General features: G+C 38.7%; 1 protein-coding gene across 1 annotated transcript; it reads right to left on the bottom strand.

Moving 5' to 3' along the window:
* Positions 1-67,963: 67,963 nt before the first annotated feature.
* On the bottom strand, positions 67,964-106,422 carry APOB (apolipoprotein B). The gene is made up of 29 exons (XM_063442118.1): positions 106,282-106,422; positions 104,985-105,023; positions 102,377-102,492; positions 102,123-102,268; positions 101,575-101,719; positions 99,414-99,569; positions 98,913-99,037; positions 97,286-97,374; positions 96,488-96,704; positions 95,414-95,641; positions 94,568-94,685; positions 94,309-94,455; positions 92,315-92,523; positions 90,440-90,677; positions 88,899-89,075; positions 88,350-88,541; positions 87,360-87,527; positions 86,736-86,947; positions 86,395-86,577; positions 86,045-86,166; positions 85,725-85,935; positions 84,914-85,089; positions 83,938-84,137; positions 83,671-83,801; positions 83,158-83,531; positions 74,351-81,958; positions 73,621-73,735; positions 71,612-71,795; positions 67,964-70,007 (listed from the first exon to the last, which is right to left on the bottom strand). The coding sequence occupies exons 1-29, from the start codon at positions 106,337-106,339 to the stop codon at positions 68,217-68,219; spliced, it is 13,875 nt and encodes a 4,624-aa protein (XP_063298188.1). The 5' UTR covers positions 106,340-106,422; the 3' UTR covers positions 67,964-68,216.
* Positions 106,423-144,179: the final 37,757 nt, after the last annotated feature.

The following is a 144,179-nucleotide window of genomic DNA, read 5'->3' as shown; positions in this document are numbered from 1 at the left end:
CAGGTTAGTATATTTGAACAACTTGGAGGTCCGTGCCTACTAAGCCTTACAGTAATGTCCCTTATTTTTATGGGAAAACAGTGGGAGGTAGGAGATAGACGACTCCTTACTGAATAAATATCGGTACTTGTGCAGAGAAAAAATGACTACTGTCTTTAATGGATCCTTAATAGCATAGTTTGCCGATAAACAGTCTCCCTTTATCGGTAGCTATTGCCTAACCGATAAGTAAATGGTGTTTGTAGCTGTGGTCTGATTACCAAGAACAAACAAAATTTTTTCCCATAGAAACACACTGGCAGCAATAGAAAAGGCAAAGGGTAAGAAGCCACAGTATTAGCTCAATACAGTGTTGCAATCATCAAAAGTGATGCAGCTAAAGTAACTCCTTCCTTGCTTATTGTACAGAGGGAGATATAGATTGGAGACTAACTCCCCTAGTATCTATATGCTAGAGACTGGAAACTGACTCATCTGGTATCTATCCGACAGAGAGGCTGTACATCAGTCCCTAATTACCTCCCAACACCTTCAAGGGTGTTCTAATCTGTAGCTAACTCTGAAGTAGAGCAATTGCTGCCTAATGTGCCATCACACTAGCTGTATAGACAGCACTGTATAAAGTGAAGACATCTATATTAACCAGCAAGGGTCTAAATACCCATAGTGATAAGCAAAGGTGTCCCTAAAGTGAGCAAATAAGTGATAAAGTGAAAAATAAAAACGGAGAGCAAACGCCCGACGCGCGTTTCGGTGTATTAGAACACCTTTCGTCAGGGGCTAAGAATTAAATCACCTGACAAAAAGCCGGGACTTTTTAAACCCCCTGTGACCAATCAGCTGTTCGGTTCCTCCTCCGTGGTCCGGTCACGTGTCCGGAATCCCGTGACGTCAATCGTGACGTTTCGCCCCATGTGATCATAGCGTCATGTATCACACTCCACCCATGTGACTGGCGGTAGGCGAGGCGGGGGAGGGGCGGTGCTCCTAGTCAGTTAGATTGACTAGTTAGGTAGAGTAGCCTCGCGTCGATAGTGACGCCTTGCCCCACGTGACTATCTCTAAATGGGAGGAGTGAGAGAATCTCTGTGGCGGACGTCGTTTGATTGACGGCTTCAATTTCAATGGTTACCGATCGTAGGCTAAATGAACCCCCTGATCTCAAATATAAACGTATTTAAACACTGCAAATCCTCCATGGTTTCTTGATCCATTTACTGTATATTCTGTTTATCAGTGGTAGACATTGTGTGAATATTAATTACTTTTTATTATTAGCTTAATAATATACTGTTCTAATGTCTCTCACTTCAAAGAATTGTAATTATAAGAGGGGAGGGGGATGGATGTACCCTAAGGGATTGTATGAGCAGTATGGATATGATAATTCTCTGCAGAAGTCATCCTATATGGTGGATGCAGTGTTAGAGGATTCATGTTAATTTTGATCAGTGGGAGTTTATTATAGATAGATGATATCCAAGGATGATGCTGCACAGAGATTATTGAGGGATTGGGCACAGGGTTTATGGTTATCTGTGTGTAAAAAGTGGTTAAATAAATTATTTACAGTGAATTATTTACAGTGCTAGAAAGAATATATATATCTATATATTCAACAAGTTGTAAGTCATTATGGATAGAGATCATGTTATAAAGGGAGTGTAAGTGAACCCTTCGTTCAGTCCATTAGGGGACAGGGTTTTCAATCGGTAAATCCAATAGCACTCCCTTTTTCTAATGTGTTGATCCCAGTTTCCCTTCCTTTGGTCCTGTCTAATCAGTTCGATTCCCTGAAATTTCAAAACTGTAGGGTCTCCACTGTGTGCATTCTTCACATGCCTAGAGATGGGGGTCTCTATATGTCTGGTGGTTTTGACAGAGTTGATATGTTCAAAGATTCTTCTTCTGAAGGGGCGGAAGGTTTTTCCCACATAAGATATTGAACATTGACAGGTGATCAAATACACTAAACCTTTTGAGCTACAATTGAAAAAGGAGCGTGTGTCGAAATGCTGGTTTTTGGTACTGTCGGTGAAGGTTTTTGAGTCTTTCTTGATGAATTTACATGCCTTACACCTGCCACATTTGTAAGTACCTTTGAGGTTGTTAGATAGCCAATGTGTTGGTGCTGTGGTTCTCTGAAAGTGACTGTGTACTAAAGAGTCTTTGAGATTCTTGCCTCTCCTTGCTACCAGAGCTACCTGTGCCGGGATGATCTCCCTCAGGTATTCGTCCTGTTTTAGCAGTGGCCAGAATCTGTGCATAATCGATCTTACACAGTTCCATCCAGCATCGTACGTGGCTATACATCTTAGTTGCTTATTGTCTTGTTCCGTTAATTTCTTACGTGGAACAGAGTCCTCTCTTATTAGGCTCTCTCTGTCTACTAGTAGGGCTCTGTGATAGGCCCTTTTGAGACATTTGTTGGGATACCCCTTTGTCCTGAACATTGTTCTTAAGTCCCTAGCTCTGGTTTTAAAATCTTCAATATCTGTGCAATTGCGCCTAAGGCGCAGATATTGTCCAATAGGGATTCCCTTCTTCTGGGGGGCTGGATGGTGACTCTTGAAGTTTAGTAGGCTTAGTAGGCTACAGAGCTAACTAAGATACGGATGCCCCCACATTCGATACTGTGCAGTTTGGATGTGGAGTCTCTGTACAGCTCTATTCCTCACTCCTCAGGCTTAGAACACACAAGCTACTTCTTACGGAAAAGAGGCACTCATCTGTATGAGCATAGTGACTTTACAACACAACTACTCAAGTTCATACTGACACACAACTTTTTTCTGTTTGATGGGGTATACTATCACCAGGTGCAGGGAACAGCAATGTCGACGTCTTGTGCGCCCTCATATGCCAACCTGCACCTGGGATGGTGGGAGGAAAAAATAGTGTTCGCTCACCCACAAAACCATCTAGTCCAATGCATCCACTATTGGAAAAGATACATAGATGACATTGTGATTATATGGACAGGCACACAAGACCAGTTCTCAGAATTTGTACAGCTGCTGAACACCAATGATCTTAACCTCAGATTTACCACTGAGGTGGGAACCCCAAACTTAACGTTTCTAGATCTCACCCTGATCCCCAATTCAAATGGGACAATCAAAAGTGATTTATTTAGGAAGAGCACTGCTACAAATAGCCTACTAAACTGGAAGAGTCACCATCCAGCCCCCCAGAAGAAGGGAATCCCTATTGGACAATATCTGCGCCTTAGGCGCAATTGCACAGATATTGAAGATTTTAAAACCAGAGCTAGGGACTTAAGAACAATGTTCAGGACAAAAGGGTATCCCAACAAATGTCTCAAAAGGGCCTATCACAGAGCCCTACTAGTAGACAGAGAGAGCCTAATAAGAGAGGACTCTGTTCCACGTAAGAAATTAACGGAACAAGACAATAAGCAACTAAGATGTATAGCCACGTACGATGCTGGATGGAACTGTGTAAGATCGATTATGCACAGATTCTGGCCACTGCTAAAACAGGACGAATACCTGAGGGAGATCATCCCGGCACAGGTAGCTCTGGTAGCAAGGAGAGGCAAGAATCTCAAAGACTCTTTAGTACACAGTCACTTTCAGAGAACCACAGCACCAACACATTGGCTATCTAACAACCTCAAAGGTACTTACAAATGTGGCAGGTGTAAGGCATGTAAATTCATCAAGAAAGACTCAAAAACCTTCACCGACAGTACCAAAAACCAGCATTTCGACACACGCTCCTTTTTCAATTGTAGCTCAAAAGGTTTAGTGTATTTGATCACCTGTCAATGTTCAATATCTTATGTGGGAAAAACCTTCCGCCCCTTCAGAAGAAGAATCCTTGAACATATCAACTCTGTCAAAACCACCAGACATATAGAGACCCCCATCTCTAGGCATGTGAAGAATGCACACAGTGGAGACCCTACAGTTTTGAAATTTCAGGGAATCGAACTGATTAGACAGGACCAAAGGAAGGGAAACTGGGATCAACACATTAGAAAAAGGGAGTGCTATTGGATTTACCGATTGAAAACCCTGTCCCCTAATGGACTGAACGAAGGGTTCACTTACACTCCCTTTATAACATGATCTCTATCCATAATGACTTACAACTTGTTGAATATATAGATATATATATTCTTTCTAGCACTGTAAATAATTCACTGTAAATAATTTATTTAACCACTTTTTACACACAGATAACCATAAACCCTGTGCCCAATCCCTCAATAATCTCTGTGCAGCATCATCCTTGGATATCATCTATCTATAATAAACTCCCACTGATCAAAATTAACATGAATCCTCTAACACTGCATCCACCATATAGGATGACTTCTGCAGAGAATTATCATATCCATACTGCTCATACAATCCCTTAGGGTACATCCATCCCCCTCCCCTCTTATAATTACAATTCTTTGAAGTGAGAGACATTAGAACAGTATATTATTAAGCTAATAATAAAAAGTAATTAATATTCACACAATGTCTACCACTGATAAACAGAATATACAGTAAATGGATCAAGAAACCATGGAGGATTTGCAGTGTTTAAATACGTTTATATTTGAGATCAGGGGGTTCATTTAGCCTACGATCGGTAACCATTGAAATTGAAGCCGTCAATCAAACGACGTCCGCCACAGAGATTCTCTCACTCCTCCCATTTAGAGATAGTCACGTGGGGCAAGGCGTCACTATCGACGCGAGGCTACTCTACCTAACTAGTCAATCTAACTGACTAGGAGCACCGCCCCTCCCCCGCCCCGCCTACCGCCAATCACATGGGCGGAGTGTGATACATGACGCTATGATCACATGGGGCGAAACGTCACGATTGACGTCACGGGATTCCGGACACGTGACCGGACCACGGAGGAGGAACCGAACAGCTGATTGGTCACAGGGGGTTTAAAAAGTCCCGGCTTTTTTCAGGTGATTTAATTCTTAGCCCCTGACGAAGGTGTTCTAATACACCGAAACGCGCGTCGGGCGTTTGCTCTCCGTTTTTATTTTTCACTTTATCACTTATTTGCTCACTTTAGGGACACCTTTGCTTATCACTATGGGTATTTAGACCCTCGCTGGTTAATATAGATGTCTTCACTTTATACAGTGCTGTCCATACAGCTAGTGTGATGGCACATTAGGCAGCAATTGCTCTACTTCAGAGTTAGCTACAGATTAGAACACCCTTGAAGGTGTTGGGAGGTAATTAGGGACTGATGTACAGCCTCTCTGTCGGATAGATACCAGATGAGTCAGTTTCCAGTCTCTAGCATATAGATACTAGGGGAGTTAGTCTCCAATCTATATCTCCCTCTGTACAATAAGCAAGGAAGGAGTTACTTTAGCTGCATCACTTTTGATGATTGCAACACTGTATTGAGCTAATACTGTGGCTTCTTACCCTTTGCCTTTTCTATTGCTGCCAGTGTGTTTCTATGGGAAAAAAATTTGTTTGTTCTTGGTAATCAGACCACAGCTACAAACACCATTTACTTATCGGTTAGGCAATAGCTACCGATAAAGGGAGACTGTTTATCGGCAAACTATGCTATTAAGGATCCATTAAAGACAGTAGTCATTTTTTCTCTGCACAAGTACCGATATTTATTCAGTAAGGAGTCGTCTATCTCCTACCTCCCACTGTTTTCCCATAAAAATAAGGGACATTACTGTAAGGCTTAGTAGGCACGGACCTCCAAGTTGTTCAAATATACTAACCTGCCAGATAAATAAAATTTCTCAATTTCCAGAAAAATTATTGATTTCCAAGTGACGTTTTTAGCGGACCACGGGTAGCCCGACTCGTTACCTCCGCTAATTCCTTCCTTCAGCCACTCTGGAACCATTAAAGGATCACTACAGGGTCAGGAACACAAACAGGTATTCCTGACCCTATAGTGTTTAACCCACCATTTAGGTGGCTTGCCTCCTCCTATAAAAGTATAAAACTCACCTTATTTCCAGCGCCGCGCAGGTCTGTCGGCGCTCGCTCCGCCTCCTTTGTGACATCATCAAAAGGGACGATTTTAGCCAATCCAATGCTTTCCTATAGGGAAAGCATTGGATTGGCTAAAATCAGCACGGGGCCGGGTCAAATGCCATTTTGACCAATCAGCACCTCCTTGAATCAATGCATCTCTATGAGGAAAATTCAGCATCTCCATGCAGAGCGTGGGGACGCTGAACGGCAGGCTGCTTACTGTGCAGCCCTGAGCCAGGAAGCCCCTCCAGTGGCCATCTGAGGAGTGGCCACTTGGAGGTGTCCCTAGAGGCAATGTAAACACTACCTTTTCTCTGAAAAGGCAGTGTTAACATGAAAATGCCTGAAGGGAGCTATTATACTCACCAGAACAACAACATTTAGTTATTCTGGTGACTATTGTGCCCCTATAAAGCATACAGACATCCATTCCCCTAGTAACCAGATGAAACATAGTTCTGGGAGTCAACTGAACTGTACTGTTTAATGGGACATGGTACTGACAATTTATCCACAGACCCTCAGCAGTAGGGCTCCATATGTTAGGCTTTAATAACTTTACAGGGTCTGTAACCCTTAAGATGCCATGGACATATCCTGCTTTCCTTAATCTTTGTGTACAATTAATGCAGACCAGTCATTATTAATTTCCAGAAAAATAATGCTTTTTTTTTAATGCGAGTATAGCGTATATATGAAACAAACACAGTTTCCATAGGGGTGTATCCAACAGAAGGCAAAATCAACCAATCATAGACGTTCAGTGCAAAAAGTCTAATTATTCATATAACATTACGTATTACAGGAAATTACAGGAAATCTACTGCGCATGTCTAGCACGTCCTCTCTAAACTATGCAAAGGTTATCTTCTCTGTGTCAGCTTGCGGTATGAAATAAAAGGGAGTATCGATTGCAGCCAAGAGAGAAAATTCAAGCTTTTAACCTCTGCAGACGTGGAAAAACTTAACTAAGACAAAAGGCTTTTTAACCCTTTATTTACCTGCATCTATGACAAGTACCTTTCTCTCTGGTACTGCAGGTGACAGTTAGGCAAGGTATCTCCAGATGTACTAATTACACCTGTGGGCCTTTTATTAGCGCTTCACCTCTATTCCCTTTGCCTCTCTCCCACCACAAACCATCAAGGAAGGCCTGCCCAGGTATTTGTAGATACAGGATAATATATTATTAAATCCACATCTCAGCATGCAATACATCTATAGGTTAATGCATATATTTATAACTCTGTATGTCTAGGGGAATATTCACTAAGCATTGCATAGGTAAAATAATTAATTCTCCATCACCATACAATTACACAAAACGTTCACCAATGGGAATACAGAACAGGTCACAGAGAAAGAACTACAAAGCAACAAAGTGATTCCTTCCACTAGTTACCAGCTCCCCCTGTGCCAACATAGTATGACAACAAAAGCTTATCTTGGTTGGACCCCCTGTCCCTTCAGAGCAATCCATGGTTACATTAACGCAGCACTTTGCTGTAGTAGATAGACTTACTGGCACCCGCAGCATGTGGTCACCCCCAGTGCTGCATTTAATTTGATTAACACACAGAATACATTTCACACCAAACTATACTTTATAGTTTATAGAGATGCTACCCCCTCCCCTTTGTTGACCCACAGGTGCATATACAGAAACACACACTTCTCTATGAAGAATACATGTACACACACTGTTCTATGTAGAATACAGGTACACAATACAGCGATATCTATGTACATGGAAACCCATCACAAAAATAGCCCCGAAAGCTTGTGGCTTGCACCGAACAAATCAGGTCATCCATCACATATCTCCCCCCATAGAAATAGACAGACTTGTGGCCAGACCCACGACGGGCCTGCAACAAGTCTGTTGGACCCCCCTGAGTACACATTCCAAGTCCATGGGGGTCCATTGTGACAGGATAAGTGGGTGGACACATGTGGGCATGGTACTCGGTGACGGCGTTCCGTCACAACGTTAAAGTCTACAGTTCTTATCTAGCAAACATTCGATTTATTTCAAATAATGCAAAAGTAGCTGAAACGGAAGCATATTGATCATAGAGTTTTTTTCTATTTCGACTATTTTGACCTTAAATGTAAAATGCACTTTTAATTCACTTTGAATTCTTACTTTAGTGGATAATCCTTTAAAGATTTCACATTTAAGTAACAAACTTATATTCAGTTGTTCTACCTAAATTATGTATTGATCACCCTTTGGGAAAAGCTTTAAAAATTATGACTATAATTTTTTTTTTTAATAATTAAATTGTCTTTTACAAGACCAGTCTTTCACTAAAGGGGACACTACATAATTTATCCTTAAGACAAAAGACATTTTAACTGTTTGTATATTTAAATAGCATGTTTATTATATATAGTTTAACTATAAAGTCTTCAATGGTTGACTGCATAAACAATAAAACTCAATATTATTATGGTGCAAAGGAGACTGAGGATGTTCTGAGTTTCTCTTTAACAGTCTAACTGTGAAATCTCCCTTTAATAGACACGTCAGCTATTAATGGTTTCTTTAGTAGGTTTTACATTTTTTACAAATCAATTTTATTGTCTGGTTTATTACTTTTATGAAATAGTCTAAAGCAGTGGTAGTCAACCTTTTAATACCTACTGCCCACTTTTGTATATTTGATGGTAACATTTCCTTACCGTCCACCAGTGCCACAGTAACTCATTTTAGAACGCAAGTGCAATTTTATTTTCTTCTAAATTTATTTTTAGAAAGGATTTAAAAAAAAAAAAGAAAAGATATACTTAAATGTATCTATTTCCCCCAATTTTTTCTCTTTTCTATTCTACTTTTTGTCTATGTGTGTCTGTGAGATGCTGTGTGTGTGCGTGTGAGGTGCAGTATGTGTGAGTGGTGCTGTGTGTGTGTGTGAAGGGTGCAGTGAGTGTAAGTGGTGCAGTGTGTGTGAGTGGTGCTGTGCGTGTGAAGGGTGTAGTGTGTGTGTGTGTGTGTGTGAAGGGTGCTGTGTGTGTGAGAGGTGCATTGTGTATGAAGGGTGTTGTGTGTGTGTGTGTGAGGGGTGCTGTTTGTGTGTGAAAGGTGCAGAGTGTGTGTGAAGGGTGCTGTATGTGTGTAACGGGTGCTTTGTGTGTGAAAGGTTCTGTGTTTGTGTGTGTGTTTGTGTGTGAAGGGTGCTGTGTGTGTGTGAAGGGTGCTGTGTGTGTGTGTGAAGGGTGTAGTGTGTGTGTGTGTGTGAGGGGGCATTGTGTGTGAAAGGTGCAGAGTGTGTGTGGTGCTGTGTGTGTGAGAGAGAGGTGCTGTGTGTGTGGAGGGTGCTGTGTGTGTGTGAAGGGTCCTGTGCTTGTGTGGGGAGGCAGTGTGTATGAAGGGTGCAGTATGTGATGGGGCAGTGTGTGTGAGGGGTGCAGTGTGTGTGTGGATGGTGGAATGTGTGTGTGAGGGGCATTCTGTATGTGCGAGGGGGCAGTCTGTGTGTGTGTGTGGGGTGGGGGTAATCTGTGTGTGTGTGTGTGTGTGTGTGAAGGGGCAGTGTGTGTTTGCATGTGATGGGTGCATAGGGTCTATGCTGTGTAGGTGGGTGTGGAAAATCTGTCTTAATATCTCCCCTCCCCTCTTCTTTGCTTTTATCAAGGGGAGGTCATAATGCTGCAAGCCCTGGTGGTCCAGTGGTGTCATGTTCACTTTAGCCTGCAGCTCCCCCGACTGCAGGCCAACTCTCCTGTCCTCCCGCGAGCACAGCACTGTACCGGATTGTTGCCATGGTAACGCACGGCAAAGCTCTGACCAGCCTGCTCGCGGGAGGAACACAGAGTCTCCGAGGCCCCTCCCTCTGCTGGAACTAAGTGCCAGCGGACCAGTGAGGGAGATCTTTGTGGTATGTCCTTTCAAAGAGAAAATGTATGACATTGGAGATAGGGAACTGTTTCAATAATGTCTTTGAAAGAATGGAGACATATGTTAGAAGGGACCTTACATCCGATTATAATTTTAACAGATCATAAGAACCTGTCTTATAGAGGAGAGGCCAAAAGGTTATCTGCCAGACAAGCCCGTTGGTCCTTGTTCCTTACACGGTTTAACTATGTGCTTACCTACAGACCTGGATCAAAACATTCAAAAGCAGATGACTTGTCACGTCAACATGAGCCTTCTGCAATTTCTGTAATGGAAATGTCTTAAATTGTTCCCAAGCAGAATATCGTAGCCAGCACTAGTATAAAGGTTCATTCCCCCCTTATAAATCGATATAGAGCAGAGGCAATACCTAGCTCGAGAATGAACACCTGAGGAAAAAGATATGTTCCTCCTGACTTCCAAAAGGAAGTACTCCTATGTTTTCATGACAGTAAAATAGCCGGACACCCTGGCATACATATAATGTATTCTCTTATTTCTTAAGAGTTCTGGTGGCCTTCTTTGCGCAAGGATATAAGAGAAAATGTCATAGCTTATAAAATATGCGCTAAAACCAAACAACCTCATACTCTTCCGTGTGGTTTGCTTCAACCTTTGGACATACCGGAAAAACAATGGGTCAGTTTAGCTATTGACTTTATTGTTGATTTACCAATGTCGAACAAAAAAACTGTAATCCTCACAGTTGTTGACAGATTTACTAAAATGGATCATTTTATTTCTCTGTCTAAATTGCCTTCCTTCCCCATATTAGCAGATATATTTGCTAAAGAGATTTTCCGTTTACATGGGACTCCTCTGATTTTGTCTCGGATAGGTGTTCTCAGTTCATATCACGTTTTTGGAGGTCTTTCTGTGCTCAGATGGGTACTACGCTGAACTTCTCATCAGCTTATCATCCTCAATCAAACGGAGCAGCAGAGCGTACTAATCAAAAAATAGAACAATATCTAAGATGTTTTGTTTCCGAACATCAGGATGATTGGGTTGGTCTGATTCCTTGGACTGAGTTTGCACATAACAATCTCGTTTGTATCAACTTGCTCTTCCCTCTGCTTTGCGTATTCTTCATTCCTTTAATGTTTAATTATTGAAACTTCTAACCTGTAACAGGTATACCACTCTTCCTTCTCCTCCTTTCTCCCTCCAGGTTGAGGTTCAGGAGGAGTATGAAATCAAGTTTATTCTTGATTCTTGTATTTCCCGTGGGAAGCTGCAATACCTCATTGATTGGAAGGGTTATGGTCCTGAAGAGAGATCTTGGGTGGATCATGATGATGTCCATGCTCCCTGTCTTCTCAGGGCTTTTCATTCAAATGTTTCTTCTCGTCCTGCTCCCTTACGGCCGGTGGGCGTTTCTCAAAGGGTGGTACTGTCAGGGTACCTGTTGCCACTGCAGAGGCAGGGATCCAGCCTGTGGGTCTTCTCCCACCTGATGGGGACACTTCTCACACTCCTTCCTCTCATCTCATCTTGTTCAGACGCTGGCCGAGGTAGCTTGGCCCATTTTCATGACGTGGCAAGTGCGCGCCAACGTCATGTTGTCAATGACGTCACCATCCGCCGAAACGTTCCAATTCGGATGTTTTGGGGGCGTGCATATGAATTAAAGAGCCAAACTATAAAAAAGGTTCACTTGCAATTAATCATTGTGGTTCAAGCTTTATTGTTCACTATAGTGCAGATTCTGGTTTGGTTTATTGGTTGTTGACTTGGCTCTGGTTTGAGTATTCTGTGTTCTCCTTTCCTTTGACTTGGCTTGTTTATTCACTTACCTCTTTTCTGGCTCCTTTGACCTCGGCTTGTCCCTGACTATTCTCTGCCCTTGCCTACGTTAGCCCGACCATTCTAAGGCCCGGTATACGTTCTCCTATTTGCACTCTGCGTATTGGATCCCTGTGTCATTCCTGACACTTGCCAAGCTATTTAGTAAAGGTTTGACTTAATACCAGGAGTCCTCTAAGTGCCACTGCTGCCTCTATTCTGCCAGAAGTAGAACTGGAAACAATTTCTCAGAGGCCATGAGTTAAAACAGATATGATGGCTGTCAGTCTGCTTGCTTTAGTCACATAGGCCCATTCTTGTCACATAGGTGGAATAGTGAGGATTTAAACCCTGGCTTTGAAACTAAAAATACATTTGCTGCATTACAGAATTTTTGGGTCTGACCTATGATGCAGCTGAACTGAATGGGGAACTGTACTAACAGCTGAAATGTACTAACAGGGGAGCTGTACTAGCATGTAAACTGTACTAACAGGTGAACTATACTTACACAGGAACTAAATGGGAAAGTGTACTAACAGGGGAGCTGTAGTAGCATGTAAACTGTACTAACAGGGGAACTGTACTAACAGGTAAACTGTGCTAACAAGGGAGCTGCACTAACAGGGGAGCTGCAATAACAGGGGAATTGTGCTAACAGAGTAACTTTGCTAACAGTGAAACTGGACTAACAGAGGAGCTGCACTAACAGGCGAACTATGCTAACAGAGTAGCTGTCTAACGGGGAGCTGTGCTAACACTGGGACTGTGCTACCGGGGTACTGCACTAACAGGGGAAATAGCACTTCACAAATATGCAAACAGATGGTGTCTTGATGATGCCCTGGGGCTGTTTTCCATCCTCTGTCACTGAAAACCTGCAGAGAGTGGAAGGGAAGATAGATTCATTGAAGTATCATGAAATCCTAGAAGAAAACATCATGCTGTTTGTGAGGAAGCTGAAGCTTGGACATCATTGGACCTTCCAATGAATCAATGATCCCAAGCATACCTCAAATTCCACCAATGCTTGTCTGCTGAAGAAGTCCTGGAAAATGTTACAGTGGCCATCACAGTCACGTGACTTGAACCCAATAGAAAATCTCTAGTGGAATTTGAAGAAGGCAGTGGCAGCACACAAACCCAAGAATATTACTGAACTGGAAGCCATTGCTCATGAGCAACAGGCTAAGATTCCTCAGGAACGCTGCCAGAAGTTGGAGTCTGGATATGCATCTCGTTTGCAGCAGGACATAACAGCAAAAGGGTGCTCTACTATATACTAAAGATGCTTGCCATGAAGGGGTTGAATAATTTTGAGACAGCATAAGTTATTATGATATGCAATTTCAGTTGAATGTTGTGTTGAGCTATATCAATTGTTTTAGTTTGATTTGTTCATTGCAAACAAATTGTACATTTTGACAATAAACCTGTCTTCCAATGTGAATTGAATACTTTTGGTCACATTTGTATTTATTGTGATCATAGAGGTGCGCACAGGGTGTGCTGGGTGTGCCTGGGCACACCCTAATACCCGCGGCCCGCACTGTGTGCCTCCATGGGCCGGTGAGGGAGATCAAAGATCTCCCTCGCCAGCCCACAGGCAGGGAGGGAGGCAGGAGAGGACCTGGGGAGCTTTTGCCAGCAGCTCCGCGGGGTTCCTCTCGCGAGGTTGGAGCGTTGCCGCTGCAACGCTCATATCTCGGGAGAGTCAACTCTAGCCCTGCAGGCAGTGGCGTACATACCAGGGTCGCAGGGGTCGCGGCTGCGACCGGGCCCGGCCCACCAGGGGGCCCGGCTGCCCCTGCGACCCGGTTTGTACCCACAGGGCCAGCCTCTTCTGCTGGGGGGCCCAGGAGCCGGCCACCTCCGGGCCCCCCGAGGCTGGCCCTGCTGTCACGCGGCTGGCGGGCGCGCGAGGGAGCACTGTCCCCTGGGTGCTCCCTCTTCAGCTCCCTCGCGCACCGCACTGAATCCGGAGCCGGAAGATGACGTCATCTTCCGGCTCCGGTATCAGTACGCGGCGCGCGAGGGAGCTGAAGAGGGAGCACCCAGGGGACAGTGCTCCCTCGCGCGCGCGCCAGCCGGGTGACCAGCAACACCACTGGACCCCAGGGAATCCCCCCAGCTCTCACACAGGTAAGGAGGCTGGGGGGATTAAATTTAAAAAAAAACCCCAGAAAAAACGTGTGTGTGTGAGTGTGTGTTAGTGAGTGTGTTAGTGTTAGTGAGTGTGTTAGTGAGAGTGGTAGTGAGAGTGTTAGTGAGTGTGTTAATGTGAGTGTGTTAGTGTTAGTGAGTGTGTTAGTGAGTGTGCTAGTGAGTGTGTTAGTGAGTGTGTGAGTGTGTGTGTTAGTGAGTGTGTTAATGTGAGTGTGTTAGTGTTAGTGAGTGTGTTAGTGTTAGTGAGTGTGGTAGTGAGTGTGTTAGTGTTAGTTTGTGTTAGTGTGTGTGTGTGTGTGTGTGTTAGTGAGAGAGTGTGTTAGTGAGTGTGTTAGTGTTAATGTGAGTGTGTTAGTGTTAGTGAGTGTGTTAGTGTTAGTGAGTGTGTTAGTGAGTGTGTTAGTGTTAGTTTGTGTTAGTGTGTGTGTTAGTGAGAGAGTGTGTTAGTGAGTGTGTTAGTGTTAATGTGAGTGTGTTAGTGTTAGTGAGTGTTTTAGTGTTAGTGAGTGTGTTAATGTGAGTGTGTTAGTGTTAGTGAGTGTGTTAGTGAGTGTGTTAGTGAGTGTGTGAGTGTTAGTGAGTGAGTGAGTGTGTGTGTTAGTGAGTGTGTTAATGTGAGTGTGTTAGTGTTAGTGAGTGTGTTAGTGAGTGTGTTAGTGTTAGTTTGTGTTAGTGTGTGTGTGTGTTAGTGAGAGAGTGTGTTAGTGAGTGTGTTAGTGTTAATGTGAGTGTGTTAGTGTTAGTGAGTGTTTTAGTGTTAGTGAGTGTGTTAATGTGAGTGTGTTAGTGTTAGTGAGTGTGTTAGTGAGTGTGTTAATGTGAGTGTGTTAGTGAGTGTGTGAGTGTTAGTGAGTGAGTGAGTGAGTGTGTGTGTTAGTGAGTGTGTTAATGTGAGTGTGTTAGTGTTAGTGAGTTAGTGAGTGTGTTAGTGTTAGTTTGTGTTAGTGTGTGTTAGTGAGAGAGTGTGTGTTAGTGTGAGAGTGTGAGTATGAGTGTGTTAGTGTGAGTGTGTTAGTGTGAGTGTTAGTGTGAGTGTGAGAGTGTGTTAGTGTGAGTGTGTTAGTGTGAGTGTGTTAGTGTGAGTGTGTTAGTGAGTGTGTTAGTGTGAGTGATTGTGTTAGTGAGTGTGTGAGTGATTGTGTTAGTGAGTGTGTTAGTGAGTGTGTTAGTGTTAGTGAGTGTGTTAGTGTGTGTTAGTGAGTGTGTTAGTGTTAGTTTGTGTTAGTTTGTGTGTGTGTTAGTGAGTGAGTGTGTTAGTGAGTGAGTGTGTGTTAGTGAGTGTGTGTTAGTGAGTGTGTTAGTGTGAGTGATTGTGTTAGTGAGTGTGTTAGTTTTAGAGTGTGTTAGTGTTAGTGTGTGTGTCTGTTACTGAGTATGTTTGTGTGCGTCTGTCACTGAGTGTGTGTCTGTCAGTAAATGTGTGCGTCTGTTCATGAGAGTGTGTGTGTGTGTGTGTCTAAAGCACTTACCTTTCTCCAGCGCCGGGCTCCCTTGGCGCTGGGGATCTCTCCGTCCCGATCCGCCTCTCGGCTCCGAATGCACATGCGTGGCAAGAGCCACGCGCGCATTCAAACCGCCCATATAGGAAAGCATTACTCAATGCTTTCCTATGGACGTTCAGCGTCTTCTCACTGTGATTTTCACAGTGAGAATCGCAGAAAATCCTCTAGCGGCTGTCAATGAGACAGCCACTAGAGATGGATTAACCCTCAGTGAAACATAGCAGTTTCTCTGAAACTGCTGTTTTCAGCTGCAGGGTTAAAACTAGAGAGACCTGGCACCCAGACCACTTCATTGAGCTGATTTGATCTGGGTGTCTGTAGTGGTCCTTTAAGTGTATGTGTTTATGCATGCACTGGCGTACATACCGCGGTCGCACGGGTCGCAGCCCTGCGACCAGGTGCCCGCCCGCCATGTGTTGCGGCCCCAGCCCGCGCAGAGTAAGCGGGGGGGGTGGGGGGGCCCACAGATCAGTTTTCGCACCGGGGCCCCATGGGTTGTGTGTACGCCACTGCCTGCAGGCTAGAGTTCACTCACACTAGGACCACCAGGGATCATGGATAGCAGCAAGGATCCCCCTCCCAGGCAAAAGGTAAAAAGGGAGGGGGCGTATTTCCTAATCTGTCCCCCTACCCCCACACACAATCCCTCCAAACAAATTCACACACACACACACACACAGCACCCTTGCATACACACACAGCACCCTTACACACACTGCACCCTTACACACCGCACCCTCACACACAGTGCCCTCACACACACAGCACCCTCACCCACACACACACACACACACACACACACATAGAACCCACAACCCACACACACACACCAGTGTATGTATATATATATATATATATGCTTTAGGGTGCACACCCTTATGCAAAAGGCTGCGCACGCCTATGATTGTGATGTACCTAGCAACAAATTCTCAATAAAAAATGTATTTAAAAAATGCACAAAGGTACTCATGCACTTAAATCACTTGCATGATCCATTAAGATGAAAGAGTAGCAAAGCAAGAATAGCTTCTACTCTAATTGCTTGTGAATTTGCCAGAACACTACAATATGCAAACTGAACGATGCATTCTAAAATTCTAAACAAAAATCTTACTATCTTTTGATTCATGGAACATAACATTTAACAATAAAAACCATACAAAGAAAGCACATATTAATATTGAATGGATGTGTATGAGACAGGAGTTCAAGCAATTTTAAAACAAGTGGCTGTTCAATGAAAATTTAACTACCGGCACTATACTTCAACATTTGAATCACAGTACATTTATTTCGTAGATGTTTTCATTACCGGGTTCTGCTTCCATTAATTGAAATCTTAGTAATGAAACTTTGGATATCGAATATCAGAAGTAAAATGATGGAAAGGGTGTAACTGAACTAAAATTGATTTCTCTCTGACCACAGTCCACCAGTGTAGTACTTTGTTCTTCATAAAACATCAGGGACATCTGGAGCAGGGATTAGAGACATTACGATTTCAGCTTCTGTGGGCTACAACTCTAACTTGGCAAAGCCAGCCAACATCGGAGTCTTAGTGGACAGCAGGTGGATTTTCAATGGATGTCCATCTAACCATAAAACAGTGATTCACTCCAACTGTCATAGGCTAAATGTACCTTCTGACTGACTAAGAATTCTGGGAAATGTAGTTTATTAAAACTTTAAAATGAGAAATATGTTGTGTAGGTTGTCCATAAGTGTCATAAATGCATGAGTTTTGATAACTGTCGCAATGTAGCACAGCTGCTCAGCTTTTTGCAATGTGGTGAAGATTACCATTCTACGGTGTAACACATGAATTGGACCTCTAGTACTGTATAGATCTGGTTCCAAGACTCAGGTACGTGACAACTGTGAGAATAGGCAATTCTGACAAATGTCTGACATGCATTTAGACTAGTTTGAAATCCCTGTTCTGTTTATGATAAAGTTTTAAGGAAAATAATAATGTAAGAAGTGAATGTTTTTATATAGTGATCAAGATTAGACCTTCTCTCCAAATTCAGTAAGGTTGGCCTATGTGACACACAGGGTACTGGTTCTACTTAAATACATTTTTAGTGAAGCAATTTAATTGAGTGATTACTATGAGAGAGCAGGTCTGTGTATGTTCCTCATAAAATGAAACACTATAGCGCATAGCTTTCTTTCTGGAGTTTCATGAATCTGTATTTCATTTCATTTCTTGTTAGATCTCTTATGCGTTGGTGTTTCAACTACAGATGTAATGCATTTCTAAAGTGGCATACGTTTAAATTAACATGTCTTAGAGTTCATATGTTTAATGTTGCCCTGCAAATATGTATTAATGAATGCAAAAAAGATAGCTGGGATTTGACCTCATGTTAATAAATAAAATATATCTACAATAACATTATTCTAAATAACATTGTGTATATATATACACACACACACACATACGTAAATACACATCTCTATGGGCTCTGCAGTTAATTATTATATTGTTCAGTATGTTAGTTACAAGAAAATCTATTGATGCTGGTCAATATGTAGATTTAAAGAAATTATATCTGGTTGGTTCTCACACAAGGGTCTCAAAGTATTGATAGATTTCGCCCACTTATATACTATAACACTGGCTGTTGCTACTTTCACAAAATAGAGAGGCATGCCTCCTTCGTGGTCACGACTTTCTATGCTGAGGTCACACTCAGACTCTCTATTATAACAAAATGGGTCTTCTGAGTGCATCTATTTTCCCATTCACCATTATCACTAGCCTAGCTGCTGACAGACACGGTGGACATTTGGTAACCGGAGTAGCAGCCAGGAAGGCACTGAGAACCAAGGGAGTAATCCAGAGGATAGCTGCAGCTCCAGGCCCAGGCCCATGGAATAGGCCCATTTAAAAAATAAATAAAATGAAAAAATTACTTTTTTTTTTTTTTTTTTAACTTTTTTTTTTTTTTTTTACACACTACTCTTAGGTCTGCCATCTGACTGGTATTTTACCAGCACAGACGGTATTTGAGGCTGCCTGGCCGTGCCGGTATTGCAGTAATACCGGCAATACAAATGCAGATATCTTTCTCAGTATAAACAGAGATTACTCTGCAATACCAGAGGCAGCCAGTAGGGGTCACTGTGTGTGGAGAGAGGCAGGGATAGGAAGTTACAGCATCTCCCTCACTTCCTCTTTCTACTCACTAATCCGCGGGGAAGCAGCTACAGAGCACAGAGAGTCTAGACAGCAGCTCCCAGCCTGCAGAGACAGCCTACAGCTCAGGGAAGTGAGGGATGAGGGGAAAGGCAGCAGGGAGACATTGGGACATTGAGACACTAGGGGACACATAGGGACACTGAGGCACTAGGGTACACTGAGACACTAGGGGACACTGAGACATGGGGGGTGCTGAGACACATGGGGATGCTGTGAGACATGGGGACATTGGGATGCACATTGGGATGCAGAAACACTAGGGACACAGTGTCTCCGTGTCCCCCAGCCAGTGTCCCTAGTGTCTCAGTGTCCCCATGTCTCCCAGTGTCCCTAGTATCTCTGTCCCCATGTCTGCCAGTGTCTGTGTCCCTATGTGTCTCAGTGTCCCTAGTGTCTCAGTGTCCCCATGTCTCTCTGTGTCCCTATGTCTCCCAGCCAGTGTCCCTAGTGTGTCTGTCCCCATGTCTGCCAGTGTCTGTGTCCCATGTCTCTCAGTGTCTCTAGTGTCCCCATGTCTCCCAGTGTCCCCAAATGTCTGTGTCCCCATGCCTCCCAGCCAGTTACCAGCCTGCCTTTGTTACCTGGAAATTACAGACATTCATTATTATTTGCAAGTAACCTGTTCTGTGGCAAGTATCCTGTTTGGTGGCATATTGCCTAAAGTCTGTTTTCATTCAAGTTTCATAATATGTCTAAAAACACTAATAAAGTACCTGAAGTCAACCCTGGCATAAGTCTCCTATCTGACCTGCACAAGATATGTAATAAATTTATTTATTCAAGAAAAGGTATTAAGCTCTTTTTAAAAATAATAACATCTTAATGTTACATTCATGTAACTGTGACAATGTATACTTGTTTCGATCTGAATATTGACACCTGACTCTTTTCTCTATTACTGCCCTCACTTGCTCCACATTTCTATGGCAGCTTCATTCTTATATTAGACTCTTTGCCATTAAGTAAAATGGCGCCAGTGGACTCATCCGGAAGAAAATCTATACACCAGCGTCACGTCACTTCCGGTTGACGAAACTGGAACTAAAGAAATTTTGACTACAGCTGTGACCAATCAAGAGGGCGGGAATCTGTCCACCAATGAAACCCACAGACACCATTTAAACGAAGACCGGGAACTCAGATGCAGACACCGATTGAAAAAGCCATCAAGGCGAAACAGGATTGGACTTTTTTATTACTAACCATTTATTGTTTTTATTGTGTATTTTTATTTAATAAATTTACTTTTTTACTACAATCCTACCTGTGGAATCCTGAATTCAGCATCCAGAGTTCCTGCTTCATTCCAAGAAGGGTATGTGTCCTCTTAAAGACACATGTGCTGTGTAACTTAGAGCCAAGTTCTAGGCTCTATACAAGGTGAGCAGTTTCATTTATTCACCTATATATATTGGTACCTCAGACTTACTACACTAGATATTGGCATTTGTCACTTTTTTAGAGAGAGGATCAAAGTAATCACCATCTAAAGGATCCGTGTTTCCTCATATACACGTCTGCTAGAGCGATCTGAGCCTGTCCTATCTAGGCTCAGAACCACATGAGTGAACCCTTATTAACCCCTTAACGACGAGTGACGGACGAGGTCCGTCACACGGGGGAATGCGTTAATGACGAGTGACGGGTCTCGTCCGTCACGCGTTAAAATTAACGCCGCGATCGCGCAGTGCCGGCGATCGCGGGGTTAATGCTGTTGCTGGGTCCCTCCGAGTCAGGGGCAGACCGGCAGCAGCAAATCCGGATATCCCAGCCCATGTGATCGCTGTGATAGCCAGTCACAGCGGTCACAATGCTGCTGGGATATCTGATCCGCCTCCCTCCACCTCGTGTGGGTTTGTGAAGTGGAGAGAGACGGATCGGTGCTACATTGTGTCCCTGATTTATTGCAGAGTTATACTTAAGTATAAAATTCACTTTTGTGGAGTTAAAAAAAAAATTAACCCTTTCCCTGCTGCTTGATCACTGCTAGCAGTGATCAATATACAGGTCACAGTACTTTACTGTGATCTATTTTTTTTTTTTTACTTTCAAGGGTTAATTTTTAGGTTTTTTGTAACCCTAAGGGGTTAAATTTTATTATTTGATTTTATTAATTTGTGATTTAGTTATTTTGGTGGGTGGAATTTAGTGGGAATTAGGGTATAAAAAAAAAAAAAAAAAAAATATTTTTTTTTTTTGTTAGAGTTTTGTTAGCTGTGTTAGCTGTATTAACAATGTTTAGAAAGTATAGCGCGGAGGAGGCTTATGCCCTGTTAGCGGCAGACTCAGAGGCGACTGACACTGCCTCAGAGAGTGAAGCAGGGATTGACGCAGGGGATGCAAGGGAAAAGGACTATGTGCCAGATATTGCAGGACCATCAGGAGAAATCGACGATTCCCCTAATGCTGACCATGGCGCAGATGACTGGGTACCCCCTAATAATTTTTCCCCAGACATCCCAGTGTTTACAGGCAATCCTGGCATACAGGCGGACCTGTCTGCCTATAGTGCGCTGGATGTTATGCAGCTGTTCTTGGGGGATGAGATTTTTGGGGAGATAGTCACCCAGACTAATCTCTATGCGGAGCAATATCTGGCACGCAATCCAGACTCTCTTATCTCTAGGAAAGAGAGATGGTACCCAACCAGTGTGCCAGAATTTAAACAATTCTGGGCACTGACCATGTTAATGGGGCTAATTAAAAAGCCCACAATTAGGATGTATTGGGCTAAACATCCTATTTGCAATACTCCTATTTTTGCCGAGACAATGACAAGGGAAAGATATGAAGACATACTAAGATTTATGCACTTTAGTGATAACAACAAGTGCCCCCCAAAAGGTGATCCGCAGTATGATCTTCTTTACAAACTACGCCCTTTAATTGCCCACTTTAACAGTAAATTTGCCGCTATATATACCCCCAATAAAAACATTTCCATTGACGAGTCCCTAATGAAGTTTAAGGGAAGACTGGGGTTTAGACAATATATCCCATCCAAAAGATCCCGATATGGGATCAAATTTTATAAACTATGTGAAAGTGGCAGTGTCTACGTATACACCTTCCGTGTATACGAAGGAAGGGATAGCCACCTTGATCCCCCAGGTTGCCCAGTTACAGTAGGGACAAGTGGAAAAATTGTCTGGGACTTAATAATGCCACTACTTAATAAAGGTTATCATCTATACATCGATAACTTTTATAATAGCATCCCACTGTTACAAATGTTGTATTGCTTCGAGACCGTGGCCTGTGGCACTATTCGGAAGAGTCGCACAGGTTTCCCAAAGGCTCTAGCGAACAAAAAAATGAAAAGGGGGGAAACAGCAGCTCTCTGCCAGAATGAACTGCTGGCACTCAAGTACAGGGATAAAAAGGATGTTTTCATCTTAACCACCATCCATGGTGAAAACACTCGGAGGGTCGCAGTTCGTGGCAGAGACGAATATAAACGGGTGCCAGTCTGCATACGGCAATATAATCGGCATATGGGGGGCGTTGACCTGTCCGATCAACTGATGCAGCCATATTTGATCATGAGAAAGACCAGGGCATGGTATAAAAAAGTGGGCATATACCTTTTGCAGATGGCAATCCACAATGCCTTTGTTATTTTTAAAAACGCAAATGCTGGGCTGAAAAGCACTTTTCTTTCTTTCCAGTTTGAGCTAATTTCTAAGCTGCTAGAATGCCACACAAGGAGACCATCAGTGGAGCCTAGCAGAAGAATGGAGGCAGGTCACTTCTGCTTTAAGATTCCACCAACCCCTAAAAAACAAAACCCCCAGAAAAGGTGCAGGGTGGGTTACAAGAGGGGCGTAAGAGTTGAGACCAGCTATTACTGCCCTGATTGCCCCTCTCAGCCCGGCCTATGTATTGGCCATTGTTTTAAAATTTTTCACACCCAGGCCGAATAAGTAGACCAGTTTTGGGGTGTGATTTTTGGTTACCGAATCTTGGCTTTGTCTACCGTTTATCCTGTCTTCTCTGATCCTTGACCTCGGCTTGTCCTATCGTTGTTCCGTTTCTCTTTACTCCTTTGACCTCGGCTTGTACCTTGACAATTCTCTGCTTGTATAGCCCGGCCATTCTAAGGACCGGTATTACAAGTTTCTCTCTCTGTGTTCTCTCTCTTTGTGGTCTGTCTGTGTTTTGGTTTCGGAATCCATGACAGCTTTGCCCGGGACGCAGATAACTGTGTACTACCCCCGGATAAGTTTACCCCAACTATTCTGTATATGGGGGTATCATTGCACTAAGATGACATAGCTGAGCAACATATTAGGTGTTATACTGCCGTAGCACACATAAGGATAGCAAAATATACAGTAACATCTCCAAGTGTGTGTCAAAAAGGCAGAAAAAATGCTAATTGCAACTAGACTTGGTACAAACTAACAAAAAAATGATCCTACACTAAGGTTTAGAATATACCTTTTGAAATACCCTGGGGTGTCTACTTTAAGAAATGGTAGGCCTTTGTGGGGTAGTTTGAATTTAATACCTGCTAAGATGCTTGGAAATTGCACATAGGCCCAGCGTCAAAATTCAAAGTTCGGTAAAAACTGATATGGCTTGGTCTCCTATATGGCACTGTAGCTTCACAAAATAGTCCCAAAGACATACAATAGGGGTGTCATTTTACTCAGAAGACTTAGCTGAACATAATTTGGGGGGTATGAACTTAGTGGCACATGTGAAATATACAAAATGCCCAGCACAAATGCAATCCATATGTAAAAAACGCACAAAATAATTTTATACCACATACTTTGGCATCTATTGGTGAAAAAATGGGGGCATGTTAAGGCACAATATGCACCTTATGAGATACCCTGGAGTGTCTACTTTAAGAAATGGTAGGCCTTTGTGGGGTAGTTTGAATTTAAAACATGCTAAGATGCTTGGAAATTGCACATAGGCCCAGCGTCAAAATTCAAAGTTCGGTAAAAACTGATATGGCTTGGTCTCCTATATGGCACTGTAGCTTCACAAAATAGTCCCAAAGACATACAATAGGGGTGTCATTTTACTCAGAAGACTTAGCTGAACATAATTTGGGGGGTATGAACTTAGTGGCACATGTGAAATATACAAAATGCCCAGCACAAATGCAATCCATATGTAAAAAACGCACAAAATAATTTTATACCACATACTTTGGCATCTATTGGTGAAAAAATGGGGGCATGTTAAGGCACAATATGCACCTTATGAGATACCCTGGAGTGTCTACTTTTACAAATGGTAGGCCTTTGTGGTTTTTTTTTGAACAGTCAAACTGTTATAATACCCCAAATGGAAGCATAGGCTCATTAAATCCGTCTCTCAAAATTCTACTGTGAGTACTGAAAAGGACAGGTCTCCTATATGGCACTGTAGCTTCACGAACTAGTGCCAAAGACATACAATGGGGGTGTCATTTTACTCAGAAGACTTAGCTGAACATAATTTGGGGGGTTTGAACTTAGTGGCACATGTGAAATATACAAAATGCCCAGCACAAATGCAATCCATATGTAAAAAACGCACAAAATTATTTTTTACCACATACTTTGGCATCTATTGGTGAAAAAATGGGGGCATGTTAAGGCACAATATGCACCTTATGAGATACCCTGGAGTGTCTACTTTTACAAATGGTAGGCCTTTGTGGGTTTTTTTTGAACAGACAGACTGTTATAATACCCCAAATGGAAGCATAGGCTCATTAAATCCGTCTCTCAAAATTCTACTGTGAATACTGAAAAGGACAGGTCTCCTATATGGCACTGTAGCTTCACGAAATAGTGCCAAAGACATACAATGGGGGTACCGTTGTACTCAGCAGAAGTAACTGAACACATAATAAAACTTTGTACAGGAATAGCACACACCAACTTTACAAAATACACATGAGAAGTTCTTTGTTATAAGTTTGTGTGCGAAAACCCCCAAAAAACACAATTTTACTCCAATATTTAGCAGAGGTTGGCGGTAAAATGGCTACGTAGAAAGTGTCAAAACAACCTTAGGTAAATAGCCTGGGATGTCTACTTTATATAAATATATACTTTTGTGTGGCAATTTTGTTTTCTTTTATGGCTATTAGGCTTACAAGACAAACATACCAAATTCTAAAATCGCTCCACATAAAAAGTGTATTTTACTCCTTGTGCTTTGTGACCTGTAACTACCAAAAAAAACTGAAAATCCCAGACACATTATATATTCTGTAATTCAGAACAACTAAATGAATTTATTTTTAATTACTTTCCTTAACCTGCACTAATTATGTACACATTATTATGGCAAAAACTGTAAAAAAAACACACAAAAATTCATTTTTTTGCATATTTCTGTATTTTTTTAATAATAAATAAGCATTTATATATATATGTGTTACATCAAATTAAAGCCCTTTCTGTCCTTTAAAAAACGGTATATAATATGTGTCGGTGCAATGAATAAGTAAAAAGCAAATTGCAGTTGAACGCAAATAGCAAAAAATGCAAAAAATGCCGTTGTCATTAAGTGAAAGACAAGCTTCTGAAGCTCTGTCCTTAAGGGGTTAAGCTACTTCACTCACACTATTGTAAAACATTCTACACTATTGCTCTCTATCCCCCCTTAGGTTTCCGAGAGTTCCAAGGGGGGTAAGTCGTTTTCTTAATATCTTTGAGCGCTCCACCTCACACTGGGATTGGTTTTGTATATCACTCAGTAAATTTATCCAACATGACAATATCTCCCAGCGTCTGTGTCCCCGTTTCTCCCAGTGTCCCCATGTCTCCCAGTGTCCCCATATCTGTATCCACAAGTGTCCCCAAGTGTCTCAGTGCCCCCATGTCTCCCAGTGTCCCCAAGTATCTCAGTGTCCCCGGGTCTCACTGTGACACAGGACACACTGAGACATGGGGACAATGGGAGAAATGGGGACACTGAGACACTGGGAGACTAGGGGACTGGGCGACATTGACAATGTGAAACAAAGGGACACTGATGCCAGGCTGGCCTTCCAATTCTTTGGACATGTTCGCCCCTTTTTGCAGTTCTGGTCACGTGATTCGCGTCAGTTGCCCACCCTTTTACCCTGCCCATTGACTTCTTGCTTCACTGGACACTGCTGTTAGGGGGTATGGATTCACTTGAAATATGAAAGCATATTAGAAACAGATTAGCATAGAATATGTGTTTTTTTATAGCTGCATCCTATGAGTTTCCCTCCAATACCATCTCCATCAGATACACAACGCTTGAGAGGTATGACTGTTAGGCCCCATTATAATTGTCAGCACCAGGCCCACTGGGCTCTTAATCTGGCCCTGGCTGTATTAGTGTGTATAACTGTGTATGTGAAATGTGTAGCTGTGTCTGTGTGTGTGTATGGGGAGGTGTAACTGTATGTGAATATATGTGTTTTTGTATCTGGTATTTTTTCCTATGGAACTGGTATGCTTACCTTTGAGAACTCTGATTTAAAATTGGTTCATGAAGAATCCATTCTGGAATACATGTGTACTTCAGATTGCATAGTTCAATAACATTTTTCAAATCCACTGTATTAAGTAGCCAACAAATCTAATACGTAAAAAAAACCAAAAAAAAAACCAGCTGATGTATGCGCTTATTTCACCCAATGCTCCGTGAGGTTTTATGATATAATGCATGATGCACATGATGTCATGACTTCTACTATAGAAAGCTAGCACTTAAACTACAATTCCCAGAAAGAGTCTCTGTGCCCATAACACACTGCATATAGAAAGATTCAGAAGTGTTATACAAATTGAAGTACAGCAAGCCACATTCTAGTTTGGTGAGATTGCATTGCCGACGCTGTAAAGCCTAGATATTTTGAAGAAAATACAGGAACTTATTGTTTTGTTTGTAAATCTCAAATTCATTACTTTTCAAATACTTTAAAAAAGATTACGCAAACTCTAGCTCAGCATACCACGTCAATGGAATGTTAGCCGCATCAAGGCCAAACACGATGGCATTGATTTATTACAATATCTAGTCTCTTCCTTCAAGCATGGTGATTCTTTTGATTCTGTGTGACTGTCCATAAATAATATAAAATGACTCCTTGCTTAAAAACGTTGCTACCTGTTACTTGGAACTATATAACAATGCAGGAAAAAAAAAAAAATTTTGCGGTTGCCTCAATCATTGGTTATATGTCCAGTTTTCCATATACCAAGTTGTAATCCATTCAAAATTGTTTTACAAGGGAAATATTTGTCCTTATGGAGATTAAATTAAAATAATTGGAATGTGTTTTGGCCAAAATATTACATAATAAAAAGGATCGAGTAATGATGGTGTTTTGTCAGAATTCTAAATAAATACCTTAGTTGGAGGCATTTTTACTTATGAAAAACAAAGTAACACATGAACATTATACAGACTTTATTGATTAACAATGATTTACTTTCATTGCTATTACACCGTAACGTGGGCTCTTGCTCCGACAGAAGCAAATACTTTAAAATAGTTTTTTAACAACTTTTTTCAACTACTGTTTTAGTGACTAGTAAAAGTAACTGTGGGATAAATGTCATAGATGACTGAAAGGGTTCAGTTATTCTGACTGCTGGATTTCATTTGTGCTACGAATTATTAAATTATGGCAGTACCCTTCGTTTTAAGGATGCTAAGTTCAAGTCCCTGGCTTTGCTGTTGGCAACAGTCCACCTCAATGTTGTTTTAGCAATTTGTGGGTAGAATTTGGGTACGGCTCTCTTCCAAGGTTATACTTGAAGTGTAAAGTAAAACTTCACAGATGATTTCATCTCAAAAACTCTGATATGGCAATCCAGTGCCATATTTTCAATATGAATAAAGATAAAGGTACCATTAAAATTTCAGAGCTTGCACTAAAATGGTAACATCACAATTAAAGAGACAAATTTCCTACGACCAAGCTCATCAAAATAGATGACACTTGCCATGTTATGTATGCAATGTATTTAGAAATAACAACAGTAATTTGCAGCTAATATACTGTATGTTATTTTTACATCCAACAAACAGCTAATATACTGTATGTTATTTTTACATCCAACAAACAGCTAATATACTGTATGTTATTTTTACATCAAACAAACTTACAATCTACGAGGATGTGATATCTGTTGTTATGTGTATTGTCCAAGGACACTTCCTGGTAAGGAGCCCTGACTGGGATTCTAAACTGGGCGTCCCAGTGACATTACAGATTTAAGAATTATAGATCTAAGAATTGATTGACAGCTGGTTGACATGACAATGTTTTACTGAGCCTTTTACAAAATCTGTACATTTGCTAACAATTTGCCTGACATTAAGTATAGACGAAATTGAATGCTCTTTAAAAGGATACCAAATCATGCGATAAGAATTAAAGATGCACTTTAAGAAATACATTATACTCCACATCCATCCATTGCTTTTTACTCAAAAATCTAATCACTAAATGTAGTATTGCTACTAAAATGAAGGATGCTTTTTATCCTAATCATATGTGGAAGCTTTCAAGGGTTTTACCAATAATCTTCACCATGTGTTCTACCTGTCTATAGATCATTGCTCAGACTTGTTTTTACCAAAAAATCTCAGTAAATAGCATTTAATGCATTTACATTTGTACGAAAGCCAAAGAACACATATATTTCCTCAATGATTCCTTTTGTGTTTAATGGAATGATTTAACAAGCAGTTCTACGATCTCCCGACTGGGAAAATCATTTTCAAGGAGTTATTTTAGGACACTTGTTAATCATTTAGGTACAGAAGGTGTAGTAACCAGGGGTCTTTCATGCCTATAGAGAAAAATAAGTCTCATAACGGATATTCAAAGATTTTGTTTTCTCCATAACATAATGACGGGAAGAAGTCAACGGAAAGATGTCAGTGGAAAATCTCACTTTATTTATTTTGACAGAACTGGAATTTGCAATTTAGTCATCGCAGATCACAGAATTCTTGCAGTACAAAAATATTTTCCCAACCCTAGACTTGGTGTAAAAGAGGGCAGTGGTTTATGTTCACTAATGTTTTTTTATAGTTTTGCTCACAGTTTTGCAGACATGTTGCTGCTAGATGTACATGTAAGAAATTAGAAATGTAAAGCGACACTCTAAGCACCAAAATAACTTTAGCTTAATGAAAAAACGGGGTATTGGGGTTTAAACCTGGAACATGCATTTTTTAGAAGTGGTGCTGTTGTAAATACCAAAATTTATACCAAATGCAGATTTAAGAACAAAAAATACAACTTTACATTTTTTCACGGCTACTTAAAATCACAGATGTGAGCACACAAATGTAGAGATTCAGTTCCACCATATAGCCATAACATGTCAAGTCCACCAATAAGTCCCAGTACCCCGATATTGGTGGGCCCTACCCTCATTTTAACAAGGGAGATAAACATGCTAACTTCAAAGCTTATTTTGTGAATGGCTTCCAGAGTTTCGCCTCAAATGTATGCTTTCCTTTGCCATTTCCAATTGGGCACCTACAGTGGATGGGTGGGGTGCTCAACCCAAAAGAAACCTGGTCTGGATTCCAAATATCCATAGAAAACAGGGAAATTGGGGACACACCCGGAACATGCATGGCTCAAAAGTGGTGCTGCAGCAAAGACCATCATTTAGACAAAATACAGATTAAGGAACAATGCACACAAAAATACAGATTTGACATTGACAAGACTACTTAAATCACCTATCTTAGCAAACAAAGATGGGGAATCAGTTACACTATGGCCATGGTGTGTGACACAGTACCCCAATGTAGGTGGCTCCTACACTAATTTTAACATAGGAAATAAACATGCTAACTTAAATACTTACTGATTAAACAGCTTCCAGAGACTCTGTGCCAATCAGCATCTTCTCATAGAGATACATTGAGTCAATGCATTTCTTTGGGGAGGGTGCATTTCAATGCAAAGATTGCAGGACCAACCCATGAAGCCTTTCTACTTGCAGTCAGAGTAACAGTGCCTAGAGGAGCTGTTAGGCTGCAGTGTTATGCTGCTGAGGCAACGGGGACAGCCCAGAATCACTACATTGAGCTGTAGTTGTTGTGGTGTGTAGTGTCCCTTGAAAAGGTTTATGCATACATTATATTTCAAAATACATTATTTACATTATCTATGAAGAACAAAAAGGAAATACTGTGAAATGATCTTACAAGATGATATTAAATTCTCTATCGGGACTATATAATAGTTTTGGTTTATTACGATTGAGAGATTGATCCTTTATAAGGCATACCCTCTTTATAAATTGAAAGATAGAAAAATATGAAGATAGACCGGACAGGAAGATAGACATATCCATTAATGGACATGTCTAACCTTTTGTATTTCTTAATCAAATAGAAGCTTCTTCCAATTTATTGACTATAACTCATATATATGGACCATATTTTAAGTAAAATACTGCAGTTGAATATAATGGAAGAAGCAAGATTAGCTGAGAAATCTCTGTCCTTGTAGAAACTCCAAGAGCAAGTAAGATGGTTATTTATTATTTATTCATAATTTATTTGAAGTTGTATTTATTTATTTTAGTTTATATTACTATTAGCTTACACTTCTGTCTGACACTTTACGCAGGGTAGGAAAAATATGTTAGTAATCTTTCTTTTAATCGATTTTAATCAATTCTGTAGTTTAAAAAAAAATATATATATAACCTCTCCAGGAGTATGATTAGGTTCATGTCATTATCATAAACTGTCCTGACGATCTTGTCACTTTGCACTTAATGTGGTGATGGTGCCTGGAGTCTGTATGTTTGTGTTCCACTATGCAACGCTTCATATATGGAGATTTTGCCCCTCGGCTGCCGGAGGTGTAAGTCCAACTCTGTCAGTGTCATTGGGCGTCAATAGCCAGGGGTTGCTGTGTCTCCCGTGCACAGCAAACTTGCTGGCATTTTGGTTCTGGACTGCCTTAATGGGTGTGTAACGGAACCGCTGGCACCCCGACCGGGTACCTTCCGCTGACGGATGCTCCTAGTGCTTTCCGAGGACTCCAAGCACTCTGCCCGACACCATAACCACTGCAGACCTCACGAACCGCCGCAGCTTGGGTTTGGTCTCGCCGTCTCCACCCACTCTGGACCCAAGACTAGGGTCCAGCTTCCAGTAGGTCGTCCTCTCCGAATTCCAGAGAGCAGGAACAGGAACAAGCTCTAAGCAGAGCTTAGTGATTATACCCTGGGGAGTATAGTGATTATAGCAATCCCCAGAGTGTAGTTCTCCAATCCCCCAAACATGAGCCGAAACTCCATGAAGATACAAGATGATCTGACTCCAATGAGCGTTTATTACTCCTTATATACAAGTTTTCAGGCCAGAGGCACACCCCCTGGACCTCGTGGTAAACTGTGACAAAAGGGACACAAACCAATGGGAACACTAATTAACATAATAACACTCCCACATACACAATTAAATCCCTCCTCTCCATCCTGGAGATAATTGGCTTAAGGCACTGCAGTAAACTCAATTATCTTCAGGTACAGAAAATATGTACATTTTACACTAACAGCAAAAATACGTAAAAGTACATAAAAATACATAATTCTTATTATATTACACAGAACCCCCACATTTAACCTATCCCCAGATAGCTCGGATCTGAGCGCCCAATCTAGGTGAACAGCGCTCAGATCCCATGAACAGAGTAAATTTGCCATGGGGTAAAGCATAGCAAGGGCTGTTGAGAAACCAAGGAGGGACAAAAGCAGTCAGTACCAACTGGTTTGGCAGTGTGCCTGGGACAACGCCCTGCTGGAGAACAATAGACAGGAAACGGGGGAGGGGAAGATACACACCTTCCCATGGATTCAAATGGGCAGAAACAGTCTTTAGAAGCCAGTAAGCCCCAAATCGTCTTTTTAAATGGCACTTCACCCCAGGGCCATAGTCATGAGGAGGCAATCAGGCTCCTCCAACAGCCGGGGGCAAAGGGCAGCTTGTCACCTAACAATCCAGTGACAAAAGGCATTTCGTCACAGGGTGAGATTAGTCTGATATGCCTTGATACTGGTTCTCTCTGTAATGCCACAAGTGAGCAAAAACTATTTTGAGACCCGAGCGAGGATTTGCCAAAGGGCCAGCAAATGAGTTCCTCTAAGCTTTTGTCAGAGTTCTCATATTCTCTAGCTTTGTTGCAAGTCATTAGCAGGCCCTGAACAAGAGTTCTGAACAGGCCTAAATTAATTCTGTGCAAAATTGACATCTGATGCCAACATATGCAGCATACTGGCACAAGATGCCAATGACAGCACTCTCCTCCTCCCCCAAATGCTGTTGGTGTCCTCCCCTGGCTTTCCTCACTCTTTCGGAAGGGGAAGTGATGACAGCAGACGAAGATTGGGTTGAGGGAGAACTTGATTTCAGCACTGGAATGTTGGTAGGTTTTAGCATATTTTTTTCATTTGGGTGGGCAACCCAGCTAGCACGGGTTACTCCAACAAAAAACAATATGTTCTTACAATCCTGTAAATAATGTATTTGAAATCATTTTAACGGTTAAAGTAGGGGTTATATTTTGGATTAGGAGTTATACAAAATTGCTTTTGTAATTGCATTCACTATTAAATAATTAGTGGATTCTGTTCGTAGAAGTGGAATTGTCTAACTTTTTCGATTTAGCAATTAAAAAAGAAATATGTTCTTTTGTGCAGCCTAGAAACACTCTGGGCCTGGGGAAAAACTGGCTCCTACCAGGTTGTAAATTGTTCTGTTTGTGGGTGGTATTCATGCAATCAATGTGAAAAACCGCAGTCATGTGGCTGTAAGTGGCAAATGCAACAATTCCTTTTATACATAACAATACACACAAGGATATTTAAGCAAAATGAATAGTAATTAGTCACTGAGTCTGCCCTGTGTCATCTTGATTCAATCTGCCCGTCCGTGGAATGTTCAGAATCCTCTTTAATCTTTTTCTATTCTAACTATATTTAGGATCTCAAAACAATTTAACTTTTCAAGCAAAAATATCAACCGTGTCCTTGAATTAACGATAATAATTTAACAAATAGCCTGAAACCATATTTTTGTTACTGTTTAGTACTCATTCAGCAAAAGGTCTGCTTACAATTATTACTTTAACAAACATTTAAAATAAACTAGTGTGCATTACAATATTATTCACTAGAACAATTATCTTTAGAAATATCATCCAGAATATACAAAGGGTTTTTCACTTTGAATTGTTGCTTAGTGAATGAGTTTGGGAACGCTTCCCTAAAATTTAAAATTTGTTTTTTAATTCACTTCAGTGTGGTGTTTAGGAAAGACATCCCTTTGAATTTACTTTGAATCCCCAACAATTCCACTCTAGTAAATAACTTTGATAGAATTCTTAATATCTTTTTAGAACCTACAGGCTTGATACAGTACTATTTGTATTGTGCTTCTGGTAATAGTGCTTGTAGATTAACGTACATGCGCAAAACACATTTAAAGGAGAAGGAGGATGAATAAGGTGGAGGTGTCCCTGACAATATTTAATTCAATTCACAACCGTACCAAATGTCCTGAGATCTAACAGACCATCAACATTAATTTGGGTTACAGAACCTCAGGTCAACTTATAATTACATTTCCCACAACCTACCAACACCAGTGCTCATTATTCTCAAATTCTTCCACTCTCAACTCATCCCTGGCTAGTACTACCGTTACCAATGCTGGTACTCCTACTGCCTGTTTTTCCATGACTTCCACTCATTCTTCTAGTACCCAGCAAAACTCATATTGCCATCCCAAGAAAACTTCTATTGCCATGAGTTCTTCTCTCACTACTGCTATTCATTCCCTCAATCCACTAGAACTTCCAATAAAACTACTGTCTGCTGAGTCCATCCATCATTCATTGCTATCCCATCTATTTTCTCTTACCTGACTGCTCAGGGTAATAAAAGTCTGTGTGTGATTGTGTGAAGATCGATAGAGCAATAGATCGATAGATCGATAGATAGATAGATAGATAAATAGATGATAGATGGGTAGATAGATAGATAGATAAAGAGACAATATATATATAGATTGATAAATAGATGATAGCTAGATAGATAGATATATAGATGGATATATAGATGGATATATATATATATATATATATAGATAGATATAGATTGATAGATAGATAGATAGACAGATAGACAGATAGACAGATAGATAGATAGATAGATACCTATATCTATTTGCATACAGTTGCAAGAAAAAGTATATGAACCCTTTGGAATGATATGGATTTCTGCACAAATTGGTCATAAAATGTGATCTGATCATCATCTAAGTCACAACAATAGACAATCACAGTCTGCTTCAACTAATAACACACAAAGAATGAAATGTTGCCATGTTTTTATTGAACACACCATGTAAACATTCACAGTGCAGGTGGAAAAGGTATCTGAACCCCTAGACTAATGACATCTCCAAGAGCTAATTGGAGTGAGATGTCAGCCAACTGGAGTCCAATCAATGAGATGAGATTGGAGGTGTTTGTTACAGCTGCCCTGCCCTATCAAAAACACACACCAGTTCTGGGTTTGCTTTTCACAAGAATCATTGCCTGATGTGAATGATGCCTCGCACAAAAGAGCTCTCAGAAGACCTACGATTAAGAATTGTTGACTTGCATAAAGCTGGAAAGGGTTATAAAAGTATCTCCAAAAGCCTTACTGCTCATCAGTCCATGGTAAGACAAATTGTCTATACATGGAGAAAGTTCAGCACTGCTGCTACTCTCCCTAGGAGTGGCCGTCCTGTAAAGATGACTGCAAGAGCACAGCGCAGACTGCTCAATGAGGTGAATAAGAATCCTAGAGTGTCAGCTAAAGACTTACAAATGTCACTGGCAAATGCTAACAGCCCTGTTAGCGAACCTACAATATGTAAAACACTAAACAAGAATGGATTTCATGGGAGGATACAACAGAGGAGGCCACTGCTGTTCAAACAAAACATTGATGCACGTTTACAGTTCCACAGCAGTACTGGCAAAATATTTTGTGGACAGACGAAACCAAAGTTGAGTTGTTTGGAAGAAACACACCTATGTGTGGCGAAAAAGAGGCACAGCACACCAACATCAAAACCTCATCCCAACTGTGAAGTATGGTGGTGGGGGCATCATGATTTGGGGCTGGTTTGCTGCATCAGGGCCTGGACGGATTGCTATCATAGAAGGAAAAATGAATTCCCAAGTTTATCAAGACATTTTGCAGGAGAACTTAAGGCCATCTGTCTACCAGCTGAAGCTCAACGGAAGATGGGTGTTGCAACAGGACAATGACCCAAAGCATAGAAGTAAATCAACAACAGAATGGCTTAAACAGAAGAAAATACGCCTTCTGAAGTGGCCCAGTCAGAGTCCTGACCTCAACCCGATCGAGATGCTGTGGCATGACCTCAGAAAGCGATTCACACCAGACATCCCAAGAATATTGCTGAACTGAAACAGTTCTGTAAAGAGGAATGGTCAAGAATTACTCCTGACCGTTGTGCATGTCTGATCTGCAACTACAGGAAACGTTTGGTTGAAGTTATTGCTGCCAAAGGAGGTTCAACCAGTTATTAAATCCAAAGGTTCACATACTTTTTCCACCTGCACTGTGAATGTTTACATGGTGTGTTCAATAAAAACATGGCAACATTTCATTCTTTGTGTGTTATTAGTTTAAGCAGACTGTGATTGTCTATTGTTGTGACTTAGATGATGATCAGATCACATTTTATGACCAATTTGTGCAGAAATCCATATAATTCCATAGGGTTCACATACTTTTTCTTGCAACTGTTATATGAGCGTACATGCCTGTAAAACGAAAAAAATAAGAAAACTAGGTGTTTGCAGCTGCTAATGTGTTTGTTTGTGTCTATATGAAACCTTGAAACCTAGAGGACTGCGCTCACCTAACATGCATACATTATAAGGTGCTGCTAGGGCCACTTCATACAACATAAAGATCCAGCACACTCACTCATTTACTAAACAGTAATTTCAAGGCTTACAGAATGTAATAGTTTTTTGTTTTTTTTAATACCTAACTTGGGCAAAAAATAAATAAATAGGGTTTAGTTACAATATATTCTGTAAACTTTGAATTGTTGCTTAGTGAATGAGTGAGTGCACTGGATCTTGTATAATATACATAAAAGTAGATTTAAGTTTTTGCACCCCAACCTCCAGTCAAAATACCCGGTGCCAAGTATTTTTCATATAAGGTATATGTATATATATAACATAAAAAATCCAGCAACTGGCTCATTCACTAAACAGCAATGTCAAGTCTATATATATATATATATATATATATATATACATATATATGTTTATGTTCCACTCAATAAATTTAAGGTCATTTATCCATAATAAAAAGTGTTATTTTCCTTCACATAAAAAAATAAAATAAAAATGAAATTGCTGTAAAGGTTCGTGTTTGTTTCTCTGATTGAGTTTAAAAGTATAATTTCCTACACATAAAAAGGAATAGGGCTCGGATTAATAGATTGCTTATTTGCAACATCTGCTCAAAAAAATATGCACTAGGTTCAATGTGAAGATAAAGCTGCATTTGGCTATCTTGGGCATAACTTTAATTCATTTTCTTCTTTTTTGGAATAATAGTTTTATTTTAATCTATATTTTATTTGTTTCACCATGCAATCACATATTCTGTCCATCTTCCTTTTATTTTCCACCAATAATTCACCTATACATTATCATATTTAGTGGTATCATTCCGTGGGGTTGCATAGAAGTTGGATATGGTGTTGCAGCTGAATCACCAGAAGCTTTCAGATTTCTTATGAAATTAAAAACCAAAAAAAAACCCCCAAAAAAACTATTTGCATCCTACTTAATTAATTACAATTGCTTAAAGAATATCTCTTTCTAGCGGGTCTGAGACAGAGGTGAAATATAAATACTACAGTCTGTTTGATTATGTCAGCTTTGTTATAAGATTGATGATGACATTGGCATTATCTCATTAACAATGAATTATGTCCTCCCTCGAATAACCACAATGCTGGATTCCATCCTTTTATTGTCTTCTTATCATTTCAATCATCAACGGGTTTTATGTCAGGTTTACACAGCCAGGATTTTCCTAGTGCAGGTGCTTGTAGAAAGGCACAAATATTACTCAAAAACCCTAAAAGAATGGAAGGAACATAAATGTGGTTTTAATAAAGTGGGTGGAATACCAGATGTTCTAGGTGTTAATGGCTGTGGTTACAGTCCTTGTGGAACCCGTATGTGCTAATATTAAATGATTGTAATTCTATAAATTCTAGGCTATTCTTGATTCCCACCAGTTGATAACACAAGATACCATCTTGTCATGACCGATCAGGAACATACAATATATAGTATATAGAAGACAATCTAAAATGTTGTTGGTTAGCAGCTCACTATAACTCAATGTTTCGTGAATAAGCCCCTTACCGAGCTTAGCATCTTCTCCTGTCACAGTGGGTTGCAAGTAGTACAGGAATTTGATAAATGCGAGGAATCCTCCTAACCAGTTGTCCCTTCTGGTGATTCAGCTAATAGGTGTTGCTTAGCAGCTTCAGAAGAGAATGCAGCAACAATTTTAAAAATGCACAGAATAAAGCATTTCTAAGCGATGCTAATGATAGCTATGTGTCATAAATCATCAATATTGAATGTAATCCTGTTGTTCTCACTAGAAGACATATGGATGCCTTATTATCCATCAACTTATGCTATGATGGTTTTTTTTTTTTTTAGTTTTAATTTTCCCGATTTTTTTTAACTTCGAAATGTGATTTCCATAAATAGATATGGGTGTTATATCCCTACATCTGTCTGTCTGTCTATCTTTACACACGAATATGATTATCCTATAATATGGACTTCACCAATATGTATTATATGCAGCTCTTGTTAACTATCATGCAATACAGGATCTAAAAACATGATTGAAGGCCGATCATAAACTACATACATGGGCCTAACATCATACAGAGAATTATCTACCCACCAGTCATAGGATCAAAAGATCTCCAATGACTGGTGCACATAAGCAGTTAGGGTCCAAGCTGTCTCTGCGTACTATGATGGAAAAGACAGTCTCTTGGATCCCCTACTCTCACAGAGCATCTTGATTTTGTCATTTCACTTTTAAAAGTACCTTCTACTACAGTTTGCAGATATAGCCTGCAACATAAGTAAACAACAGGCACAGGATGTTGTAACCCCTAATCTCCTCTCCTTCCTCAATGTTAAATGAGTTGAGAGGCTAAGGGGAGGAGAGGGACATTAAAATATATTTTGTGTGTGCGTGTGTGTGTGAGAAATTTCTGACTGTATGCATATATGTGTAAGACTAATCTAGCTATCACTGTATCTGCATGACATGGAAAAGTAAAAAAAAAAAGTGTGTGTAGAAAAGTTTTAATATATATTTTTATTGTAGAGGTTTTAATATATATATATATATTATTGTAGAGGTTTTAATATATATATTTTATTGTAGAGGTTAAAACAAAAAGTAAAGTCATATTTTAAACCTACAGATTCCAGTTTTCTCTAGCTGTAGAATTAATTAAGCGAAATGAAACTAGAGATACCATATATACATTCAAACAAATTCTATAAGTGAAATATATCCTAATAATAGCTATTTAAAAAAAAAACACCTGCTGATCATAGACGCTATTTTTTGAAGCCGAATAAAAGAGAAAAAATAAACCAGTTAAATTTCTCTGAGGTTGTCCAAAACGAACGTGTTAATTTATCTAGACAATTGTTTTCTAAAAAAAAAAAATTATAAAAAAAAAAGTAATTTGTTTACTGATTTAAATGTATACCTTGGACTGGTTTTCTATGAGATGTGTCATGTCATGTCTGGAGAGTGAGTCAATATTCTCGTCCTAGCTAAAAAGAGATTTACTCCGTCTTTCTTCTGTTGAAGAAGGGTTCTTTCTCACATATTCTATTGTGTTAACTTTCTTAATTTGATTCCATGCTGGGTGTCAGCAGGGACCCACTCACACTTTATGTCAGGATCAAAAAAACTGAACTCCAATGCTTTATTTTACAAATGGCTCCAAGCAGATGTGTGGCACACTTTATTAACTTAAGTACCTACCAGTTAAGAATTTAATTAGTTTGAAGGAAAGGGGAGATGTTTCTTCGATGTAGCTAGCATGGGTTGAGTCTTTGTGACTGCCTGACCCATATCAAAATGGATTATTGTTGTAAGTGAGACAAGTGACCTAATGTTCTGCCTGTTATACACACATGATCTACAACCTTTTAAAAAACTACTGTGGGAAAATTGCTCACTTCACTGAGTCTAAACCCATAGATTCTTTGCATGTGGCAATCTCTCGCTTGGCAACATTTGTTGCAAGCTGTCTGGTAAGTATATGAATTTTCAGAGGCTACTGTTTCCTACTAGGTAGGTATCCAGGGAAAATCTGTGCATTTAATGACTGGAAGTACAATAACCATTGCACCTTTTGTACACCCATCTATTTATCATGGGTACAGCGCCATCCGCTGTCCAAGTAGATTTATTTAAAAAGTATGAAAGAGGTTACTATGTTCAAATGATATGGTCTAAAAAAAGCTAGTTAATATTCATAAAAATGTAATAACAAAAATATACAAATATATTGCACCAAAATATGTAATTAATTGTTCATCCACCCACATAACTAAATATATATCACATTTACCTATCTAATCAACCTCTCTAATCTAATATTTATATCTATTAAATTGATCTATACATCAAGACCTCTGATTCAGTAATCTTAATGATCAATTTATTAGGTAGAAATGTAGCATTGGGTGCCCATCCTACATCACCAGGTTCCTCGTTTAAAACACACATATGATAATGATCAGACTTCAGGCAAAGGCCCACAATAAACTGTGCATCGGGGACACCCCTGATACTCGGAAGGTCAAATAACTGCTTGTGCATTTGGATCAATTTGGGCCAATCTGCTGTTCGGTCAAACTCTGAGTCTCTGAAGAGCCATATGGATGTGTACCTGAGAAATCGACCAGCGCGATGGCCAAACATGTTAATTTGATTTGGTATTTGGAGTTCCATTTGTGGCACCACAATATACAATATGATTGATTTGATGATTCAGATGAAGGGACAGCCACTAAATGTTGCAAAGCTCGGAACTTGAAGAGGATGCATTACAGCAACAGACGACATCTATGGATTCCAATACTGGCAGTTAAACAGGAAGAAGACAACATTTTAGACAGTGCTGATGATAGCCAATGGATACAATACACTATATTCTATATCTTGCTAGCAAATCAAGCATAATGCATCTGCTCGTTATCATTAGATTTGTTTTATATTATGTATAACATCTGTGACCACATTCTGCTTACAGTACCTAGCACATGTGGTTTGTTAACAATATCCAGAGGGAAAGTCAGTTTGAAGAAGAGTCCATGTTCATTTTTAAATCGGGAAAGTTCACTATATACTATCCAGAATATACTATATACTATCCAGAAATAGTGTACCCTGGCAAGCTTGCAGTATGCCTAGATCTGACTAAATCACTATTTAATAATGATTTATGTCATTTTTAGGCTGGTTTTAGGGTGAGGATAAGCTTGAAGGAGCCATATTGTAGACTTAATTCCAAATTTCCCTGATAGGTGCTTAATGTAGCTTTCCAAGAGAATTAACTTGCTTTGTATGTTCTGACAGTCCTGATTAACACAGTTCTTCACTGTGTTGAAAGCTTACATTTGACTGCTATTATGTCACCTCTGTGAATGAACTCTTTGGTGTGACATCATCTCCATGAATTATGTGTATTATTTTTACTTGGCAACTGAAAATTCAAGTAGTTAGTGGTGTATTTGAAAGGAATAATGCAGCCAGGGCAATCAACTCCCTTGTCTTATTTAGAGTTTTACCATAACAGAGGATGTGAACAGCTTCACAGAAATGAGAGTAGCACTATCTTTCCCACCAGTAATCAGGTCAAATTTTACTTCTATTAACAATGAACTATGTAACTATACATCAACTATAAAAAACAGTAATTAACTTTAACGGAAGCGCACTTTTCCTAAGGGAATGCAATTTTTTTTTTAATGTAAGTAAAAATATAAAATTATCAAATGTGATGTTTTAAATTAAAATCAATAATTACCTTAATACCAAACACTTCAAAACCATGTACAAACATTATGCACAATGGGGCATTATAGCAATTGTGCTTAGAAGTGGGTTTATTGTCCTCTATAATCAATTTGTGCTCCCTGATCCACACAAGCACACAATATTTATTGATAAACCACTTGGCCTTCAGTTTCCAAGTATATGATATCTCCAGAGCCCCCTGTGAGAACTATAGACCCTTGCTATAAAATCCATTATAACATTCCATGTAGAACTCAAACTAAGACTACTCAGTTTGAAACAAGCCTATTTAGAGATATGTCCCACTCATTGACCTAATAATGTTACATAGTGATGTCGCGCACATACATTTTTCGGTTTGCGAACAGCGAATGCGAACTTCCGCAAATGTTCGCGAACCGGGCGAACCGCCATAGACTTCAATGGGCAGGCGAATTTTAAAACCCACATGGACTCTTTCTGGCCACAATAGTGATGGAAAAGTTGTTTCAAGGGGACTAACACCTGGACTGTGGCATGCCGGAGGGGGATCCATGGCAAAACTCCCATGGAAAATTACATAGTTGATGCAGAGTCTGGTTTTAATCCATAAAGGGCAAAAATCCCCTAACATTCCTAAATTGTTTGGATTAACGTGCTTTAAAACATCAGGTATGATGTTGTATCGATCAGGTAGTGTAAGGGTTACGCCTGCTTTACAGTGACAGACCAAACTCCCCGTTTAATGCACCGCAAACAGCCGCAAACAGTCCATAAACATATACATAGGCAAGAAAAGGAAAATAAAAGGACAGAGCGTAAACCGGACCTTAGAATGGCCGGACTAATACGCTAGAGACAGAGAATGGTCAAAGGGAAAGCCGAGGTCAAGGAAGCCAGAAAATACACAATACCGTTTACAAAAGCCAAGTCAGGAAAACCAGAATTCAGAATAACCAGGGAAAAGCCAAGATCAGGATACCAGGAAATCAGATTCACAATGATAAAGCACTCTCAGGAAACCAGGAACAGGAAACCACGACAGGGCAAGGTACTGGGGTGAGCTAGGGATTTAAATATCACGCGGCGGGCCGGCAGCCGCGACACCCTGTTACGTCCCCCTCATCAGGCCTTTTTTAGTCGAATGTATCGCCCACTGTCAGTCCCTTCGGGATCCATCCCTCATTCATCTTAATAAAGGTGAGGTAATCTAGACTTTTTTGACTTAGGCGACTTCTCTTCTCAGTGACAATACCTCCTGCTGCACTGAAGGTCCTTTCTGACAGGACACTTGAAGCGGGGCAGGCCAGAAGTTCTATCGCAAATTGGGATAGCTCAGGCTACAGGTCAAGCCTGCACACCCAGTAGTCAAGGGGTCCACCGCTGCTCAGAGTGTCGATATCTGCAGTCGAGTCGTTCTCTGAGGGTGGTCCCCGAAGGGCTGTGGCGATGCGTAGGACTTAAAAAGCTCTGCATGTCCTCCATCAACAACACGTCTGTAAAGCGTCCTGTCCTTGCCGGCATGGTCGTGGGAGGAGGAGGATTACTTTCACCTCTTCCCCTGTTAGATTCCCATTGTGCTGTGACATCACCCTTATACGCTGTGTAAAGCATACTTTTTAATTGATTTTGGAACTGCTGCATCCTTTCTGACTTGCGGTAATTCGGTAACATTTCAGGCACTTTATGCTTATACCGGGGGTCGAGTAGCGTGGACACCAAGTACAGGTCGTTCTCCTTTAGCCTTTTTATACGAGGGTCCCTCAACAGGCACGACAGCATGAAAGACCCCATTTGCACAAGGTTGGATGGCGAGCTACTCATGTCCCATTCCTCATCCTCAGTGATCTCACTGAAGTTATGTTCTTCCCCCCAGCCACGTACAACACCACGGGTACCAAATAGGTGACAACGAGCACCCTGGGATGCCTGTTGTGGTTGGTCCTCCTCCTCCTCCTCAAAGCCACATTCCTCCTCTGACTCCTCTTCCTCACAATCCTCTTCCAGCGTTGCCGCAGGTCCAGCAAGCGATGCTGATAAGGCTGTTTCTGGTGGTGATGGTGACCACAACTCTTCCTCTTCACGCTCATCTACGGCCTGATCCAGCACTCTTCGCAGGGCACGCTCCAGGAAGAAAACAAATGGTATGATGTCGCTGATGGTGCCTTCGGTGCGACTGACTAGGTTTGTCACCTCCTCAAAAGGATGCATGAGCCTACAGGCATTGCGCATGAGCGTCCAGTAACGTGGCAAAAAAAATCCCAGCTCCCCAGAGGCTGTCCTAGCACCCCGGTCATACAAATATTCATTAAAAGCTTTTTCTTGTTGGAGCAGGCGGTCAAACATTAGGAGTGTTGAAATCCAACGTGTAGGGCTGTCGCAAATCAAGCGCCTCACTGGCATGTTGTTTTGCCGCTGGATATCAGAAAAGTGCGCCATGGCTGTGTAGGCATGCCTGAAATGGCCACACACCTTCCTGGCCTGCTTCAGGACGTCCTGTAAGCCTGGGTACTTAAGCACAAAGCGTTGTACGATCAGATTACACACATGTGCCATGCACGGCACATGTGTCAACTTGCCCAAATTCAATGCCGCCAACAAATTTCTTCCGTTGTCACAAACCACTTTGCCGATCTCCAGTTGGTGGGGAGTCAGCCACTGATCCACCTGTGCGTTCAGGTCAGACAGAAGTGGTGGTCCGGTGTGACTCTCTGCTTTCAGGCAAAGTCAACCCCAAGACGGCATGACACTGCCGTATCTGGGATGTGGAATACAGTCAAGCCAGCTGTAAGACGCCGGGCAAGGGGGTGACTTTGTGACATTGGCTTCTTACGCTCAAACATGTCCTTGACAGACACCTGACTGTGGGCAGATGAGCAGGAACTGCTCAAGGCGAGAGACGGAGTGGCGGATGGTTGAGAGGGGGCAAGGAGGACAGCAGTGGTTGACGTGGCTGAAGATTCTGGACCAGGAGGAGGATGGCGGCTTTGAGTTTGTGTGCTGCTTGTACTCATGTGTTGATCCCATAGGCGTTTGTGATGTGGGATCATGTGCCTTCGCAAAGCAGTTGTACCTAGGTGGGTGTTGGACTTCCCACGACTCAGTTTCTTTTGGCACAGGTTGCAAATGGCATCGCTGTTGTCAGAGGCAGACACACAAAATAAATGCCACACTTCTGAGCTCTGCAATGACGGCATTCTGGTGGTGGCAACAGCATGCGTTGATTGGCGTGCTGTCTGGCTGACCCCGGGTGCCGATGCATGCTGTCTGACTGTGCCACTAGCTCCTTGCGACGACCTCCCCCTGCTTCCAACTCGTCTCCTCCTCCTCCTCTCTGTCTCCCCATCTGAACGTTCCCCCTGTTCTTCTTCTGTTCTAGCGGGCACCCACGTGACATCCACGGACGCATCATCATCATCAACCGCTTCACTTGTATCTGACAACTCAGCAAAGGAAGCAGCAGCGGGTACAACATCATCATCATCACACCGTACGTCCATGTGTGTAATGCTGCCTGACTGAGACATATCCCTGTTATCTACATCCTCTGGCAATAATGGTTGCGCATCACTCATTTCTTCCAATTGATGTGTAAATAACTCCTCTGACATACCAAGTGAAGCGGCTGTGGTGCTAGTGTTGGTGGTGGCGGCAGGCAGGCGAGTGTTAACTTGAGAGGTGCCCGAAACTAATCTGGAGGAGGATGGTGCGTCAAGGTTCCGAGCGGAAGCTGTAGAAGATTGGGTGTCCTGTCTTAGCCAGTCAACTATGTCCTCAGAACTTTTCCAGTTCAGGGTACGTGGCCTCTGAACACTGGGCATTATTGTAGGGCCAAAGGGAATCACAGCCCCATGACCGCTTGAGGACATAGCCAGTCAACTATGTCCTCAGAACTTTTCCAGTTCAGGGTACGTGGCCTCTGAACACTGGGCATTATTGTAGGGCCAAAGGGAATCACAGCCCCATGACCACGACGGAAGCCAATGTCACAAAGTCACCCCCTTGCCCGGTGTCTTACAGCTGGCTTGACTGAACTCTTAGCCCGCCAGCTTTTACCATCCAAGCTGGTGGAGTCTGAGGCATTCAAAAATTTTTTAGCTATTGGGAAACTGACTTCTATTATATTACAGTCATAAAAGTTTGTTTTTTTTTTAAATGCAAGCTATTGGGACACCAATGAGTCAGTGGTGGCACTGGGCAGGCCCTGAAATGCACACTTGTGAAGGAAACTGACTGCTATTATATTACAGTCCAAAAAGTTTATTTTTTTGTTAAATGCAAGCTATTGTGACACCAGATATGAGTGGTGGCAATGGGCAAGTGGGCACAGTATACGCTGTGAGCCTGACACACACGCTGGCAGACAACTAACTGCTATTCAATCTATTACAGTCAAAATTGTATTTTTTTTTTTAAAATGTACACTACTGTTACACCAGATATGAGTTGCACTGGTGTGACTCTGTGCCCTGGCAGGCCCTGAAATGCACACGCATGAAGGAAACTGACTGCTATTATATTACAGTCAAAAAAGTTTTGTTTTTTTTAAATGCAAGCTATTGTGACACCAGTGAGTGAGTGGTGGCACTGGGAAGGCCCTGAAACGCACACTCATGAAGGAAACTGACTGCTATTATATTACAGTCAAAAAAGTTTAGTTTTTTTTAAATGCAAGCTATTGGGACACCAGTGAGTAAGTGGTGGCACTGGGCAGGCCCTGAAACGCACACTCGTGAAGGAAACTAACTGCTATTATATTACAGTCAAAAAAGTTTTGTTTTTGTTAAATGCAAGCTATTGTGACATCAGATATGAGTGGTGGCACTGGGCAAGTGGGCACAGTATACGCTGTGAGCCTGACACACACGCTGGCAGACAACTAACTGCTATTCAATCTATTACAGTCAAGATTGTATTTTTTTTTTAAATGTACACTACTGTTACACCAGATATGAGTTGCACTGGCGTGACACTGTGCCCTGGCAGGCCCTGAAACGCACACGCGCAGTGCTGGACTGGCCCACCGGGATACCGGGAAATTTCCCGGTGGGCCGGGGCACTTGGGGCCACACAGTGCAGAATCTTCTCCTCCCCCCACCCAGTACACACAGCCATGTAGGGGGCTTGATGAACTGAGGAGTGAGTGAAGGTCCCCTCTCAGCTCCAGATCGCACTGTACTGTATCCACTCGCGAGCAGCAAGCACTCCAAAGTGGACTGTCAATGCTGCTTGCGAGTGAAACATAAGGAGCAGGGGAGGGAGGTAGTCCTGTCCCTGCCTGACAGCCTTCACACACAGGAAGCATGTCACCTGGTAATCAGGAAGAGCAGGGCAGCCCACGCGGGTCCTCTGCTGTTTTGCTTCCTGTGTGTAAAGTGCTGGCAGGCAGGTAGAGGAGTGGGGGCTACACAGAGCTGCAGGCAGGGAGAGGAGTGAGCAGGGGGCCAGACATAGAGATTCAGGCAGGTATCTTTTCAGCCAGTAGCTGAGCACAGATCAAGGAGCAAGGTGGGCTCAGTCAGCTGTTGCACCCAGGTATTTTATGTTCATTTCCAAGATTCTTAGGGTGTGTGTATATTTGAGTGTGTAATTGTGTGTGGGAGGTGTTTTTGAAGGTATTATGTGTGTGTCAGTATGAATCAATGTATGTGTCAGTATGGATCAATGTGTGTGTCAGTATGGATCAATGTGTGTGTCAGTATGGATCAATGTAATTGTCAGTATGGATCAATGTATGTGTCAGTATGGATCAATGTATGTGTCAGTATGGATCAATGTAATTGTCAGTATGGATCAATGTATGTGTCAGTATGGGTCAATGTATGTGTCAGTATGGATCAATGTATGGACCAGTATGGATCAATGTGTGTGTCAGTATGGATCAATGTTTGTGTCAGTATGGAATTATGTGTGTGTCAGTATGGATCAATGTATGTGTCAGTATGGATCAATGTTTGTGTCAGTATGGATCAATGTGTGTCAGTATGGATCAATGTGTGTGTCAGTATGGATCAATGTTTGTGTCAGTATGAAATTATGTGTGTGTCAGTATGGATCAATGTATGTGTCAGTATGGGTCAATGTTTGTCAGTATGGATCAATGTGTGTCAGTATGGATCAATGTTAGTCAGTATGGATCAATGTATGTGTCAGTATGGATCAATGTATGTGTCAGCATGGATCAATGTATGGACCAGTATGGATCAATGTATGTGTCAGTATGGATCAATGTGTGTGTCAGTATGGATTACTTTGTGTGAGTGTCAGTATGTATCAATGTATGTGTTAGTATGGATCAGTGTTTGTGTCAGTATGGAATTATGTGTGTGTGAGTGTCAGTATGGATCAATGTATGTGGCAATATGGATAAATGTTTGTCAGTATGGATCAATGTATGGACCAGTATGGATCAATGTTTGTCAGTATGGATCAATGTTTGCCAGTATTGATCAATGTATGGACCAGTATGGATCAATGTTTGTGTCAGTGTGGATCAATGTTTGTGTCAGTATGTATCAATGTATGTGTTAGTATGGATCGATGTTTGTGTCAGTATTGATCAATGTATGGACCAGTATGGATCAATGTTTGTGTCAGTATGGATCAATGTTTGTGTCAGTATGTATCAATGTATGTGTTAGTATGGATCGATGTTTGTGTCAGTATTGATCAATGTATGGACCAGTATGGATCAATGTTTGTGTCAGTATGGATCAATGTTTGTGTCAGTATGTATCAATGTATGTGTTAGTATGGATCGATGTTTGTGTCAGTATGGATCAATGTATGTGTCAGTATAGATCAATGTTTGTGTCAGTATGGATCAATGTTTGTGTCAGTATGTATCAATGTATGTGTTAGTATGGATCGATGTTTGTGTCAGTATGGATCAATGTATGGGTCAGTATGGTTTTCTGTGTGTGAGTGTCAATATGGATCACTGTTTGTGTCAGTATGGATCAATGTATGGATTACTGTGTGTGAGTGTCAGTGTGGATCAATGTATGGATTACTGTGTGTGAGTGTCAGTGTGGATTAATGTATGGATTACTGTGTTAGTGTCAGTATGGATCACTGTATGTGTGTGAGTATGGATCATTGTGCGCCAGTGTATGTGAGTGTGTGGGCATCAGTACGTGCCAGTGAGTATCCATTAATCAAAAATCTGTGTTTATGCTTGTATATGTTTTTTTTTTAAATGACATGTTGAATAAAAAAAATTAAATATAGCTTTGCTTTATCTATGTTATTTGTGAAAGTATTCTGCATAGATACATATGGATAAATGGTATTATATCACTATATATATATATATATATATATATAGAAAAAAAGGAAAAAGCCTTGCACTCCTACTTACAATTTAAATGACCCGGTGCTCGATTGCACTATTCAATATATATACAGGATAATCAGCACTCCCAGGCTTTGTAGAAAAACAAACTTCTATTTATTCCGAAATGTCAACGTTTCAGTTCCTCTAGGGAACTTTCATCAGGACAGCAAGCAACAAACCAAAGGTTTGTTGCTTGCTGTCCTGATGAAAGTTCCCTAGAGGAACTGAAACGTTGACATTTCGGAATAAATAGAAGTTTGTTTTTCTACAAAGCCTGGGAGTGCTGATTATCCTGTATATATATATATATATATATATATATATATATATATATATATATATATATATATATATATATATATATAAATGTAAGAAGGGTTTGACATTTGCCAAAGGGTTATCACTAATATTTTTAATTTTAAAAAGGAAAAATCTAAATTTCATAATTTAAACCAAAATAGCGGATTTGAAATAAAATTTTAACTTGGGTATAGTGACAGCTTGACTATTGTAGCCTAAATTTTGCAAATTACATTTTCATTCTCAAAAATATTCGTTTAGTGGATAACCCTGCCTTTCTCTCAGTCTTTCATTCCCTGGTATCAAACTACATACAACGAAGAGTGCGCTCATAGGAATGAGGACTAGACAAAATAACATTTATTTAAATCAGACGTGCAGCAGCATTCAGTCAATGTTTCATTCCCATTACTGGACCTTTCAAAATTATAAGGATGAAACGTTGAAGTAAGATGTTGCACATCTGATTAGAATAAAACAGCTCTTTTGTTTGTTTTAAGTTCTGTGAGTGCGCTCCTTCTTGTTGGTTAAATAATTGTAACTTTATATCTGTCACAGCTGGCACAATTAATGATGGGGCTAGTATAACATTTTTCCAGGGCTGCTTTTTATTCCCAGTCCGGCCCTGCACACGCGTGAAGGAAACTGACTGCTATTATATTACAGTCAAAAAAGTTTTGTTTTTTGTTAAATGCAAGCTATTGTGACACCAGTGAGTGAGTGGTGGCACTGGGCAAGTGGGCACAGTATATGCTGTGGGCCTGACACACAGACTGGCAGGCAGGCAACTGCAATTAACATTACACAGAGAAAAAAAAAAGCAGACTGATGTTCTAGCCCTAAAAAGGGCTTTTTGGGGTGCTGTCCTTACAGCAGAGATCAGTGAGTCCTTCAGGACTGTAGTGGACACTGAATACACTAGCCTAGCTATCAATTTCCCTATCAAATTAGCAGCAGCTACACTGTCCCTCCTCTCACTAAGAATGCAGCTTCACAATGAATGTAAAATGGATGCTGTCCAGGAGGTGGGAGGGTCTGGGAGGGAGGTTCTGCTGCTGATTGACTGGAATGTGTCTGCTGACTGTGAGGTACTGGGTCAAAGTTTACTCAATGATGACGAATAAGGGGCGGACCGAACAGCGCATATGTTCACCGTCCGTGGCAAACGCGAACAAGCAATGTTCGCCAGGATCTATTCGCCAGCGAACAGTTCGGGACATCCCTAATGTTACATATAGATTCAGAAATCTAATGCAAAATCTATCATTTGTTCTTAATCATAATTAACCCATTCTGATCTTCCTTTAATGCAGACACAGCACATTAGGTTTCATTAGTCTCTCCTCCCATAGTAGGCTCATCACCTGAACCCTTAATACTTCCGTAACAGTGTGTGATCTTGAAAAGACCCTAATGGGTCAAAACGTTGATCATGTCCCAGATATAACCGTTTTAGTTTATTTCATTAAATACTTTTTGATATTTGGAAGAACTGTGAGTGCACCTTGGCCTGCTTCTCGTAGCTTTGAGCTGCTTTCTTGTGTGTGTGTGTGTGTGTGTGTGTATATATATATATTAAATGAGGGGACTACCTGATATCCCACTGATAGATGAATCATATGTTTTAATGCTGCTGGAACCAATATAAAATTTGAAACATATCTGAAAAAAGTAGGTCTAGGTTAATAGGAAAAAATAAAACACTTTGTTCGTGTACACAAAGTTTTTTATTTTTTCCTATTAACTAAGATCTACCAGTGCCAACTTTTTCCAGATATATTTCAAGTTAAATATATACATATATATATACATATTTATATAGAGGAAAATGTATTCATACTTATCATGGCAGCACAACAATGGGTAGCTCTTCCCTATCCTAATTAGACAGGAATTAATTAAAATTAAGGGTATAAGTACCCCCTCCTCCCTCAGTCTTGTAACCAGCAATATCCCTGGGTGGGTTCTTTGTGCTGCCATGGCCTATGACCAGGAAAAGTAAATTACAGTAAGTATGAATAAATGTTCCTCTTTCTTGGCCATATCCATGGCAGCACAACAATGGGTGATACCCAAGCAAAAACCAAGGGAGGGAATAAAACTCGGACTCAAGATTAAATAATTCCAGTGTATTAGCAAATCAAAAAACGTGAAATCACAGCAAGTAAATCAAACTTATAAGTTAGATGCAGAAAGAACAGTTTTACCAAATTGGTCAACTTGACCAGCCTTCACATCTATTTAATAATGTGTTATAAAAGTGTTAGCCGAAGACCCTTGTTATAAGCCGAAGACCAAGTGGCTGCCTTGCAAATAAGTTCTGGGGATACTTTTGCCGCTGCTGCCCAGGAGGAAGAGAGGGACCTTGTGTAGTGTACCTTGAGTCCCTCTGGGATTTTAATCTTAGATGCTTTGTAGGCTTGTATGATAGCTAAGACAATCCATCTGCTGATAGCTACTTTGGATGCTAGAAGGCCTCTTCTTGCCCCATTGGGTATAATAAATAATAAATAATAAATAAATAATAAATAGAGATTCGCCAAGAGGAAGATCTTTGTAAGTAAATAGTAAGACATATAACCAAATCAATAGATGTCAGGTTGGATTTCCTCCCTCCCTCATTTTGTTCCTCCGAATGCAATGCTGGGAGTACTATCTCTTCATTTATGTGGAATGAAGTTACTTTTGGTCGGAATCCAAGAACTGTTCTTAAAATCACTCTATCTTTATGGAAGAATGTGAAGGGCTCTTTAGCAGATAAAGCATTAAGTTCTGATAACCTTCTTCCCGAAGCTAATGCCACCAGAAGAACCATCTTCATGGTCAGAAGATGAGGCAAACTTGAATCTAAAGGTTCAAAATGATGAGATTTGAGAGCTTTTAGAACCAGCGGTAAATCCCATTGGGGTGCAAAAGGCTTGATAGGTGGATTTATCTTCAAGACTGCTGTCATGAATCTTGCTACATCTCTGTCGAAGGCCCATTTATGGTCCGTAAGAGCCGAAAGTGCTGAGATATGTACCTTCAAGGTATTATAACTTAGGTGATTGCAAGAATTAAAGAATATCTTTATTAGATGCTTTCTGAATGTCTATCTGTTTAATCATTGCCCATGCAGAAAAACATCCCAGACTCTGTAATATGTTGTGCAAGTGGAACGCTTTCTTGCTTGTAATAAAGTGTTAATCACTGCTTGAGAAAAAACCATCAGATTGAGGGAGACTGGATTTGGATGCAGTACTGGACCTTGTTGGAGTAGATAAGGAACATTTGGAAGCTGCCTTGGATCTTCTTTGCACAAACTCAACAGGATAGGAAAACAAGGTCTGCGTTGCCAGCATGGGGCTATGAGGATGATGGATACCTTCTATTGTCTCAGTCTCCTTAGAAGGGGAAAGGTGAGAGGAGTTGGAGCAAATCCTAGACTGAATGGCCATCTACCTGACAGTGCATCTCTTCCTATGGCTTGTGGATCTAGGGTTTTGGAGAAGACGTCCTTCACCTTTTTGTTCTTGTTTGTCGCCATTAAGTCTATTTGTGGAAATACCCATTTCTCCGTTATCATCTTGAATATCTTGTTCGATAGACTTCACTCTCCTGGAACTATTTCCACTCTGCTTAGGAAGTTGGCTATCAAGTTCTGTATTTGTAGCAGGTGAATGGCAGAAAGGCCTGCTAGATGTGTCTGTGCCCAAGACATTAATGGTCTCATTATTCTCATCATCCTCTGACTCCTTGTGCCTCCTTGATGATGTATATACGCTACCACTGCTGATTTGTCTGTTGTTATTTTCTAGAAGATGTTGTTGGAAATACTTCAGAGTTTTGTATACTGCCATCAGTTGAAGAAGGTTGAAAGAAGTGTCTTCTGCTGAGAATGCCTATTTCCCTGGAACAAAATTGTTTTAAAGATGGGCTCCCCATCACCGTTGGCTGGCATCTGTAGTTATTACAGTTCAATGAACATAGGCATGCGCAACCTATTGCATTAGGATGTGCACCCTAAAGCACAAACACCCGCCGCATATATATATATATACACACACATACGCAATCAGAGAGGGCTGGTAACCTAAATAGTTAGTTTAACCCTATAGCGTCAGGAATACCTGTTTGTGTTCCTGACACTAAAGTGTTCCTTTAAAGATATGCTAATAATTTATCCATTGTAATATTTAGGTGAAATGAAATCCTTTCCTTAATATCTCAGTCACCAATCAAAATCTTTGTAGCAGTTTAAAAATAAACAGAAAATGGATTCTCTCTGTTCCTGGTTAGAAATGTAAAATGTCCTGTGTGCAATAATGTTCATTTTAATGAAAGGTTCTTGACATATAAGATGAATTATCTTCTGCTTTATCAGATCAGCTTAGACCAAAAGACCATGGTGAAAATGCTCATAAGCAGTTTTTCATATTACCAGCGAACTGCACCCAGGGACTTATAGCACCATAACCACTGTAGCACACAATAGGGGTTATGGTGCCTAGTGTCTCTTTCAGTCAGGGTAGGCACCCACATAATCCCCTCATCTAATGTTGGATGCTGCCAGTTCACAATTATGACCCTTCCCCCCAAATACATTATATTCAGAAAATATATTAGGCTATTTTTATATTGTACCAAGGCATTATTAGATTTTTTATTAATTTACACAACATTTATTTTTTTACTTTTTGACAATGACAATAAACATGATATTGATGTAATGACCCGACGATTGATAGGCTTATTATGGCATTTAAGGTTTCAAATGTTTTTTGTAGTTAGTAAGAAATAAATTAAAGTCTTTCATTTATTTCTCATTACAATAAACATTTGAAACTGTAAATGCCATAATAAGGCATGCTGCAGGATTCAGGAAGGGAGGAGAAATAAACTGTACCTGCCGTTCTTGGAGAAGACGTTGCTGCGCTATGACCTGGCCTGGCCTCACATTACCCTAGCGTTGCTGTGACTCTGCCTCCGCATGACGTCACGTAACGCGCCGCATACGCTACTGGGGAGGTCTGGAGGAGGAGCAAGTCCATCCTTCACTATGCAGCGATACCACTCGCATAGTGAAAGATCGGATGGGACGAAAAATGATGGCAGTGCAGCATGGAGGTGGCAGAGCCTCAATTTTGAGGCTTGATTATGGTGCGCCCAGGCACACCCAGCACACCCTGTGCGCACGCCTATGTCAATGAATGTTTCCCAGGGGAAATCTTCTGAATAGGAACTTTTTGTGTAGCCACCAACAGAGATTGGTAAACCTGGGGAGGAATGTTAAAGGGTTGTAGTAGATTTCCTGATCTGAATTGGCACAGGAAATTGTCCTGAAATGTTCTCATTCTCCATTGTGCCCACCTTGTCAGGCCTATAGAGGAGGACATGGAACCCAGTAAACTCATACTCTTTTCTGCCGAGGTTACATTAGATACCAACATCTCTCTGACCTTATTTATAAGTCTTGTACCTCTTTCTGGTGATAGTTGAACTGTGCCGTTAAAGTTTTTGAATATGGCTCCGAGGTATATCATGTTCTGAGATGGAGTTTGTTGACTTTTTGCTCGGTTGATCTTCCATCTGTGACATTGAAGGTATTGCATGCAGATCTGACCATGAATCGGTAGGGTATCTTTGTTGTCTACCACAATTAAGATGTCGTCTAGTGGTAAATGGCTATGCCCCTTTTTCTGAGTTCTGCTACTAGAACGACCAAGACATTGGAAAATGTTTGTGGTGCTATACTGAGGCCAAATGGAAGAGTCTGAAATTGAAAATGTCCTCCTTCCTACGCAAATCTGAGGTATGTTCTGTCGCAATGGGGATGTGAAAATAGGCATCTGCCAAGTCTATTGATATTAACCATTGGTTTGGAAACATCCCATCTTGAACCTGCGGATGTTAAGGAACTTGTTTAATCTGTGCAAGTCTAGTAACGAAGAGCCCTCTTCCGCACCCCTCCTTATGCATTCATCTAGATTCTATCTCCATGGAAATATAGTGCACACAGACTAGATTTGGATGATGCATTGGCCAACCAGGATCTGAGCCATAGTGCTCTTCTAGCTGAAACGGAGAGAGACATATTTCCAAGGCTCTAAAAATGTCTCTAAAAATGTCTCTAAGGCTGTCTAGAAGAGAGGATCTTCTTCTGCCCTTTTCAATGTCTTCCTCCAAATTCTTCATCCAGATCTTTAATGCTCTGGACACTGATGTAAGCGCTACTGCTGGATGGAACCCTGTGCCTGAAGGTACTTACCTGAATCACAGAAATAATGTTTGTACGAATTTCCAAATTAGAACCAAGAAGTCAGGCAATACAGGTCTTTAAGATTGAAGAACCTAAACAGGTAAAACTTGTTTGTTTTTGGCACTTTATTAAAAGGTGCGCAATCTCATTAATGATGTCATTATGCATGGATCCGTCGGGACTCATGCGCATGCGCGAATAGGCACTTCCGCGCATTCACGGAAACGGCATGACGTGCTCGTTCATTTGCGCATGTGCAGTACGTCCAACCAGAGACCATAAGCTGGGTGCCGACAAAAAAATGACTCCTAGAGCCCCAAATTTTCATAGAAAAAGCTGGGAAATACATAAACAATACCCCTAAACCACCAAGGAATAAAATAATGGCAAGAAAAAACATACCTTACATCTCTCTCTGCCTGTCTTCGTCCTGAAAATAAATGGGAAAGTAGAAAAGAGGTAAAAGGGGGTATCTGGCATCCACATGTATACATATATATATATATATATATATATATATATATATATATATATATATATATAAGTATAAATATCTATCAGTGAGATGCTAAATAATTAAAATAAAGAGTTGTATGCAGTCCTTGATGAGGATTTCTTCTTGCCACTTCCTGCTACCGCTTGGTCACTGCAAGGAATCCATTGTATGTAGCATTTTTCTCTTGCTACCCCTAGGTTCACTGCAAGTTAAACCCCTGGCCACTGAGGGGTATCTTCAGGGGGACACCTTTGCAGAGGGACGTATACTGAAGACTTCCCAAGGAAGAGAGGCTTAACTCACTTGGGGACAGAAGGTAAAGGCCCTCAGGTAAGCCACAAAGAAAAATATTTTTTAGACCTGAAATAACTAGTTGTCCTATAGGGATTGGACAGGAACAAAAAGACTGAGGGAGGTGTGTATGTGTGTGTGTGTGTGTATATGTGTGTATATATATATATATATATATATATATATATGTGTGTATATATATAGTCAATACAATGTTAAACGAAAATCTGCACACTAGTCAAGCCATAAGACTTGGTTTTCCCACAGAAATCTCAAATTTGCAGTGATGTTACTACCGCAAAGGATTCTGGATGGGCATATGCAAATTAGTTCAACAAAGAATCACATTTTTGCCTCATTCCATTTTAAACATGGATTCCTTTGAGTCTGTGTTTGCTGTATACCACAGCTTTGAAACACAACTTAGGGGAAAATGCAAAGCCAGTGAACCACTCATGGACAGCTGTTTCATTGTTAATAAAAATCATCAGCATGAGGTTTAAATATCTAAATATGTGACCATGCATGAATTGTTTCCAATATGTTGTCTCAAACATAGAACACTGGAACTTGCTCTCACTTTATAAATTTATAATATACATACATATATAATTTTTTTGGCAAATTACAGACACATTTTAAATTAAACTTGTAAAAATTGTAAAATTGTAAATGAAACAGAGGAAGGAGCGCTATAGACACATTTTGAGAGCAATTATAAGAAATAAGCTTCACAACTATTCAAATGAGTCGTTTGCAAATACCATTTTAACCAGAACTGTCAGATTCCAGTATCTACAACATAAACAGCTTACATTTAGAATCTGTGTGGGCACAGTCAGCATTCTATTGAATTACATACTTGTCCATCAGAAAGAGGATACGCTTCTTAACCTCAGGAAGTCATTTTTACAAAAGGTAATACTTGATCCAGATTTAATGTGTCATTCCAATAATTTGCCTTTCACCCCCTCACATTCCTAGAGGATCATCACCTTCTTCTACAATCCCACCCAGAGGCTGCTAAAGAGGAGCCACAAATATTAACAACACTTAGCATTTGCACAGAATAGATTCGATTAATATGCATGTGAGCACATATGTTATAAAGAGAAAAAAAGGGCGGTAATTTTTTATTTTTTTTTTGCAAACACAAACACGCATAGCTGCACATTCATTTATTACATAATTTATCTCAATTATTATATGATAATATGGATGGATGATTGGTAGCTTTTTTGTTTTTTTTTCAATTGAATTTTAACTATTTTATTTCTCAATAATGTGTCTTATCAAAACATTAAGGAAAATATTAAGGAATTAGTTTAAATACTTGAATGTAAAAATAATAATTTGTCCAATAATATACAAAAAATAAAGTTTTATATGTTAATGCCATGATAATTATAATATCCCATTCTAGAAATGGAGAAGTTCTCTAAAAAAGAACTTAGAAAGGACTAATTTTACAAAACTTATGATAAACTATAAATTTGTATTCATTCATGTAATTCATTGATTAATTAATTAATGCACTGACACACTGACATCTGTTACAATGGGCACATTTTCATACTGTGTCAGTTAATGTGGCTTTACATTAATATAAAATGAAGAAAAAAAATAACTGCGCATTAAAAGATGTAATTAAATAAATCACTTAACCCTGCATGATGTAATGTAGCTAAATTAATGTCATCACCCTGCATGAAGTCCCAGTCAATATCTGCAAAACGAAAACCTTTCTTCCATCGTCATTCTTTTTTACCTTCTTGTTGCCTTTGTTTGTCAATCATGCTACACATCTTGTAACCATCTCTGAAACTCCTATCTTGTCCTTATCCATATAACCAAGCTTCCTTCCAGAATATGGAGCACATGCTAGGTTCTTGCCCCCCAACACGTTTCCCCCAGCCAAACACATCTCCACTCTAAGCTTTATTGCCTATTTCTTTTTTTTTTTTCAATGTTTTATTTTTCACATTGCAAAGAAAATGGGGGTACAGAAAGGAGAAAGGTGGAAACATTTCACATATTAAGTGGGGGGTCAAGCTTTGATAAAATGTATTAAACATTGTTTAATTACTGTTACATTTTCGGAGTGGGAAAGGGTAGTGAGCATTTGGCCCGGTTGTTCATCTCGTCCTGTGTTACCCAGATCGCTCTACCAGTGCTATGTCAGCTGTCCTCTGAAACCTTTAAGAGGTTGTGTCAGCCAACTAGCTGACGAGGAATGTCACTTCGGTCTGAGTGAATAAATTTGCCTGACTTGTTATCTCTGTTTCATACGGGCTCCATGGGGTCAGACCTACTGTCTCCTCTGTTCCCTAGGTGATATTTTGGTTGTGTTTCCCCTAGTCTCTCACATCCCTCTACCCCTCCACAATGTCTCGACTGTCAGTAGCTAGTAAGGTAAGTGAAACTTAAGGGACAAGGATAGGATGGGGGAGGAGGGTGTCTTATAGCCACTGTCCTACTAGATTACCAAATAATTCCACTCTGGAGGAGCTGTGTGTTCTGTTTATTGACTCCAGTGTTCTAACCAAGGTTCCCATGTTTGTAGGTATATTGTACGTTTACCCTCCACCGACCAGTGTAGTTCCTCCAATTCCCTCATACTTTCCACTCTGGTGAGCCATTGTTCCTTATTCAGGATTTGGGTTTGGCACCAGTAAACTGGGATTAATGCATTGGCTTCTTCCAGTAGAAGGCGTAGTAATTTTTGGTAGTGCCTGTGCGGAATGGTGTTCGGCCAACACAGCAGAACCTTTGATGGGGTCAGTGTATTTCTCAGAGGGAGTATGTCTTGTATGGTCTGTATGATTTGATCCCAATATGGCCTAATCTGTTTGCAGTACCACCATATATGCTCCATGGTCCCCGGTTCCTCCCCACACCTCCAGCATTGGTCGCTTATCGTAGGCCAAAATCTGTATAGTTGTGTGGGAGTTCTATACCACCTAATGACCCGTTTGTCTCTCTCCTGGATACACTGGTTGAGAGAGTCATCCCTTTTTCTAATATAGTCAACCTATATTCTGTGTGGGCGCCTATTTCTTTCTAGACTACATTTAGATTTTCTTATTTTCCCCCTCCTTCACACCTGACTTCTCCTCTTGAATCTCTTTCTGCCTTTCTCATAGACCTGTGCATGGCAGAAAAAATTATTTTGGCTGAACCACTTCGTTGGAAAATATTTTTTATTTTGGAAAGGCAGAATGTCGTGCACGTGGTGGTTAGACCCATCGGAATTTCTTCCCCTGAAAACGATCAGGTCAAATCAACCAAAAGGATGCAAAAATGTTTCATTGAAAAAGATACACATAATACAAATAGAAATTTCTCGTAATTTGGTTTACAGATCCATTGAGAAAAAGTGACCAAGAAATAAAGCAGTAAATACATCTATTTATATATATAGTATATATATATATATAAATATATTTGTTTTAGATTAAGATTCTGTTTTACTACTTCTCCTTTTCCCCCTCACCCCTGTCACCTCAATTGATTCCTGATGGTAGGTGTGTGGAGGGAGGGGAGTTCAGGGAGATATTGGCAGCTGGTAAAATTTAGAGACTAGTTTGGAAAACATTCAGTAGCTAGAGGCTAACATTCATTATATTCTACTGGAGCTGTTCCACTGTAGGCTGTGTCCCTTTTGCACTTAGTGCTGCAATGTTAAACATTACATTTCCAGATAAGCTGCAATGTTTACAATGTTTACATTGCAGCTCTAAGTCTGCCCACAGACAGTCACTAGAGGGCTTCCTGAATTGAAACGGAACTTTGGTCCATTATCTGACACTAGATGTCCTCACGCTCTGCATGAGGACACCTAGCGTCAGATTTTTCCCCATAGGAAAGCATTGATTTAATGTCTTCCTATAGGGTGAACTAATGCGCGCGTGACATTTGACGCACATGCAGATTAGCACCTGCTCGTCGCAGACCTTCGGAGGGGGCTGAGAATCGGCCCACTGCTGAGGGACATTGGCGCTGGGAAAAAGGTCAGTAAATAAAGGGTTTTAAAGGTGTGCGCGTGACATTTGCCGCACATGCACATTAGCACCCGCTTGTCGCAGACCGTCGGAGGGGGCTGAGAATTGGCCGACTGCTGAGGGACATTGGTGCCGGGAAAAAGGTCAGTAAATAAAGGGTTTTAAAGGTGTGCGCGTGACATTTGCCGCACATGCACATTAGCACCCGCTTGTCGCAGACCGTCGCAGGGGGCTGAGAATCGGCCCACTGCTGAGGGACATTGGTGCCGGGAAAAAGGTCAGTAAATAAAGTGTTTTTAACCCGTATAGTATCCCTTTAAACATCCGTTCAGCCGACCATTCCAATCCTCTGTTGGTATGACTTAGTGGTTTGGAAGCAGCAAGTACTCACTACTTTTAGCAACAGTAGCGAGTAACACCTTGCTGGTAAAACCTAGTGACAACATTGAAAAATGACTCTTCGTTCTTCTAACCCTGATCCTCTACACAGACTTAACATTCAATTTAGCATCATCCAGGCAGAGAATGAATCATCCACACTCCTAGCCTCATAACCACTACAATGTCTTAAAATGTGGGTTGCCAGGTCACTTCTGACACCACAAACACTATGGTGCTCTGTAGTGGTTATGGTGCTTGGAGTGTTTAAGTCAATCACAAATCCATTTAACAGTTATCAGTGCATAAATGTGCATGACTAATTTATTATATAATTAAACAACGCCAATTTTTTTTTAGGAGGAAATGTGTTACCTCTGTGCTTACAGAGGATCATGGGACAAATGCAAAGCAGGGCATCTCAAAAAGATGGCAACACAATTTGTTTTACAATCAGGCAGCTAATAGTCTCATAACTCAGATTTACTATACTTCAATAACACTTACAGGCGTGAGCAATAGCCAATCCGTTACTAAAGAAAAGGAAACTGGTCATTTTTAAAAACAACGGCTTCATTTGTTAGAATTTCATTACTTCTTCAGAGGCTTGTGAGTTGGGAGGAGACTCATCAAACATATGCTGCTTATTAGACGATACGTTTTGTATTGTTTCTTCTTATGCAACTCATTGTTTTTTAGCTCAGACTGAAAAAAAACAACCATAAGTTTTAGACACGCAATTTATAAATTGAAGAGTAATTACAAAAATGTTTTTTTTTTTATTATTATAGTTACTAGGGGATGATTTCCACTGCAAGTCTAATCTCTTAACAATAATCTTGTAAGGGAAGTAAGGATGAAGAGTAAAATTTACAGAAGACTTCAAATAAAATGAGTTTTTTAAGCTTTGGAGCTACAAAGAGATAACAATAGGAATTATTTGGAGTTTTGATTAGTCTGCAAAACCATAAAAGTGTTTGTTATAATGCTTTCAAGATTCTAACACAGAGCAGAAGTAGGTTGTAAAATCTGAAATAAAATAAAATATATTTTTACAAGAAATGTAAGGAACAATGTGCCCTGTTCATATAAATAGACAGATGATTGTGTGTGTTCCTGTGTAAGATAAACGTTCATGCACAGCTGCAAATGACAAAAAGGATTGCTTTTTTATTGCAGCTTATTTTAAATTAAGCCATCAGTGTACTTAAGCTTTTTTAAAGAGAAATTACAGGCCTCGTAACTGTCCCGATTTCGGTGAATCATTTCCTTTTTCAGGATTCTGTCCCACCCCACCATCCCACGTTTGTTCCCTTTTGGGGACACTAGGGAGCTGTCTCCAGAAACCGTAGCATGAGTACATCTAATGATGCTATGCCAAGAGCTCTAGGACCACGAGGAGATGACTGTATAGTTCTCTCTGCATGATCTGTCCTTAGTGGGCTAGCCTGCGGGATTGGTAGTTGGCCTGGTATATATTTATGGCTGACCTGCCTATTCTTCAGAAAGACCCTCCCCACTTTCTGGGACCATTTTGGGTGGTGCTATTGACGCAGTTTGTGTCACTGGCCTGCCTTCTTTTTTCCCCTCTCACCGTGTCCTGCTTTATGGGATGGGATGCTAATGTTGGGGGTTTGAAATCATGTTGATGTTTAAGTTTAGCCCACGTTACTTTTAATAGATAGTTGTAGTGAAATATTTGTAAAACATTTTTTGACTCTATGTGTCCACCTGATCAGTTTGTGGCCTGGGAATTGAGCTGTTTTTGCCAAGGAGTTTGTGAACTAAAAGGCAAAAAGTTCAAAACGCTTTTCAACAAGCAACACATTTCCTTTCTAATACAAGCACCAAGATTGATAATGAAATCATATCTGACATTAAATATTTTCGTCAAACATGTATTCCTGACCCTATAGTGTTAAAACCACCATCTAGCCCCCCAGGCCCCTCATGCATCCATAAATATAGCAAAATCTTACTGTATTCAAGCCTGAAGCTGTAGATCTGCATGCTGTTTGTCTCAGAAAAAACAAGCTGTCTGCTGACATCATCAGAAGTGGTGGCCTGATCCAATCACAATGCTTCCCCATAGGATTGGCTGAGATTGACAAGGAGGCAGATCAGGGGCAGAGCCAGCATGATTCAAACACAGCCCTGGCCAATCAGCATCTCCTCATAGAGATGAATTGAATCAATGAATCTCTATGAGGAAAGTTCAGTGTCTGCATGCAGAGGGAGGAGATACTGAATGTTTGGATGCATTTTAGGCAGCCATGACCCAGGAAGGATCTCTAACAGCCATCTGAGGAGTGGCCAGTGAAGTTATCACTAGGCTGTAATGTAAACACTGCATTTCTCTGAAAAGACAGTGTTTACAGCAGAAAGCCTGAAGGTAATGATTCTACTCTATTCTGGTCTTTCCTCCCTCAAGTGTTGTTACTCCTGTGTCTGTCTCCCTCCAAGTCAACGGTGCTACCATCAGCTCCACCATGCAGGCTCGCTGCCTAGGTGTTCTCTTTGACTCCGACCTCTCCTTCAAGCCTCATGATCAATCTATCGCCAAATCCTGTCATTTCCATCTCAAAAACATTGCGCGCAACCGCCCCTACTTAACGCCAGATGCGACTAAGATGTTGGTCCATCCCACTGTCCTTTCTCGCCTTGACTACTGTAATCCGCTTCTCAGTGGTCTTACGTGCTCCCAACTTGCGCCGTTACAGTCCATAATGAATGTGGCGGCGAGGCTCATCTTCCTGTCCACCCGCACCTCCCATGCCTCACCCTTCTGTCAGTCCCTACATTGGCTTCCTATAAAATATAGAGCTCAATTTTAAATTCTGGTTCTTGCTTTCAAATCTCTACATAATGCTGCTCCCACCTATCTATCCTTCCTTATACACAAGTATGTCCCATCTAGGCCCTTACGATCTGCTGAAGACTTACGTCTATCTTCTGTCCGTACTTCCACCTCTGATGCTCGCCTTCAAGATTTCTCGAGGGCTGCACCGTTCCTGTGGAACTCGCTTCCCTCCTCCGTTAGATGCTCACCCAGTCTCCACTCCTTCAGAAAATCGTTGAAAACTCACTTCTTCATAAAAGCGTATCAATTAAACTGGTAATAGCTCCCGACTGATTCCTCTTCTGCAACTGTCACTAGTCTAATACTATCCTTACCTTTTTGTGTCCTTTTACCCCACTCCCTCTAGCATGTAAGCTCATTGAGCAGGGTCCTCAACCCCTCTGTTCCTGTGTGTCCAACTTGTCTGGTTACAACTACATGTCTGTTCGTCCACCCATTGTAAAGCGCTGCGGAATTTGACGGCGCTATATAAATATCATAATAATAATAATAATAATAATAATACTCACCAGAACAAATGAAATAAGCTGTAGTTGCTCTGGTGACTATAGTGTCCCTTTAAAGCCAACCAATGCGTTTATCCTGCCCTGGGTTGTTTAAAGTTGGGTAGCAAGTTGAGGGTGGTAAACATCACTAGCTACCTTGTAGATAAGTTGTGTTTGACCTTTCTTTTACAAGGTCAGTTTGATAATGACACATTCAATTAGTCAGAACTTGCATCATAATAACTGGAAAGGAATTTGGAATGTTTCCTTATCCCTCTGGCAGCCACCTCGGCCAGGTCAGGATAAGGACTATGTCTCTTGGACATATTGGATACTATGTGCTAAGTAAATTCAGCAGTGAAAATTGGAAAAGAAAAAGAAAGAATAATGACTGGGTATGCCATGAGCACACAATATTCCCACCCTGCGTGACATTTGGATTTGCACTTACAGTGTTATCCCGTAAGCACTGGCACAGCAATTAATTCTCAAATCCACCTCTTAAAACCTTACAAGATCATGCGTCTTCCAAGTTGGGAGCTTAAAAAATGAGCATACAACCACAGGTTACAACATTCGGCATCAGTAGCTGCCAACAATTTTCCACCAATACTTAGCATGTCATCATTTTAATGTATTCAAATACAAAACAACAAGTCCTGCGCTCAAACTCCCATTACTCCTGGGCGGCAGCAACGACCATAGTACACATCAGCCCAAATACATACTGTATACCCCCCCCCCCCAAAAAAAGTTACATGCGCTCTTTCCCAAATCCCTATGTATATTTAACTATATTGAGGTTTTTAGTTACCTCCAATGGCCATGAGAGGGTATGCCCACCTGCCACGTCAAGGCAGACCTCTTAGGTGGGTCCTAACTCTAACCATTCACCTTGCTTCCTTGAGCTTCTGGCAAAGATATTTCTAATAAGACAGAAAGGGGTATTTTTTTATATACACCCCTACATGCTTATTAACCCTTAATTTATTGACTTACCTATTATTGCATGAATCACTGTTTGTAAATACATTTGTATCGATGGTAAATTTAATCGGTGGTAAATATAGAAATATCATATATCAATGATTGTTATTGATATAAAATGTAACTTTATAATTTTTACATTTATTATTCTGTAGCAGAATTTATCATAAATTTTCTAGACGGGTGCCCAAGAGGTAGATCCCCAGATGATTTAAAACTGCAGCTGCCATGATGCTTTGTCATTCTAAAGCATTCTAGAAGCATGCGAAGCATGGGAGTTGTAGTTCCACAACATCTGGGGATCTACCGTTTGGGCACCTCTGCTCTACACAGACTTAACATTCAACTTAGCATAATCCAAGCTGAGAATGGATCATCTGTCATTTAAAGAAACACTTCAATGTCTTACAAGGTGGGGTGCGAGGTCATACCCATGGAAATTGTAGGTCTTCCTTTTGGGAACCCGTGCCTTAAACAAATCAGTTTGTCCAGCACACTAACACTTTAGATTTGTTTTTAAACTGAACATTTTATTACTGAACAGAAAGAGGTTCCATGCCGAATGAATCAAATTGTTTAATGAAGAAGTGTTATCTGTCTGTAAATAACCCGAACAATATTTTTTTTATTAAAAATGAACTATGCATGCATATTTAACTATTCCGCTACAGAACACATAAAGAAACATTCTGGTGGTCATTTTTTGTGTAAAATTCTTGGTAGTGGAGGGGTGAAGTTTGTATGTTTTGCGCTGTGTTTAATAGTGCATCTTAGGTCAAGGAAACCCAAGTAGCTATCCAGACCACACATTTTAAGACAGACTCCTCAGATAATCTATGCACAAAGCAGACTGGCTACTGTTTGGTTCGAATGGAGAAGACAGTGACACTTGGATTAGCCACTGTATCCAGCCTTATTTTCGTACATTGTTTTTGATGTTGTTGTATTGCCTAAACCACAGAACAATATAACCCCACAATGTTAGAATCTACAATGAAGAAGAATTTAATTTGAAGACTGCAGCTTAAAGGGTCAGTTTTACATTCACCTCTACAACAAACCCATCTAATTTGAAGACTGCAGCTTAACCCCTTAAGGACTGAGCCAAATGTACACGCTGTGAACAAAACAAAACGTAAACAAAACCTGGCATTTGCGCTACATGTCTGTCCAACCATAATTCACCTCTTTCATATTAAATGCACCCACCCTTATTATATATAATTATTCAGGGGAAACAGGGCTATCATTTAATATCAAATATTTAGCTATTAAACATAATTTAAAATGAAAAAAAATGGGAGAAAATAAGAAATGTTGACTTTTAACTTAAATTTTAACTGTCAATGTCATAATACTGTTTGCTTTTACTGTAATAAAATACACATTTGTTTCAGCAAAGTCTCATGTGTAAAACAGTACCCCATATGTACAGGTTTTATGGTGTTTTGGGAAGTTACAGGGTCAAATATAGCACGGTACATTTGAAATTAAATTCACCAGATTGGTTACGTTGCCTTTGAGACTGTATAGTAGCCTAGGAATGAAATTTACACCCATAATGGCATACCATTTGCAATAGTAGACAACCCAAGGTATTGCAAATGGGGTATGTCCAGTCTTTTTTAGTAGCCATTTGTTCACAAACAATGGCCAAAGTTAGCGTTAATATTTGTTTGTGTGTGAAAAATGCAAAAAACGCCAATTCTGGCCAGTGTTTGTGACTAAGTGGCTACTAAAAAAGACTGGACATACCACATTTGCAATACCTTGGGTTGTCTACTATTGCAAATGGTATGCCATTTTTGGGCTACCATAGGGTCTCAAAGGCAACGTAACCAATCTGACGAATTTTAATGTGAAAATATTGAAACACAAGCCTTATATTTGACGCTGTAACTTTTGAAAACACCATAAAACCTGTACATGAGGGGCACTGTTGTACTCGGGAGACTTCGCTGAACACAAATAATTGTGTTTCAAAACAGTAAAAAGTATCACAGCAATAATATTGTCCGTGTAAGTGCTGTTTGTGTGTGAAAAATGCAAAAAACTTTTACTGGCGATATCATCGTTGTAATACATTTTACTGTTTTGAAACACTACTTAAGACTATGCCCTTAGGTTGCTTACAGAGTCAACTGGTCTATGTATATATTGTGTCTACAGGCAGTATAAGTGTTGATTCTAGAGCCATTCAGCTCCATTTCAGGAGTAGATGGGTCTGTCTGATCCATTCAGGACTAAATTAATTTTTTGGTTCCTTTGATTTCTTTGTAGTTAGTTCTATATCTCGTTTCAGTTCACAAGTGATTTTTTTTTTGGTATATAATTTATGCCTTATAAAAATGTGGCTAACTAGTAATAGAAATAACAGTAAACAAAAAGGATTTTTTGTCTTTTGTAATATACCAAAGTTGTGAATCTCTCAAATCAAGAACCAACTAATAAAAATAACATTTACAGTTTGTATACAGTTGTTTTTGCATTGCTTAGTAACCCGAAAAACATGTTTCATTTGTCAAGGAACAGAGCTAGTTGATGGAACATTAAAGTATGTGTCATAGTATGTGAATAAATAATATAACTTGCTCTCTAAGTTTAAGAAAGTGTGCTAAATCCAATGGCATCCATTCTCAGTGACGTCTATAAGCACAATAACCTCTCTGTTAGTGTTAATAAGTTGTTTAAAGCAAGCTTCCAAGCTGTTAAGAAAGCAATTTAAAGATATTATGTGATTTATCATATTCCCATATCCTGCCAAAAAAAATCACTTAAAACCCAAGGACAGTCGTAAAATCAAAAACACAATATCCTAATCTCATTGTTCGCTTGTGTTTTAAGTGTCCTTTTGTATTTTCTTTTTCATTTTATTCCTTTGCTGTGTTTATATGTGGTGGTCCTGGTACACAGAAAAAAATGTTTAGTCTTTACCGTTTTTTTGATCCGAGTCACCCACACAACGAGCATATGTTCTGCTCTTAATGTAAATTGAAGCAATTAATCAGATTGTATGCATAAATAATGTGTTGAGTTTCACATTTATCCCTGACAAGTTCTATAAAGCTATACATCAGTGTGAAAATCATGAATTTAAACATTTTCACCGGCTTACTGTCACGCTGATTTCTACTGCAAACATTTTATTCAAAAATGATGCAAGTATTGGTGTACTACCATTTTTCAAGTTTTTTTTTTCTTTAAAATAAATTGGTTTGCCTTGAATAATCACAGGTTGTCTATCGTTGTTATGTATATCAGTGCTGAATATTAAGAAGCAGTAAAAACTGCATATGCTGTCATTGATTGGTCATAAAAATAGTTCAGGTATTGAAGACAATGGACAGAAATAGACAACACTCACTTCACTTGGCAGCACACGTTATAGATACACTCTTGTGTTTGGGTCCTCTTCCCTTGAACTAAGCATCAATCCCACTGGAGATGGGGGCAAATTGTATTATTGCCTGCCAGTAACCTTCTGTAGTGAAACCTAGTTAGATATCCTGGTACCAAGGGTAGGTCATTAGTCACAGGACAAACCCTGCTTAAGTCTAAAACAATAGCCAAATAATGCTTGGTTTGGTATTTCAAGATTACATATATCGAGTCATTAATTTGTCCACTGCAGAGCCATTCTGCTCTGTTTTACATAACAAAATGTGGAGTTTTGGCCATTATAGGAGATATTAAGTGACCTCACTGTTTATGGAGAGACAATTTAAGTTAATGCTATTGATATTGGCTGTGAGAAATTAACACATAAAAAAATTGTTAGATCTGATTTTCTCATTTAATAGAATTAGACAGAAAACCAAATAGTAAATATACGTTGAGCAGTCCTTTTCATCTGGCCTACTACGTTTTAAAATAAAAGGCATGAAGGCTTTATTGAATGCGGTGTCTCTTTAATGATGATTCTGCGTAATGCAAACAATTGAAAAAGCTATAGATGAAAATAATGCCAACTTATAACAAATAATGGTTTTATTTAGCTTAACTTCAAAGAAACTGACAATTTTATTTTTACCCACAGAGAAACAACATAAGTATTAAAATGATATATATATAGATAATGATTGTTTCTTAATTTTAAACAGCTTAAAAACTTTTCATGATACTACAGTACAAAATGTCCATTCAGTTTTTTTTCCAGTTCTCAATATTCTCTAAAATTTGTTGCACGCTCAGTTTTCCTCCTTCGAGTTGTTTCTCAATGAAGCGTTGTAGTTCGTCCCATTTCTTTGAGCCTTTATCAATACCATCGAATACCATTGAGCGTGCGATTTCCATTTTTTTGTTTATGAGGTCATCTCTTAGTTTGGGCATTTCATCAAAGGATTTCCAGTTGAAGGGATGAGGTACATCAACTTTAAGCTCACCTTTACGTGTTGACACGTATGTTTTTATTTCTTCACTGGCAGCCTTCTCAAAATTCTGAAAAAGTTGCATAATGAATTCTACAATAGAGTTGTACTTTTCGATGACAAATTCTACCAGTCTGGCTGACTCAGCTATAAGTTTCTCATAAGAACCAGAAAGTTGATCGTAGGTGTCTTGCAGTTTCCTAGTAAGTATCTGGTAAAGTTCTTCTGAGACTTTTCTGGCAGTGTTAGGTAAGTCTGTGACTTTTTCATTGAGCAATTTCAACACCTGTCTTGCCCTATCTTCTGTGTAGGTCATGGCATCACCAGCATTTTGGTAATACACAATCAGGTATTCTTTCACATTATCTAATGCTTCTGACACATTTATTCCATATTTTTCAGGCAGTTCTTTTAATGATGCAATGATCTCTTTCACCAGTTTAATAATCTTTTCTTCAATTTCATAATATTTAACTGACCAGCCAACGATGTTTGGATCTAAATATTCTTCACGGAGGGCTTTGCCATAGATCATCAACTGCTCTAATTTCTCAGACAACTCTTCATATGCACTTTGGAAAATTATTTGCAACTGGTCCAAAACCTTTTTGATTCTGTCTGCCAGTTCATTGAGATTTCTAGCATATTGTGAGTTCATGGCTTCCCTGTACATCTGCTGGGTCTTATCCCTTAAATCTTGATAGTCTCTTGACCTTAAGGTTTCAATAAGTTTCTCAGATTTTTGTGAGATCTCGTTAATGAAATTCTGAAGCTGTTTGAGTGTGTTCTCAAAATTTGCATCCTCAATGTCAGTAAATACTTTTTTTGTTACCCTATTAAGGGTATTTACGAAGGTTTTAATGGATGAAATTATTTTTGTACCATCAATAGTTACATTTATACCTGGTATTTCATATTTGACATCATTAATTGACTGGATGACTGCATCAAACCATTGCTGAAGTCTTTGATAGCATAGATCAATATATGACATTGCCTTTTTCACACCCATGGAAAGCAATTCTTCACCTGTATACTTCTGAGATTGACCAGGTAACTGAAACCTTGTCATCTTCAAAAACTCAATGGCTGCATCAATAAGCTCTTTCACTGTGTCCTTATACTTTCTCAAAAGCACAACAGAATTATCAAACAACTTTGCCTTAATTTCATCATAACTCACAAAGACTGATGCGTCTGCCTGTGGCCAACCATTTTTTATCAAGTCCCTATACTTGTCACCTGCTCCCCTGGCAACAGACTGAAGATGATATTCCATCTTATCGATTTGATTAGCAGTGGATCTGTATGCTGAAGAAACTTTGGATTGCAGATGCTCTTTCATCTTAAGGTTGGCATCACTGATATCCATTCCAAAGTGTTCATTGTGATACTTGTTGAAACAGTTGTAAACAGAATCAGACATTTTTGGCAATCGTTCCTTCAAGCCATTAAGTAAATCTGCAACAGCATCTTCTTTCCAATTAATCTTGTTCTGGATTTTTTCTGGGTTTTTTATTGACATTTCTCCCTTCATTATTAATATATCTTTTCCAGTAGAGGACTATAAAATAATTGTAAAATAAAAGAAAACTATTAATATATGACATGGAGCATTAAAATAAATAAATACATTAAAAATTAATAATATATATGTATATATATTCAAAAAATCATAGGCATAAAGATAATAGATATATAGACAGACAGACAAATATATTAACACACATATAGACAGACAAAATATATACTCTCCTCACTTATCGACCAGGTTCTGTATTTACGACTCGGTCGTAAAACGAATTGGTCGGTAAGTGAGGATGCGCTACAGAGCATGCGCACCAGTGTAGGTCTATGTTCGGGAAAATTTTTTGAATATAGATTTGAGGGATTTCCTGCTCGGGTGCGCTTGTCTATGTTCGGGGAAAATTCCCAAACATAGACCAGGTCTCTAACGTGGGGGATTCCTTGAATGCCCATGCTAGAGAGCTGGTCGTAAGTCGGAGTCAACGTTAAACAGGTAAGTCGTAAAATGAGGACTACATGTAATGGCATCAACATTTATTTGTTACAACTATCCACATATTCAGGTACAAGTACTAGAGAATGAAACTTCAGCACCTTATTCCTAATAAAGTGTATGAGATACTATAATATATATATATTATTACACACATAATAATCTTATTCTAGTAAAATAGTTTTAACTATGAACAATACTGACACAGTGTTCACCAACAGATTTTGTAACACACTACACAACAATTTAAGGTTATAAAAATGATTAGTCAACAGATAAATAAAGTTAAAAGCTACCATATCTGTAGGGTAACAAACAAAAGAAACAGTTAAAATACCACAAAGACAAAACATGGTGAATGAAAAGAATCACAGGATCTATAGACATCATACATCACAAAAAGATGTGTTAAAATATTAGTTTTCAGTTCCTTTAAAGAGTATAGTTAGACAGAGTATGAAACTATGGCCTTAATTTAATATCTGTAAATATATCAAATATAAAATAAATATTAATTTACAAAAAAATATAAGAATATTAAAAAAAAAATGTTTTCCATAATATTAAATAATTGTAAAAATGTATCCAAAAATATTTATTATTTAGAAAGCTTATCCAACTATATTAAATTGAGGCCTGTATTGGTACAGTAGTGGGATACCAGACAATGACCTACTGGTACAAAATGCCTAAGGATATTGAGGTCACAGATGGCTGAGGTAAAAAAAAATCTGGTTTTAAACAAGTGATGAGGACATTTTGGTCAGTGAAGTGGGAGAAGAGCAAAAGTGCAGTAGATCTATCCCTATAGAAAATGTGCTCTTTTTGCTATGAACCATTTCTTCCAGCCTACATTGCTGACCAATGCAGTATTGGACTATGTGTGGCTGGACTTTTCTTGGTGATTGCTATTTATTTTGTATTTTTATTTTATTTTGGAACTCCTATGAGTCATATGATTAAGCTTTTTCATGTAGGCATTATTGTTGCATTATTGTTGCATTTCTGCAGAGCCATATAATATCATCCCCTGAGCATAACATTCACTTCTGTCCAGAATTTATTTTACATCATCGAAAACAAAGAAGAAATCAAGAATCTTACTGTCTGTGTAGCCACTGATCTAATATGTCTCTAAAGGTACTTACCACAGGTCGACTGTACAGCTTTCCTTTGATTGTTGTGTCATCTTTTTCTACCAGAAGTCCCAAAGTCCCAGCAGATGGAACATTAATTGTTGAAGAAAGCCTGTTGTTTTCACGTTGACAACGTATCTGGACATTTGTGAATGTTGGGCTTCTTACATCTATTGCTATGTTATGAACAGAGAACCTAGGTTAAGAAATAATACATAAATGTTAATTAAATTAAAATATGACCATTTTGCTTTCATTTTCAGAGTAAATAGAAAATTATACCTGTGGACTATCTGATTATAAAGCCATTTTACCCATGCTGATTGGTAAAAAGCTTGCAATCCTAATGCCTGGTGCTTAGCCTCACAAGAAAATACAAAAATGCATGGAGATAGGCAGCACCCCAAGGACTTAGACAAAAAAGGTAATAAAAATAATACTCAGCTTTTAATAGTACATATTAGAAAGGCGTCGAGTTTTCAGTTCCAACAGTGGAACTTTCATCAGGACCAGTACAAAAAACTTTTTAAGATGTACTATTAAAAGCTAAATAGCTAAATATTACACAACGCAGCTACAAAAAGCAGTACATGACCTGCAACAGCAGACTCACAGCGGTCCTGAGACATGGAGGATAAAAGGCGAAGCCTGAACCTCAAGATCAGGGGCATCGGTGAGGAGATACCGGAGGGGGTACCACACTTCATCCAGCACCTGCTGTCCGCTCTCCTACCCTCTAGACAGGCCAAACAAACAGCCCTGAGGGAAATGTTATGCCTCCCACGACCGGCTAAAGAGACCTCCTGGTGTGCTTCCTGAGCCATGGAGACAGATCTGCGGTCCTTCAAGTGACGAAAACCCAAACGCCACATGTGTTTGAGAGTAGGCAGCTCTCATTCTATGCTGATTTATCGGGGGGCTACCCTGGCCTAGTGCCGCACGATTAAGCGCTTAATGGCTCTCCTTCACCTGCACAAAATTACATACCAATCCCGGGTGCTTTTAATTGAGCACAGCGACACATCATTCAAGATCCACGATATGCAGGGTGCCATGGATCTCCTGCCAACCCTGGGGTTACAACAGGACTCTCTGTCAACTGTGGAGCCAAACCACCCAGCAGCACAGCCACCAACAAGTGACCCTATGAAGGGGACACCACAATGAGCTGGGGCGGGAGCCTCCACAGCGATTACGACCTGAAGAATCCAGAGACTACTGCTTACCTCTTAACAGCCCTCTGGTTACACAAGGGCATGCCATTTATGGCGATCGGGACTCCTCTCTCTCCAGTGTTCAGGTTAATTACACTGCCGAAACGTTCCCCTTCTCCCCCCTCCCCGTCTTCCCTGGGGTTATGGAGTAAAAGTAAAACACAAAAGTGCAACGACCACATGCCCACACTGTTGAGAACAGGCTCCTCATATAATCCGGTTAGGCAACCTGAACCATAGCATTATTATTGTATTTTAAGCTCACTCAGTCTAAATGCCTTTTGCAACACTAGATCCTTTGGCCATAAGGCCTTACCCCTAGGCACACTAGGCTTAAGAATATGCGCTGTCTCCCACTACCCAAACCTAAATTCCCTCAGCTCCTGGTCCAATGCCAATCCATACTAGACACCCTATCTGTTATGCTCTACCGTATGTGTTTATCGACATGCATAAGTTGGTTTTCCTCTGTAACGTTTTTATTGAGACTATGACCTGAGTCAAAAATAGAGAATAAAAAAAAGAAGCTATGTATTATTTATACTGTCTTTTTGTCTAAGTCCTTGGAGTGCGTCCTATTTTCATGTGTATGTTTATATATACACATGTTTTAACAAAATCACAGTTCATCTTAAAATAAAGTCCAATCTTCGGTATGTATAGGTAAAATAGTTTTTTTTGTTCAACCCATAAAACAGTATTTTTGTTTGAAAGGAGTTAAATTCATTAACAAAATTACTAAGAGGTTTCTTTAGAGTGAGAACTAAGCATGAAAAGCAAATTATGGCTTGCTGTGCTTGAATTTACCATGGTCCATTGAAAGAAATATCTTGCTGCCAATCAATACTTAAGTCTGGGTGTGCTAAGGATCCCTTCCCATTGTAGTTGATGGCACTCCCTGTTAATGAACTGGTGGTAGAGGCTGCAAAAAAAGAAGGTTAAAGGATTAATCAAAACTTTTAAATCAGATTTATAATAATGATATTGCATTTTGGAAGCATTTTACTTGTATTGTTATGATGTAATACTTATATAAATATATAATTAAACATTTTGAACCAGAATTCTAAATTTTCAAAAATATAGTACTCTTTATATCACCCTTTAGTATATCTGTCTGTCTGTCTATTTGGACCCATTATCTTTAATATTTATATTAGTGATATTGCAGAAGGTCTTGATGGTAAGGTATGTCTTTTTTGCTGATGATACTAAGATATGTAACTGGGTTGATGTTCCAGGAGGGATCAGCCAAATGGAAAATGATTTAGGTCAACTAGAAATATGGTCAGAGTTGTGACAACTGACATTTAATGTGGATAAGTGCAAGATAATGCATATTTGGCTATCCTACCTATATGTTAATGAAAGTAACTAATGAAAGTATTTAAAAAATTGGGCAGACTAGATGGGCGAATCGTTCTTATCTGCCGTCACATTCTATGTTTCTTTGTTTCTATTTAGAATACAAAAAATATCAATAATGAAATGATAATTGTAATTCATCTATCATCAAATAGAAATTGCTCAAACTAACCGTCAAGATCAAATTCCAGGAACTGAAGTGTAGAACTGCTTGTGGCATCAATGGAAGCAACGAGACCTTCAGAGTTGTTTGCCAATTTTGTTGTCCATGTTAAATTGTATATAGGTGAGGAAAGTTGGACTGATCCAGACAGAGCTCCAAAAGCTGGAATGAAAAGCCCAGCTGGAAGATTCATCTTAACTGGTGGAAACTCTATGTTCTGCTCTGGGATTTCTATTGTTGGTAGATCAATTTCTGCAATTTTGTTGGCAATGCTGTTAAAGTCCAGACCATAGAAGCTTTTTGGTAGAGTATACCTTGCCAATGTTATCTGATATTGTGGTATAGTTACCTCAAAGAATGGTATTTTGTACTCTTCCATGGTAATATATTTGGTATTGATGTCAACTTTGGGGAATTTTACTTTTGGCAAGGAAGGCAAGGAAAGGTCAAAAGGCAATGTACTCAATTGTTTGTGAATCTTTATATTGCGGAAGTCAAATTTATATGATGGAACATTTAGATTTGTAAATGGGACGTGAAATGATGGAATGTTTAACTCTGCTGGCATATCTGGAACTTGCATATTGTTCATTGTTTTGGGAAGATCTTTAACCCATTCTGGTGATTTAAGAGTTAGTGCTGGAAAAGTAATGACAAATCCATCTGAAAGTTTGTTCATTGGAAGGGGGAAGAAGAAGCCTTCTTTGTTTTTTGTATAAGTTATAGAGGTAGATGCAGTGAGGAATTGTTTTTTATCAGCACTTGTTGTAAGGTCAAACTTCAAGATGTCCCACAAGCTTTTATCATAGACTGGAAGGATGACTCCTTTGAGGAAAGATACATGTCCTTGCATTGAACCAGCGATCTCAAATTTTGCATCAGCTGCATCATTAGACAATTTTCCGTTATGAGCTAAAATAAGAGTATTCAGAATACCTTCTCCATTAATATCGAATTCTTGTTTCTCAGGATAGAGATTTAATGTGATAGCTTGGTTTAGTGATGCAGCATCAAATAATGAGCTTGGTTGGCTGATTTGCATCTGGAGACTTGACAGCAAGCTCCAGAAAGCCAGGTCAATCTTAGCCTTAACATTTTGCTCTCCTCTTGTGTAAAAACCTGGTAGGTATCTTAAATAATTTTTACCAGTATGTTCCCAAACTGTATAAATGCGACTTGTGGATGCTTCAACACCAAGATTTTCAGAAAGTTCCAATGTTATAAAATCACCTGCTATAGTATTACCCATGATTTTTACAGATGACCTAAACCCATTTGAATTCAAATAGATGTTTGCTTCATTATTAACTTGTCCATTAAATGGTAGATCCAACATGGTTCCAGTAACATCTCCTTTTGTTAATGTCTCCAAGGAGAAATAAGAAGACAGACCTTCAATGCTTAGCGTATGATCAAGTGATCCTCTTGCACTATTCCCATATGCTGATTCACTAAAATCATAGTTCATGGTCATCTTAGATGAAACTGTAGGTTTGGTCTTTGTGTTACCAGTCAATTCATGTTTAACAGTGAGCTGCAAAATGGGTATGCTTATTTTGCCATTTGTTAGGACAGAAGCTTCAATATTTCTCCTTCCAAGAGACATAGAGCTTTCATGTTTTCCTTCCATGAACACAGTTTTTAGTGCTAAAGCAGTGGCTAGTTTCATTCCACGTTTTCTTGTTAGTCCTGTTGTTCCATCTAGGCTAAACTGTAGTGAATCGATAACAGATGTGGAAACCACACTGATACGAGCAGAGATATCAGATTGATTGTACAGACCTGCGTTTGTTGTTAATGATATCACATTTGACTTGAATGAGAAATCATATGTGAGATCTCCCATAGCAGGAATTGAAATGCTGTCTTTCATTTTGGGCAATTTCAGTTTAGGTAGAGTTATTTTGCGTAAGGCATCAGGAACATGAAGTACAGCAAGTTCAAGTGAAGGTATAACTACTGTATAGGTTGGAATAGAAAATCCAACCAGTGGCAGGGTTAGGCTTGGTGTCCTGATTTCTTTCGGAATCACATAACCAAATGCAGGGAGCTCAGCACTAATAGAGGAGACCTCAATGTTCAACAGTGGGATGGTATAACCAGGTATTGTGAAGGTGCGAGGGATTTTATTTGCTAGGGTTTGTACTTTGTATTTGTCAAATTGTGCTTTTGCTTTGTTATATGAATTTGTTAAAACTCTCACTGAAGAATCCCGCAGATTTTCAAATTTAGAATTGGCTGTGATCAGATTGGCATTTATGGAATTATAGATCGCACCCAGAGGCAGTGGAATGGAATGCATATCTTTGTTCTTCTTGTACTGGAGTTTCACATTCAAATCAAAATTTTGTTTCGTTGTTGTTAGTAAGTTCTTCAGACCAGTTCTTTCCCACAAGGAGAACTCAGTAATTTTAGGCGTTCTCATTGTGGTATATGGAACAGGTATTTCTGGAATAGTAATTGGAATTGTCAAGAAATCAAGGTTTGCTTCCCCATTCATTTCTACTGAAGCACCAATTTTCTCTTCATTGTTGCCCGCTGAGACAGTGTATACGATTTTATACTGGTTGAACCTGCCATTGACTTGCCAAGATATTTGCTGAACATTTGTGTTAAGTACAAATTCATAATTGTTCAAGAAATCAATTTTTCCAGTCAACTTCAGAGGGAAGCTAACCTTTAGATTTCCATTGTTATTAGTAGCTAGACTTATTTCAAATGGCTTTGTCAAAAAGGTTATACTGTTGCTTATTGTTCCAGTTGCAAACCCAGTTAGTTCTGCATTGTGTGTTGCCGTGAGTTCCAATTTCATTTCACTAACCTGTCCTTTTCCTTTTACTGCTACAATACTATTCCCAATGTAAGGGACTTCTGCTTTTGATGAGATATCAAGGTTTGCATAGCTTAAGAAGCCTGACTCATATTTCAGGCTCTGGTCAAGTTTTATATTATTGTCATTGATTCTATTTGTACCGGAAATCTCCATAAGAGGCCCTCTTAAGTTGAACTTAAAGTCTGATTGATGTGTTCCTTCATCTCTAAAAGCAGGGCTTGCCCATTTCCAGTTTCCTTTTCCAGTAGAAGTGAGCAAAATTCGTCCGGCTTCTACTGATGAGTCAATGTCATTCAGGAGATCCACCTGGCTTGTAAGCTGTAACTGGGGGATATTCAGACGGTGAGAATATTTAGTCGTGATGTCAGCTGTGATCTTTTTCTGTACCTTGAATACAATGTCATTTTGGAATTCTGCCAAACTCTTTTCTGTTCTTAAATTGGCCTTCGTCACTATTTTAGACTGAATTTGGTTTCCAGTAAAAACTGTTTCACCATTATGATCGTAACTAAGATACTTATTGGATAGCAGCATAGACTCTTTAAGAATCAATTGTTCCAAGAGAGGAGCAGATAGCCGAGCATCTGCCTTTAGCACAAAAGCCAGAGCTTCGATCATAGATGTTGTTTCTGTAGAGAAAGTTCCAACCATTTCAGGGTTTTTTTCAGTTGTGCTATTTGTCAATTCAGCTGAAGTTGCCATTGTAAAAAATGGTGATATAACTTTGAATGAACTGTAAAGTTTCCCAAATGTAGGAACAGATACTGTGTGAGGGATTTGTGGGAGCTGGAATTCAGGTATAGAAAGCTGGATGTTAAACATTGCTAACTTTGGGATTTGCATTTCTGGGATTTGCATAGCAGGAAAATGGATTTCTGGGAAGGAAAATGTAGGGATTCCCAAGTCTCTCATTGTTAGTTCACTCATTCGTAGATTACTTAAATATACTTCTGGAGATGGCCATTCAAAGTCACTTGAAAGTATCTGATCAAATGTCCTTACAATTTTTAATTTGATTTCATTCAAATCGATGACATATGAAGGTACCTTGTAAGTGTTGAAAATGGTAAATTCAGGCGTAACAAATCTTGTAGGAATTTCTGTTTCTCGTAAACGTCTGAAATTGATCTCCACGGATGGAATTTGCAAATCAGTGAATGGGACAGTGAAATACGGTGTCTTAAAAGTTGCTACTTTGAGGGCACGGAGACTCACTTCAAAGGAAGGAAAACTGATGAATCCTATTTTAATTTCAGGCATGACAAAACCCTCTTCTATAAACCTTTTCATATTTTCAGCCCAATCTTTAATATTGTTTTCTTCTGCAAAGTTGGTAATCATGACAGCAGCATTAGTCCATTGTTGCGAAATGTAGTTCACTAATCGCCAATAAGCTTGGCTCGCTTGTTGCAAATAACGTTGACATTCCTTCTGTATGTCCATAGAATAAATTCTCTCTCTGGCATCTTCAAGGTTTTCCAGTAGTCTAATTTTGAAATCATTTAATACAGTCAAACTCAAGATATCCTGGTACCTCTTAAAAAATTCTGACAGTTTGATGTTTCCAAAATCATGGGTATACGCTGCTGCAATTTTTATGACCTCATTTAAGTACTGTTTAAGGGCTTCTGCTTTTTGTGGAAGTTCCAGGGCATTCATTTTCTCATTTACTGTTTGAGTTATTTCTCTAATCCAGCCATTGAAATCATCTACCCATTTCTCATAATTGAATGATTTCAGCTTTTTAACAATGATGTCAAGGTAGTAGTTGATGTCCTCGATAAGCTTTTTGTAGTCATAATCTTTTACTTTCTCAACTGTTTCATCAACAAAAGCAACTATTTTGGTGACATATGATTTTAGGTCAATGGAATTTAACATGTCTGTTACCTTTTTTATTGTCTCTCTTACACTCTGCTGGTTAAGGAATTTGAGAAACTGTTCTATGACTACGTGAACTTTCTTGTCCAAATCATAATCTCTCACAGCGTCCTGCAGCATGTCAACAACGGCATTGATTTTCTCACTTACTTCATATTCCTCTAGCATTGTGATGACAATATTTTTCATTTGTTCAATTACATATCTGACCTTTTCAATGGGAAATACTTTTCTGATTTCTGCTGCATATTGCCTTAAGTCAAGAGATTGCAATGACTGTTTCACGTTGGCTGCCATTTGTTCTAAATCAATTCTCTGAACCTGAGTCTGGATTTGTTGTAGAACTTTCTGAATGTTAACTTTGATTTGATACATATCATCAATATTCTGAATCCATGATTGTAGACTTTGAGCTAAGTCTTTGATATCAATCTCCTCAATGCTTCTTCGAAGGTCCTGTATCATTCCAACTATCTTCTCACGAATTCTGTATTCCTGGTCTAATGATTTGAGACTTTCAAAAAATTTCTGAATCAACTTTTGAACAGCTTCATTGAATTGGTTGAGGTCATAGTTTTCTCGAATCATTTTTTCAATTTCCTGTAAGTAGCTTTGTAAATTGTAGTACAATGACATAAAATAGTTTTCAACTGCAGTTTGAAGCTCCTCAGCTGTGATTTTATATTCTTTTGTTATCAACAGTATTTTTTCTTTTGCCTCTTTAACCTTTCCATCTATGTCAAAGCTATTAACATAGTCATTTAGTTTTTGAGGAATTTTGCTTAAAGTAGCTTTGTATGTTCTGATATGCTGGTCAATATTTATTTCTTTCAGGGAGTTCTGTAAAGCCTGCAGAGTTGTTAGTAATACTTTTCTAAGTCCTTCAAAATAGCTTGAAATGTTTTCAATAAATGGAAGGTTGATGACGTGCATTTCTTTATTTTTATCATACTTCACATAACCAGAAATACCAAATTCTTGAGGATCACTGACTATGTCTCTTAAATTTAGAACATCAATAGGATTAAAAATAGCAAATGGCAACTGAATCTGTCTATCCAGTATGGAGAGATCTGCAAACGTATTCCCATTCATTTCAATACCAATACCATCAAGATTGTTATATGCTTTGAAACCTTGAGTGACTGTGTTTTTGTCAAGGTGACTCTTTAGTTTCCATGAGCTTAGTTGTTCCGATGGAGTAAATAATACATTCACTTGATAATCAAGCAAGGTTTCATGTTTTTTTCCTGTTTCAAGTAAATGCCTAGTTGATCCCCTGAAATCATGAGCAAAGTTAAATGAGAGCACTTCTGCATTTAAGAGCAATTTGCTATACAGCTGGCCAGTATGTTCTCCAAAGGCTTGTACTCTACCATCTCCATTGGTCTGAGAATCCAATGTTAAGCTAAATGGCTTCACGCCAAAGTTAATCTTGTTAGTTAGGCGGGTGGACTTTGTCTCAAAGTTTGAGTTGCTGCTAAATGTTGCAGATAGACCAGCAATCTCCATAATTGTTTGGTGAGTATGAGCTGTTCCTTGGATATTTGCAATGGTGTCTGTGTTCAGTTTTGTGGACAGGCCATGTACTAAAATAGTATAGGAGTGTTTAATCTCATCTTTGCTGAGGGCTCCTCGCAAATCCCCATTGAGATTCACCTTAAATCCCTCCAATTGCAGCTGCCCTCTGTTTGTTAATTCCAGAGCATCATACTTGAACTCATTACTTAGTAAAGTTGTCATAGCATATGGTTGCATTTGCAATTCATAACTTTGCTTGTAGAATTTGGTGGAGCTCCAAGAATCTTCAAATTTTGAAGTAAATTGTAATGAGGTTCCTTGAATGGAAAGGTCATTGCTGTTTTCTATTTTCATTTGCTCATATGATCCCACTAAGTTATTGGAGAACTTCAGGCCTTCTTTGCTAATTTTAAAATTCAAGTTGTTCTTGCCATTCATACCAAGTACATTGGCTTCATACAGACTACCAAAGAAAAGCTCAGTCAGGCCAGCCTTTCCTTCGACCATTATTCTTGCGTTATGTTCACGGTATCTGCCATTCGTTGTCATCTTCATCAGTGTTCCACTGGGTCCAATTCCAGCATCAATCTGATTCTCCAATGTGAAAGGGTTGAAATTTACATTTGTTGTTGAACTGGTGGACAAGCCCTCTCTGTTTAGTTGCAGAGTAGCTTTGTGGGCAGCTCTTTTTGCCAGATTATTTAGAGTTACATCAGCATTTAATTCAAGACCAAAGGAATTCAGAGATCCTGACAGTAAAGTGTAGAATCGGTGTCGTCTGTAATCTGCCTGGTATTCAGAGCGGATTGCTGCCTTTTCACTTGAAAATGTAGCTTCAAATTTGTTGAGTGCGACCAAGTTGTAATAGTTTCCGTTAGTGTCAGATTTAAAATATAGCTGTTTGTTTCTAAATTCTATTGTCATTATGTTTGAGAGGGCACCATCTTGCATGTCAGTAGTTGAGGTTATAGTTAGAGCTTCACGGAGGACCAGGCCAACTATTTTATTTGTGAGCTTCAAGCAAGATGACTCCGACTTAAAATCAGAATCCACTTTGAGTTGCATGTTTGCCGTGTCAAAAGTAGTGATTATTATGTAATCGGTATTGAGAAACAAAGATGCAATGTTATGTTTCCCAACAGCATCCCCTTCTGTGGTCAGTATCTTATTATTCATAGTTGACTTCAATGATGATTTCAAGGATGATTCTATGCCTAGAATGCTTCTGACATAATAAGAGTAGGATCCTTTAAATAATTCATTACTTCTGAAGTTAAAGAGTTCTTTAAATTTAAGGTTTGACTCAAGGAGACTGTGCTGTATAGACCCATCATATGAAAGCAGCAACATCTGTTCGGGGTCATATGATGATATTGCAGTACCTGCAGACATATGAAACAAAAAATAAATACATGTAGTTATTACTATTTGGACATGCAATAAAAAAAAAATACATCCTTACTTTTTGTTAAAGGCAACATTGGTTGTTACGCTAATAAATAAAATTTAACAGAAAGAAAATCACATAGTGTACCTATTTTTTTTAAATCATGTTTAGGGTCATGAATAAATTGTAGCACATAAATATTCTCATTTTGTATAGTGTAGTACTCTTACAAAATTGGATATCATGGCCTTGATGTGATATTTTTGAATACAGTTTTAAAATGATTTTGTTCAAAATATTAAAATATCAAAAGTATAGCATGGGAAAAAAAGCAATATATATTAAAAAAAATCTAAATATTAAGATATAAAATATTTTTCAAAATATTTAATAATTTTAAAAATGTATCGAAAAATATTAAATCATTTGAAAAACGTATCTACGAATATCAAATGGAATAATCAACTTCACATCATAAAAATATAAAGGTCTATATAAGGTCTATATAAAGGTCTGCACAAGATAATAATTTACCTATTAGATGTGAGAATCTCCAAATGTAAATAAAATGTACAAAACATACTTAATAGCTGTTTTTCTGGCGATTAATAAATAATAAAATAAAACTACACACCTGCCCCAAATACAGATTAGCTTAGAGCTGATTCTTTAAGTTATAATATTGAGAATATTTAAGAATATTTTAAGTATAAAGCAATATTGGCAATAAATGAATTTGGTTTGACTTGGAATTGCTGATTTTTATAGTGGTAGCTGCTTGAAGGATAGGTTTGAATTAAGAAGAATGTGATTTTCTTTAGAAAATGTCTGTTTAAGAACAACACAGGGTATTGCATACTTATTTTACGTAGTCTATTTTGTTGCAACAAGTTTGCTATATGTTTTAATTCTAAATTCATATGTACTGTATAAGTTTGCTATATGTTTTAATTCTAAATTACTATGTACTGTATATATTAACCCCTTAAGGAAACATGATGGAAATATTCCGTCATGATTCCATTTTATTTCTGAAGGTGTGTCCTTAAACATATTATTAAACTCAGTAAAAAAGAGATAAGTTGTTTTTATAGGGAATAGAAATTACTCAAAAAGTAAATATGCCATATTTATGAAAAATTTTCCATTGAATCTTTAAGTTATTTTTAATATAAAGCATATGTAGTCACATACCATCAATTGTGTATGACAAAAAGTCCAAGACTGAGTCAGCTCTCATTTCATACTTAGAACTGAAGGTAATGGCCTCACTTGACGTGTTTCCACCTGTATATGAGGCAGACCAGTTATAGTAGTTGCTTCTTATGTTAGAGGACAGCTCCAAAACTCCAATTAAGGGGACATTCATTTCATAAAACTCCGGAATGGTAAAATCGGGTATTGAAAACTCTTGAGTAGGCAATTTTAGTCCCACGGAGGGCAGATTCACTGAAGGTAATGTTAGACTCCTTGTCTTCATCAGCTGACCGCTTGATTTACCACCATAGGGTAATGGGACATTAATTGTGATACTGTCCTTGTTTATCATATATTTAATTTTTCCATCACTATAACAAAAAAGAAAATAAAGGCTCTGTGTGAAATATATCCTGTGATAGAACTGTTTCAATTGTTAATTGATCAAATTAAAAATGTAACATTGTTCTAAATAGCTGACGATGTAGATGGATAATGTGCTTAACATACCTGTTTAAAAAGAGCTCCTCTGGAAACGCTGGAAGGCCAAATTCTAGCTCTTTAAAAGCTTTTAACTTATCTTGTAATATATCTGCATACGGCATGTCTTTTGATGCTTTCCGGAACCAGTTATTGGTAGCCTGAAAACAAACAGGATATGTCAGGAAAAGAAGACGCATAAAACAAAGATCATACATTTATTTATGAAGGAATACTGACTGTTTCATCCAACACAGAGATTGTGACAATTTTAATACTGTCCAAAGGGAAACTTACCACTACCGATTGAGACATAATATGTCTGAGTGTCATATCGGTTTGTGCCACCTTGTAATCCATGACGTCATTGGCATAGTTCTTCACGGAATCTGGATAATTGGTCAGATCTGAAAATTTTATATCTGGCAGTTTTGAAGCCAGTTTCTTCAAATTAGAATTTGAAGTGGTACTCCATTCTAGTTCGATCTTTTCGTCATCTAAAAGAAAACAAAATAATGCACAACTGTAATACAAAGATACTCAATGTATATTTTCAACGAAACATAAAAAATCATATTTTAGAACATGTAAATTCTACTGAAGACTCCTCAGGGTTTTCTTTACCAAACTCTAAATTGCAACAAGTTGAACTCTGAATGTCAAAATTAAGGCTAACATAGCCAAGGCATAACATTTTGTCAATTCATACTATTCAGAGTTAAGTAAAAAAAAAAAAACTATAGACTTCACTTTGGTATATCAGTAAATCAAATCACTGTGTGAACATGATTTATATTTAAATATCACTCATATTTGGTCCTTGCAATTGTGTAATTTTAAAAATATTATATATGGCATAATGTCTAAATTGGTGCATATATCATTCACATCATACAATGATGGAGACTTAAAAAGAACCTGTGGCTTAATTATTTCATCTGCCAATCAGATGTTTCCACTATCAAATAATATGATTTATTAAACTCTACATTCTCTGGGATATGAGCGTTCCACATGAACATGTTCTCCACAGAGGTCGATTAGCTTCCTGTCTAACAAAATATGCTAGAATTTGCTAAAAAATAAATAAAATAAAAATATTAATTTAAAAGGATTATAAGCTAAAAAAAAAAGTTGAAATAAAAGTATGTAATTATTAATCCAGTTATTTATCAGGAAAACCAGTGTGATTGTGATAAGAAAAAAACAAAATATTTAAAATCTATCTATCATCTATCTAATTATATTCTGCAAAGATTTTAAATTGACCTACCATAGGTAAATCCTATATTCTCTGATGCAGAAAAAGCACAGACATTGGCTGTAGATTGTAGCTGAATTTTGAACAAATTTGGCAATTTCTGAAGAGAGGCTTCCGTTCTTGCTTCAGTATGTAAACGCGGGACTGAAAGCACACCACCCAATGCTGCTTCGCTCCCTCCATCATACCTATGAAAATTAGACCATTTTTTTTAGAAACTGTTATCTGATTTATTTTAACATATAAAGGATTATCCACTAAAATGTGAATTGTTAGAAATTCAAACAAGAATGAGGCATGTCAAGAATTCAAAGTTAATTCAAAGTGAATTTGAAATTTAGGGCTAAAATAGGCAAATTGGAAAAATTCAGCTACTTTGGTCTTAAATCTGAAATTCAACATGAATTTACACTTTAGCAAGTAAGATAAGATTTGATAAAGGCTCAGAGAGGAGTAGAAACGTTGTCTCCACTTGTTTCAAATAAGAATGATTGCCTTTTAGAAGAAACATGAGATGTGCCTGGATATTCCTTTTCTTCTATTTGATGTCTTCAGGGATTGGTCCTCTATTTCTGGAGCACCCTGCAGGAAGTGTTCCCCCTTTTTTGGTGTGTGCAATAAACACTTGTTTTTGTGTGCAAAGTTCTTCATAGCTTTAGCATGCATTTTTTGCTTCTGTTTTCTACTTTGCTCTTTTTGAGGTGCTAATTATGAAGTCCATATAAGAACACGATATTACTAAATTGTATCATAAATGCATTTGTCATGGCACAAATGTGATCACTCTTAGTCAGAGAGGATCCATACCGAATTATTTAATTACCTTATCTGGCCAGTTAGAGTAGCTTCCGAAATCTGTTGATTGTGGAAATCTAGAGTAACGGAATATGATTTTCTTGAACCTATTGAATTATCATCTGCTTTCATGCTGACTCCAAAGTTGATATCGGAATTTGGAATTTGCACATCACTTGTGAAAATGACTTTGTTGCGGTTGTATCTCATGGTCAATGAGGCTTCACAGGATTTTGCCCCTGAAAAATGGCACAGTTATGGGAAAACAGTAAAACACATATAGAGCAGTAATAATCAAAACATTTAAAAAAAATATCATTTTTTTTGCAAGCACACAATAATATCTACCTTCAGCTTGAGCTGAGAATGACAAAATATCGATCAAGTCTTGATCCTCCCTCTTCAGCTGATAGTTGGCTGTAAGTGAATACTCGTCAACCTCTCCAGTTGGCTGAATTTCTACCTCAAATCTTGAAGAAAACAAAAATCACACAGTGGCTAGTTTTATTGTTTATGTATAATAAAAAGCAAATTTAAAATTAGTTGGTAGCATTTTATAATATGCTATAGTATTAATTATAACACTCACATAATCTTGCCTCTGACTTATCACAAAGAACAGATTCAAGTCTTGGACATACATCGTACAGTTTGGGTATAATTATTTTATAAAGACTTAGAAGTCATATGTACTGTACCTGGTCTGTCCAGTGAGAGGGAAATAAGGAGCTGCATCTGTTGTACTGGCATTAGAATATGCAGAATTAATGCAGTACTTTAGACCCGATAGCAAAGGCTTGCAAGACGACTGTTCTTGTCTGTTTTCTGTAATGGATGTCATGACCTCTGTCTTCGATGGAAAAACCAGGTTAAGATTATTGCTATGAAAGAAAAAATATTGTACATTATTTTATTGTGACCAGGAAGAATTCCTGCCTGCCATTCTTATAAATATATATCTTGAACATTCTTTCGCTCTTCCCCTATGTCTTACACATTGTATTCAATAAGTACTCAATGAAACATATGTTTTCCATACTTGAAGCTGAAGATCTTTGTTGGCTCTTTAGGTGCTGGGATGGAAAACTTGATTTGACCTTCTTTCACAGAAAATCGAGCATTGAACCCAGATTCGTGGTAAAGGTTGGAATTCATTTGTACCGCATGTCTAGTAAAGTCGGGCATCTGAACTCCTAATTGGGTAACAAATTCCACAGCAACGGCTGGATTGAAGGATAGTTCTGCTTTTACCTGCATAGAAATAAAATAAAAAAATGGAATGATAGAATATTTATTTTTATTTTTTATTTCTATTCTAATGACATAATCCAGCGTTTTAGAATATTTATTTTTATTTTTTATTTCTATTCTAATGACATAATCGAGCGTTTGTTTTAAGATAATTTGTAGTAATATATCATCATTAAATACAGTAGAAATTACAATCAAGTGAAATAGATGAAACTGGGAGGAAAGAAAGAAAGAAAGAAAGAAAGAAAGAGAAAGAAAGAAAGATAATTCATCATTCTACAATATGAAACAGTATACACCAGCTTAAGTTCCAACAAATTTATGATATAATAAGTCTAATATTTAGTTGATGATTTAATCTACAAAGGTGTTTTCATTAGTTATAAACACAGTCGTATATTATAGTACTTACATTCTTTGTGCCAAACTTCATTCCAGCCTTTGCACCAGGAGCAATTATGCCAGCTAAAGATACTTTGAGTTGAAGGCCTGACCCTGTAGGTAGGTCGAACTCATTGTCCATGAAAATGTAGTGTAGGAAGAGATCTGTTTCTGCACCTTTTGACATTGCTCTTAGAATCTAGAATTAAATGGAGAAACAATGTTTATTGAATTGCTGAATTCTCCTAGATTTATTATTATATGAATGCATACATCGATAGAAAGCATCATTATTCCTGATTATATGGTAGAAGAAAATTCCGGGCCTGCTGTCTTATACAGCAACATTATCTTCTATTTTGATATTGTCCCACTGATAATTTGCTGTTAAGACCCAATGAAACCATTTTCTATCTCTAATAATTGTTGTGTATTTTGGTGATACATGTGAATGCGATTGTGTAGCAAAAAACGGTATTGCCCATGTACCAGTTAAGTAAACTTCTGATTTGCAGGTCTTATATGCACTTATATTCTACAACGCTTTATGTTATTATAATGGTCATAGATAAAAACATAAACGATATATGTCAGTAAGTCAGAATTATTACTGTTTTGTTAGCAGTTCATTTATTTACCTTTCTTTTTTGTATTGGGTATTTTTCCAATTCTAATTTTAAAAAATCCCCTCTTAGCCCATGCTCTCTCACAATATACAACCAGGTATGTGTCCCCTTGTCAATTTATTGCCCAATGATATTCACATGCTTAGAACGCAATAACCAGGAAAGATATTTACAGATAGAGTTATCTACTAAAGTGAGAATTCTTGTGAATTTCAGATGTAATGCCAAAACAGTCAAACTTGAAGCTGACTTGGAAAATTTTCCATTTCACCTATTTTGACCTTAAATGTTAAATTCACTTTAAATTCACGTCAGTAAGTGACAATATCCTGACTTTCATTTTCTGCCCATATATTTCTAGATGTCCTATACCCGTATAGCCATATATACAATACCTGGCCAGGCAGCTCCTGTGATGCATGTATACTCTTCAACAGCATGTTCCCAAGGATTTTAAAGTCACCCAACTTCAAATAACCCAGTTCTTTACCAAGGATTTCCAGATATGCTTTAGCTTCAGGCATCTCGCTAGATTTAATTTCATTCACCAGTTTTTCAAAATTGAGTAGCACAGCTTTCGTGAAGTCCTGGAACAAATAAAAAAAATACAAAAAAACACAAATCTATTAAAATTTCTAATTTTACACATAATCGTAATTCTGGTTTTCTTTAAAATGGGCCAATTGCGAATCGAGTTTGCAGAAACTGTCACGTGCTTCAGTTTTTTTTTTTAACATATTTTTGAAATAGACTAATAGGGGAAAGAAAAAGTTGCACGCAATTAAACAACACTAAGATGGGATTCAAACGTGTAAGCAGAAGTAAGTATTATTGGAATAGAAGTTATTAAAAAAAAAATTTATCATGTGGCACCAATTCCCTAGGTTGTATACAGCATAGCACGTTTTTGTTTTAGTATAGCTTAAAGTTGGTTGCATCTTTACCTGGCTTTGCTTGCTGTCTCTGGGAACATCAAACCAAGCATACAACATATCGGTTACTTTAGCAGGGACTTTTCCATCTATCCAGTAAAGTGCCCTCAAGGCAGAATCAGGAAAAAATCCTTTCTTCCCAAACAAGGCATCGAGGGTTGGTTCAAATCCTTTACCGTCAACACCAACCTATATTGGAAGATGGAAGTAATGGAATTACTTGAAATACTTGTAGGCCAATATTAAATGGACAGTGAAGATTTATGAGAAATGGAATAACTTATATACTGTGCAAGATGTTGCTTAACTTGAAATTAGGAAAAGTACAGCTTGAATATTTGCAATATACCATATTGTTCATTCAACATGTTTGGAGAAGGCAAAACTACAAAACATCCATTAACAGCTGATACAAAATTATCTAGGCACATATTCAGGGAAGTTCGAATACCAAACTTTCCTTTAACACAGTGTGTAGAAATGCGTGGGCTACCTACAGTGTGTGGATATATTTTGTTTAGTGAAAGAATATGAACTAATTGTGAGAAAAGGGTAAATGTTTTTGCTCATGTAACATACAGTAATTAAAGGGACACTAATGTCACCAGAACAACTACAGCTTAATGCAGTTGTTTTGGTGAGTATAATAGCTCCCTTCAGGCATTTTCATATAAACACTGCTTTTTTCAGAGAAAAGGCAGTGTTTACATTGCCCCTAGAGGCACCTCCAAGGGGCCACTCCTCAGATGGCCACTGGAGGGGCTTCCTGGCTCAGGGCTGCACAGTAAGCAGCCCTGCCGTTCAGCGTCTCCACGCTCTGCGTGAGGACGCTAAATTTTCCTAGTAGAGATGCATTGATTCAATGCATCTCTATGAGGAGGTGCTGATTGGCCAAAACAGTGTTTGGCCCCACCCCTTGCCGATTTTAGCCATTGGCTAAAAGTCGGCAATTTTGATGATGTCACCAAGGGGGCGGGGCCAGCACGGCGGACCCGTGGAGAGCTGATAAAAGGGTGAGTTTTAACCCCTTCTGAGGGGGCTAAAGGGGGAGTCAAGCTACCTAAATGGTGGGTTTTCACTATAGGGTCAGGAATACATGTTTGTGTTCCTGACCCTATAGTGATCCTTTAAACTCCTTGTGCAAAAGCATTTACCCTTTTCATACAATAGGGTGACCTTTTTCTACTACTAAACAAAATAGTTTTTTACTCATCCATTTGCAAAAAAAAACAGCACCTTTTACTAAAACCAGGTAGAATTTCTTTTTAATTGAGTTTTGTTTAAAAGCATTATCATTTGTTAAAAACACTGAAATGAGTATCTGGAGGATATTTGTATTGTTTCTTTAATTCTTTAACAATAGTTCTTAACAATCACTATTTGAGCTTCAGAAAGGTGAATAATGTATTGATCATCATTCTAAGAAACTGCTGAATTGTTTCGTCCACCTGTTCTACGTTCTTAAAATTGCCTGCATTTAAGATTTTTATTATGTCAACATAAATTCTAGTTTTAATAGAACTTGAAATTGGGTTTCATTAGGTATTACATACCTCAAACATGTCAACAGATTGCCCGAAAACACTTAGAGTAGCCTCCAGCATGGCTTCCTTAGGCATGTAACCATTATCAAAAATTAAGTTTCCTCCTACATTGACACCCATAGGTGCACCCGTTCCTGGGACTTGCACGCTCTTTGAAAACTGATAGTTGCCTGAGAGTCTTGTAAAGTCGTTTAAAACTGGAGGTAATCCATGCTCCTGAACAGCCTCTTCCATTTTACGTTTAAGCCTGTATAAGAAACAGCAGAATGTATATGTTAGTATACTATGATGTTTTGTAGCATCTAGACTTAAGCTCAATTCTATTAAGTTCTGATATTGTAATCAATATTAGTTTGCAAAGCAAAGAACACTTTAATCAAATGCAGATAAAGGTAATTACAGAGAAATGTCTGTGGGGTGTCTTGTATGCTTAAAAGTTAGAATTGGGTGTAAATTTAAAACAACTAGATTTCAACACTTATCAAATAATCAGTTGTCAATGTCATAAAAACTGAAATATCTCATAAAATGAGATGCACTTGGAAGTAAAAAAAACAAAACAAGGTTCATGTATTGATTTCCAAGAATAACACGCCATGTCCAGCATTTTTTCATAGAGACCAGTTTATACATTAGAAAATATACACAAAGTAGTTAATTATAGTCGGAAATAATGTAACAATAGGACAACAAACCACTGAGGTCCATAAATCTCCACCATGTGTTACAAGAAAGATTTCTCAGCTTCATTCTGTGAGTAGCGGATTTAAAAATAAAATTATGTAAATCCTTTAGATCCCAAAATTAACCAGAGCCCTGCGTTAGGTCATTTACATTGTTGATGAGATATTGACTAGTCAGAGACCCACAGCCACAAGGGGACATAATTTATTTTCAGATTAGGGCTAGGGTGATAAAGTATCTCCTGGTCCTCTTATTAGTGGATTAGGATATTTTATGACGTTCCATTCCATTCTTTATGGAGTGGAGGAAGGGGTAAGAACAATTCGCTAGACCTCTACCTGGTTGTTACTTTTCTTAACCTTTCCTCTACATGAGGCTATTCACATTCAGCCCCTTGGTTCATCCTGAGGTTTTGATGATATATTTTCTTAATCCTCCTCCAGTGTGCATCCAATAGGGGTAAAATTCAGGTATCTCAGGAATATACTAAGGATTTAAAGTCCCCACACATAAGCCTTTTTTGATTGCACAGTGTCAGAAATACAGCATCTAGTAGATAACGGAAGTTTCCCACCATGTCAGAAAAAATATTATTAGGGTCTATATTTACTCTCTTGTTACAAAATCATAATTGAATTATTCCATCATTTTAAAAAAGATAATTTTAGGACAATCTGATGTTAATTTTATAATAACTTGAGACCATTAAGTGATTAAGTGACTAATAACATTTAAAAGTATCTCTCTTACCGACTTTTTTTTATTCAGTGTTTTTTCCACTGTATTATTGATGATCACTGTCCAGCCATCATCTTCTCATAAGTCACATCACTTCAATATTGATTGCTATCTCCTGTCCTGTTGTGTTTTACGCCCCACCTCCTATAGACTGTAAGCTCGTCTGAGCAGGGTCCTCTTCAACCTATTGTTCCTGTAAGTTTTCTTGTAATTGTCCTATTTATAGCTTAATCCCCCCTCTTATTATATTGTAAAGCACTACAGAATCTGTTGGTGCTATATAAATGACGATAATAATAATAATATTTTCTGTTCCACTGATATTTTTCTTTTGAACTTCTGACATCATTCTCTCCTCCCACCCACCCACCCACCCACCCACCCAGTAATTTGACTCCCTTACCATTACTTTCTCTATATGTCAAGTGATAATAATACATAATAATAATATGCTCTGCTTACTCTTGGACTTCTGGTGCCTCTGAGTTCAGGATGTTAACAACATGGGAAGCCACAAAGTTTCGCACTTGTTCTTCTTCAACATTCATCCCATCAAGGATTTGTTTTAGTTCTGACACTGATGGGTTTTTCATGAGCATGAGATAGGCTGCCAATCTCCTCTGTACTGTAGAACCTTTATCTAGATAGACTTGAAGAAGAATTGACTGAACCTGAAATAACACAAGCATTTAAAAATAAATTCCAAACAAATTAAATTGCATTATGAATGTTAATAGTATATTCTATAGAAGCTCTACCAGGTCTGAAGGCTCAGAAAATAAACATAGAAACATAGAAACATAGAAACATAGAATGTGACGGCAGATAAGAACCATTCGGCCCATCTAGTCTGCCCAGTTTTCTAAATACTTTCATTAGTCCCTGGCCTTATCTTATAGCTAGGATAGCCTTATGCCTATCCCACCCATGCTAAAACTCCTTTACTGTGTTAACCACTACCACTTCAGCTGGAAGGCTATTCCATGCATCCACTACCCTCTCAGTAAAGTAATACTTCCTGATATTATTTTTAAACCTTTGCCCCTCTAATTTAAGACTATGTCCTCTTGTTGTGGTAGTTTTTCTTCTTTTAAATATAGTCTCCTCCTTTACTGTGTTTATTCCCTTTATGTATTTAAATGTTTCTATCATATCCCCCCTGTCTCGTCTTTCCTCCAAGCTCTACATGTTAAGATCGTTTAACCTTTCCTGGTAAGTTTTATCCTGCAATCCATGAACCAGTTTAAAGATACTGTCTTTGTAAATCAATGCTGTACATTGGTGTGCATTGGTAATAGTTCCATACAAGAAGGACACTTGTGGAGAGACATCATTTTCAAAATTATCCATGAGATATGCTGGTATGGCTTATAGTTTTACTTCCTCAGTCTGGATTAGAAAAAATCATTTGGGCATTCTGAGGAAAGTTCAGAACTGTGGCTGAAATGTCGACATCTATGACATCAATGTACAGTTTTTTCAAAATTCAGAGTAGGATTTGACAGGTAAACAACTTATTGGTTAATAGTTAAAAAAAATTGGTTGCAGGTGTATATTATAACTGAGCCTTGGGAGATTCATCATGGGTAATTTCACAAAGGAACAACGTAAAGTAAGAATAATGGAATTTTATTTTTGAAACTAGGACAACTGTTCGGCTAGCGGATAATTTCAAGAAATTCCCAGATTTATTGACCGCCACATTTGTGCAAACCTTTCAGCTTCCTATTACTTCCTGTGGGGATATCTAAAGGAGCACACTTGAGCTGCTCAATGAGAATATCTGCGCAGAAATTCGATCGCTAGTGCCTCCAACATTAACTGATGTTATGAACAATGAAATCGAAAGAGCCTGACTTTGAGAGGTGGCAAATGGGGCTAATTTAAAAGCATTCCTTGTATGCAATATCAATGATATTGGTTAATAAAAAATAAAAAAGTGATTGACTCCTCAGACCCTACTCTGAATTTTAACCCCCCCCCCCCCCCTCCCCTCTCTCTCTCATAGTGTGCTCTCTGTCTAGAGATGAATATTATATAATTTTGCATCAGCATGCATTACATTAAGTGCTATTCAGGTGCCTGGGAACAAAATATTATCAGAGACCCGGGTGCCCCAATACAACATGTCATGAAAACTTTTTTATTTTTGGGAAAACTTGCCAAGTGCTAACATAACATGAACCATCTGTAAAAATGATCTAGGGATGCCTTCTGCAATAAAACAGCACTACAAAAGTGGCCAATATTATGGAGAATCCCATCATCTCTCACCACATCCCACCTTCTTCAAAGCATGCTTTATATCTACTATTCTGTGCCAACAGCGGGCAGTGAGATAATAAAGCACATTTGTACTGACAGAACAGGTATCCCAACCAGATAAGTGCCTGTAGGCAGCTGCCTACTCTGTATACATGAGAAGATATTTTTTTTTTTTTCATGTTGAAACGTACCTCTCTTGTAATGGTCATTTTGCGAAGTGCTTGGATTGCAGCCTTTTGAATGTCAGGTTTTGCTGTCTGACTCTGAACACATTTCAGAAGAGAAGACTTTATTTGAGTATTTGCATTTTCCAAAGCTGTCCCCATAATTCCAATTGCCTGAGTAAAAAAATGGGTATGGCATTATTTAACAACATTTAAGAAGTTATAAACTAATGTTTTGGACATCAAGATTTATTCCTACACACGTAATGTGTAATGATGATTATACCTTGAGACTTAAGAATGTCTTATCTTCATCGCCTGTGCATTCATTTTCTATCAGCGATGCCATGAAATTGGAGACGTCCTGTAGTTCTGGTGTGATTGTGTTTGTGTTTTCATAGAAACTATAACATCAAAGTAGAACATTTTAGAATTAGGTCCTTACTATCAAAATGGTTATTTTCTACATCATACAGAATAGAACATATATCACAGGAACAATGGCTAGTAGGTTGTTGGGTTGTTTATGATAATGTTCTCTCTCCATATAGAGTTCTAGATTAGAACATCTTGGTACAGCACATGCTTAATAAATAGAACTTATAGTAACGATAGTCCATTAGTGAGCTTGCGAGCCTTATACTGAGTAGAGTTTTAACATTCTTAACAAAGAACTAACTTTTAGGGATGTGTCACTAATTTCACAATTAGAGTCTGGCAGCTCTACATTTAATTGTTTACATATAATTATTGAATTAAACATTCACATTTTATAGCAAAAATATGTTTGAAGCTTGCATAGCAAAAGCATACGATTAATGGCCAAGTAGACTGACCAAAAAGCCACTGGCAATCAGATCTTGCTCTGCTTAGAGTCGCAACATAAATTAGTGTGTGACTTAGTACTCCATATATTCGTGATGTTGCACAAATATACTTCTACAATTTCCTTTTGTTAATAGAAAACACCTTGAATTAAAATAATGGAGCTACACAACAAATAGACTAAGCTAAATCAGAGACTGGGTTCCTTGTTGAGGACGTAGGGGGGAAGGAGGTCTAGAAACAGGAGGGAGAATGAAGCTTATAAAGAATCTGAATTAAAACAAACTTATAAATTAATGATACTTACGTGTTGACAGCATGACTTAAAGCATAAAATGAAGCTCTGCTTGAACGATATTGGGCCATGTTGAGAAGTTCTCGTACTCGTTTTGTGCACGGGGAAGGTAGGAGTCCAAGACTGTATGTAACCGCATCAACTAATACTGGTGACATATCCCCACTTCTTAGAATTTGAAGAATAGCTCCAAAACATTCTGGAGTTCCACATTGAGTCAATGCTTGTAGCGTAATCGGGCTGAAATTAGAACAAGAGACTTAGAGAAAATATAATAAAATATATTTTACAAACAGCAACACGTAACAACTATGGCAGTTTTAAGATGCTGTTTAATTCATCCCAACTTCAACTGCAATATATTATAATGTTAAAATAAGGAGTTCCATGAGAAATATAATTATTCTACTGAACTGTGATAAAATATTTCATTTGGAAGGGGGTTAATAAATGAGTCAGTTGTAATAGTTTTCACATACGAAAGAAACACCACTAACATTTTACCACAGATGAAAAAATAAGTTTGCAAGAAGGGTACAAGGTCATTTTGTTTAATTTACTTTATGCATCTGTTACTATGATGTGAAAGTACCTGTTGAGAGTGAGTCTACATCACTAAGTCACAAAATACTTTTTTAATCATGCATTTTGTGTCAAGGTGTATATAGAGGGCTATATTGGCTAAAATGCAGACATAGAAAACGAGTGCTTTAGAAAAAAAATATATATATTTTATTTATTTAAATGTTTGTTACTGCAGACATTGAATAGGCATGTATGTGATTGCAGCTACAAATATATTGTTGCATATTATAATAGGATAAAAATAGTTTTCTTGCGTGTGGTGTTATACTGACATCATGTGGTAGCCTTGGGAATTGAAACTCTGATTTACAATGTAAAACTTAGAATCAATTCTGCATTGTGTGCATGGAGTTTAACCATATTTTTTTTTTTTTTTTTAACGGGAACTTTAGGATATAATAATAATTATCTGGCAGGCAAATCAAACTCAATTTTATGCCACAATATATTTTCTACATTAGCACTGTTGTGTAAAATATTAAAGATTAACATGTAAGTTACCTTGACAGTTCAGTCATCTTTGGAACAAGAGGACCCAAGGTTTCATTGTTCAAACTCCTCAAGGAAGTCACAAGTTTGTAAAAAAGGCCAGCTCTCTGCTGATTCTGTTCTGTTGTAGACAACTTCTGCAATTGTACAAGATTTTCCAAGACAGCTTCCCCAGTTTTAACATTGTCATTTTCAGCCTCCAATGCAAGCCCTTTTGCCAGAGATGGAACTATATATATATATATAAAAAATATATATAATTAAGATCATGTTTCACGTTTCAGATGGATGGACAGATGTACATGTACAGTCAGACATAAAAACATGTCACACATGTTACTAACCAGACAAATGCCAGATGCCACTGAGGTTTATTTACTAAACACCAAACGGAAGTGAACTGAAGCTGGATTTTCAGGTTACGCTAACACAGTTAATGTGGAACATTCCTCTAACTCAGTTATACTCCAATTTTGATCCAAGACAACACAATAGATTATATAAACGGTATAGACAGTAGTACAAGTTACAATAATACATTTATTTTAACATAAATATTTGGTTCACTGTAATTTGTTATTCAGTATATAAACATCATTGTGATATTTGAACCAGAGATCCCCATAACATTGATTAAGATATAGTAGCCACCAGTAGCTATCATTTTAAAGTGGAGTACATTTTTAGAAAATAAATAAAGCAATATATTTTGATAATTTAGTATGCTAAGGCATAGATGATCAAGCTTTTTAACAGTTCTTCTTCCTAACATATTCATTCATTTTAATAGGTTTAATGTTACTATGTTACCTGCAGTAAATTCTCTGTTGTTGGTCTTTTGTGGTGTTTCATCCAGCCTTAGTGTCTGTGTGACCTTTGCCATCATGCCATATTGATCTCTGAATAAAAGAAAAAGGAGATTATTGCTCAAATGACCAATAATTATTTAATATTCTCCTAGATTAAAGAATGGAGAAGACATAACGTTATAGTAACTGAGAGTAATAAGATTCTTGTTTTGGTAAAATGAAGCCTTAATAAAAATGATAATTTGCATGGTTTTTTTTTTTTAAGATTAATAATAATTAAAAAAAGTATTATATTAAATGATTTACATTCATCTCAATAATAACTCTATATATATATATATATATATATTTATTTATTTATTTAAAAAAAGTAATACAAAATACAAAATAAAATATATAGGAAGACCCCCAAAGACAAATGATTATGATTTATTTTTCTTTGGTGGTGTCTGGTTGGTTGTCTGCCTCTTGAGCTTAACTCCACTGAGCTAAACAACCAGGAGGTAACAGAATGGGTTGTCTGATTGGCAGCCAGGGTAGTGTAACAAAGTTAATATCTATTGAAATATACACTTTTTGTAAAATGAAAAAAAGAGGACAAGTTAAGTCTTAAACTAAAGACACAGTCTTCACACATAAAGCACGACAGCAAGTTAAAGTGCTTTAGGTGTGTGGAGTGTGCCTTGAATTTAAGACTTAACTTCTTACATTACAATCTCTGATATAAATATCACATGTACATTATAATCAAGTATTTAAGTTTTATATGTGTCAAGTATTAGCTATTTACATTATATTACAAAAAAACCAAGAAAAGTATTATGATGTAAATAAACAATTGCTATTTCAATTAATTAATTAATTAATTAATAATTGCTAATTATAGCAATAACATTATTATAGAACTTTCCTACAACATTTCAATACTAATGATTATATAAAATAGGAAAAGCCCATCTATATTGTGATTGTAAACTGACATTTATTTTTTCAGCTTAAAGCATCCCCCTACATTTACCTTCCCCCAATCCTTCCCTCTTCTCTCCCTCTTTCACAATTTCAATCTTTCAATTTCTCTTAATTTCTGAACTATGTCTATTTAAAAACTCGAGACAAAGTAGGGACTACTTTGTTTTATGTATTTTTCCTACGCTTGACAAATCTTGGTCAAAGGGTGAAGCTTAAGTAAGCTCCACTTCCTTTCTCAAGTACATTTTTTCCCACACTGCTCCCCTTTCAATCCAGGCCTTTCTCTGTAGCCTTGCAAGATCATCTGTCATAATGTCAGAGGGCCTCCTGTGGGCATGTGTGGGAACTTGCCTGCGGGGAGGAATACGGGCCAAAGAATACTAGGACTCATGTCCATTACAAGTCTTAAGAAGTTGGAGGTGCATAAGAAAGAGATCTGGCACCATAAAGAAATGAAATCAATGAAGAAATAATGATGAAAACAGGGATTTTAAACTGATTGGGGGCACTAGGATAGTCAAGGGTAAGGAGACATCTCCCCAAAAATCGTGAGCGGCCATGACAGATCCACTTCAACTAGAGTTTCTTTTTTACACATTATGTCTCTCATCATGGCTGTTTATTCAGACAGATTCCAGTATTATGCTTTCACAACTTACTTGTGTGAGAAGGGAAGGAAAACATGGCTTTCAGCACAGGACACTGAGGTGATAAGCTTTCGTTTCTGATCTACAGAGTACTGACAAGACTGGCTGCTTTTGATCAGGGTGGACAATGGAGCATTCTGTAAAAAAAAAAATAATTAATGAGTACTTTAGACATATTAGTTTTGAGAAACTTGGAAAAGGCATCCAAGGAAGAGGTAGCCAACTGGCAGCTCTTAAAGTTGCAAAACTATGATACCCATAATGCTTTGCAGGCTGTTGACTAGCTCGGTGTAGGCATTCCTCGGAATTCCAGATGTTGTGAACTAAACCTCCCCCGATGATTTGCCAGCGTTATGGCTGTAAGAGCATTATTGCTGTAAGAGCATTATTGGAGATGTAGGCCACTATGTCTGGAATGCCGAAGGTTGCCTATCCCTAGATAAGCTAGAGAGAGGGAGGAAAGACATCAAATAATTGCGGTTTTAAACAGAAAGTATGGCCAATTTTACTTACCATGCCTTTAAAGAGTGCAATAGGACTGACAGAATCCCTGGATGGGTTGAACTGATCACAGTTCTTCAAATTTCTGTCCACTGTAAAATCTGTTGCTAATGATGACTTTGCACTGTTGACTGTAATCTGACTGGCACAGTTTCCATACACAGTATCCTAAAAGCAATAAAGATAAAGTTTACCTTATCCACGGCACTGCCATGATTTCAAAGCAAAACGAGGGAAAATAATTATACTACAATATACATGCATTGAATGTAAGTTCATGAAACGCTTACTTTGTCTATAGTCAATTCTTTACATATTTGGTACATACTAGTAGAAAGAGATAACAGTTATATTTTATATTCATTGTACAAAATTTAATGAAGTGAGAATATATATTTCTTCTTGTTTTTTGATTACATTTATTAAAGATTTTGACACTTTGAGAGCTTACTATTTAATACTAGGATATATTATGTCTATAGCTTACTGTCTAATACTAGGATATATTATGTCTATAGCTTACTGTCTAATACTAGGATATATTATGTCCATAGCTTACTGTCTAATACTAGGATACACTATGTCCATAGCTTACTGTTTAATACTAGGATACACTATGTCTATAGCTTACTGTTTAATACTAGGATATATTATGTCCATAGCTTACTGTTTAATACTAGGATATATTATGTCCATAGCTTACTGTTTAATATTAGGATACACTATGTCTATAGCTTACTGTTTAATATTAGGATATATTATGTCTATAGCTTACTGTTTAATTCTAGGATATATTATGTCTATAGCTTACTGTTTAATTCTAGGATATATTATGTTTAGTACTAGGATATATTATGTCTATAGCTTACTGTTTAATAATAGGATACACTATGTCCATAGCTTACTGTTTAATACTAGGATATATTATGTCCATAGCTTACTGTTTAATATTAGGATACACTATGTCTATAGCTTACTGTTTAATATTAGGATATATTATGTCTATAGCTTACTGTTTAATTCTAGGATATATTATGTCTATAGCTTACTGTTTAATTCTAGGATATATTATGTTTAGTACTAGGATATATTATGTCTATAGCTTACTGTTTAATAATAGGATACACTATGTCCATAGCTTACTGTTTAATACTAGGATATATTATGTCCATAGCTTACTGTTTAATATTAGGATACACTATGTCTATAGCTTACTGTTTAATATTAGGATATATTATGTCTATAGCTTACTGTTTAATTCTAGGATATATTATGTCTATAGCTTACTGTTTAATTCTAGGATATATTATGTTTAGTACTAGGATATATTATGTCTATAGCTTACTGTTTAATAATAGGATACACTATGTCCATAGCTTACTGTTTAATACTAGGATACATTATGTCTATAGCTTTCTGTTTAATACTAGGATACATTATGTCTATAGCTTTCTGTTTAATACTAGGATACACTATGTCCACAGCTTACTGTTTAATACTAGGATACACTATGTCCATAGCTTACGGTTTAATACTAGGATACACTATGTCAAAAGCTTACTGTTTAATACTAGGATACACTATGTCTATAGCTTATTGTTCAAAACTAGAATATATTATGTATTTAGCTTACTGTTTAATACTAGGATACACTATGTCTATAGCTTACTGTTTATTTATAGGATATTTTATGTCCATAGCTCACTGTTTAATACTAGAATACACTATGTCTATAGCTTACTGTTTAATACTAGGATACACTATGTCTATAGCTTACTGTTTATTTCTAGGATATTTTATGTCCATAGCTCACTGTTTATTTCTAGGATATTTTATGTCCATAGCTCACTGTTTAATACTAGGATACACAATGTCTATAGTTTACTGTTTATTTCTAGGATATTTTATGTCTATAGCTTACTGTTTAATACTAGGATACACTATGTCTATAGCTTATTGTTCAAAACTAGTATATATTATGTCCATAGCTTACTGTCTAATACTAGGATACATTATGACCATAGCTTACTGTTTATTTCTAGGATATTTTATGTCCATAGCTCACTGTTTAATACTAGGATACATTATGTCTATAGCTTACTGTTTAATACTAGGATACATAATGTCTATAGCTAACTGTTTAATACTAGGATACATAATGTACATAGCTTACCATGTAATAGGTTTGCTGTGTCTCATCAGGAGCAAGGAGTGACGAGATAATACCCCTCTTGATATTCAGGGCATTGAGAGGTTCATCTGCTTGTGGATATAAAACTACCCGTTTACCATCGAGGACACTGAATTTCAATTCATTCCTATTAACACAGAATTATGTAAATATAAAAGTAAAATGGCAAAGAGAAATGTGGACGTCTTCATTTTTACACCCTAATGTGTAACACCTAGTCTGTGCTTCCGAGAAACTCTTCATCCACATCCTATCATCTACTTTGGAGCCCTGGAACGTTTCTACAATAGCCCTAATTAATCATCATAATAGAGAGGCACCTACTCTGACCTCTCACTCTGGCGAAATGTTGTTCAATGGGAAACTGGCCCAATTATGTAACAAAATCAATAACAGGCATATTATTTCAGCTCTGAATGAATCCTATCATGCTTGAACTCAATGGCTTTGAACGGGTGGTTTGTCTCAGCTTCCATAGTGATATTATGCTACTACCTTGGTCTGTATTACCAAAAATTGGCATTACTTACTTAGACATAACATTAGAGAAGTCTTCTAAATTCTTGGACTTCTTCATCAGTACTTTGCCCTCGGAACTGACTCCGTACACTTCTCGCAGGGTGCATTGTTTGATACGAAGAATGAAATTGCATGCCTGAGGAACCTCCAATTCTACCTGTTAATTAAATACAAAATGTATGACAAGACGTACCCAATAAGTTTACAGTTGAGATTACATTTTTGGTTTTATTTTTGTATCGATTAGTTTAATTCAGACTTTTACCTTGCAGTTGAATTTGGAACCGCTCTGTGAGTCAGCTGTGCCAGTCACTCCAGTAGATGTTCCAGCTTCATAACTATATACATATTTCCTAAGGTGCCTGAATTTTGTTCCATCTTCTAAAATGTACAAATACATATATAAAATGAAAATATTAAAGGTGTAACATGTTGATGTCATTTGTGTAGTTACAAATTAATTTACTATATAAGCCTTACAATCTGACACAAGAGTATGTTCTAGGAGGAAACTGGAGGCCTTTGGTTAATCCATCCCATCATGTCCACTATATTGAGCTGAATTGAAGATTCATTTATGCTCTGTTACATATAATTAATGAATGGTGTAGGATTCAGGATCGCATAGACTGCAGCTTCAACATTTCCTTAGACCAGGGGTCAAAAAGTCCTACACCTCCCATACGCAAAATTATGCCTAGTGATCTAACAGACATATCATTATATCTTGGCCTCCAGAAGTACAACTCAGACTTTATTTCTCCCTCTTTGGCCATCGTCATATAAAAGAATAATACAGCAGAGCAATGGCTATGAAGATTGTAAAATAGATATGTGCTTCTAGGAACATCAATCCATTGTTCCCAGGAAGTGACATAGAGGACATTTGACATGTTTGGGAGAGCAGTTGGTGTAGCCATTAGGGGAAGACATTTATGATATTAGTGATACAGATTAATATTAATTTACATTATTTGGGTTGTAAATGTGATCTATGAATTCTATGTGTCTGTAATAGAATCATCTTACCACTGATATTTTTATGGGCACTTACAAAACATGCAAGTTTCAGTAACTCCTGATAAAGATTTCGGACAGCTATATATATATAAAATGCCTTGGGCTCCGCACTCACTACTCTCGGTCTTGTGTTTGCCTCGGTGCAATCTCCAGCAATCTTGTTTTGTGGATATAATACCATGTTTTATTAAGCAAATTTCAGTGTTTACAAATCATATCATGTCGACATTTCAGACCACCGAGTCTTGATAAAAGTCCGGATGGGCTGAAACATGGAACATGATATGATTTCTAAGTACTGAAATTTGCTTAATAAAGCGTGGTATTATGCCCACATATCTATATATATATATATATATATCTTGTGTATTGTTTGTGTATTGATCTTGTGTATTGTTTATTGTATATATATAAATATATATATATATATATACCTGATCTTGCATGGATTTTGGAAAGTAGCAAGTAACTATTTTTTATGACAAGTTTCAATGAGATTATGAAGAATAAAACAGGTCAATAAATACATAAATATGTGCAGTATTGCCTGGTTTAAAGGTTGTGAATATTGGACAATGTGTCAGCCTAATAAAACAGCTATGTTATCTATTGTGTAATATGTTTATAGAGTAGAAAAAGTCCAAAGAACACAATGGCTAGAGGACCTGAGTCTCTATATTAGCAATACATCATTGTCAAGTATTTGTATGTTTGTAGACTGTGTAGCAATATATCAAAATAACCGTAGAGGGCAGTATAAACCCACAATAGAAAACATGTTCAACGGGGCGATCTAAAAAACAGTTTATACCATACTACGGTACTTTTCCCACCCCTTTTCTAAAGAGAACATCATGTGTCAATTCCAGTGAACAGGATGCACTCCAGCCTTCAATACAAAGGTTAAATACACAGTACACATTGCATGATCCCAGCAGAGATTATCAGTAATAAATTATTATCCACACTGATATGGCTGGTATGAAGTCAGCTCTGTATATGTTGACCAGCAGACAAGTAACATAGGTCACGCCAGTGAAAAAAAAAATCACAGTTGGAAAAACACCTGATCTTATTTGTCTGAGCTGAATGTTTCAATGTCAAACTATTCATAACAGTGCATATTTTATTCACTAACCAGTAAATTGCAGTGTATTAAAAATCACATTGAAAAAGTTTGTCCAGAATAGCTGATATGGATAAATACTCCAACTCATCAATAGTCACAGCCTATTTTAGGCTAATTTAAAATTTGGTTTTTAAATCACTACACGTTGCTGTTTAATGAATAAACCCCTGTATCTGCTAGTGTGAAGGAGTATTTTAACTCCTTGTAGAACATGATTATTTAAACCCCTTATTATTTTGGCTGTCATGATAGATCATCAGAGCTAAAGGAGTTAAACAGCTAGTTCTAAGTTAGTTATAAAAAAATGTAGTGATTTAAAAGTAGAAAATGGGTCATACTACCGACCCAATCCATGTCATTTGTTGAGATGTGATTTTAAGGTACTAAACATGTAATGCTAAGAAGGTGTAAATATGCTTAATGAAGGTAATTGAATTTTAACCCTTTGACTGACAGGTGGACATTTCCCAATAAAAGACACACATTTTCTTATTACTAATTCAGACTAACGTAGAGTTAAAAAGAAATGAGATGGGAAGGGTCTCTGCCTCAGTTTTATTCGCCCTGAATTTAGCAAACGTGTATTCTTGTCACATGAATTCACTGTTATTAGTAAATAAGCCCATTAAAACAATACTTTAGATGGCATATTTTTTGTATCCAATTCATCATTGTACAATTATTGTTTTTGTGTAAAATCAGAGAAATAAGATAGTATTCTTACTTAAACAGCTTGGATTCTGGTTATCTGGCCCATCTTCTTCTGCAAATAAAGGGAAAAAAAACACTTAATTTCACATATTGTACATAGGTAAGCTTTCAATAAATAAAAATGTTCTTTTTAACTCCGTATTAAGATAGTCAGGTACTGGTGCTTTAATTAAGAATTACACATGAAAAAATATTTGGTTCCTATCAATAGAGAAAATGGAAATGGAAAGGCAACTCTAATTTCTGCTTTTTTAAAAAAAAATGACATCTGTTATTGTTAGTCATTTCATTTCTTTATTTGACAATAAGTGCTGTAGACTCATAGTCCATATGAAAATGCCCGAGCCATTGGTTATGCTACTAAAAAAACGTTATTATCTCTCAATATACATAAAAATTGCTTTTAGAATGTTGAATTAAGTTACATTTAGGCAACCTTAGTTTCTTCTCGACTGACTATTTTTGAGGGGAAAAAAGGAGGGGGGGGGGGGGAGCATACTTCATGCCACTTAGTTCTTTGTTTGTAAATTATATTTCTAATACTGTGTATGGTTAAAATATTAACCTTTACCTCAAAAACATAAATTACATAACAAAACAGGTTTCGTCCTTAATGGCTAACTAACCAAAACATTTACATCTGACACACGCAGACTAATACATAATGAATAATACACAAAACTTGCTATGTCAGTAGCATTGTGTCACGATTAAAGGTTTAGATATAAACTAAATACATTTATTATTGGATATTGTAAAATTATGCAAAACGTCACGACGTATGGGGCCAAAGATTTAATAGACAGGACCACAGTCCATTTACCATCAAACAATACAATCTAAATATTAACTTTCTGAGTAGCAATTTTGGATTTTCGTTTCCCCTCTGGCACATTCCACCACATATAAGTTATTTATAGTCTCTTATATCTGTGTGTTTTTTTTCTGTTTTGATTTTAAGGCAACAGTAAGAAATGTGATATATTTATCTTAAAAGATCACATTTATAGCTTAAACATTTTAATATATATTTTGGTCACCTCAGTGTGCATTTATTGAATTTTTATAGTAAAGATTTTTATTTATTCATGAAAATAAAATAAAAAAAACAACTGAAATCTAATTTTTTCAGAAATATACTTCAATATAGAAATCAATGGAATTCATTTTTCCAATGATATTGTCTACAATATTTTCCAACCCTGTGTTTTTGTGTGATTCTAATAACTCGCACAAGCTTGATACAGATTCTAAAATTCAAAATTATCGTTTACATTATCCAACTAAATAGGATGATATTTTTTACTTACGGGCAATGGTGTAACTGCTGGTCAATAGCACCAGGAGCAATAGCTTCCTAGTGCCCATGATGAGCTGTTAAAGCTCTTGGGAACACCTGCGTTCCTTCCACTGCTGTTGTCTCTTCTTATATCCCAGGTTGAGACTGATCCTTTTCCTTTGGACCTGAATTTATATAGCTGGGGAAAACCAGCTGAGTTATCCTGTTTAGAAGTTCAGAGCAAATTGCAAAAGGTACAAAGGTTAAAGTTTTACCTCTGAGATTAGTGAGAGAGCTGACTTGGGCCTGTAGCTGTGAATAGAATGCTGTGTAGTAGTGAGTATATTCACTATTGTCATATGAACATATACATATATATATATAAATCACATGTAGCTGTATGTATATATATACATACAGCTACATGTGATTTGTATTTCTAAGGAAGTAAATGAACGGTGATAGTGACTGATTGTTCCAATGTTATAGAATTCTTTTAATTTATTACTTTACTTTTATTATTTGTATGCCCATTTATGGTAGCTAAGTAAATAATGGCAAAATGTACACAATTTAAGAATTCTATAATAAATTACATCAAATTGTTGAAAATTGGCCTGGCCTCTATCAAGCAATTGCACAATGAGAAAATTCACTTAGACCGAACCATTTTTTCTGAAAATAGAAAAGGCTTTCTAGTTTGACGAATTTCTGCCGTATGTCAGCTCAGCTCACCAGAATTTTCGTACCGCATACCTGATTCAGAAAATGTATCAGACAAACCAAAAGCAAGTGAAAATGGGCCAATCGGTGTACTGAAAACTATACACAGAATATAATATTAGGTATCTATTTTGCAGTACACTCATAGGATAATTTTCACTTTCACATTCTCTGAAGTTCTGCCTGTGTATAACATTCAAAATATTAGGCAGATGCATATTAGGGACTTTAACTTATGGTTTAGTGAATGGTGTTGGGAAGGATTTGGCCTTTTTTCTCATATTAGCTCTATTTGAAATAGAAGTGAACTGTACAAAAAAGATGGTTTGCATCTTTCTCAAAAGGGAGTGAAAGTGAGCAGTTGAGAGGATTTACTAGGGAGTATTTAAACTAAGGGGATGAGGAGGGTGGATAAAACCCGATAAAACATTAATCTATTTGCCCCCCCACCCCTCCCCCCCTCAAACCAAGGACAGAATTAGCCTGTAGCAAGTATGTTAAAAATGATAGACTTAGAGTCATGTCTACAAATGCTCGCAGTTTAGGGAATAAGATCCATGAACTTGTGGCAATAATGGCAACTGAGAAAGTAGTTTTAGTCGCTGTTACTGAGACATGGTATATAATGAGAAAAATGACTGGTACATAGCAATACCAGGTTACTCTTTATATAGAAAATACAGAAAAGGCAAGAAAGGGGGGGGGGGTGTTCCTTTATGTGAAGGATAACATAAAATCTAACCTAATACAAGTTAGTGAAGTAAACATTGAGTCAGTTTGGGTTACGTTAGAATTTGGTAATCACACAGTGATTTATGGTCCACTTGGACAAACAGATGAGCTAGATAATCTACTAGCCGAGGAGATAGCTAAAATGACATTGCAGAGGGAAGTTATGTGTGACTTTAATCATAACTAAAGCCCATGCTAGATTTAGTGATAACAAATTGAGATTTGGTTTTAGATATTACTGTAGGTGAAAGTTTAGGATCCAGTGATCATCAATCAGTGTGGTTTAATATAGGAACAGTGAGTAACACCAAAACAGACTTTTCTAAAATTAGAATTTGTGTAAAGGAGTCATTATCAGACTGGAGCAGTTTAAATGGAGTCCAAGAGAAATCGGATTATTTAAAAGTTGCACTACTGAAGGCAAAAGAAAATTGATTAGGGTTGGCAGTAAGAGCAAACAATTAAAGGAAAACTGTGGTACAAAATAGTAAAAAAACAAAAAGTTAGCATATAGTAATTATACAAAAACATAATGAGGAAGATAGACACATTTTTAAGATTAGGCAGAAAGAGGCAAATCAAGTTATAAGACCTTACAAAGCAGACACAGAAAAAAAAATAGCCCAGTCAGTAAAAAATAGTGATAACACTTTTTGTAGATATATAAATAAGAATAAATAATAAATACAGAAAGGAAAGTAAAATAAGAATTAGTTAGACTAAAGACAAAAAAGGAAGTTATGTAGAAGAGGATAAAGGTGTAGCTGACTGTCTCAATGGATATTTTTGTTCAGTATTTACAAATAAAATGAAGGAAAGGGACCTTAGGAAAAAAGACTGAGTCATATGTTACATGTGAGTTTACAGAGGATGAGGTTCTACTTCAGCTGTCAGGGTACCTCTCGCTTCGGTCCGAGGCGGCCACGCGACGCTCGCGGCAGCCTCCATCCTACACACTTCATAGGCTCACACACCGCCTGCGGCTCCTTCACACTCTCGCTTGCCGCAAGCAGTGGTTTCTGGCAACTGCACACCGCCCGCGGCTGCTCCCCATGGCAGCAAGTTGGACGCTGCGCGCTTGCGTACAGCGTGTGTAAATAGGCGCCTGAATCAGTCACATGACTCGGTGTGCAAATATGATGTCATTCAGTAGTTACTTCAGTAGTGGGGAACATGATGGAAACCATGTTAAAGGATAGGATTGTTGAACATCTAAAAATCACATGGATTTCAAGATCAGAGACAACATGGGTTTATTTCAGGGAGATCATGCCAAACTAATCTTATTGATTTTTTTGATTGGATAACTAAAATAATAGACGAGGGTGGTGCAGTAGACATTGCTTACCTAGATTTTAGTAAGGCTTTGACACTGTCACACATGGAAGGCATTCAATAAACTGCAATCTTTGTGTTTGGATTCCAATATTGTTGAATGGGTTAGGCAGTGGCTGTGTGACAGGCAACAGAGGGTTGTAGTAAATTGAGACTATTCAAAGTATGGGCTTGTTACCAGCGAGGTACCTCATGGATCTGTACTTGGACCCATTCTCTTTAATATTTTTATTAGTTATATTGCAGAAGGTCTTGATGGTAACAGGCGCGGGCTGGTCCGGGGGGCAGGGAGGCAATTGCCTCCCAGGTCGCCCTAAATAATTAGAAAAATGGCCACTGCAGGGCCGGTCCTGGGCGCCAGGAGGAGGTGGTGCCGCGCGGAGCAGGCTGAAGTGTGTGTGTCTGGAAGTGTGTGTGTGTGTCTGGAAGTGTGTGTGTGTGTGTGTGTGTGTGTGTCTAGAAGTGTGTGTGTGTCTGGAAGTGTGTGTGTGTGTGTGTGTGTGTCTGGAAGTGTGTGTGTGTGTGTGTGTGTGTCTGGAAGTGTGTGTGTCTGGAAGTGTGTGTGTGTGTGTGTCTGGAAGTGTGTGTGTGGAAGTGTGTGTGTCTGGAAGTGTGTGTGTGTCAGGAACTATGTGTGTGTGGAAGTGTATGTGTGTGTGTGTGTCTGGAAGTGTGTGTGTCTGGAAGTTTGTGTGTGTGTGTGTGTGTCTGGAAGTGTGTGTGTCTGGAAGTGTGTGTGTGTGTGTGTGTGTGTGTGTCTGGAAGTGTGTGTGTGTCTGGAAGTGTTTGTGTGTGTCTGTCAGGGCCGTCTTTCCGCATGGGGCCCTACCGCGCTGCCCAGCATGCCCGGCCGACAGGGGAGACGGAGAGGTGGCCTTGTTTTCTGACCTTGTGCCGGTGAGGGAGATCTCAATTCAAACGGGGAGAGAGGTAGCTGCCTAGGACCCAGGGCTGCAGGAGAGGCCGACCTGTAAGGCAGATCGTTCCTCCCGCAAGCAGGCTGTGTGGAGCGTTGCAGCTCATTACCATTGCAATGCTCCACACAGCATTCTGCGTGCAGGAGGACAGGAGACAGCCTGCAGCCAGACAAGCTGCAGGCTGTACAGAATTCACAACTGGACCACCAGGGCTGGCTGTGTCCCAGCCTCTTTGACCAAAGGTAAGAAGAAGGGTGGGGGGGGACATATAGATTTTATTTAACGTATAGTAGTATTAAAAAAAACTAAAAACATTTACTACCTGTGTAACCGCTGGCGGTTCCCTTATTTACCACTATAATGTCTTAAAGCATGATTGTTTTTTGGAATGATCTCAATAGGTTCCTTGTGAAATACCAGTGTAGGTCACATTAGCAATCATTTCACTGTGAGCTGTGGTAAATGCTGTTTAAAATTATCCCCTCAAACACACACACAGCACTCAACACACATATAGCACTCCACACACGCAGCACCCCACTCACATAGCACTCCACACACACACGCAGCACCCCACTCACAAAGCACTCCACACACACACACAGAACCCCACACTCACATAGCATTCCACACACACACAGCACCCCACACACACCGCACCCGTACACACAAACACATACACTGCACCCCTCACTGCAGTGTGTGTGTATTCAGCAGTCTGTGTGTGTGTTCAGCCGTCTGTGTATGTATTCAGCCGTCTGTGTATGTATTCAGCCGTTTGTGTATGTTTGTATTCAGCGGACTGTGTATGTATTCAGCACTCTCTGTGTGTACTCAGCAGTCTGTGTGTGTGCGTGTGTGTCTATTCGTCAGTCTGTATGCGTGTATTCATTAGTCGTCGTGTGTATGCATTCAGCAGTCGGTGTGTGACTGCTTTCAGCAGTCTGTGTGTATGTATTGAATGTATGCATTGCATTTGTTGGAGGTACTTCTAAATATAATCTTCGTTGTATCTATAATTTACATTTTTATTCCTGTAAGTTGTGTAGGCAGGGCCCCCGGTGCACTGCTTTGCCCGGGGGCCCATAATGTTGTTAAGATGGCACTGGTGTCTGTCAGTGTGTGTGTGTGTGTCAGCAAGTATGTCTGTCAAGTAAGTTTCTGTCAGTGAATGTGTGTGTGTGTGTGTGTCTGCCTGTCAGTGTGTGTGTATGTGTCTGCCTGTCAGTGAGTGTTTGTCAGGGTTTGTGTGTGTATGTTATTGAGAGTGAGTGCCAGTGTGTCTGTCAGCAGGGCCAGCCTTTGAGGTATGTAAGCTGTGGGGTCATGTAGGGCGCAATAACAACAGAGGCGTCCGGCGGCCAACACAGCTCACAAGTTTTGGACACCAGCATATTTAATTTAAACGATTCCCTAGTGGTCCATTGGTGTGCACCAGCAGTAGGTGAAGTCAGATCATATCCCTTGTGGTTCCGGTGCTCAGTTAGTGAGTCAGAGCACAGGCTCAGAGATTCTCAGCCTGCGCTCTAACAACATTGAAAGTCAGAGCCGCGAAGGAGTGGGTATGGCAAAGAGCTACTAATTAGCATAATATCAATATCCGTTATAAAACCAGGAAAAGGTGGCCATGGCTGGTGAGCTGATTCAGGGGTGCAATGGGCCACTTGACTGGATTTGCCCCCCAGACCTGAGGCTGCCAGCCCTCCCCTGGATGGTAAGGTATGTCTTTTTGCTGATGATACAAAGATATGTAACATGGTTGATGTTCCAGGAGGGAAAAGCCAAATGGCAAATTATTTAGGTAAACTAGAAATATGGTCAGCGCTGTGGCAACTGACATTTAATATAGATAAGTGCAAGATAATGCATCTTGGGCATAAAAACCCAAGGGCAGAGTACAGAATGTTTAATACAGTCCTAACCTCAGCATCTGAGGGAAAGGATTTAGGGTTAATTATTTCAGATGACTTAAAGGTAGGCAGACAATGTAATATAGCAGAAGGAAATGCTAGCAGAATGCTTGGTTGTATAGGGAGAGGTATTAGCAGTAGAAAGAGGGAAGTGCTCATGCCATTGTACAGAACACTGGTGAGACCTTACTTGGAGGTACTTACTTGGAGGTACACCTTAATTGTACGCAGTACTGGAGACCGTATCTTCAGAAGGATATTGATACCTTAGAGAGAGTTCAGAGAAGGGCCACTAAACTGGTTCATGGATTGCAGGATAAAACTTACTGTTGGCTCCGAGTATGTTTAGGGAGAAGGGAAAGGATATTAAACCCCACACTGGATTCTACACGTGTGGTAAATGCAAGGCGTGCAGTTATTCCTTTATATCTTTTAAAGAATTTCAAAGTACCCAAACTAAGGAGACATTTAAAATCCAGAGCTGAATTTCTTGTTCCTCCACGCATGTTGTGTACCTCATCACTTGTGGATGTGGGGCACAATATGTTGGGAGGATGGGAAGGAAGGCTAAGGTAAGATGTCTTGAGCACTATAACAACATTCGGAAGAAAGTTATTACCCACTCAGTTCCAGAACACTGCAATAAATGCCCTCTTTTTAAGAACAATATTAACTTTGTAGCAATAGAACAAGTGTGTCTTGACGAAAGAGGAGGGGATTTGATGCTTAAACTAAGGAAGAGAGAAGGCTTCTGGATACACAAATTAAATACCATGCAACCTCAGGGTTTAAATGTGGATTTCGATCTAGTTTGTTTTCTTAAATAGTTCTTTCCATTAATAGTTTTTTATAATTTTTTAAGACAAGTTTTCTACTTCTTTTAGGGTCCATTCAAGGCATATTATTAATTTTAGACATTTCAGATTCTGTAGGCTTTACTGACATTGTTAAGCATCACTTTTAGAATGCTATGTACAAGTTTGAGACTTTGGGGTACACATTCTTTGGGGTTTATTTGGATGACACAGTAAGGTTTATGGGTGTCTTTTTTAAGGTTGTGGATATAAATACCACGAGGATATCTTTTATATTTATATTTATTAATTATTATTTACTTTACATGTTTTGTAACATACTAATTTATTTGAATACTGTTTCTATTATGAGTATTGATTATAAGTTAACTTTATAGAGTGCTGTTCTATAATTTTTCCTTTCTATATGTGCTACTTTTGTTTTATGAGCCTCTTGGGACTGTTTATGGAGGAAGGGAGGACTTTACATGAGATTTCGGATCTACCGTGCATTTTTTCTAAGTGCCGAGTGCACGCATGCGTACAAGGACGTTATACGAAAACGAGGCTTGGAACGCTGTGAATGCAGCCAGAATAGCGTGGCGTCGATTGGAGGCTGATTATGGCGGGAGTTTTACCGGGTTATTTAACCACGTTGAAAAAAATAAGAATAACGCTGCATGGGAGATCCTGGTTACAAGTACCCCTGAGGAAGTCCAAGTTGTTAAGGACGAAACGCGTAGGGTTGGACAATTGTAGAGAGAATCTTTTATTGTATTCATTTATTTTTATTTTTATTTACTTGTGTTAATAAATAGTTTTATAATTGAATAACGGTATCCCCCTTATTTTACATCAATTGGAGGAGGATGGCCGTGGATAATGTCTGATGATACGCTTTTATATGACTACAATTTCGTAAGTGCAAATTATTGGAGTGCAGGATATATTCAGTTACCATCTACACTTATTTGTGGTTTATTTCTCTCCTATATGTCCATACATCCATGTTGAGGATCCCTTATCACCTCTACATTACTGAGATACGCCTACTATCAATTTATGTCTGTGAGTGCAACTTAATAATACAGTGATCTGTGCATACTGGCTATACTACTCTATGAGTTTTTAATTTTTTCTGTTCTGTAGATCCTTTTTTCATAAAACTTACAAGGAAAGGCTAAAGGATCTTAACATGTATAGCTTGGAGGAAAGACGAGACAGGGGCGATATGATAAAAACACTTAAATATGTAAAGGGAATCAACACAGTATAGGAGGAGAGTAAATTTAAAAGAAGAAAAACTACCATAACATAGTCTTAAAGGAACACTACAGGGTCAGGAACATAAACATGTATTCCTGATCCTACAGAGTTAAAAACACAAATATGTAGCCCCAGTGGCGGATCCAGAGCCTGATCTCGGGAGGGGCACTTGTAGATTATGTAAAGAAATAATCAAGGCACAATAACCATTACAGCTCAGTGTAGTAGTTATGGCGCCCGTAGTGCCAGGATCCCATCCCAGAGTAAGTAGTCAAACCGTTTAGGAACAGTTTACCAACTTACCTGGGGTCTGCTGGGATATAGGGCATAGGAGCAGTGGTATGTGTTAGGGGTGAAGTGTGTGTGAAAGGTGCAGTTTGTGTATGTGTGTGAGCAGAGAAGTGTGTGTATGAGTGTGTGAGGGCGGCAGTGTATGTCAGGGTTGCAGTGTGTGTGTTAGGGGACAGTGTATGTGTGGGGCAGTGTGTGTGAGAGTTGCAGTGTGTGTATGGGGGCAGTGTGTGTAGTGTGTGTATGGTGGGGCAGTGTGTGTATGGTTGGGCAGTGTGTGTATGGGGGCAGTGTGTGTAGTGTGTGTATGGGGGCAGTGTGTGTATGGGGGCAGTGTAGGTATGGGGGCAGTGTGTGTATGGGGGCAGTGTGTGTAGTGTGTGTATGGGGGCAGTGTGTGTATGGTGGCAGTGTGTGTAGTGTGTGTATGGGGGGCAGCGTGTGTATGGGGGTAGTGTGTGTAGTGTGTGTATGGTGGGCAGTGTGTGTATGAGGGCAGTGTGTGTAGTGTGTGTATGGTGGGCAGTGTGTGTATGGGGGCAGTGTGTGTAGTGTGTGTATGGTGGGTAGTGTGTGTATGGGGGCAGTGTGTGCAGTGTGTGTATGGTGGACAGTGTGTGTATGGGGGCAGTGTGTGTAGTGTGTGTATGGTGGGCAGTGTGTGTATGGGGGCAGTGTGTGTAGTGTGTGTATGGGGGCAGTGTGTGTATGGGGGCAGTGTGTGTAGTGTGTGTATGGGGGCAGTGTGTGGGGGGGAGGAGGGGAGGGAGGCTTTTAATTTCTTTTTATTTAATAAAATAAAAATTCTATGTCCCCCCTCCCTTCTTACCTTTACTGAGGAGGAGGGGGGACATTTCCCTGGTGGTCCCAGTGGGAATCCCTGGTGCTCCCAGTGGTTAGAGTGAACTCTAGCCCGCGCTAACCATGCCAACGCCAATGCTCCATGCTCGCGAGAGGAGGACCTGGAGGAGCTGCAGGCTGAGCTCCCGGGTCCTCCCTCCCCCTCCCCTGCCGGCTGCCAGCACCGTGCCTGCAGACCGGGGAGGGAGATCTCTGATCTCCCTCCCCAGTCCGCAGGCACATTGAAGGGCTGGCACTTGGACAATGCCAGCTCTGCAATTGCCCCGTTGCCCCCCCCCTGGATCCGCCACTGTGTAGCCCACAGTCTCCTCTTACCCCCTTAAATAATGTGAAAATTCACAGACGCACAGGCCCTGCCCTCTATCTGCCTACTTAGCTGACATCAGAATTGACCATGCCAGCCAAATTAATGCTTTCCCATAGGAAAGGGGATGATCTCAGCCAAGGAGGCAGGGCCACCCTGGCCAATCAATCCACCTCTATGGAAAATGATTAGCATCTCCATGCAGAGCTTATAGATGCTGAACTTCAGTGCTGTACGTTGTGCAGCACTGACATTTTTCCTCTGAAAAGACCGTGTTTACATTAAAATGCTTGCAGTGACATACTATACTCACCAGAACAACTACAATAAGCTGTAGTTGTTCTGGTTACTATAGTGTCCCTTTAAATTAGAGGGGCTAAGGTTTAAAAATAATATCAGGAAGTATTACTTTACTGAGAGGGTAGTGGATGCATGGAATAGTCTTCCAGCTGAAGTGGTAGATATGAACACAGTGAGGGAGTTAGGGCAAACAGAAAAAAAATGTATCTATAGAAATATAGATTTATATAGTTTTAAATATATAATTTATCAATGTTTTGTTACTGCTCATTTTTTTCCCTCTTTTGGTTATTTCTCACTTAATCTGTAAATAAAATCAATATTTAGTGACTGTCTCCTAGCCATCAATCATTTTTTTCCCATCAGTCATCTCTTTTTTGGGGGCACCCCTGGTCTAGGACATCATCATCACTGTGACTGTGGGCAATGTCAGCATGAGAAATGGATACCTAAAGTAGTGCTGATATTATAATGATGACAAATGTTAGGGTGTAAAGTTATTTGGAGTTAATTAAGTTTAGGTTTTAAGCAGACCCAGATGGGTGATGGAAAAATCCAGAGTAATGCCAGTGTTCCCTTGTCAATCATAAAATATGCATTAAGTGCATATTAGTGATGATCCCAACACTACTATATTGACCATCGATTATCAGATATGTGTCCCCATTGCAGTTTTACGAAGCACCTTGGACAAGGGCCAGATGAATGTCCTCTCAGTAGGACCTGTTTTCAGCTACTTTTGTACCTTTCTGGAGTTTACTTGGGCTGGTTTTGTGAAATAAGCACCAGGAGATTCAGCCATTGCTTCTGTAGTCCAGTAAATCCACTATTCTTGATAACAGATTGGTGGGTTTAGTTATAGAGTGTGTATAACTCAGTTCTTTTCCAGTGTCTGTGTGTGAAGCTGGAATGAAACTTGAGGGATCGATTCCCATCTGCCCACTAACAGCCTCTCACACAGGAAGTGACTTGCATAAGGAGCAGGGACATCACTAAGTTTTGCTGTGCACCCTCCGTAGTACTTTGGTATAGTGTTTCTTCTTTCTTTTTTTACTTATTTCTCTGTTGTTTTATTTCACCGGTGCTCATAGCCCTTGTTCTTTGTTTTAAAAACAAAAAATGGAAAAAGAGGTGATATGGTATATGGGATGAATTAAGGCATACTTTATAAAAGGTATGTATACATAAGTTCTGTAATAAAATATGGCAACTGATTTTAATTTTAACTCTGGGGTGAAATTTGGAAATTCAATCCAAAAGGAATCAAGTGAAATATGAAGTTATCATGTTTCAGTCTGCCAGTCTGTTTTGATCTATGTGAGTCTGTTATATGGTCATTCAGTTTTAACTCTGCAATATAAAACATTGCAGGTTTTTAGGGTTCAGTCCAGCTCTAATCATACTTACAGCCACTAGAGGTGCTTCTGCTGCACCGATCAAGTGCCCATGGGTAACTTATGTTAACATACTGTATTCATCTTGCCATCGATTTTTACAAGATTCCCCGTGCCTTTAGAGCTCACATACCCTTAAAACATCAGTGAGCCACAACCATGCTTCACAGTGGGAATGGTATTCTTTTCATTATAGGCCTTGTTGACCCCTCTCCAAACATAGCGTTTATGGTTATGACCATAAAGCTCTATTTTGGTCTTTTCACTCCAAATTACAGTGTGCCAGAAGCTGTGAGGCGTTTGAAGATGTCGGGCATATCGTAACCAGACTTTTTTGGGGGGCATTGGCACAGTAAAGGCTTCTTTTTGGCAACTCGACCATGCAGTTAATTTTTGTTTAAGTATCATTGTATTGTGCTCCTAAAAACAATTGCACCGTCTTTTTCCAGAGCAACCTGTATTTCTTCAGAGGTTACCTGTGGGTTTTTCTTTGTATACCGAACAATTCTTCTGGAAATTGTGGCTGAAATTTTTCTTGGTCTACCTGACCTTGCCTTGGTTTTAAGAGATCCCCGGATTTTTCACTTTTTAATAAGTGATTGAACAGTACCGACTGGCATTTTCAAGGCATTGGATATCTTTTTATATCCTTTTCCATCTTTAAAAAAGTTCTGTTACCTTGTTATGCAGGTCTTTTTACAGCTCTTTTCTGCTCCCCATGGCTCAGTATCTAGCGTGCTCAGTGCATCCACATAAGAGCTAACAAACTCATTGACTATTTTACACAGATACTAATTGGTGTAGTAAATTAACCTTTTGTTTTGATGATTAGTCATATTTTCAAAATCAATACCAAAATTTCACAATTTCTGCCAGGGTATACAAACTTTTGAGCACAATTGTAAATTACTATCTAAATGGAGAATGAAATATTCAATGAATTTATTTGAAATTCATCTGAAATTAAGGGAAAATAACACAACTCCCTAATAGTTGAGTTATAAACACTAACATCAACACGTTGTACCACTAACATTTTTTTTTTATTTATTCATTCTTTCTTTGCTCATATATTACAAGTACAACATATTTTAGATTATACATTAATCTTTCTCACAGGTTTACAAAACATAGCACAGAAGAACAATATAACAAGTTTGTAACACGATACAAGTGTGACAGTGTAATTGAACAACATACGTTATTATACTTTGCTCATGGACACTTTATAATGAATCTAAATACAGAGGTGTTTTTAATTCTCCCCCAGACATGGGTGTTATTATCATTTATTATTATTATACTTTATTTCTAAGGCACCAACACATTCTGCTGTTGTGTACATGGGTACAATTGGTACAAGTAAAAATACAGACACATCAATACAATACATGAGACAATACCAAATTTGACAAATACAGGAGGCCCTGTTCCTCAGGTATAGGAGGGGTGAGAAACCTGAAGTGAACTAGTCCTGGCAGGTTAATGGAGGCCTGGGAAGAACATTTCCTTTATTTGCCCCACACTATTTTCTGTTCATTTAAAATTCTTCTCATGCTTGTTGGCTTTTTCCATAGGAATGAACCCTGTAATGTGGACAACTATATTCTTGAAGCCGGGAAGTAGATCTCCAACCAGTGAGCCCAGACCCCCAAGGTGTGTATATATATATATATATATATATATATATATATATATGTGTGTGTGTGTGTGTGTGTGTGTGTACAGGATCAACTGCCAAATCATACAAATAGGATTGAGTTATACCAGTAGTAGCAAGTCAGTTTTGGTGTGCCGAAACCGATGAACAGGGTAGGCCTGAAAAAAGGGGTCACCTATTGAAAGAGACTAAAAAGGAAGAGGTGTGTGGGTATACAAAACCATAGTCAGAATGTCAGGAGTAGGAGGGAATAGATATAGACCAGTAACCCCTCCCACAATTCCATGAATTCTGCTTTATATATAAATTGTATTTAGAGTATGTTTGATGGTTCTCGATGAATACCATGTAAAAAAACAAAACACAGATATACAATGATCATGCAGTATATCAGTAATAGAGTGTGGAGTTTAACACTATTAGAAACTGCACAGTATATAGTTGATATGTAAAAAGAAGACATTTATTACAAATAACAACACTAGACAACAATCTTGCTGCTTACAAGATCTCAGTTGGTGAGCTTTATGTGGGCAGTGAAGATCTGCTACTCACAAGCGCTTGTTGGTATGGGATCTGCCGGGATCAACTGTGGTTAGATACCATAATCTCCAGTGATCTCCCTCTGTTCTCCGATCTCCTTCAGCAGCTTGCCAAACAGTGTCTGCTTGAAATTTGCGGAATTACGGGTACCGCGCACCTGATGACGTCAGGGTGTATTACATCAAGTAAATCAATGTGTTTTGTTGTTGTTGTGGTTTGTTTTTCAGTCACAATGTTTTCATGCCATATTTTAACCTTCAGTGGGATACTTTTTATATCATACATCTTTGGCTGTCTTCTCGTTTGCCTTAATGAGTATATTTTTATACAGTTCTTAAAAATTCATATTTTATATCAGTTTTTATTTATAATAAAATCTCCATTAATTTTTCAGTTGTGCTGGTTTAAAATAAAACAATACCTAACAGAAACAGTTTAAGTGAAGTTTATTTTCCTCCGGGATTTTACATTAGTGGTCTATAATATGTGCATTTATAATAAAAAATAAACTATTTCATAATCTTAAATATATTAAAAATTCTATATGAAAAACCCCTAATACATGTATTAAAAATTCATTATTGAGCACATGTTAGCGCTTATTAAATTATTAAGCTTGAGGCTCAAATAAATCAGAAAACACATTATTAAGTGCATATAGTTATAGTTACTGTATCCAACCAGCCATGACGTGCGGTACAGATTCTAGTTCTACACGCTACATGTGATTGTCAGTGTATCTTATTCACACCAGTACATGACTGAATTCATATTTCTTCAGAATAATTATAGAGAAAGGTTTCTGATTATACCCATTAAATTGAATACAACTATACTAAATATACACTAAAGAAATAGAAGAACTTTGTCGGAGAAGGCATACAAAATAAATAATCTGTTTTGCATGTGTCTAAAAAGAAAATTATTTTATTTAATAACTAATTTTATACTACCATGCAAACTACAATTCATATAAATGTATTAATTAAAATATTAATTCTAAATATATTCTTAAATAAATTGATAAAAGAAAAACGGGTAAAAAAAACAACCAATAATTGTCTCGATGAGCCATTGTGTGTGTACAGAAATGGCATATTAATAATGGGGAAATTGCATATTAGTAATGGGGATTTTAACTCATCTTGTGTCCAAAATACTGAATACCTCCAACTCATAATACCTTATAAGATAATAGTGCTGAAGAAATATAGAATAGCAGAGTAGTATTGCTCTTTAGAATGGCCTGGCTTAACCCCTTAATGGCCACAGAGGTACTAGGTACATCCGGCAAAAAAATGGTTGTTAAGGTACGTCCGCGGCAAATATGAGCAGTAAACCTAACTGAGCAGCGATTTGTGGTGATCCTGGTCTGGGGGACTGCCCAAGACCCCAGCATTCCCCTTGCAGCAGCTCCGGCCACCCTGGCCCTCTAAAGCCATGTGATCACCATGACCACATGGGTGCAATAGAAGACTATGGAGCTGACTGAAGGGGGACTGTCTGAGCTGTCAGGTAGTTCCCCTGATACCTAAAAGCAAATGTAAAATATATATATTTTATAATATATTATAAAATGCTTTAATTATTTTATAATATATTATACATATATAGAAAATAAAAGTGTGTGTGTATATACATATATATACACACGTATTATATACACACGTATTATTTGTGTCATATATATATATATATATATATATATATATATATATTGTGAGCGGAAAAGTGGAATAGTGCTTGATGGAAGATATATCAGTATGACGTATGAAGATATATCAGGCCTGATTTGTTAAACAGCAGCCAGAGAATTTTTAGTTAAATGCCCCAAAGAGAGAGGTTAAAGTTTGCAATATACATTGCGGATGCTCTACAAAACACGGTATGGGTCCCTGGGGCGGAGCATTTGGAGAGCAGGGTGGGCCTTTTGTTGCTGTGTACTGACCAGAATTTTGATTTAGCATCAGAATTAACTAATTGGCACTCTCCTGTAGCTGGTCAATTAGCAGACAGGCCTTTAAAAGAAGAGATTAGCCTGCTGCAGGGTGAGTGAGAAAAAGCCAACTAGGAGAGCTGAAGGAGAGAGAACAACTATTGTGTTTATTGCAAAGCTATTTTAGTTTTTTGGAAAATTGGTAAGTGGGAAAGCCACCCAATTACTGATAGTGATTTCTTTCTAGTAAGAGCTCAAGTAAGAGCAAGGAATTTTGTTTTGTTTATTATTATTTAAAGCAGATGTTTTTTTCTATCAAATAAAAAAGGAAAACCGAGCTGAATGTGTCCTGGACTTTGTATACCCTAGAAGGCTGTGGTTACTGCAAGATCAGTGACAAAATCCTACCTGTAAATGAGGTGGTTTGTTACAATATATATATATATATATATATATATATATATATATATATATATATATATATATATATATATATATATATATATTTATATATACACACACATTCTTTTATTTTATTTTATTAATTATAATTTGAGGGACAACCAAGGCAGACAGTCCAGAGAATGTAATTGGCAAGCCTATATTTAACCCTGTAACTTTCCAAAACACTGTGAAACCTTTACATGAGGGGTATTGTTATACTCGGGGGACTTAGCTGAACACAAATATTAGTGTTTTAAAAAGTTAAACTTATCACTACGATATCACCAGTAATTATGCAGTTTTTGTTTTAAAAAATATTCAAAAACAAATAAAAGAGTAAACTTTGGCCAGCGTTCGTGACTAAGTGGCTACTACAAAAGACTGGACATACCCCATTTTAAATACCACGGGTTGTCTACATTTGCAAATGGTATGCCATGTTGGGCTTAATTCACATTCCTGGGCTACTACATGGTCTCAAAAGGTAACATAGACCCTGCAAACCAATCTGGCAAACTGGCAGACTGCCAATCTGGCAAACTGAAATGGGCAAGCCCTACTTTTACCCTGTAACTTTCCAAAACACCATAAAACCTGTACATGGGGGGTATTGTTATACTCGTGAGACTTCGCTAAACACAAATATGAGTTTTTTTAAAATAGTAAAACATATCACAACATTTTTCACACACAAACTGCCCTTTCACTGCTGATATAATTGTTGTGATACGTTTTACTGTTTTGAAACATATTTGTGTCCAGCAAAGTCTCCCAAATATAACAGTACCCCTCATGTACAGGCTTTATAGTGTTTTTGAACGTTACTGGGTTAAATATAAGGCTTGATTTTCTGTTTTTTCACACTGCAATTTACCAGATTGGTTATGTTGCCTTTGAGAGCATATGGTAACCCAGGAATGAGTATTAACCCATGATGGCATACCATTTGCAAAAGAAGAAAACCCAAGATATTACAAATGGGGTATGTTCAGTCTTTTTTAGTAGCCACTTAGTCACAAACACTGGCCAAAGTTAGCGTCCATACTTGTTATTTGCATTTTTAACACAAAAAACAAACATAAATGCTAACTTTGGCCAGTGTTTGTGACTAAGTGGCTACTAAAAAAGACTGGACATACCCCATATTGAATACCCTGGGTTGTCTACCTTAAAAAATATATGTATATGTGTGAAGGTAGTTGGGATAGTGTAGGAAGAAACCCCTTTTACTTATAACAACCCAGAATAACTTGACGCAAGACGTAAATGGTGACAGACAAGCCACAGCTTTATTTAAAACAATACCATTATTAACATAACAGATTAACATGACATTCATTAACCACAACTTCCATTACCAGATCTTTGCCAACCATTTAACATAACCTGGGCGCTTGCCTCCCCCCTCGTCCATACATTACAATTGGCCTTCCAACTGGCCTTCCAATATCATCCATGCTAACCACTGGCTTTTGCTCAGTGGGCACGTCCTTCACCATGACTTAATCCCGAGGCTAGGAGAGGGATCAGTCCTGAATAGTGATGACCCGAACTGTTCGCTGGCGAATAGTTCCTGGCGAACATAGCGTGTTCGCGTTCGCCACGGATGGCGAACATATGCGATGTTCGGTCCGCCCCCTATTTTTAAAAAAAAATTTTGTGCCCAAATTTACTAATACTAAGTAAAAATTACTTAGTATTAGTAAATTGTGCCCCTACTCGCAATACCGCGAGTAGGGGCATGTCTATTAAACAGTGAGCAGCCTATTGTCCTCCCCCCCAGCCCCCACCCCTGAGCGGCGGGTGGGGGCCCTAAATACCAATAGGGGGGACCTATTGTCCTCCCCCCGGCCCCCACCCCTGAGCGGTGGGTGGGGGCCCTAAAAATAACAATAAGGGGGGACCTGCTGTCCCCCCTGGCCCCCACCCCTGAGCGGTGGGTGGGGGCCCTACAATTAACAATAAGGGGGGGACCTATTTCCCCCCGGCCCCCACCCATGAGCGGTGGGTGGGGGCCCTAAAAATAACAATAAGGGGGGACCTACTGTCCCCCCGGCCCCCACACCTGAGCGGTGGGTGGGGACCCTAAAATTAACAATAAGGGGAGGACCTACTGCTCCCCCCCCGGCCCCCACCCCTGAGCGGTGGGTGTGGGCCCTAAAAATAACAATAAGGGGGGGACCTACTGTCCCCTCTGGCCCCCACCCCTGAGCGGTGGGTGGGGGCCCTAAAATTAACAATAAGGGGAGACCTATTGTACCCCCCGGCCCCCACCCCTGAGTGGTGGGTGGGGGCCCTAAAAATAACAATAAGTGGGACCTATTGTCCCCCCGGGCCCCCACCCCTGAGCGGTTGGTGGGGGCCGTAAATACAAAGGGGGGGGACCCTAGTCACCCCTCCCCCCCAAAAAAAAATATCTCCCTACCAACCCCCTTCCCCCTAAAAAAAATTGAGGGGGGGACCTTTAACTAAAAACCTGTAAAAAAAAAAATTTGATAAAAACAGCTTACCAAATTATTTGCCCTTTTTTGGGGCTGAAAAAAGAAGATTTTAGAAGAAAGAAAACATCGAATGGTAAGTTGTTTTTATCTAATTTTTTTTTCACAGGTTTTTAGTTAAAGATCCCCCCCTCATTATTTTTAGGGTGAGGGGGGGTAGGTAGGGAGATATTTTTTTTTGGTGGGAGAAGGGTGACTAGGGTCCCCCCCATTTGTATTTAGGGCCCCCACCCACAGCTCAGGGGTGGGGGCCGGGGGGACAATAGGTCCCCCCCTTATTGTTAATTTTAGGTCCCCCACCCACCGCTCATGGGTGGGGGCCGTGGGGGGACAGTAGGTCCCCCCCTTATTGTTAATTTTAGGGCCCCCACCCACCGCTCAGGGGTGGGGGCCGGGGGGGACAGTAGGTCCCCCCCTTATTGTTACTTTTAGGGCCTCCACCCACCGCTCAGGGGTGGGGGCCGGGGGGACAATAGGTCCCCCCCTTATTGTTAATTTTAGGTCCCCCACCCACCGCTCATGGGTGGGGGCCGTGGGGGGACAGTAGGTCCCCCCCTTATTGTTATTTTTAGGGCCCCCACCCACCGCTCAGGGGTGGGGGCCGGGGGGGGCAATAGCATAGGGGTGGGGGCCAGAGAGGGGGAGGACTGTAGGTCCCCCCTTAATATACCTTATTTTCCCCACCCGCCGCCCAGGGGTGGGGGCTGGGGGGGGGGGACAGTAGGTCCCCCCCTCATTATCTTTATGGCCCCCACCCACCGCCCAGGGGTGGGGGCCGGAGAGGGGGAGGACAGTGGGTCCCCCCTCATTATCTTTATGGCCCCCACCCGCCGTCCAGGGGTGGGGGCCGGGGGGGGAAGGAGAGTAGGTCTCCCCACCCCCTTCAACCAATATTGTGCCCAGATAGAGTCCCTGTGGTTTTTAGAATTCGCCTGCCTACTAAAGTCTATGGCGGTTCGCCTGGTTCGCGAAGGTCCCCCCTTATTGTTAATTTTAGGGCCCCCGCCCACCGCTCAGGGGTCGGGGCTGGGGGGGACAGTAGGTCCCCCCTCATTGTTAATTTTAGGGCCCCTACCCACCGCTCAGGGGTGGGGGCCGGAAGGGGACAGTAGGTCCCCCGCCTTATTGTTAATTTTAGGGCCCCCACCCACCGCTCAGGGGTGGGAGCCCGGGGGGACAATAGGTCCCCCCCTTATTGTTATTTTTAGGGCCCCCACCCACCGATCAGGGGTGGGTGCCGGGGGGGACAATTGGTCCCCCCCTTATTGTTATTTTTATTGCCCCCACCCACAGCTCAGGGGTGGGGGCTGGGGGGGACAATAGCACAGGGGTGTGGGCCAGAGAGGGGGAGGACAGTATGTCCCCCCTTATTATCCTTATGGCCCCCACCAGCCGCCCAGGGGTGGGGGCCAGGGGGGGAGGACAGTAGGTCCCCACCCCTCATTATCATTATGGCCCCCACCCACCGCCCAGGGGTGGGGGCCAGAGAGGGGGAGTACAGTACAGCGTGGTCCCTCACGCACCTCTCGTAGTTCCGTGAAACAACCTCCGACAATATCAAGTAGACGTCTGGAGCAAAATCATAGGTTGTGCCAGGTCCCTGCGCATCATGTCCCCCAACCAGGACTGCTACCATGTCATTACCCCCAAGATGAATCACCAAGACATCCAGCACTCCTAGTAAATGGGATAAACGAACCAGCTCCGGGAGCAGATGCACCCAGTGCATCCCCCTGGAGCCGAACCATCAAACTTCCACTGCCATAGGTAACTGTCCGAGAAGAAGCCTCCGGGGACGAATACGAGCTCGTTGCCTGGCCCAGTATACGTAGGATTGCCCGATCACCCACACTCGTTTCACCAGACCTATGGAGAAAACACAGCGGGGAAGAAAATCAGTCCTGAGGGGCGAATGTAGGACCGAAACCTTACCGATTCCCACCTACCGATCCTCTGAATAGCCATCTCTGTGAATCCCAATCTGGCCGCCTCAGTCGCTGCCCTGATAGTGAAACGAGTGACCCCCAAATACGATTGCCCCATAACTCCACTGCCACCACAATCGGGAACAGCTCCAAGAATGCCAAGTTCCTCATCAGCCGCACCACCTGCCACATTGCCGGCCATGTGTCAGTGCACCAGTGGGCACCTAGGATGGCCCCAAAGCCTACCGAGGTAAGAGAGGGAGCCATGCCTCGCAGCCGCAGACCAAGAGGCCGGCAAGGCAGGACTGTAGCTTCTAGTATGCTCAGCCGTCCGGCGGGCACGCACCTCTACCGCAGGCGGCGCCCGAAATGCAGCAGGGCCCCCAACAGCCCGCGCTGAGGCAGGGGGCAAAGGGGAGTTTCTAGTCCTCGTGGCCACAGACTGTCTGAGCCGCGAGGCAGGGCTGGCGATCCTGCGCTGCAGAGAAGCCCGGCCTCCAGTGGAGGGACTGAAATGGGCCAGTGGATGCATCCGCCAACACGGGCCAACTAGGCGTGGGTCGGCTGACCTAGAGGCAGCCTGCAGCCGCACCAGTTGTGCCTGCAGCTGCATACAACCATCCTGTAAGGCCTCAGCCCTGAGGGCCAACAAAATACCTTCCACATTCATAGGCCCCTCCCTAGCCCTCTGGTCTGCCTCCTCAGGGTCTTGTGAGGTGTGATTCAGATATTTATGACAGATAACAGTGTTACAATGTCACTATTGATAGATTTTAAAAATATATATGTTGAAAGCAAAGTTCTTCTTGTACATATAGCCCTATAACTTGTTAACATTGGGTATTTCTAAACTCAGGACAAAATTTAGAAACTATTTAGCACAGGTGTTTTTTGGCAGTTGTAGATCCGTAACAGATTTTGGGTGTGAAAGTTAGAAAAAGTGGGTTTTTTTTACATGTTTTCATCATATTTTAGAATGTTATTTATAGTATACCATGATAAAAATAATGGTATCTTTAGAAAGACCATTTAATGGCGAGAAAAACGGTATATAATATGTGTGGGTACAGTAAATGAGTAAGAGGAAAATTACAGCTAAGCACAAACACTGCAGAAATGTAATAACAGCCCTGGTCCTTAACGGTAAGAGAATTGAAAAACAGTCTGGTCAGTAAGGGGTTAACATATTTCCTAGAAATAGGCAAAGCGTGAACAAGAACTTGCAGGCAGACAAAATAATCAGAGATAGCCAAGATCAACACCAGAGAATTGTATAAACATAATACAAAGCCAAGCCAGGGATAGTGGCAATCAGGAGAAATGTTATGCCAAGTCGAGTCGGGGTAGCCAGATATCAATGGTGCGCACCCATTTAATTTAATTATAAAAACAATCTAAGGAATGCAGTAAGGGGTCAAGAAATTGCAATAGAGCATTGTTAGACTGGGGTTTAAATCGCTTACCAAATGGCTATTGAATGATATCAAATAGTCAACCCCATACACACACATGTGCAGTGCGACCGATTTGACACATACAGGGGAAGGCATAACTAACCTCATTCAGGCAGTGTGTAGTCTCGGGGAGGCTGCCAGTGACATAATTGTGTGTGACACGCATGCCGCCTTGCTAAATCTGTATTTTAACCATACCTTTTTATAAGATTTAGAGGAAGAATGTAGGATAAATGCATTGTAAAATGTGTTCTACTGGCTCACACTAATCAGCAGGTAACAGAACCAACGTTAAGGGAAAACTAATTAGCTCACATAGGAATTCCCATACCTGTGTAACCAAAACCCCTAGGATCCTGGCTACCCACTTTGTTAATCAAGCAATCTAAAGCAAACTAATCACAATACACGGATGAATGTAGTGGGGATGTTAATTCAATGGATTTGGTTCTAGATACTGTGTTTCCTCTGGTAATTAAATATGGTCTCAAAAATACCAATGGTTGGTAAAGGAGATAAATGCATATCCTGACCCTTTACCCAGTTATTATTATTACCCTCTCTCTTACTGTTCATGGGATAAAGTAAGAGAGGTCTGTTCATTGAGTCAATTCATTAGGATTCTAGGGACCCCTATACTTTCTCCATCCTAGATTATAATGGATCTTTCACATCCCTGTGTTTTGTCTTTTTGTCGGGATATGAAGATCTTACCTATAGTTACTATGTATATTTTATTTTTTTTTATGAGAAGGAAGATTTTGTCAATTTACAGAGACACCAACAAAAGTTCGATATGTATTTATTAATGATTGTTTTTGTGTCTGGTCACAGCACTGAAATGATTTATGTACAGTCAGTGAGACAGGTTAAGCACCTTTAGTAAGAATTTATGCTTTTTCCAATTAGTGTGCCGACTCATAGAGGCTAGATTCTTTTATAAGAAATATAAAGAGGCTAGATAAAGAGGCTAGATTTGTTTATAAGAAATATAAAGAGGCTAGATAAAGAGGCTAGATTCGTTTATAAGAAATATAAAGAGGCTAGATAAAGAGGCTAGATTCGTTTATAAGAAATATAAAGAGGCTAGATAAAGAGGCTAGATTTTTTTTATAAGAAATATAAAGAGGCTAGATAAAGAGGCTAGATTCGTTTATAAGAAATATAAAGAGGCTAGATAAAGAGGCTAGATTTGTTTATAAGAAATATAAAGAGGCTAGATAAAGAGGCTAGATTATTTTATAAGAAATATAAAGAGGCTAGATTCGTTTATAAGAAATATAAAGAGGCTAGATAAAGAGGCTAGATTCTTTTATACGAAATATAAAGAGGCTAGATAAAGAGGCTAGATTAGTTTATAAGAAATATAAAGAGGCTAGATAAAGAGGCTAGATTCTTTTATACGAAATATAAAGAGGCTACATAAAGAGGCTAGATTAGTTTATAAGAAATATAAAGAGGCTAGATAAAGAGGCTAGATTCGTTTATAAGAAATATAAAGAGGCTAGATAAAGAGGCTAGATTCGTTTATAAGAAATATAAAGAGGCTAGATAAAGAGGCTAGATTTTTTATAAGAAATATAAAGAGGCTAGATAAAGAGGCTAGATTCGTTTATAAGAAATATAAAGAGGTTAGATAAAGAGGCTAGATTTGTTTATAAGAAATATAAAGAGGCTAGATAAAGAGGCTAGATTCTTTTATAAGAAATATAAAGAGGCTAGATTCGTTTATAAAAAATATAAAGAGGCTAGATAAAGAGGCTAGATTCTTTTATACGAAATATAAAGAGGCTAGATAAAGAGGCTAGATTAGTTTATAAGAAATATAAAGAGGCTAGATAAAGAGGCTAGATTCTTTTATACGAAATATAAAGAGGCTACATAAAGAGGCTAGATTAGTTTATAAGAAATATAAAGAGGCTAGATAAAGAGGCTAGATTCGTTTATAAGAAATATAAAGAGGCTAGATAAAGAGGCTAGATTCTTTTATACGAAATATAAAGAGGCTAGATAAAGAGGCTAGATTCTTTTATAAGATGTTATAATTACGGAATAGCAATTTTAACAAAGAAGTCAATGGGAGAGCTGCTATCTAGTTACTTAAGTTAATCTTAACTCTTGCAATAGAGTCCAGGCCCTAATAACATAAGGCAGAACACTTGGGCTAATTGGGAATATTGTTAATTAATGTTCTGGCAGCAGATTGCGAGAGCAGCTTCTTTAAGTGCATAATACATAACACTGCGTCTAAACATACAAAGTTCCTTTGGTAACTTTATAGCGTTGTCTCATTATACTTTAACAATTAGCTCATTAGCTGCTAGAAAGTTGCAAACTAATTAACAACCTAGCATCTGAGATTTCATTACACATGGCCAGCTCGGAAAGATGTAAAGCACAACAGTCACATTAAACATTGTAACACCAATAAAACTTCTCAAAACGAAATGGTGCCTCTATATTAATTCAGGGCACTGGACACAAAGTTCTGTAAAGAGAAGATTATTCACAATGAAACTAAATGTAACCATAGAGGATAGCACTATGCCTTAATTGCTTTAAAAGAGAAAACATGGAGGACTTTTTTTGAGGATCACAGAGTTATCTTCTTGTTGGCGTGTCACTTGATATTGATTCAAATAAGGTAAAATGAGGGCAATTATTTTTGAGGGGTTGCGTGAATCTTCGTATGCCTATCGCCACTTAGAATTAACATAGGGTTAATAACCAAGTAAGTTTGATGGGCCTTATTTTAAAGTCACGGTTTGGGTTTAGGACCCTAAAACACATTATATATTTCTTTCTTTCTTCGTGTAAAAAGTTAGCACTTTAGCAAAGGCATCGAGAGGGCAGAATATATTTGGAATACATTCCTAACTAAGGTACTAAGATTTTTTTTTTTGCATTAATAATATAACAGCCTTAAATAGAAGCCATCAAATATCTTTTATGAGAATACAATAACAGATATGTTTTAAGATACATTCCACTACACCCTCATCAGGTATATACTAAACTACTCTGACCTGGACATTGAAAGTAGCTAAGTGTTACTCAGTGTAATAGGCCAGTTTGTATATGGAATTCACAGAGGGAATCCCCACTAGCTTCTATATAACGAATGTAAAAACAAAGCCCTCGGTTTTCCGTTTTATCAGTGAAATTGTCACCTGCAAATGATTGTAGGAAGTAAATCAAAACCATTAAGTATGATGCTAATGGACATAATGCACATCTGACTTAAATACGTCTATCACTATTACACAATCACGGTAAACACATACCATCAATAAATAACAATGTGATGAGTGTAGTAATGATAATGTTATATCTGCAATATTTATCTAAGAGTCAATAAGAATTTAATTACTTTATTTACACAAGCAAGTGATTGTTTTGCAGTCTCTTTATATATAACTATGAGGTAGGATACTGCAGATCATCATCAATAAATGGCCCAATCATAAAAGCCTTTAAAATGAATTGTGTATACATACTTTATTAGCATTTACGAAGAGCCAACAAGATCAACAGAACTGTACAATTAGGACAAAAACAAAAAAGAAAACTGGAAGCTGGGTGGGTAGTTAGTGTTTAGCGAAAATTACGTTTTTTTTAAAATTTTATGTTGATGGTTTGGTGGATCGAAAGCAAACATAATTGAAATGTAAAACACAGTTAGTTCAATGTATTTACTGCTAGAATGGCAAGGGATGGAGAAAGAGAGCGTGTGGGTAAAGCAAACATTTATTGTATACAATTCAAAAGTTTGTCACCCAGACTATTAGTATCTATATATACACATTAAATATTGGTGAAATACACTCACTGAGTATAACAAAAAAAAACTGTTGTGCAGAAACGTACAGATGGAAACATTGTTATAGTAAAAATAATAATATGGACACAAAAGGGTGGAATATTATTATTATTATCGCCATTTATAAAGCGCCAACAGATCCCCTGGCGCTTCACAATATTATAAATGGAGGGGATTTAACTATAACTAGGACAATTACAAGAAAACTTACAGGAACTATAGGTTGTAGAGGACCCTGCTCAAACGAGCCTACATTCTATAGGAAGTGGGGCGTAAAACACAGTAGGACAGTATCTTGAAAGCTTCACTGAATACCTGGGTGAGTTGAAAATGAAGTTTATCTTTTATTCTGTTGGATGGCCTCTAAACGTTTGCTAGGTGAGGTTTAAATGAAATTTCACTTTTTTTGGATGGTTGGGTGGATGGAATGTCTATGTAACATATGTTATGTGGAAAAATATGGAATTGGTCCACTCTTTATTCTTCTAGGGTAGGCTTCCATTAGATGGTAGAACATGATTTGGGAACACTCAAATGTTCCAATTCATTCCACAGATGTTCTGTTGAATTTACCTCAGGTTTCAGTAACTCAATTAGGTTAATCAAGTTTCTCCATAACAACTTACATGCTGAACTAGGAAGGACCTGCCCAAACTGTTGCCGCAAAATGTTATTTTATGCTGCAGCATTAGGCTGTCTTTTCACTATGGGAGAAAAGGCAAGACCAACTCCAGATTGTAAGCTTTTTTACATGTTTGTACTATAGTGTGAACATAAATAAAACTACCAGTAATGTTGCTACTTAAAAGGTGAGGAAGATATTGAAATATTTTTGAGCTGGGTCTTTGATGCAGAAATGGAGTATTCATGCTAACAATCGTCATTATCTGTAGGCTGGGCCTTTGGACTTTGAAGTCCAATGCAATTTTGCTAATGCTAATGACTCACATGGGGTTTGACATGACCCAAATAGCAAACTAAGGTGTTGGAGCAGGATACAGAACAGAAACTCAAGCTGAAAGACTTGGCAGAGTACTAGTAGCCAGCTGGATAATATACAATTAACAAAAAATAAACATCTGTCAAGGCAATGAGAATAGGATTGGACTAGACTAAATAAGATAAATATGTAATAACTTTGTGGTCAAGTGCGATCAAGTCTTTAATTGTACTTGGAGGTCAAAAGAAGACAAGGATGAGCCAAATACTAAGTCAAATTACTGTCTGTATCAACACACACAAGTGGAAGGAACCTAAGTCATGTCTTAATTATAGGGAACATTTGAACACTAGAAAAGAAAAACACTAAAAGCACTCTGAGTTTATGTGATATTCCTTTAGGGCAAACGGAGTCCTAAACACCTTAACAAGTCCCAGTGTCACACTCAGCATGATGATTATGTACCTATTATTGTGCTAATTTGGGATAACCTAACCTGTAATGCAGCAATACTCTTTCATAGTATTCTCCATGTCTATTCACCCTACTTTATCTGCACGTTTAGCCTATGTTCCCAGTTCAGACATGGCATTTACTTATTTTTATTCCTTCTATGATTTGTTTGAACAAGAAAGAAAAAGAGATGTTTTTGTCACCAAGAAATGACAAAACTACAAATTGTATTTCACGTAAATAAGTCAAGCTAATATTGTCTTGAATAATGTCTGTTATACTCTATAATCTCAATAAAAAAAGAAATAGATTGCCCAAAAATAAAATAAAAAGCAACCTATATTGACACTAAGGTCTATACACCTCAGAGCCGGGTATTTACTCTTTACCTGGTTGTTGTGTAGTTCCATACAACGCACAGAGACATACGACACTATTGGTCTTCCTGTATCTGTGTTTTTTTTATTTGAGGATGGATAGCCACATTCCCCAGAGGAGAGGTGGGGCGCTGCCTAAAAATGCTAAACTGCATTTCGGATTTGAGCCAATCGTTAGTAGGCTCAGTAACAAGTGAGTGTGCCATCTCACTGTTATTGGGATTCACTGCTCATCATTAAAATGTTATAATTTTATCATTAAAAAATGTATTTTCACATATATTCCGAAACGTACTCATTCCTATTTACTACAATATACATTGGGTAAGCACCATCAGCACTCCACTATTTGCATTCTGGGTGTTTCACCAAAATATGCTTGTAATTTTGTTTTTTGTTAATTTTGGTGTGGGAATAGGAGGATAATCTACACTAGTCTTTGTGAGCTGCTGATTCACTATTTATTTATAAGCAATTGGTTTACACACTTATTGTTTTTCCAGTTTTGGATCACTTTTATATTTCTTATTGAGAGGAATTGTCTCAATTATATAGGATAGGCTTGGCATTACAACCCCATGAATTGACTCCACGTTGTTTATTTTAACACTAAACAGTGGTTGCATGCACAGGAGAGGCAATGGCTGGGAGAATAAATAGCAGTGCTGTGCCTGCTTAAATAATCCCAAAAATGACATCTGTGGCAAGCTTTCATTTAAAGGGACGTGCCTCACTTGATAATATTTTTTAAAAAACAACAAGTAAACACTTCTATACAAATATATAAACCAAAAAAAGAAAGAAGAAAAAGCATTGAAAAGTGTGTAATGAACATTTATAACGTACTATAAGCTTTGTCAGATTACATTATTAGCCTCTCAGCTAAGGGAATTTCTCTTCCCTCCCGCCCCCATCCACGAAACTCGACATCGGAGCCTGATCTGCATGATCATACCGATCAGACTCTTGCTATTCTCTCCTGTGTAAGGTGAAGAGATCTTTCACTAGTAAATCTGAAGTAGTCGCAAAGTGATACATGTCCCTTTAAATATATCTGACTGAGTTTAAGGAGAGTGCATGAGATCCCAGTTCCACCAGCAAGATAATTGCAATCTTGTTGGTAATAAACATTTATTCCTGTTCAACATAATCAGTAATTCTATCTAAGCATTCATATAGAGAGTGACTTATATTGCATAACAGACCAAATAGAAAGGTTAATGTGGTAGAAAAAAAGCAGCAATTGACTAATAGTTCCCCTAATATAACCCACTAATAATGTAAAAAGAAAAAAAACAAATAAAATAGTGTGCTTAGACTAAGAAAATAAAAGAAAACTAATGTAACCTTGTGGAAATAAAAAGCTCCCCTCTTTTCTTTCTTTCTTTTTTTCTTTTTCTTTTTTTTTTTACACAGAGGGAAATATGCTGGAATATTTATTACATTAAAGTTTCCTACATTAAACAGAGTTTGCTAATGACAGTACAATGAGCATATCTAATGTGAATATGAATATAAGACATTAATAAAAAAACAAACAAATGAATAAATAAAAAAATAAATGCATCTATATATATTTATGTATATACCAAGAAAGTTATGGTGGGAAAATTGTGATTGAAAACACCTTCTAGCTAAAGTCAGTAGATAGTCAATACATTGTTAAACACAGATCTGCACACCAGCCAAGACAAAAGACTTGCTTTTCCCACAGTGATCTCACATTTGCAGTGATGTTACTACTGCAAAGGATTCTGGGTGGGCATATGCAAATTAGTTCAACATCACTTAATATATGTTAAGCACTTCTTTATTCCATAGTTTTAGGAAAACGTAAAGAAGTAAATACAAAGTTAATAAACATCCTGATCCCTATAAAAATACTAACATGAAATGAGTGAATGAGTGAGGCTTCAAGAGTCAAAACAGTTACCTTTAACCTTTTTAGACCTTTTTGTATACTAAGGTGCCTTTATGTTACCCTTCAAGGACAACTCTGGCAATATTTGAATTCCCAACAAGTCCTTGTTGAGCCTTTGCAAAAAAGTAATGATTGTCCAGTCACTCAAGTTCATTCCAGTGGGCAGATTTTATTGGAGCATAATCCAATAACGTTTCGACCCACAACAGGGCTTTTGTCAAGCAGGAGAGTGTGGTATCCATATTGGTAATTATATTGATGCACTTTGTTGAGCCTTTAACCTGATAAAGACTGTTTGGGAGTCAAAGTGTTGCCAAATCACTTCTTAGTGGCTAGAGTAAAGACACATTTCTTTGACTAAAGACTGTGATTTATGTTTTGTATGGCTGAGAGTAATTGAGGTAGGAATTGCTGTTGGCAACACCTTTCTTTAAATTGTCTGAGCAGACATGTATTAGCACAGCAGCTGCACACATGTGTCAGGGCCTGGCACACATAAAGATTTGAAAGGCAAAATGGCGGCATAGCAAGAGAGAGGGATAATAAGGCAAGGCAAGATCATAACACCATAGAGGACAGAATGTCAAATGTTATCAGCAACACTAAGACCTATAACCTATTAAAATTAGGCACTAGTAATTATTATTAACAATTGTAACCATTATTAGAGGCTTAAAATTCTGTAATAAATAATATTATGTTTGAATTTGCACATTTGCACTTTTGTAACTTTACAACTCCTCTAGACTATAAGTTCATTTGAGCAGGGTCCTCGTCAACCTATTGTTCCTGTAACATTTTATAATTATCAAATTCATTGTTAAATCACCCCCTTTTATAATATTGTAAATAGCTGAGGAATAAGTTGGCGTCTACCCAGGAGACATAAATCCACAAACTTCTACAGTGCGGCAAAAGTATATCTCTTTAGATAACATCTGAACATTAATATGTTTGTCACATACACTTGGCTCTATAACAGCATTCAGGAGTGTTCAGGGAAAAAAAAGACTCTTTAGATAGAAGGGGGTGTAAACTGCCAGAACTCATCAGAAATCATTTTCAAGGAGAGCATAATGGGTCTGACTTGATTGTAGTAATCAGAAATTAAGTGGTGGCACCATTTTTTAAAAAGGTCAAGACCATAAGATAAAAAAGAAAACAAGTTCAAGTGGATTATTGTTGTTCTGTATTTAAATCACTTTTTAAAAAAAATCAATTATCTTGTTCATTTAACAACTTATGTTATCTGCACAGCATTAATTTGTGCTAATTGATACATTGATACGATAACGTGCAATAATGTCAACCAAAACTTTCAGATTTAAGTCTGTCTATGACACATTTTTTTTTAGTAAACAGTGAATAGGTAGGGGGTAATTTGTTGAAAATATCATAAAAAGTATTATCTTTAGCAAATACACCTAGGCGTTAAGCTGAGTAACCCCATAGTGGACCCTCTCAGAAATAATCTATATTGTATATAATATGTATGTAGATAGATAGATAGATAGATAGAGAGATAGAGAGATAGAGAGATAGATAGATAGATATACAGATAGATAGATAGATAGATAGATAGATAGATAGATAGATAGATAGATAGATAGATAGATGGTAGATGGATGGATAGATAGACAGACAGAGAGACAGATAGATAGATAGATAGATGGTAGATGGATAGATAGATAGATAGATAGATAGATGGTAGATAGATAGGCAGATAGATAGATAGATAGATAGATAGATAGATAGATGGTAGATGGATGGATAGATAGACAGACAGAGAGACAGATAGATAGATAGATAGATGGTAGATGGATAGATAGATAGATAGATAGATAGATAGATGGTAGATAGATAGGCAGATAGATAGATAGATAGATAGATAGATAGATAGATAGATAGATAGATAGGCAGACACAGATAGGCAAATCGATAGATGTACAACTGCATTTTTAATTTATTTTATTTGCAACAAAGTCAAGCTTTTAAATTAGAAAGTGTTTGTTTTTTGTTCACTCCACTGTATATTTTCAATCTAATTTTTCCGGTCCATGATCAATTTAATAACTCATTGCTTATGATTAGACCCCCACTAGAAAATTTACATGGCAGTGAGTTTTAATCAGATCCCATATTACAGAAAACTTTTTGGAAACTTTTTTTAAATTGTTTTTTTTTTTTATTATCTTTTTGTCCTGTTTGTGTTGAAGTTAAATCAGTGGCTGTGCTTTCTTTTTCTGAGTATCTTATTGCAACTCAATCTCCAGTATCTGTCAGCATTTTAAATTATTTTTGTGTGTCCAGTACTGTTTCTTTCATCTGTGCCTTTGTGAAAAATAAACAAGAGGGGAAAAAAAAACATAAAATGACCATGGGCAAGTACTGCACATTTGACATTATTACGGAGTCACTGAAAGGAAAAGGTTGCAGCCCGACAGCAAAATGTAAACAAAAAAAAGAAGAAAGGCACGTAAATTGTGTCATCAGTTTCTATCCAAGCCCGGGGAGCAGTGCTTCTTAGAAACATCTCACACCAAGGAATAGACATGTTTATAAAATTGTTCAATGCACTGTATCAATAGAAGGCAACTTGTGTAAACAGACTGGTTTATGCATATTAATAGACTTCTAAGGGAGTACTGATTGACAGCCAGTGGTGGAACTAGTGTAGAGAGGGCCCTGGTGAAAGAATTTTGTTGGTCCCTACTCTAGTGCAAGTAGCAAGTGCTATGCCAGTTGGAGATCTACAATTTGTCCATCCTTGCAGGGTTGTATTTGTGAGTAGTGTTTGTGCATTTGAATGTAAGCATGCTTTTGTATAGAGTATGTGTGTGCATGAATTTGTATGTACTGTTGCCATTGGAATGCAGTGGTGTACTTGTGTGTAGTGTTTGCGTTTGAATGCAGGGGTGCATTGTACGTAGTGTTGGCTTTTAAATGCAGGTGTGCTTTTGTGTGTAGTGTTGGTGTTTGCATAGAATATTAGTGGTTTTATACAGTGGTGTGTATGTATGTAATGTTTGTATTTAAGTGCATTTGTGTGTTTGGATGTAGTGTTGTTTTTTAAATGTGGATGTGCAATTGTGTGTAGTATTGGTGTTTGAATAAAAGGGTGTGTTTGTATATAATTGTGTAGATTTAGTGCAGGGATGTGTTTGTATGTAATGTTTGTGTTTGTTGCAGGGGTGTGTTTGCATGCTGTGTTGGTGTTTTCTGTGATGTATGCACATACAGTACTATATACATAAATACATTCACATTAACACACAGATACACACACATTCATATATGCACTGACACATACACACACATAGATAAACACACAGATGCATACACTGATACACAGATACAGTTGTGCTCAAAAGTTTGCGTATCTGGCAGAAATTGCGAAACTTTCGCATTGATTTTGAAAATATGACTGATCATGCAAAAATATATATTTTATTGAAGGATAGTGATCATATGAAGGCATTTATTATCACATAGTTGTTTGGCTCCTTTTTAAATCATAATGATAACAGAAATCACTAAATGACAGAAGGTGACACACGCGGGTTAAAATGGCAATTAAAGGTTAATTTTCTACACCTGTGGCTTTTTAAATTGCAATTGTCTGTGTATAAATAGTCAATGAGTTTATTAGCTCTCACGTGGATGCACTGAGCAGGCTAGATACTGAGCCATGGCAAGCAGAATATAACTGTCAAAAGACCTGCGTAATAAGGTAATTAAACTTTATAAAGATGGAAAAGGATATAAAGAGATATCCAAAGCCTTGAAAATGCTAGTCGGCACTGTTCAATCACTGATTAAGAAGTGGAAAATTCAGGGATCTCTTGATACCAAGCCAAGGTCCGGTAAACCAAGAAATCATAATGATGACAAATAATGATGCTAAAGGGGGCAATCAACAGTATTAAGAACTAGGGTATGCAGACTTTTGAACAGGGGTCATTTAATTTTTTTCTTTGTTGTCATGTTTTGTTTTATGATTGTGCCATTCTGTTATAACCTACAGTTGAATATAAATCCCATAAGAAATAAGAAATATGTTTTGCCTGCTCACTTATCGTACATATATTAACAATTTTCCAAGGGTATGCAAACTTTTGAGCACAACTGTACATACACTGGCACAAGCACACATTGGCACACATACACACACACACTCAGATACACACACTGACACATGCACACACCTTAACACACAGACACACACAGATACACACACACAAGAAACACTGACCCATACGCACAACTTGATACACAGTACACATACTGGCACACATACAAACACACTGTGACACACAGATACACACACTGGCACACATACACATACACTCAGAAACACTGGCACATACACACACCTGGACACTCAGATACACACAGTAACACACACATATATTTGTGTCATAATTTTTTATATTTACAGCCTCCCGTTAGCTTACTTTTTTTCTGAAAGAGGGCAGCTTGCTTCAGATACTCCTGGCTGAGACTGATGTGTATGCAGCAGCTCATTCCTTTCTCCTCCCTATTCCTTGTGCTTGATCTCCTGCCTTGTGGCTGAAACCCTTATAGCTGGGAGGAAGTGCTGTCACAAGGGCCCAGTCAGGCTCTTAAAGAGCTGCAGCACCCAAACGGGTCCATGTTACATAGCGCTGGTCTGGGCACCGGTCTCTGGAGGGGGCCCATCACAAGGCAGCAAGTTAAAATTAGCAGACTCAGTGGAGGAACTTCCGCGCTTGGCCCCCCTAAGCACTTTGAGCCCGGCTGCACCAGCAGTAGTTCCGCCACTGTTGACAGCTATTTCTTACAAATGTGTAATTGTGTTGCTTCTATAAAGTAAAATATCCACTATTGATTTATGTGATCAGACATCAACTGGTATATAAGTAAAGTTAACAAACATTTAAAAAATTTGAGGGTAAACCAAGGTAAGTCAGTGGAGGCAAACTATTTTGTAACCAGTATAAATACCACCCAACAGACATGAAACTGGGTGTATAGGTGGCATTCCAGTGACTCAGCTTATTGGGCTGATGGCCACTGTGATGGCCTACCCTACTAAATGCTGAACATGCAAAGGGGCCATTAAAGTGTATACAGTGCAGTTTGGGCAGCATGCACACACACATACAGACACACAGATACACATGCAGATACACAGACACACAAACAGACAAAAATTTTAGGTTCAGGAGGGTGGCTTCCCTGAGGTCCAGTGGCTGGATGATGCTGTTGTGAGATAGAGGCTTTCACTCTCCTCCTCTCCTCCTCCCTCCCGCACGGAGCTTGGTGTTAGCTGGGAGGAACTGACCGGTTGTCACTTTCTCCTAGCGTTGACGTCATTACAGCTCCCTGTTAACCTCTTCATTATAAGAACAGCACAAAGAACAAGAGATCGCCCATTTAGACTATGTCAGAAGAAAGGATTCTTCTTTACAATAAGAATAATAAAGATGTAGAATTATTTGCCTAAAGAGATGGTTTTATCAGATCCTGTGCAGATTTTCAAACTTTTGGATACTTTTTTTTAAGGAAACCAGAATATTCATGGATATCCTAGCTAAAATGTACAGGTAACATATTGTTGATCTTGGAAGAAGTCTGACTGCCATTTTGGAATAAAAATGTAATTTCCTGTTTTGTTGCTTATTTAGAAATCAGTTACATTTTTGGGGAGGATCAACAGAGGATCAGCAGAAATATAAATGTATCAAAGGTTGGATATGAGCTTTTTTTGTGTGGTTACTGTGACAGTAGTCACCATCACCAGGAACGTCAGACAGACTATTTATGTGGATCCCTGGACTATTCTTATGTTTTAGTCACCCTGTGCCCATTATAGGTTTAGGGTGTGTGTAAAATATTTAGTGTTAAATGTTTTGTCTGCTCTCTTGTACTGCTGAGGATTGCTGCCAACCAGGTGGATTTGGCTGTGGAGCCTGTGTTGCGCCCTCTGTTGGTAGTAACAGCAATATGCACTACCTGAATAGCAAGGCTGGTTAATTTGCATATACAAGTAGATTTGCATATTGCTGTTTCTGCAGGGAGGAGAGATATTTTGTGTTTATTATTGTCTCCCCACTCCTTTATAAATATGTTATTAGGTTATTATAAGTCCATGTATGTGTTCTGACATGCTTTGGCTATTTGCATAACACTCAGAACGACTGGCGGATGCGTATTAGGGACTTTAACTTGTGGCTTGGTGAATGGTGTCGGGAGCAAGGATTTGGCTTTATTTCTCATGGTAGCTCTGTTTGGAATCAAAATAAACTGTACAAAAAAGATGGCTTGCATCTTTCTCAAAAGGGAACAAATGTTCTCAGTAAGCAATTCAGAGGTTTTGCTAGGATGTATTTAAACTAGGAGGGGGGGGGGGGGGCAAAAGGGTGATAAAACATCAATCCAATTGTCCCCCAAAACAAGGACAGAAGGTGCCTGTAGCAAGTGTGTTAAAAAAATGATAAGCTTAGAGTCATGTCTACAAATGCTCGCAGTTTAGGGAATAAGATCCATGAACTTGTGGCAATAATGGCAACTGATAGTGTAGATTTAGTCGCTGTTACTGAGACATGGTATAATGAGAAAAATGACTGGGACATAGCAATACCAGGGTACTCTTTATATAGAAAAGACAGGGAAGGCAGGAAAGGGGGAGGGGTGGCCCTGTATGTGAAGGATAGCATAAAATCTAGCCTAATGAAAGTTAGTGAGGTGAACATTGAGTCCGTTTGGGTTACATTAGAATTTTGTAATCACACAGTAATTCGTGTAGGTGTGATTTATAGGCCCCCAGGACAAATTAAAGAGTTAGATAATCTACTAGTTGAGGAAATAGCTAAAATGACAATGAAGGGGGAAGTTATCATCATGGGTGACTTTTTAATCTTCCTGATGTGAATTGGAAAACAAAAATAGCTGCTTGTGCCAGGAGCACACATATTCTAAACTCCCTACTGGGATTGTCTCTAAAACAAGTCGTTGAGGAGCCAACTCGTAAAGAGGCCATACTAGATTTAGTGTTAACAAATGGAGATTTGGTATCCGATATTACTGTAGGTGAAAGTTTAGGATCCAGTGATCATCAGTCAGTGTGGTTTAATATAAGAACAGTGACTGAGTCACACCACACAAAAACTAAAGTTTTAGACTTTAAAAAAATAGACTTTTCTAAAATTAGAATATGTGTAAAGGAGTCAGTATCAGACTGGAGCAATTTAAATGGCGTCCAAGAGAAATGGGATTATTTAAAAGTTGCACTACTGAAGGCAACAGAAAATTGCATTAGGCTTGTCAGTAAAAGCAAAAAATTCAAGAAACCACTGTGGTACTCCGCTGATGTGGCCAAAATAGTAAAAACCAAAAAGTTAGCATTTAGTAATTATAAAAAAACCCAGAGTGAGGAAGACAGAATGATCTATAAGATTAGGCAGAAAGAGGCTAAGCAAGTTATAAGAGCTTCCAAATCGCACACAGAAGAGAAAATAGCACAGTCAGTAAAAAAGGGGGACAAAACTTTTTTTAGATACATAAATGAGAAAAGAAAAGTAAAACAAGGATTAGTTAGATTAAAAACAAAAGAAGGAAGGTATGTAGAAGATGATAAAGGTCTAGCTGACTGCCTCAATGAATATTTTTGTTCGGTATTTACAGATGAAAATGAAATCAACTGATAGTTTATTTTGCGACTATTAGGACCCCTCAGAAAATGAGGAATTAATTATGAATCAGGAGAGGCAATAAATTAATATACGACCGACAAAGAATGAAATGTCAACTTTACTGTTTGTATGTTTGTTTATGTATGTGTTCAGTGACAGTACGAGCGAAGGGCAGAAAGTGAAGGTTATTTTGACTCCGACACTTTTTTCTCCAGTAGAGCTTATACGGGGGATGAATTATATGGAGATCAGATAAACTGCTCAAACACTCATATTGGGTGATACGTGCTGTAATAGTGAGCATATGCTCCCCTACCTCTAATTATACATACAATGTACTGTACTGATTGGTGTACATTTTATCTGATGATAAGGGGCACTAGGATTTGTGTACAGCTTCTAAAGATAGAATGGGGCACTGGATCTAGAGACAGTGCGGGATAGAATAGGAGGGGAAGGAAATTTCGGTACTACCTTCCCTACTAAAGATTATATGATGGAAGTATTTGGTGGGGAACAGACAAATTGCACAAACGTCTTTACTGTGCAATATGATAGGTAACACTGAGTATATGCTTCTCTACCCCTAGTCATATATACATTGTACTGTACTGTTTGATGAATGCTTTACTTGTTTTGTATTTTATATTTAAAAAAAAATACCAATAAACAAATTTATAAAAAAAAAAAGAAAATGAAGGAGAGGGACCTCAGTTAAGAAAAAGGATAAATTAGTTATTTATTACACGTGAGTTTACAGAGGAAGAGGTTCTATTTCAACTGTCAAAAGTAAAGACAAAAAGGTCAATAGGACCTGATGGAATAAACCCAAAGCTATTAAAAGAGCTTAGTGGTGTACAAGCAAAACCATTAACAGATTTATTTAACCAATCATTGATAACAGGAGTAGTCCCAGAAGATTGGAAGTTGGCGAATGTTGTGCCCATTCACAAGAAAGGTAATAGGGAGGAGTCGGGCAACTATAGGCCAGTAAGCCTTACTTCAGTAGTGGGGAAAGTGATGTAAACCATGTTAAAGGATAGGATTGTTGAACATCTAAAAACACATGGATTTCAAGATCAGAGACAACATGGGTTTACTTCAGGGAGATCATGCCAAACTAATCTTATTGATTTTTTTGATTTGGTAACTAAAATTATAGATCAGGGTGGTGCAGTAGACATTGCTTACCTAGATTTCAGTGAGGCTTTTGACACTGTTGCACATAGAAGGCTTATCAATAAACGGCAATCTTTGAGTTTGGATTCCAATATTGTTGAATGGGTGAGGCAGTGGCTGAGTGACAGGCAACAGAGGGTTGTAGTCAATGGAGTATATTCGAAGCTTGGGCTTGTCACCAGTGGTGTACCTCAGGGATCTGTACTTGGACCCATTCTCTTTAATATTTTTATTAGTGATATTGCAGAAGGTCTTGATGGTAAGGTATGTCTTTTTGCT

Source organism: Pelobates fuscus, chromosome 2, assembly GCF_036172605.1.
Source record: "Pelobates fuscus isolate aPelFus1 chromosome 2, aPelFus1.pri, whole genome shotgun sequence".
Taxonomy (NCBI): domain Eukaryota; kingdom Metazoa; phylum Chordata; class Amphibia; order Anura; family Pelobatidae; genus Pelobates; species Pelobates fuscus.
This window is presented reverse-complemented; position numbering and strand designations above follow the sequence as displayed.

Excerpts from the sequence above, each read along its gene's own strand:
- APOB (XM_063442118.1), bottom strand. The coding sequence starts at position 106,339 with ATGGGCACTAGGAAGCTATTGCTCCTGGTGCTATTGACCAGCAGTTAC. Across the intron at positions 105,024-106,281 it reads CAGCAGTTACACCATTGCCC|AAGAAGATGGGCCAGATAAC; the intron begins GTAAGTAAAAAA and ends CTTTATTTGCAG. Across the intron at positions 89,076-90,439 it reads AATCTGTTGACATGTTTGAG|GTTGGTGTTGACGGTAAAGG; the intron begins GTATGTAATACC and ends CTTCCAATATAG.